Here is a 119,027-nt window from a genome sequence, read left to right on the forward strand (position 1 = left end):
CTTCGTGTTCTCCCCTGGTAAAGTGAGGATGGTAATCACACCACATTTACGGCGTTGTTGTGAAGGTTAAGGCAATACATGGGAAGTTCTTAGCACAATGTCTTACTCAAGGAAAGAAATCCTTCTAATCCCTTTAGGTGGGTGAGGCAAATATAAAGCAGAAAGACATCAAGAAGTCAAGTAAGACCCTTAGCCTCAGGCCACATAGATGCAGAATGGGAGTCAGATCAGCCAATCCCATTTCAGCCTTCTTCTAAAGGCTGCTTTGGTTTCTTAATTAAACACATGTGTATATGCAGCTGTTGACTTCTAGATGTGATGTTTTGTCAACAAATGTAATTATGGAGCTTATACATTCCAACAGACATAGTGGTGAGGCAATGAAACTACAACGGGACTTCCCTACGCTCAAGCACCCACACACATGAGCCCATGGGAGCACGCATCCACATTCAGAATGTTCCCCTCTCAAAAGAAACCTCAGACCTTTTGCACATACCTTGCTTCTAGTTATGGTTCTGTTATAACCTGGTCATTTACTCAGAGCCTCAGCCCTCTTGAGGGTAAAAAAGAAATAATAGTATGTGACTTGTATTGTTAATTAAGATACTACTAACCAAAATTAATCAAGATAGTGTATGAAGAGTCCCTTGCATTGAGCCTGGCACAGAATAAATGTCAGCTAATATCTTTATTTATTGTTGCCATTGCTGATGGCGCTGGTGCCGATGGCGTTTGCAGAGTCAGAGGGAGAAGACTCTCCTGACCCACCTATCTAAAAGCTGGGAATCTTATCTTCTTTATAACTCTTATGACTGTCTGACCTGATTGTTCTTATTTATCATCACTTTGCTTCCATTAGAATTATGTTCTGCAGAGAAGGGAGCCCAGGACAGTGCTGGACACATAGCAAATGTCCCTCTAAATGTCTGTATATAAATTAATGAATGGGGGAGAGGGTGAGAGCAATGGGAAAGAGGAGGGAAATCACCTGTGTGAGGAAAGAGGGAGGGAACAGCCCATATCACCAATTTCTCATGTGAACTTCTGGGTCTGTTGGCAACCAGCACTTGTTAAAACAAAAACAAACAAACAAACAAACAAACAAAAAAGGAGCAGTGTCCTAGAGGAAGTCAGCTTAAGAAATCATAAATAATCTGATAGAGTGTGGGCAGTTCAGTAAGCATGTTTCTCCTCATGGGGATGGGGAGCAAGCACAACTTAGCATCAACTAACTTGTCTTTGATCTGAGTTCACGTTAACTTCCATCCCCCAATCTTTCATGACGGTGACAATCCCGCTATCAAATCCATTTTCCAATATCCCAGTTACTCTCCCAAATCGGACTTGCGAGTTTCAGTTGATCAAATTCATTGCAGATGCCTTCAAAGATGGTGTGTGCACAGAGATGCCTGCCATATGCTTCTGAGCATTGAGTTACTATATGTGACACAATTATAGTAGTGATTGGCACACAGCGACAGATCCATAAATGTTCCCTGTTGTTGCTGTTGTTATTATTCTTATCATTACCCATTTATTCAAAAAGGATTTATGGAGTTCCTCTTATGTGCCTGCAGATGTTCCGGGCTCAAGATATTTAATGGTAAACTGAAAAGACCAGATCTCTGACCTCGAGAAGCTTACGATGCAATGAGGGAGGATCACAAAAGAAAGTTCAATGTTTCACGCCAGATAGTGACTGTGCTACCTAGGTGGGTGGCTTTTAGAGGCCACTCTTGCTGAGGGCGGGCCCCCATCTGCCTTGTTTTAACCCCATCACTCCAGTCTCTTGGGAAGAGGCATACACAGTAGGCATTGGGTTCTCGTTGAATGGATACATTAAGGAGAAAGTTTCTGAAAGGGGACCTCGTCTAATGTGAGCACTGCAGGATCTGGATGTAGGCTGTGTGTGCAGATGCAATGTGAGCTGTGCCGTTTGCCCAATCTGTTTATTGGCAAAGGCTGGGTTGGCGTATTTGTGGGTGGCCTCGGGGAGGAGAATGAGGTTGTGAGAGCAGGCATGTGCAGAAGTAAAGTCTGTGTGGAACGGAGGTAGCACAGAAGGCAAAATCCTTAGTAGTGTTTTTTTTAGGTCAATCCTAGTGGATGTGTGGAGGGTTCTGACTGAGGTAAACCTCAGTCAGCATGTGAGGGCTTAGCTTCGGGTTTGTTGAATGACAGGGTAGTGGAAGTATTTTACAAGGCCCAGTCTAGGGATGTGCATGTGTCTGTGACCTGTAAAGTAATTGTGAGGTTCATTATAGATGGGTAAAAAGCACAGTCTAGGGCGGTAGATGTGAAGCAAGAATAATTCAAGTGTAGATTTGTCTGTGAGTCAATTACAGGCTTTGTGATTGTCAGCCAAGTAAGAGGGTCTCTCTCTCTCTGTCTCGCAACCAATTCAAGGGGTCTTTTTTGAGGGTGCAGTTTTGTGAGGCAGATTCTAGAACTGGGGACAGTTGTGAGACAGTTCTAAGATGAGAATGAGACGAATCTGGGATTATGAGTAAGCAAAGTCTAGGACTGTGAGTCTGGTAAACCTGAGTTTGTGTGTCTGTGTGTTGTTGTAAATCAGAATTTGGCTTTCAATGAACACACCTGAGCCAACCGGGTTTGTGTGCAAGAGTCGGGCAGAAAGATTTGTCTTCGGGAAGCAAACTCGGAAATCATTGTGGGTAAAACAGGGTGTGTGTGCACGTGTGAGTGAGGCAAGTTCTTGAGTGTGAATCTGGGGGTTGTTGGGCGAGCGGGAAGTGTGCATGCGTGTGTGTGTGTGTGTGTGTGTGTGTGTATGCGCGCGCGCGCGCGGCAAGTTGGGATTTGTACTTTCGAAGGGCAGCCTGGCCGCGCGACCCTGTGAGGCCGCGTTGGGGACGGGTGCGCGCCGAGGGGCGGCGGGCGGGCGACAGGTCCAGTGGCGGAGCGCGCCGCTGCCCCGGCCCCTGCGCCGCGCGCTCGCTGGCTGGCTGGGGACTGGCAGGAACCGGAGCTGCACTGCCGCCTCTGGCGCGAACGCTCAGGCGCCTCCTCCCGCCCCAGTCACTGTGGCTCGGCGCACGCTGCCGGCGGCTGCCCTTTCCGCCTCTGGGGGAGCGAAGCCGCGGGCCACTGTGCGCTGGAACCATGGCCTCGGGCCGGAGGGGCTGGGACAGCTCCCACGAGGACGATCTGCCCGTGTACCTGGCCAGGCCGGGCACTACTGACCAGGTCCCGCGGCAGAAGTACGGCGGCATGTTCTGCAACGTGGAGGGCGCCTTCGAGAGCAAGACGCTGGATTTCGATGCCCTGAGCGTGGGGCAGCGGGGCGCGAAGACTCCCCGGAGCAACCAGGGCAGCGTCCGCGGCTCGGGGAGCCGGCCGGGGGTCGAGGGGGACAGCCCGCGCCGGGGCCAAGGCCGGGAGGAGGGCAGGGAGCCCGCGCCCGCCTCGCCCGCCTCGCCCGCCTCGCCCGCGCCCGCCGGGGTGGAGATACGGAGCGCCACGGGCAAGGAGGTTTTGCAGAACCTCGGCCCCAAGGACAAGGTAAGGGGGTCCGGGGCTCTTCTTCTCCAGCCCTTGTTCCCTTGGCGACCCGGGGCGCCCCGACCCGGGCACAACTTTCTCCGGCTTACTTCGCTTGAGGACCGGGGACAGGGAGGAGGAGGAAAAGGGCATCCTCTGCTGAGCTACCGCGCGACCTCTCAGCCTGGACCCGGATTCGCGCGGGTCCCCCGTGGCAGCATCTTCGTGCGCGCGGGACCGGGGTGCGCGGGTCCTCGCCGCCTCCTTGCCGCACCCCCAGGCCAGCGGGTCTGGGTGGGTGTGTCCGCGCCGCCAGCCGCGGAGGCTTAGTGATTTCTAGCCCTTCTCTCCGTCTGAGTAACCACCAGCACGATTGTCTTGGCCCCACTCTGGCCCTCGATTAAATCTCAACTCGGGTCAGCAGGGCAGAGGGCAAACTGGCGCTGGGAAAATGGGGTCATCTCCATAGTACCCGGATGAACGTACAGGATGGGCGGTCTCCCCTCTCCCTCTTCAGACATCAGCTCTGTCCCTGAAACTTTTGGGTGTGGAGCCACTAGACTAAACACCCTAATCTGAGTGCCTTTCTTCTGTCCTAGATCGACATTTCCCATCTGTGTTTGTAGAGTGTACGTTTATGCACGTAGTTTGTTGCAAGACTGGGTACCACAGGGATCCAGCTGTCTCTGGAAGAATATCACTTCTTTTTGAAAACAGGCCAGAGTATTAAGGGTGCGCTTTAAACACGCACAAGCTGCAAATTCTCTGCGGCTCCTGCGTGTGCCAAAGCCAATTTCTTCTGTATGTGGATTTTTGAGAAACTCATGCCACACTGAACTGACTGGAGGTATGGCACTGAAATCCAGCTTGCTCTCATCTATTTGTTTATGTCATAGAAAATCAGAACCATAGTTCAGAACATTCAAGGGCTGGGCAGAGCCAGAGTATTCAAAATTCAAACTGATGCCGTTGAGTTGGGGAACAATAGTAGTCAGATAGGTCACTCTTGTGTAGATAATGGCTGCAAAATCCATCTGCATATATTATTGTGTAAAAACTGATACGAATAATAACCCGAAATGGAAATGTGTGCCCCAGAGCAATTACAATTAATGCTTACCCAAGTTCTAGATGTTTTTCCATTCAAATCCAGCGAGCCAATCAAAGGAAAGCTTTATCTCTGCATTGCTTGATTTTTGGAAGTTTGAAAAAACAAACAAAACTTTAATTATTGATACCACCAGGGAAAGAAAGCACTGAACTTCATACTTTGTAAGGGTGCCATTGGGAAACAATGTCCATGTCCCTTGCAATCACTCATTTAGTCTGTGATTTTCATACCGTCCTTAGAATATGGGATTCCCCTAGGCCCTGCTCATGTCATCCTTTTAGGAAAAACTTCTGATATTTTGGAAAAGCTGTGTCTGATATCTAAACTTAAGAATGGCGTTACAGGAAGATTATTGCCTCTCTTTAGGTCTGAGCTGATAGGATTGTAATGTTCCTGTCCTGACTCTATGGGGTGGGAGAAGTGATGGAAAAGGTTGGTAACAATTGCTGTGAGTCAGTGCTGTTCCCTTTGCTGGAACACCCTGATGTAAGCCAGATAATATGCCTGGTTTGCAAGATTTAAGAATGGTAACTAGAGAAAGGGAAAATGTTCTTCCTGTAAACCCAGAAATTCTTTCATTTTCCTTCCTTTTGCAAACCCTATACTTTCGGCTCCTAATTGAAAAATAATAATACAACTTAAGCATCAGTAGGATTTCTTGTGCTACGTGGTTATTTCTAAGTTCAGGCTTGCTGTCCGCGTCATGCAGGCCATGTTATTATCTCTAATTTGGTTGAATCACACTGCTGAAAGAGTCAGCAGACCTTATCTACTTCTGTACTTGATAGCTATTTCCTTGAGGAGAGGGATTGTGTGTTTGGATTTATCACTGTGGCTTAAAGGCCTGGCACACTGGAGGTGCTCCATAAAGGTTTGTTACATTAAACCTTCTTAATTAAGCCATATTTTTTGCTACATAGTTGCACAGTGATCATCCGGCCTCTACTTATTTTATTTTTTATATATTTTTTAAAATTTTCTAATTTCTTAAAGTAAACTCTGGGCCCATCATGGGGCTTGAACTGACGACCCCGAGATTGAGGATCGCATGCTCTGCTGGCTGAGTCAGCCAGGTGTCCCTTCTGGCCTCTATTTAAATACCACACTTTCAGGGAGTGCTCCACCTCATGAAGCAACTTTTGGAAAACTTCACTTTAAAAATTTTAAATTAAGCCCAGATCTGCCTCCTTGTAGTTTCTATAAGCTATTCTTAGTTTTGACCTTTTAAAATACAAAAATAAAGTTGTTGTTGTTGTTGTTTTTTTTTTTTAAATTCTGAAATACTTTAATGACTTGAAGCTTGTGGGTTTGTTTAACTGTCAGAAAAGGCTGGGTATTGCCCCAGTAACAAGCAGTCCCCACATTTCAGTGGCTGAAGTAAACAACAGTTTATTTCTTGCTCCTGCTACTGATCAGCAAGGGTCAGCAGGGCAGGTCTGCTCATCATTTACCCCGTAGGGAGCTAGACCCGATAGCCTGATGGAAGTTTCAGCTTGACGCACCCATGTTGGCAAGAACATAGGGTGAGCTGCTCACAGACTCTTCAACTTCCATGCTGAAGTCGCAAAGATGACTTAGGTTCACATTTCCCTGGCCCGAGCAACTCATTAATCCGTGTCTAAACTCAAAAGAATGGGGAGGGTGCAATTTTACCCTGATCCTCTAAGACAGAGGTTAGAAATATTTGGAATATAGTTTTAATATCCCTCCTGGGTTTGGGGCGGGACTTTGGGATGGGACCTGGCTCCACCCACTCAAATTACGGGAGGCTGAGTATATAACTCGGCCACTGTGCCCAGGCGTTCTCACCCGCAAGGGTGGATAACAGTGACAACTTTGCACATAGTAAGTACTCGATACAAATTAATTAATCTTACTCTTCAATTTTTTTTACTGCCCTGTATATGTTTGAGGGCAATTATCACATTCTCTTTAAAATTGTCTTTTTTAGCTTTAATATTTCTAGCTTCTTTAGCCTTCCTGTAATGTAAGCCTTTCACCCCTCCAATTTACTTTTAAGGTTATAATATATTTTATAAATATTCTTTCAAAAATATTTTGAACTGAACCCAGTGTTCCAGATGGCATATGGCCATGACAAAAGGTATTAGGTTAGTTCATTTCTTTGATTTATAGACAACATATGCTTCTGTAGTACGAGATTACACCTAATAACTCAGTATCCATGTGCTGCTATTGTCTCCGTAGTCCGTTCTCTGTCATTCAAGTGTTCAGAAAGTTTTTCACATCAGCTGCTGTTAAGTCAGGATGTCTCCATTTTGTACTGGTACAAATGAACTTAAAACCAGAAACCAAACAAACAAACCAAAAACCTTTAACCTATGGGATTTTATTTTTATTCCTTTTATAATACTTATCACCATCTTAGCTCATCTTTCTGTCCTGATAATTTTGAACCTTAATTCTATGACATAGCATCCCTCTCCCCAGCTTTGGACCATCTGCAGATTGGATAATAAATACTCTTTTTGAGCACTTTATGTGTACCTGATATCTACCTATGTAGACCTAGATATTATCATAGAACATGGTTTTACAGATAGGGAAATTGAAACTCCTAGATACTAAGTGTTTAGCCCCAAATCGCACTGATAGTAAGTGGGGAGCCAGAATTCAAACTGATTTTTCTGAGTCCAGCCTCCCTTTTTCTGAGTTCTGAGTACATGTTACTCGCATGCAGGGCAAGAACAGAGCTTTCCACCACACCTCTAGAATCTTCCTCCATCTTGCTGCCAACCCCTTATTCAGGATACTAGAACACTTGCTCAGCCTATGAAAACAGTTGCTGCAAGATCCTTTTTTCCCCAAGTTGAATGCAAAGTTTTTGTTTTTTAAAAATTTTTTTATTTATTTATGACAGAGAGAGAGAGAGTGATAGAGGGAACAAAAGCAAAGGGGAGCTGGAGAGGGAGATGCAGACTCCCACTGAGCAGGGAGCCCGATATGGGGCTCGATCCCAGGACCCTGGGATCGTGACTTGAAACAAGGGTAGATGCTTAATGACTGAGCCACCCAGGCACCCCTGAATATAAAGTTAGTAAGACAGATTTTAAAAACATGTCTCAGTGAACTCACAATACCCTTTCAAGAGCATATCTACATATTAACTCCTACCTGAAGGAAATGAGTTTAGTTAATAAATGAATAAAATAACAAAACTGTGTGGGAGAATAAAAGTAAAAAAAAAAAAAAAGTCTCTGAGTTACACTTTGAGTGCCAAGTGTCAAGTTTGAAGTATGACTTGGGTGTTAAATTGTGATTCTGGACCCACCTGTAAACACCCTGTTAAATAATGCAGCTAGATTTTTCTTATGATAGACATTTATACTGCCCAAATCTTCCATGTTTGGCTCATACAACTTTTTGTTTATAACTTTTGACAATAAGTACATAAAAAAGCAATTTTAAATGGAAAGGAAATATTTTTCGCCATTTCTTAAGATGGTTTCCAGAGGTTTTCCTGCAGCGAAGAAATGACTAACGGGAGGAGAATTATGATCTATGGTCTGCCAAGAGCAAATGATACTGCGAAGACTCTGTCATCCAGTGAAAACAAAGTAATGACATTAGGATTCCACGGGTCTATTGATAACGCCCTTTCAGGAGCCACAGGTCTCTTCGAGTTCCCTGCTTCCCACATGGGCCACTTTTGTGCAAGATATTTCCTTTGTGAAGCCAGTAGGGGTTCTGGCTGTAGGAGGAGAGCATTTGAAACAAGTGAGCTGTGGTGCTTACCTTTTTATCACTTGTCCTGTGCTTTTCTGGTCCTGGGTGAAAAGTTTTCAAAATGATCCAGAGAAACTGAAGTTCTCCTTATCCTGCATAAGGGAAGACAGCTGGAAATAGAATTCTAGGTTTATAAAGGCTTCTCTAAATCATTAGAATGCCTGGAGTGCATGTGAATTTTACAAAGCTGCTCTGACCAAGGAAAATATGCCCTTAGGCTGGGAAAAAAGGCTCTTGCTTACCTGGTCACACTCGGTCACACTCGAATCTGGGACTATATTTATTTACCCAAACTTGGAAGTGTTTGAAACCTTGCAGAACTTTGGTTTAGTTTGACAGTAGGCATTTGAGGAACATAAAAAAAAAAGTGCCTTCCAAGTAATGCTGCGATTGGCAGCGTTCCCTCAAAGTAATGGTCCATGGAGACAGGGTTTTGCTGACAGGCTCTTGTAAGTAATGTTTAAAATTGCCAGGGGACTGTCGGGAAGGCTTTTCTGTCAGTGATTCTCTTGCTGATTAATTTCCACTGGGCGTTATTCCTACAGAGAATGTTCCTGTGAGGCACGGGAGAGAGCTTACTAGGAATAGGCGGTCTCGTTGTGGGGAATGCAGGTTGTGGCTGGCAGCTCAGACCTCCATTTTTGGGAAGAGGCAGAAGTCCATTAAGGTGTGTAAGCACTTTTTAAAAACTTAAACTAATAGGAAAATATCATGTTAAGACTTCCCAGTACTCTCTACCTGGACTTACGTGACATTCAAAAAACAGTTCTACTCCCTCAGGAAACAATGACGTGAGGCAAACAAACAATAAACAAAGCAGCAAACAAAAGCTAAAGCAGTGGGGTAAAGCATTAGCAGCCTCAGCTTGGAGACCCAGCCTTTCACCAGCTGTCCAACTTGGGCAAGTTACCTCCTTTCTTTCTCAGCTTTGGCTTCCTTCTTCCAAAAATGAATGGGGTAGATCAGATGGTCGCCGCAGCCATGATCTATAAACTTTTGATTGTGCACCTCTATGCAAAAGTTTTTTGAAAATGGTCTCTCTCTATGTATATATACACACATGGGCATGTGTATAAATTACATGCATAACTTATGTACAGTTGACCCTTGAAAAATGCAGGAGTGAGGGTGCCAACCCCCATGCAGTCAGAAAACCAGGTATACCTTTGAGTCCCCAGAACCTTAACTACTCATAGCCTACTGTTGACCAGAAGCCTTACAGATAACATTAACAGTCATTCTACATGTATTTTCTACATTACATGTATTATGTACTGCATTCTTGGAATACGGTAAACTAGAGAAAAGGAAAATGTTATTAAGAAAATTGTAAGGGGGACGCCTGGGTGGCTTAGTTGGTTAAGCAGTTGCCTTCGGCTCAGGTCATGATCCCAGCGTCCTGGGATCGAGTCCCACATCGGGCTCCTTGCTCGGCAGGGAGCCTGCTTCTCCCTCTGCCTCTGCCTGCCATTCTGTCTACCTGTGCTCGCTCGCTCTCCCTCTCTCTCTCTCTGACAAATAAATAAAATCTTAAAAAAAAAAAAAATTGTAAGGAAGGGGTGCCTGTGTGGCTTAGTGGGTTAGCCTCTGCCTTTGGCTCAGGTCATGATCCCCAGTCCTGGGATCGAGCCCTGCATGGGGCTCTTTGCTGGGCAGGGGGCCTGCTTCCCCACTACCCTCTCTGCCTGCCTCTCTCCCTACTTCCCTACTTGTGATCTCTCTCTCTCTGTCAAATAAATAATAAATAAATAAAAGAAAATTGTAAGGAAGAGAAAATATATGTACAGTATTGCACTGTATTTATTGAAAAAAAATCTGCATGTAAATGGAGCAGTGCAGTTCAAGCCTGTGTTGTTCAACAGTCAACTGTATTCAAATCTTGTGACCATTGTACACTAAAGAGACAAATACAAAGTAAAATATTATATAGACACATATAGATCCTTGTACTTTAGTGGCATGTCTTACCCACCCATTTGGGTTAGTGCTTGTGAATCTCTGATCTTTAGCTCAAAGCCATTAAGAGTCAGTGGTTCTAATATTATAATCATAAATGAGTTCATTGTCAGTTTGAGTTCTTCAGTGATAAATGCTTTTTAATATATGTGCTGCTGAAGCAAGCACGATACATGCTTTTTAAAAAAAAAATAATATATTTGTGAGAGATGGAGGAGTGGGGGAAGAGGGGCAGAGGGAAAGAGAGAGAGAGAGAGAGAATCCCAAGCAGACTTCCTGCTGAGTGCAGAGCCTGATGGAGGGCTCGATCTCACAACCCCAGGATTGTGACCAGAGCCAAAATCAAGGGTTGGACACTTAACCAACTGAGCCATCCAGGCACCTTGGTATATGCTCTTTTATGAAACAGTTTCTAAGAATTCGCAACTGTTGGAGGCTTGCTTTAAGCCTAGAGATGAGGTGTTAGGGAGTGTTCAGTATATTCTTTTTGTACGAGGGATTGGGCCAGTGTGTAGATAGCAAGGGTCACCAAAAATATGATGAGTCCCCAGATCTCCCTTTAACCCCCATTTTTTCTCTACTTGTTTATTCAAAAAACACTTATTAAGCACCAGCTATGTAAGTGCACAATGAAAAACTAATTTTTTAAAAAGATTTTATTTATTTTTTGGCAGGCAGAGATCATTTTAAAGATTTTATTTATTTATTTGACAGAGAGAGATCAGAAGTAGGCAGAGAAGCAGACAGAGAGAGGGGACGGGGAGAAGCAGACTCCGTGCTGAGCAGACAACCTGATTTGGGACTGGATCCCAGGACCCCGGGATCACGACCTGAGCTGAAAGCAGAGGCTTTAACTCATTGAGCCACCTGCAGAGGCTTTAACCCACTGAGCCACCCAGGCGCCCCCCGCAATGAAAAACTAATCTTGAAGAGACAAAGATGGAAAAAACAGATAAACGATAGGAAAACTTAAACTGCATTTCCATATAGTCTCCCATAGAAAACTGCTGTTAATACAGTGGCATATTCTTCACACCTCTGTGGGTACGACACATGTGCTTTTCATTCCCAAGTGGAAATATACAGTATTATCTTATTTTAAAACTATTATTTTAAAACTATTTTTTACCACTTTATTTATTTATTTCTTAAAGATTTTACTTATTTATTTGGCAGAGACAGAGATCACAAGTAGGCAAAGAGGCAGGCAGAGAGAGGAGGAATCAGGCTCCCTGCTGAGCAGGGACACTGGGATCATGACCTGAGCCGGAAGCAGAGGCTTTAACACTGAGCCACCTAGGCGCCCCTATTTTTTACCACTTTAATACATTTTCATCAGCTTTATTTCTGAGAGCTTTACAGGTTCAGAGGAGAAACGAGTGGAAAGTACGAAGCTTTCCCTTATTTCTCCTGCCCCCACACTTGTGAAGCTTCCTCCCTTATCCGAGTCTTCTACTGGAGTGTCACATTTGTCACACTTGAGGAATCCTCACTGACATATCTTTGCCACCCACACGTCGTAGTTTACATGAGGGCTCACTCTTGGTGTTGTTCATTCTGTGGAATTTGAAAAATGCGTAAGGACACCACTCACCATTACAGTATCACACACAGGATTTTCATTCTCCTGAGAGTCCTTTGTGCTGCACCTGTTCATTCCTCCCTTCCTTCTAACCCCTGGCAGCCAGTCTTTTTTCTTATCCTCACAGTTTTGCCTTTTCTAGGGTGTCATAGATTTGGAATCATACAGTATGCAGCTTTATTCACATTGGCTTCTTTTACTTCGTGACGTGCTCTCAATGTCCCTCCGTGTCTTTTCATGGCTGGATAGCGCATTTCTTTTTAGCACTGAATAATAGTCCATTTTCTGGATGTACAATTTTTTTATCCATTCACCTACTGGCATCTGTTCTGGTTGCTTCTGAGTTTTGGCAGTTCTGACTAAGGCTTCTATAAACATTTGTGTGCAGCTTTTTATGTGGACATAAATTTTTAGTTTGCTCATATAAATACCAAGGAGTGCAGTTGTTGGGTGGTACGGTAAGAGAACATTTAGTTGCTTTTTTTTTTTTTTAGGTTTCTTTTTTTTCCCTTTTCTTTCTTTCTTTCTTTTTTTTTTTTTTTTGAGAATATTTACTTTTAAAAGAACTCTCCAAACTATCTTCCAAAGTGGCCATACCATTTTGCATTCATTCCTTCCAGCATTGCATGAGAGTTTCTTCGGTGCCACATCCTTGTCAGCATTTGGTGTTATCACTGTTTTGGGTTTTGGCCGTGGCAGTAGGTGTGCAGTGGTTTCTCACTGATGCTTCAGTCTGCAATTATTTGATGACATTATGATGTGGAGCATCTTTTCATACTCTTACTTGCCCTCGGTGTATCTTCTCTGGTGAGGTGTTTGTTTAGGTCTTTGGCCCATTTTTTAATAGGGTCATTCATTTTCTTACTGTTGAGTTTTAAGAGTTCTTTGTATATATTTTGGATAACAATCCTCTACCAGGTGTGTCTCTTGCAAATATTTTCTCCCGGTCTATGGCTTGTCTTCTCATTCTATTGACATTGATTTTTGTAGAACAGAGGCTTTTAATTTGAATGAAGTTCAGCTTATTCATTATTTCTTTCATGGGTTATGTCTTTGGTGTTGTAAGTCATTGCCATACCCAAGGTCATCTGCGTTTTCTTCTACTTTATCCTCTAGGAGTTTTTATAGTTTTGCCTTTTATATTTGGGTGTGTGATCCATTTTGAGTTAATTTTTGGAAGGATTTAAAGTCCAGCACTATTTGTTGAAAAAGACTACCTTTGCTCCATTCTGTTGCTTTTGCTCCTTTGTCAAAGATCAGTTGACTTTATTTATATGACTCTATTTCTAGCCTCTCTATTCTGATCCAATAATCTATGTGTGCATTCTTTTGCCAGTACCACATTGTTTATTTTTAATTTTGTTATTTAAATGGGCTCCCTGTTCAATGTAGGGCTCAAAGTCACGACCCCAAGATCAAGAGTCTCGTGCTTTTCTTTTCTTTTTAAAAAATATTTTATTTATTTATTTGTTTGTTTATTTATTTATTTATTTAGCGTGCACAGGAGTGGGGGCGGGGAGAGGGAGAGAATCTTGAGCTGATTTGTGCTGAACATGAAACAGGACCTGGGTCCTTCTCTTACCACCCTGAGATCATGATCTGAGCCGAAATCAAGAGTCAGATCCTTAAGGGATGAAGCTACCCAGGTGCCCTGAGTCACAGACTCTTCTGACTGAACTGGCCAGGCACACCTAATACCACATTGTCTTGTTTAATGTAGCTTCAGAGCAAGTCTTAAAGTTGAGTGGTGTCAGTTCTTTCAAGTTTCTCATCAACTATGATATTAATTATAGGTTTTGTTGTTGTTGTTGTTTAAGATTTATTTATATATTTTAAAGAGAGAGCATGGAGCCCTACATGGGGCTTGATTCCATGACCCTGAGATCATGACCTGAGCTGAAACCAGAAGTTTGAGGCTTAACTGATTGTGCCACTTAGGTACCTCTAGCTATAGGATTTTATTTTATTTTATTTTTTTGTTTGTTTTTTCCAATTCATTTATTTTCAGAAAAACAGTATTCATTATTTTTTCCCCACACCCCATGCTCCATGCAAGCCGTGCCCTCTATAATACCCACCACCTGGTACCCCAACCTCCCATCCCCCTACCACTTCAAACCCCTCAGATTGTTTTTCAGAGTCCATAGTCTCTCATGGTTCACCTCTCCTTCCAATTTACCCAAAAGCACATACCCTCCCCAATGTCCATAACCCTACCCCCCTTCTCCCAACCCTCCTCCCTAGCTATAGGATTTTAATTGGTGTTGAACATGTCCTCATCTGTGACTGGTTTGCTAAGAATTTTTGTCATGCATTGGTGCCAAATTTTGTCAAATTCTTCTTCTGCATCTGTTGATTTTGTTCATGGTATTTTTCTTTAGCTTCTTGATGTGATAGGTTACATGAATTTTCCAGTATTGAACCAGCCTTGCATACCTTGGATAAATTCCACTTGGTCATGGTGTATAGTTCTTTATATACATTACTGAATTTGATTTGCTAATATTTTGTTAAGAAATTTTACATCTGTGTTCATGAGAGATATTGGTCTCCTTTTCTTGTAATGTCTGTCTGGTTTTTGTATTAAAGTAATGGTGTCTTCCTAGGATGAATTAAGTATTCCCTTTGCTTCTGTCTTCTGGAAGAAATTATAGAGAGTTGGCTTAATTTCTTCTCCCAAAATTTGGTAGAATTCACTAGTGAACCATCTGGGTCGAGTGCTGTTTAGGAAGGTTTTAAATTATTGTTTCAATTTTTAAAAATAGATATAGACCTATTCATATTGTTTATTTCTCCTTGTGTGAGTTTTACTAGATTGTATCTTTCAAGGAAATAGTTCATTTTGTTTAGATTATCAAATTTGTGGGCATAGAGTTTTTCATAATATTCTTTGTTATCCTTTTAATGTCAGTGGGATTTGCAGTGATGGCCCCACTTTCGTTTCTTATAGTTTGGGTCTTCTCTTTTTTTCTTAGTTATTCTGGCTAGATGCTTATCAGTTTTATTGATCTTTTCAAAGAAGCAGTTTTGGCTTAATTTCCTTTATTGATTTCTTGTTTTTAGTTTTATTGATTTATGTTCTAATTTTTACTCTTTCTCTTCTCCTAACTTTGGATTTACTTTGTCTTCTTTTTCTACTTTCCTAAGATGGAAGCTTAGATTATTGATTTTAAGTATTTTTTAAAATATATTCATTCAATGTTATAAATTTTCTTCTAACTACTGCTTTAATTGCATCCTACAAATTTTGTTACACTATATTTCACTTTAATTTAGCTCAAAAATATTTCAACATTTCTTTTGAGATTTCTTTAATGACCCATGTGTTATTTGAAAGGTGTTGTTTAATGAAGTATTTTGTGATTTTCCTGTGATCTTTTTGTTACTGATTTATGGTTTAATTCTGCTGTGGTGTGAGAACAGACATTATATGATTTCTCTTCTTTTATAACTTTTATAGTGTGTTTTATAGCTCAGATTGTGGTCTATCCTGGTGAATGTACTATGTGAGCTTGAGAAGAACGTGTGTTCTTTTGTTGTTAGATGAGGTAGTCTGCGGGTATCAATTATATCTAGCTGATTGATAGTGCTGTTGAGTTCAACTATGCCTTTATTGATTTTCTGTCTGTTGGATCTGTCCCATTTTCCATAGAGAGAGGTGTTAAAGTCTCCAAGTATGCTAGTGGAGTCATCTGTTTGTCCTTGCAGTTCCATTAGTTCTTCCTCATATACTTTGATACCCCTTTTATAAGCATATACATGTTAAGAATTATTATGTCCTCTTGGAGAGCTTACCCTTTATAATTATACCTGATAGCTTTTCTACTTTGAAGTCTGCTCTATCTGAAATTAATATAGCTCTTCCTGCTTTCTTTTGATTAGTGTTAACATAGTATGTTTTTTCTCTACCCATTTACTTTTGGCTCATGTGTGTTCTTGTATTTTATCTATCTATCTATCTATCTACCTACCTACATAACATATTTGTATGTCAGTATGCAGCACTGTTACAATACCACTAACTATCTATCTACCTACCTACCTACATATTTATTTATTTGAGAAAGAGATCATGAGTAGTGGGGAGGGGCAGAGGAAGAAGCAGACTCCCCCGTTGAGCAGGGAGCCCTACCAGGGCTCAGTCCCACGGCTCTGAGATCATGACCTGAGCTGAAACCAAGAGTCTGATAGCTAACCGACTGAACCACCCAGGTACCTCATGGGGTTGTGTTTTTGTTTCACTCTGACAATCTCTGTCTTCTAATTCGTGCATGTAGACTATTGACATTCAAAGTGAGTATTGATACTGTGGAATTGTATTTACTGAATTTGCTTGGATTTTCTACTTGTTTCTTTCCCTTGTTCTTTTTTGGTCCTCCATTCTTTTCCTGTGCTTTGTGGTTTTATTTTTTTATTTTTATTTTTTAAAAAAAAAAAATCAATTAATTAATTAATTAATTTGACAGAGATTACAAGTAGACAGAGAGGCAGTCAGAGAGAGGAGGAAGCAGGCTCCCTGCTGAGCAGAGAGCCCGATGCGGGACTCGATCCCAGGACCCCGAGATCAAACCTGAGCCGAAGGCAGTGGCTTAACCCACTGAGCTACCCAGGTGCCCCTTCCTGTGCTTTGTGGTTTTAAATGAGCATTTTATATGATTCTTTTTTTTTCTCCCTTTTTAGCATATCAGTTATACTTTTTTACTTTTACTAGTGGTTGTCCTAGAGTTCACAATATGCATTTATGACTAATTCAAGTACAAGTGCTGTATAATAACAAAATATTCCCAATTCTTCCCTGCCCTGTCCCTTGTCCTATTGTTGTTATTCACTTATACATAAGCATATATAAACATATATAACTGAATGCAGTATTGCTATTATTATTTGGAACAAACTGTTACATGTTAGATCAATTAAGAATAAGAAAAATTTAAGTTTTTATATTATCTTTACTTGTCACTTCTCCAGTGCTTTTTCTTTTCTTTCTTTCTTTCTTTTTTTTTTTTTTTAATATAGATTCAAGACTGATTCATTTTTCTTCTCTCTGAAGAACTTCTTTTAATATTTCTTGGAAGGCAGATGTACTGCCAGCAAATTCCCTCAAGTTTTATTTGTCTGAAAAAGTCTTTATTTCTCCTTCCCTTTTTAAAAATTACATTTGACATACAATGTTGCATCAGTTTCAAGGGTACAACAAAGGGATTCCATAAGACCATATGTTATGCTGTGCTCACCGGAAGTATAGCTCCCATGTGTCAGTATGCAGCACTGTTACAATACCACTAACTATATTCTCTGTGCTGTGCCTTTCATTCCCATGATTTATTCATTCCATAACTGGAAGCCTGAATCTTCCACTCCCCCTCCCCCATTTTGCCCCTTCTCTGACCCTCTTCCTCTCTGGCAACCGTCCATTTTTTTCTCTGTGTTTATGGATATTTTTCTGCTTTCAGTTTGTGTGTTTGTTTGTTTGTTTTTGAGATTCCACATGTGAGTGAAATCATATGGCATTTGTTTTTCTCTTTCTGACTTATTTCACTTAGCATCCATTATACCCTCTAGGGCCATCCATGTTGATGCAATGGCAAGATCTCATCCTTTTTTGTGGCTAAATAATATTCTGTATATTTATCACATCTTTATTCATTTGCCTATGGATGGACAGAGGTTGTTTCCATATCTTGGCTATTGTAAATTAGAGCGCTGCAATAAACATAGGGGTGCATGTATTTTTTCAAATTAGTGTTCTTGTTTTCTTTGGATAAATATGCAGGAGTGGAATTACTGGATCATCTGGCATTTCTATCTTTAATTTTTGAGGAACTTCTATGTTGTCTTTCAGCACGTTTTCCAGCCAGTGTCAGTGGCAGCACCGATTTACATTCCCACCAACAGTGTATGAAGATTCTTTTTTTTTTCATATCCTCACCAATGCTTGTTCTTTTTTTTTTTTTTAATTTTTATTTATTTATTTGTCAGAGAGAGAGAGCGAGAGAGGCAGGCAGAGGGAAAAGCAGGCTCCCCGCTGAGCAAGGAGCCCAAGTGGGACTCGATCCCAGGACCCCAGGATCATGACCTGAGCAGAAGGCATACACTGACCTGACTGGGCCACACAGGCACCCCACTTGTTCTTTCTTTTTAATTCTAGCCATCCTGACAGGTGTAAGTGATGTCTCACTGTGGTTTTGATTTGCATTTCCTTGATGATTAGTGATGTTGAGTGTCTTTTCATGTGTTCTCTTTCACTTTTGAAAGATATTTTGCAAGATCAGAATTGTAGGGTTTTTTTTTCCCCCTCTGAACACTTTAAATATTTTAGTCTACTCTTCTTTTGCTTGTATGGATTCTGAGAAGAAATCAGAGTAACTTTTATCTTTGCCTCACTATAGGTAAGGTGTTTATTTTTTTTCCTTTTGTCATCTCTCAAGATTCTGTCTTTATCTCTGATTATCTGAAATATGAATAGGGTAAGTCAGCTATAGTTTTTTTTTGGGAGTGTACTTGATGTTCCTTGAGCTTGACATTCCTTGAGCTTCTGTGATATGTTGTCGACATTAATTTAGGGGAAATTCTCAGTCATTATTGCTTTGAATATTGCTTCTATTTTCTTTTCTTCTTCTGATATTACTAGTATATATGTTACACTTTTTGTAGTTGTCCTGCAGTTCTTTGGTATTGTGTTCCATTTTTTTCCTGTCTTTTTTTCTTTTTTGCTCAGTTTCGGATGTTTCTATTATATCTTCTAATTCAGAGATTCCTTCTTCAGCTGTGTCTAATGAGCCCATCAAAGGCATTTTTCATTGCTATTACAATGTTTTTGATTTCTATTTTTTTTCTATTCTTTGTTAGAATTCCCATCTCTCTGCTTATATTGTCTTTTTTTTTTTTTTAAAGATTTTGTTTATTTATTTGACAGACAGAGATCACAAGTAGGCAGGGAGGCAGGAAGAGAAAGAGGGGGAAGCAGGATCCCTGCTGAGCAGAGACACCCTCCCCCCCACGCGGGGCTTGATCTCAGGACCCTGGGATCACGACCTGAGCTGAAGGCAGAGACTTTAACCCACTCAGTCACCCAGGCACCCCATTATCTATCTATTCTTGAGTATCATGTCCTTTTTCCATTGAAGCAAATTAATCAATTTTTTTCTAAATCCCTCCTCTGGTAATTCCAACATTCCTGAGATACCTGATACTGGTTTTGATGTTTGTTTGTTCTCTTAAACCTGTGTTTTTCCCCTTTTAGTATCCATTGTCATATTTTCTTGAAAGGTGGATACAATGAAATGGGTAACAGTAATTCCAATAAATAAATCTTTACTAATGTAGTGGTAAAGTGTGGATCAGAGGGGAAGCACTCTAGTCTTATGGTTAGATCTCAGTCTTTTGGCGTGCCTGTGCCCTTGGACTGTGAGCTTCATCTTGCTTCTCATTTCTTCTCCCATCCCTTAGATGGGAAAAGATGACTGGATGGGGATAGAGATGTGTATTTCCTTTCCCCCATGTGGAAGGATTAATGGAGCTGGAGTTAGATATTTTCCTTCTCTCGTGTAGAAGGCCAGAGATGTGGTGTTGAGTATTTTCCCCTTTCCCTCAGGTAGCATATTAAGCTCTGATAGCAAATTAGGCTCTGGTAAAATAGATTTTCCTAGAGTCCGGCCTTGTTAAGAACAAAGGAATATTCTGGTTTATTTAAAAAATAGTTCCTTCACCCCTCTCATTTCAGAAGTGGGAGGGGATCTTTCTCTTGTAGTCACTTTGAGGACCTCAGGGAGCTCTTGGAAGTAGCAGTCATAAAACTGGGAAGGCCTCCCATAACTGGGTCTCCCTGGAGTTTTGAACTCTTTTGAGATTGTCCACACTGAGCCTCCATCCATTCTTCTATCACAGTTCAGGTTTTCCTACCCTGGCACTGGCTTCTGTGGAATTGTTTGCTTGTGGACTAAATCTCAGGTGAGTCATTACTATATTTGCCTCTCTGTCTCTCCAGTTCTGAGGACAGTGGTTTTCCATGTAGCTTTACTTTCTTGCTGAATTTAAGGGGAATTGCTGATTTGTCAGTTTGCTCAGCTTTTTACTTGTTGCTAGAGTGGAGTGGCAACTTCTTAGCTTCTTTCATTCTGACCTGAAAACACTAAACATATATTTTTTTAACTTTTTTGGCATCTTCACAGAGCATCAAAGATTTTCCAAAATGTAATTTACAATGGCTATGTAGTACTCTGTTGTGTGGTAGTCTTGAACCAAAACCCTGAGATCAAGAGCTGCACACTCTACCAGCCAGGAACCCTAAATTACTAGTTTCTTTTAATTGGACATGGATATTTTAGTTTTCTTTTCTTTTTTTTTAAGATTTTATTTATTTATTTGACAGACAGAGATTACAAGTAGGCGGAGAGGGAGGCAGAGAGAGAGGAGGAAGCAGGCTCCCTGCCAAGCAGAGAGCACGATGTGGGGCTTGATCCCAGGACCCTGGGATCATGACCCAAGCTGAAGGCAGAGGCTTAATCCACTGAGCCACCCAGGTGCCCCAATATTTTAGTTTTCAATTTTGGTTTCACTTTTACTTCTTTTCTTCTGCTATTATAAATAAGAGGGCGATAGACCTTTTTCTTGCCAAATCTTTGTGTATGTTCATTTCTTTATCATTTGTCAGTGAAAACTTCCTAGAAATGGGGGCATGTGGTGTGATAATTTTCCTGCTGGAGGATTACTGAGCATGAGGTGGTCGCTTGCCACGGGACTTCAAGGGAAGAACTCTGGGTAAACCAGGGAACACTTCTGTGTAAATTCCATAAGAGGGAGGAGAGCAACCAGGGCCACATTGCTCAACAGAGATGGGATTAAGACACACCAAGAGCCAGGCAAGTGGGGATAAACTAAAAGACATGGGAAGAAGACGATTTTAAATATTAGCTGGAGATAAAAATGTAGAAAGAGAAAAGTGTCTTCTCTTTCTTTACCAAAGTAGTTCTCACCATAATCTATTGGAATTTTGCTTGTCCTTGGCTTTTGGGGTGCAGATGAGAGGTTCGTGGTGTGTTCTAATGAATAGCTCCATTTATGGAGTACTTATTTTTGCAAGGCATTGCTACCTCCAGTCCTTACAATCATTCTACAAAATAGGTATTAATAACTACACATTCTGGAAAAGAAACCGGATCTTGGAGAGCTGCCTTGACTTCCTGCAATCTTACAACAGGAAATAGACAAAGCCCAGAATTTAGCCTAAGGACTCTGATTGTTTTTTTATATACCATTTTGCTGTTCTTTTATATGGTGACAGCTAAGTATTAGTACTGAATGGCATCTAGTGCTAGAACTGGCTTGATTAAGAGTATTATCCAAAATAAAATGTCTACTAGGGAAACTTTGGAGAGTGAGTGGATGAGACTTGCAGAATCGAAATCGGGAACCTGAATTTGATCAAGTCCAAAAGGTGAACATAGTAACTTCAGCAGAAGACATTAGAAGCCATGAGGCCTAGAGGGAGGCCAGGAGATAGGATCAAGAGAAGGAAGAAGTGGAGAGGCTCAGGCAGTTTTCATGATATGCCCCAAGTGCCTAATGACAATTTTTTGTGGATGCTATGGCTTGCTAGTAGGTTGACCTGATTTAAAGCCACCTTTATCTGCTAAGGGCAGATCATATTCAAAGAATGGTCGCAGACAAGGCTCAAATCGAGGTCTACAGGAAGCCTGGGCTCACACACCACTTTTCTAGACAGACTCCACTGAAGACAGAATTATTTGGTTTATTTCCAAGAAGCTAGCTTATGTCCAAAAGAAAAGATGCAGTGGTTGTATTGAATTGGAGGTGAGATGGGGAGGGACTGTTTTGTTCTTACTAACATCTTCACATCCTATCACTTGGATAGAAATAAATAAAATCACTGAATTGAGAAGTTGTGGGATAAATGGATGCTAAATGAGAAGGAAAAAAACCACAATTGATGAATAACAGTATCTCACAATTGGTAGGGAGGGAAAACATTTCAGAGATATAGTTTTCTTCTCACACCAAGCAAGAGTCAGGAAACCATCTAATGGTACACTTCGGGAACATTTTAGTGAGACTATAGAATGGGGAGCAGGGAGTTTGAATGGGTGTTGGGGATTTGAAAGGAAGCCAGTATCTGGCAATACATGCTGTCAGCTAAGAGTTTGTAAATAAAGGATGAGATATCCCTTAATTGTCTACAACAGGAGTCTATAAGGGTCCAATAATAAATATCTTAGGCTTTATGGGCTATAAGATATCTACCACAACTACCAAAGTCTGTACGACAAAGCCATTCATAGACAATATGTGAATGAATGGGTGTGACTGTGTGCCAATAAAACTTTATTTACAGAAGTCAGGTGGTGGGCTGGATTTGCCCCAAGGACAATTGTTTGCCAGCTCCTGGTCTTGAATATAAGAGGGGCTCAGGGGTGTATGGGATGTGTGTGTGTGTATGTGTGCTTCCTTGTGAGTGTGTGATGATGTGTGTGTATGTGCATTGGAGTGGCAGAGGAGGACCCTGCAACTTAAGTTTTGTTTTCTTTTTTTTTTTTTTCTTTCTTGTTAGAGAGGAAGGGGGAGGGGAAGAGGGAGACAGAGAGAGAATCTGAGGCAGATTCTGCTCTGAGTGCAGAGCCCATCACCACCAGTCTCACAACCCTGAGATCATGATCTGAGTGGAAATAGAGTCAGAGTCTTAACCCACTGAGCCCCCCAGGTGCCCCTCAGCAACTTTTCTTTCTTACTTTTTTTTTTTTTAAGATTTTATTTATTTATTTGAGAGAGAAACAGTGAGAGAAAGCATGAGAGGGGAGGTCCGAAGCAGACTCCCCTTAGAGGGCGAAGCGGACTCCCCTTAGAGCTGGGAGCCTGACGTGGAACTTGATCCCGGGACTCCGGGATCATGACCTGAGCTGAAGGCAGTTGCTTAACCAACTGAGCCACCCAGGTGCCCCCCTCAGCAACTTTTCAGTATGAAAATATTCAGAAACTTGAAGTAGATATGATAACTAGAGCAAACAATTAAAAGGCTCAGAAACACCTGTCCTTCTTTCAGGATGTCTGAGATTGAAGGAGGAAATGAAAAATAAATGAGGAGGAAAACATTGCAAGATATTTTATAGAATGCAAATTTATGAAACTGAGGCAAGGTTCTATAAAGAACAAAGACAGGGGAAAGGGAGTGGTTGCAGGGGATAACCTGGAAATGACAGCGAGAAAGAAACAAATACCGGAAGTCCGAACGATTAGGAAGAAGGAGGTCAGGCAGAAAATAAAGTTTTGATGCCGTTCTAGAAAAAGGAGAGGTGTGAAGGCAGCCAGCAGCTTGGAGCTGCAAAGAGGAGAGGAAGTGGTAGAAAATAGGTTCTCTTGGAGTTGTTAACACAACGTGACATTGTGAAGTGAACGGGGAGAATGCTAGGCTTGCTCACACGCAAGACATGTCAACAGATTAAAAATGGGGAGTTGTGAGAGCTGCAATAATGGCTTTATAAGTGTGTGCTTAGGAGTTTTCAGAGAAAGGGTGTACTTGGGAGGGTGTGTACTGCCTTCTGGAATATGTATGCTCACAGCTCAGGAAACGTGACTTGCGGTCAGGAATTCAGTGGGGGCTGGCTCCCTTCAGGGCTTGCAGTGAGAGTTGGTGGCTCTCCATTTGAGTGTTCATTCATTTCGTTATTGCTACATCCATTCATGGACCCAACAGTAAACACCAACAGGTGCTTACTGAGAGTCCATTGTTGGCCTCTTCAGGGTCACCAGCGATCAGGAATCTGTCAGGTGCTCGAAGAAGTTTGCAGTAGAAGTTTGCAGGATGAACACACAGAAGAAAGGCTCCGGGCCTCCCTCCTGCCAGGGAAGGGAGAATGAAGGAAATAGATATTCACCGAAAAGATTTCTCTATCACAAGGCAGATTCATCCTATTAGAAGGTAGAGTCTCAGAGCTAGGAGCAGTTTTCAAAGATCATTTTCCCCTTTCACTTTATAAATAGGAACATTGAGACCCCCAAGATGGGAATAAGGATGAAAAATAATAAAAATTTTTGAGTGCTTTTTGTATTCCAGGCATTATTATTTTAAATTGTGGTAAAATATACACAAAAGTTACAATTTTAACCACTTTTGTTTATTTATTTATTTATTAATTTATTTTTACAGATTTTTATTTATTTGACTGACAGAGATCACAAGTGGGCAGAGAGGCAGGCAGGCAGAGAGAGAGAGGAGGAAGCAGGCTCCCTGCTGAGCAGAGAGCCCGATGCGGGGCTCCATCCCAGGACCCTGGGATCATGACCTGAGCCGAAGGCAGAGGCTTTAACCCACTGAGCCACCCAGGTGCCCCATCCATTTTAACCACTTTCAATTTAGTTTTTAAAAATTGAGGTATGGTGGTTGACTTTCTTTCATTCGGGTGTAGTTGACATTAACCATTTTAAACTATAATTCCATTTACGGTGTTGTACAGTCACCACCACTATCCTGTTCCAGAACTTTTCCATGATCCCAAAAGGAAACTCTGTACCCATTAGCAGTCACTCCCCATTTCTTCCTCCCTCCAGTCCCTGGCAACCGCTAATCTGCTTTCTGTCTCTATAGATTTGCCTGTTCTGGACATTCCATATAAGTGGAATCATACAATATGTGGCCTTTTTTTGTCTGGCTTCTTTCACTGAGTGTAATGTTTTCAAGGTTCATCATGTTGTAGCTTGCATTGGTATTTTATTCTTTTTTTATGGCTGGTTAATGTTCCATTGTATGGATATGCCACTTTTTTTTTTTCAAGTCCCTTCTGAATAGTTTTTGTTTTTTTAAAATTTAATGGACTTTATTTTTTTGTGCAGTTTCAGTTTACAGAGAAAATGAACAGGAAGCAATGATTTCTAGTATACCTCCTTACCCTCACCCTCTGATTTCCTCTATTATTGAAAGCTTGCAATACTGTGGAATTTTGTTACAATTGATAGGCCAGTATTGATACTTTGTTAGTAAGTCCAGAGTTTATATTATGGTTCAGTCTTGGTTTTGCATATTCTGTGGGTTTTGACAAAAAGAAGAGTAACATGTATCCACCATTACAGTATCATACAGTATCATACAGAACGGTTTCACTGCCATAGTGGAATAAGATTTAAAAAAATTTATTATGGAAGTATAGTTTGAAGTATTGTTGGTATATAGTGTTATATTAGTTTGAGGTATGGTATATACCACATTTTGTTTTTCCATTCATCAGCTCACGGACATTTGAGTTGTTTCTACTTTGGGCTGTGCCAGGCATTTTTTTAAAAGCCCTTTACATGTATTAATTTAGTCTGTTCTCAAAAACCCTTGAAGGGAGGTTCTGTAATTACATTCATTTTATAGATAAGAAAAGACAGATTAGGTCATTTTTCCAAGTTACACAGTTCATTTGAGCAGGTTGAGGGGGAGCTAAGCCCCAGATGTCCTGTTTCCCAGCCTGGTGCCCCTTCCACTCTTCCCACTAGCTCAGCTTTAAGGGCAGGACATGCCCCTCACTCCGACTGCTCTTGCTCAGTGTCCACCACGGTCCACGTGGCCAGTGTCTTTGGTATAAATTTGGTGACTTGAACCCCTCTGCTAAAAAATGCATAGGAAACAAAAGGAAAACTAGAAGTTATTTATAAGAAGTTTTTTATGTTATATTCATAAGAAGTTATTTATAAGAAGCAAATAATTTATGGGCTGTTCAAATGGCAGAGTACTACAGAGCCATGAAAAAGGATGCTGCTGAAGAATAATAGTGAGAGAACATGTTCCTGGTTTATTTAGTCCCTCCTCCTTCGCAAGTCCCTGGGCCGCAAGAGTGAGGTGTAGACAGCTCTCCTAATCCATGGGAGCTCGGAGAGCTTGCAGAGCCGAAATCCCATCTAAAATGCCACACTACACACTCAGCCACAATAAAAATTACATGGACGTTTAACAGAATCTTAGCAGCAGTGTTATTTCTGAGCAGGGAGATCATACCTTGTGTTTTCTTCTATTCCTTCAGCCACATTTTCCATCCTTTCTGCAATGACGTAGCATTGCTTCGGAAGTTGAGTAAAAGCATTAATTTTCTCTCACAGAGAAGGGAAGCCTGTTCACATTAACCTCGAAGCATTGTGGACTTAGAAAAAAAAATAAAAGAGAGAGCAAGAGATTCAACCTGTCATGGAAGACAATGGACAGAAAATTCGGGCCCCAGTGAAAGTAAGGAGCTGTGATGGGGAGAGATCCTACATGGTGTAGAGTTCTGTGACTACTTTCTTCTTTATCACCTCCACATCTGGGAACTCTGAGTGGCTGCTGACCCCTCCTTTTCCCTAAATAAGCAATTCTGGACAAAGTTCTTGTGATGAATTGGGGGAGAGTGGTGAACAACTTCATCTTGGGCGGTGGCAGCCTGGTTGGCATGACATGGCGGAGGTTGGCAGCGTTCAGGTACTCAAGTTAGGCTCCTCCATTCTCACACCCCTCCCCAAAGTGTTCCCTTGTTCTCACTGCCTGATATCACCAGGGAGCACTTGCTGGGGGCCTGACTTTTATCTTCTGGGTTGTCCCTAGGAGGGATTGGAGAGAGAACCCTTCCTCGTATTGTTCATGCAAGAACAATATTTGTGTGTTATTGTTTGTTACTGTTGATAGGAATGTTACAAAAGTCATTGTCTCTGAGGGCCTAGTTTGTTGAGATTTAATTCCACATTTCCCTCTCACATCCAGTCTCCTCATTCAGTCAGCACTGGTGCGGCTTCACAATGGCTGTAATATTGTCATAATTTCCATAGAAACCGTTGGCAAAGCAGCAGACACAGGATTACACCCTCCCCGCAGGCTGAGGCAGGAAGGCCAGATGGGCTCTGAAGGGGAAAAGGCCCTCAGTGAGACATCAATCACTTGGTGTGGGGGGTGGGGGTGGGGAAACTCCATGGGGGAGGGGGAAAGAGGAAACTACTTTCAGAGGAGGATTGTGTTTGGTACGGTCTTTGCCACAGGATGAAATTCCAAACGAAATGGCCAACAGCGCAGACTCCTTTCCAGGGCCCGGGTCTGGGCCTGCTCACTTGCTGGGACTCTGGTGCTAATGAGACAGGGGACAAGGCTTTCTTCCTATGTGGTCTCTTGACTTAATTGATCATTAGCCACAGACAGGTACAAGGTTTTGGTCAGCACACGTGCATAGGAAGATAGAAACAGGAAGTAATGTGCAAGGCCATGCCTTCCCTGTGTGCTAGGCTAGAGCCCTCAGAGTAATGTTTCTTTGGACATTCACAGCATCTTTGAGGGACAAGATACCATGATTCCCATTTTACAGATGAGACAACTGGCTACTCTCAGTTGTTTTCCTTCCTATCTTGGCTTCATTTTGAGTGTTTTCAGGGACTTCTCCCTGGGCCCCCCAAGTCAGGTGAGGTGCTCTTGTGGGCTACCTAATGAACTTGTATCTGATACTTAACAATTCTATAAATTCTTGTTTGCCCTCTCCCACTAACCTAGGCGCTTTTTGAAGGCAGTGCCCTTAGTTTCTAACACAGTGGTTGACTCACAGTCATGCTTAATATGTATTTTCAAATGAATAAGTGGATGAATAGGGAAGTTTCAGTAACTTACTCAAACTCTGTTTTCTCACAGTTATATCCTGGCGGTTAGCACAGTCTCTGGCAGATAATAGACCCTCAATGAATATTTGAGTGAAATGGTTAATGGAATGAACATCAATTAGCTCATCACAGAGTGTATCAGGGAGTCAAGCCAAGCTTTTCTGACCTCCAACACTGTTGAATTAGCTGCTAGGAGAGATAATTCTTGTGTCTGGCCAGGCAATTTAAAGTGCATGGATTCCTGATACTGGCATGGTACTTTCTGCTTTTAGACTCACATCTCATTATATAAGAGCTCTTACACTTATCTGAGTCCACCTCCTCCCTGGTGGGGAGCATATTTGTCTGAAAGTCATGAGAGCGAGGGAGAAACATGGTTCTGTTACTCTCCGTGCAAATTTGGCCAAATCCCTTCACCTTCTGGGCCTTAGCATCTCTGTTTTTATTTTTTTTAATTTTTTTTAAATTTTTAAAAAAGATTTTATTTATTTATTTGACAGAGAGAAATCACAAGTAGATGGAGAGGCAGGCGGAGAGAGAGAGAGGGAAGCAGGCTCCCTGCTGAGCAGAGAGCCTGATGCGGGACTCGATCCCAGGACCGTGAGATCATGACCTCAGGCGAAGGCAGCGGCCCAACTCACTGAGCCACCCAGGCGCCCTGTTTTTATTTTTTATTATTTTATTTTATTTTAAAGATTTTATTTATTTATTTGAGAGCGAGCACAAACAGGGGGAATGGCAGGTGGATGGAGAGGGAGAAGCAGACTCCTCGCTGAGCAAGGAGCCCGATGCAGGGCTGGATCCCAGGACTCCAGGCTCATGACTTGAGCTAAAAGCAGACACTTAACCAACTGAGCCACCCAGGTGTCCCAGGGTCTTTATTTTTATTTTTATTTTTTTATTATTTTTTAAAAAGATTTTATTTATTTATTTGACAGATAGAGATCATAAGTAGGCAGAGAGGCAGGCAGAGAGAAAGAGGAGGAAGCAGAGAACCGGACTCGGGGCTCGATCCCAGGACCCTGGGATCATGACCTGAGCCAAAGGCAGAGGCTTTAACCCACTGAGCCACCCAGGCACCCAGCTCTTCATTTTTAAAACAAAATTTTATGATTGTTGAAGTACATCATTAACACATGGAGCTTATCATGATTTCCTCTGTATGTTTATGTTAAGTTTGAAATTTTTTTCAAATAAAGTTTTAAAAATACTGAATTCTAAAAACAAACAAAACCCTGAATCCCTCAAATTTTAGTTGAGTTAAATTTGAGATTTTCTAAGAACATACTTCCCCTCCACCTTTTTAAGTGAAAATATGGCTGACACACAGTGTTACATATGAGTTTCAGGCGTACAACACAGTGATTCAACACGTCTGTACAGTGCTATGCTTTGCTATGCTATGTTACGTGGTGCTTACTACACGTGTAACTACCATCTGTTACTATATAATGTGGGTATAATTTCATTGACTGTATTTCCTAGGCTATGCCTTTATCCCTGTGATTTATTCATTCCACAACTCGAAGTTTGTATCTTCCACTTCCCTTCCCCTATTTTGCCCATCCCCCCACTCTCCTCCCCTCTGGCAACCACTAGTTTGTTCTCTGGTATACCTCCCCTTTAAAAAAAGAATAAAATATAATCTTATGCATAACCCCAATAAATGTGGACCTTCATGGGTAGAGGTCTTTCCCCATCTTCCCTTCATGTGCCTACACCCACTCTTGGTAGGCTCTGAAAAAGCTCAGCCAACAACTAGCTTCCTGGTAAATGCAGTTCAGAACCTACTAGAATAGATTACATGTAGGGCCCCTCTCATTCTGAAGTTCAAGAATTTTAGAAATATGGATAACGAGCTCTGCAAACTGTATAGCCAATTCTGGGCTAATGGTATGTGTGACCTATCTTTACAAACAGGCATCTTGATGGAGATGTTTGGGCATGGGATTTGGAGTCAGGCTTTCTGGTTTCTGAACCCAGAACCACCACTTCCCTAAAGGTTATTACCATTGAGCAAGTCATTTCACTTTTCTGAGCCAGTTTCCTCCTCCATAAGTTGAGGAGAGTATTCTTTCATGGTTGGGTTTTATGAGATTCATAGTGATAACTGCCACTTACTGTGTAGTTACTAAGTACTTAGTAAATTTTGTGGGAGAGGTAGTCCACCGTGGGCTTCGAGTTTCCCTGCATATTCCCGTGGTTATCCCCAAATTACAAGGCCCTGACTGCTCTTTTCCTGGATCATTTCTCATGATTATGTTTATACTGAGGAAGCTTGAAAAACGAGATAATGTTTCCCCCAGACAAGGAGTAGTTTTCTTTCCACATACTCTAAAATGAGTGAGTCCTCCAAGCACAGTGTTCTATAATGTAACCCGCTGTATGTGTCGGCAACCACGACAGTCTCACGGGACAGTCATCCCGTGAGACTCGAGGGGCGTGAACAATGAGAGAAAATCAAGAGGCATCTCTGGCTGGTGCTTCTGCCATGAGCAATGAAGTTGTTGGTCTCTGACCCAGGAGTTTCCCGTCTCCTGCCCCCAGCTATGAAGTAGCAGTAGGCTAACTTGTTTGGTTTTAAATATCATTAAATCTGAGGCTCTAGGGCGCCTGGGTGGCTCAGTGGGTTAAGCCGCTGCCTTCGGCTCAGGTCATGATCTCAGGGTCCTGGGATCGAGTCCCACGTCGGGCTCTCTGCTCAGCCGGGAGCCTGCTTCCTCTTCTCTCTCTCTCTGCCTGCCTCTCTGCCTACTTGTGATCTCTCTGTCAAATAAATAAATAAATAAAATCTTTAAAAAAAAAAAATCTGAGGCTCTATGTAGTTCTTGACATGCTGTCTATGTTACATTACATTAGTTAAATCATCACAGTAGCCATATGAGGTAGGGAGTTCTAGTTACCAGATTTCATAGGTCAGGAAAGTTTCAACAACTTTTGACAACTTGCCAACGGTCACACAGCTGTTACAAAGTTCATCTTTAACCAAGAATTAGACTTAGGTCTGTCTTAATCTAAAGGTTATAACCTTAACTATAAAGTATTTCCCTTCTGGGGATGACTGAGTGGCTCAGTTGGTTAAGCATCTGCCTCCAGCTCAGGTCATGATCCCTGGGGCCTGGGATTGATTCCCACATCGTGCTCCCTGCTCAGCAGGGAGCTTGCTTCTCCCTCTGCCTGCCGCTCCCCCTGCTTCTGCACGCTCTCTCTCTGACAAATAAATAAATAAACAAAATCTTTAAAAATATATATATTTCCTTTCTGAATCATGTGAAGTAATGGCTGCAAAATTTCCAAACTCTAAAGCATTATACATACATGTTACTATTAATAAGACTCTAATTGTCACGTGAGCCCTAAGAAATTGGTTCAGCACATCCGTGCTGGCCATCTGTGATGATCGTCGCTCCCCACAGCAGATGAAATTGCCCATTCCAATCTTTGTGGAGAACCTGAGGTCAGTCGTGGCCACGCTGCTTACTAACTGTGTGACACTGGAGAAGATACTGAACAACTCTGTATCAGTCAAGGTTGAGTCATAATCACAGACATGCTACTGGGTCCTTCAGACAGAGGGTATTTAGTCTAGAGAATGGAGTACACATGTGTTAGAAGCTGAAAGAACAAAAAGGAACATAGGTGTAAATCCAGAGAGAGCAGCTTGAAGAAGCACCAGCCACTTGAGGCTGGATGAACGAAGAGATGAGGCTTCCAGAATGGAGGTCTTCAGAGGGGCTGCCCTGCATGGGTGGGGCTCAGGGTGACTCCAGCTGATTGCTCCTGGTGCTGTGGACAGGATTTGGCAATACTGGGGGTAGCAGTGGCCAAAGACGCTGATGGCTGGGCACCCCTGCCCTCTAGGGGTGAGGCTGCAGGAACAGGGAGTCAGGAAGGAAGTTCGCTTTCCCTTTCTTTGGACTTTCTCAGCAAGTCCATTTGCTGCCTTTTGTTTGTAGAACGTAATGGGAAACCAGTTGGTTCTGGGTGCTGGGTCATGGAGTGTGCAGACTCCCAGCCAAGCAGAGATTAGAGAATGTGGCAGGATAGATTTTTGGGCTGAGAAACAGTAAGCAAGTAACGTGCACAATTGCTGTCCCTTGGTTCCATGTCTGTAAAATGGGGATAATGTCCTCTCTCATTAGATCCTTTTGGAGGATTAAATGAAATAACCACTCAGTTGCTTGGGACTGATTGCAAGTGCCCAATAAATGTAAGCTTTTATCATTCTTATTATGCTAAGCTTGCTTTCCATATAATCTGCTGCCTTTGCCGGTTTTCCAGGGGAGCTGGGGTATTACGCTTGCTTCAGGGATTATCAGGCCATCTGGGAAACTGGCTTTGCTAAGCCCCATGTGGAGAACAGGCTTCAGAACTCCGAGTTTGCCCTTGTGAGTCAAGATGGGAACCCTCTCCCCAGATATTTAATTAGCTGGTTGTCAGAATGGTGTTGATGAAATGCTTGTCTTTGATGGGATCTGTGGCTGCTCTGATGTGGGATTCTCAGTTTACTTCATTTATCATCCTGCTTCCTCCCTGTCCCAAAATAAAGCCCGCTATGGCCTTTCAGTGCTCTCTCTCTTCATTCTCTCGTCAGACAAGATAAAATGGCCTTCAGTGAGTCAGCGAGATTTGTACACCAAACAGCTGTTCAGTGTTCCTGGAGCTCTGTGCTACGGAGTCTTCTGAGAACATACGGCCAACTGGAGTTTCAGCAGCCTAGCCTGGTAATTAAGGTTGTAGACTGTGGAGTAGAAACAACCAGGGTTCGGATCCCTGCTCAGCATTTTATTAGCTGTATGGCCTTAGGCAAATAACCTCCCTAAGCCTCAATTTCCCCATCTGTAAAATGAGCCTGGCAGGCGTTATGTGTGATATAGGGTTGTCAGGAAAATGAATGAAGATAATTCATGTAAAGTCCCAAATCCAGTGTGCCTCAATTTCGTAAAGCCCCAACACATGATAATGATTATTACTGCCCACATGCACTAGATTTTTATGAAGTCCTGAGATACTCAGAGTTGAATTTATTAATTAGTTTATTGGTCACCTGTTAGGTGCCAGATACTGGGAAAATAATTGGTGAACCAAAAATGAGCAAAGTACAGAGTTGGCCTGTGCAATTAGAATAGAGTTCCTGACTTTGAGATGCTAACAGTTCTGGAAGTGTGGGGGAGGTCGGTTGGCCAAACACATTTAGAGGGCAGTGTGATGCGTATAACAAAAGGGGTATGCACGAAGGGCCAGAAGAGCTAAGTGACAGATGGGGGACTGAACCAAGACTTGGGGGATGGGGAGACTTCCCATGGCCTCATTGCTTGTTTGAGTTAGCCTGCCGAAATATGCATATATGGTATACTGGAGGGAGGGGTGTTCTAGTAGAGGATCTATAAAAGAGAAAACATGGCATGCTTAAGAACCTGAAATCCTATAGATAGTGAGGACATAGGGAGGGTAAAAGTCAAAGCCGAGAGGTCAGCGAAGGGCCAAATTATGCAGAACCACGCAGAGCATATGCTGGGCCACAAAGCCCTGGGAGCGACCATGGACTCTCTCGCTTTCTTGGCTACCTCCTTCTTGCCAGAGATGCCTTCTGCATTTCGGACCATTTCTTCTGGTTTGTCTAACCAATGATCATTTATCTCCTTTCTTTTTTTTTTTTTTGTCGAGGGAGGCAGTAATGCCCAGCTTGAAAAACTCCCATTTTCCAGCTTCCCTTACAAACAGGGTTATGCATGGCTGAATGCCAGTTGTAACTGACACTGATGTGTACAGCCTGGACATGCAATGAAAATAAAAAAGTCAGAGGGTTTATTAAGATCTGGAAGCCTCCTCTAACAGACCAACAAACACAAAGGGGACGTTTGAAGCTTTGGCTGATGTGTCATCCTACGCAGTGGATAACCCAGGATAAATCCTTTATTAACAACATTTTTATAAGAGTAATAATTAGAGAGCTCAAAATGCTAGCACACGGGAGATAGGAATTCTGGTCCTAGTTCTAAACAGTCTAATTGTGATCCTAAATGGGCCAGAAACTATCAGATACTATAATTCCCTGGGCAAATGGAAACAAATAATGTCTACTGCAGTGCTATTATGAAATCAAATGAGATATGGTAATAGCAGTAACATTAGCTAATGCTCCTTAAATGTTTCTTTTCTTTTTCTTTTTCTTTTTTTTTTTTTTTTAAAGATTTTATTTATTTATTTGACGGGTAGATCACAAGTAGGCAGAGAGGCAGGGGGAGAGAGAGAGAGAAGCAGGCTCCCTGCTGAGCAGAGAGCCCGGCTCCATCCCATGACCCTGAGATCATGACCTAGGCTGAAGGCAGAAGCTTAACCCACTGAGCCACCCAGGGGCCCCTCCTTGAATGTTTCTTATATCCCAGGCACTGCATGAGCATTTTATATCATTTCACTGAACGCACAAAGCATTCTGATAGAAAGCATACTTTCTACTGTAAAGTAGCCTCGAAGCTCTGCTTTTCTTGTTCTCTCCAGGTGTTCTTTCCATTCTCTTGAATAATTTTCCATTTTGAGCAACTTCTGTTGTGGTTTTGCTCTTTCTATCAAGGCTTTTGCAGTGAGGATCACATTGTGTCGGTTATAAGAATGGTCTGAAAAATCATAGACATGCCAGCTTTCAGGTTTGGATAGGTTCTTCAGAAGTTATCTTGACTTCCCTTTTGAAATCCCAAACTATTTTGGCTTTTTTATTTTGAAATGATTACAGGTTCCCATGAAGTGGCAAAATAATACATGAGGTTCTTTGAACACTTCCCTCAGCTTTTGCCTCTGGTCACAGCTTATAGATGAGCAGTGCAACATCAAAACCAGGAAACTAACATCGGTACAATGATAGGAGCTGGGCGTCACAGCCATATTCAGGATTCACCTGTTTTTACACGCATTTTATGTGCGTGTGTATCATTCTAAGCAATTCCATCCCACATATACCCATATAACCACTATTGCCATCAAAATACAGAATTGTTCCATCATTACAGAAGAACTCTCTCACGCTACCCCTTTATTGTCACACCTACTCCACCCCTGTCCCCTGGCAACCACTAACCTGTTTTCCATCTCTATAGTTTTGTCATTCTATGGATGTTGTGTAAATGGAATCACACAGTGTATCACTTTGAAATGATCGTTGTTCATGAAGCCTCATGCCTTAAGATCACGCCTATTTTTTGTCTATCCATGGCTTGACCTTTTTTATTTCTAACTAGGGTTGCAGTGCGTGGGCATACCAGACTTTATTTACCCATTCATCTATTAAAAGACATTGGGTTTTTTTCCACTTTCTGGCTCTTACCGATAGAACTGCTATAAACATTTTGTGTACAAGTTTTTGAGGGAACACAAAGTTTCATTTCTTTGGGATAAGTGTCCCAAAAGGCAGTCGCTAAGTTGAATACGTAATGCATGTTTAGTCTTGTAGGAAACTGCCACATTATTTTTTGGAGGGGCTGTTGCTTTTTGCTTTCCAACCGTACACAAAGGATTAGGTACTTTTGACACAATAGTATTTTATCCTCTAAGAAAGCTATGAAAATTCAGATGTTAAAAAATAAAGGATCTTCCTGGTGACAGAAAATCGTTCTATTCTTACATTGTGGTAATGGTTGTACAACTCTGTGAATACACCAAAAAAACCCATTGACTTGGACACTTTAAATGGTGAATTTTATGATATGTAAGTTATATGAATAAATATGTAGGAAGAGAAAGGATGTCTCAAGAAAGTATCTACTTGTATTATAAAAAAAATCTTATTCTGTCACCCAATTTCTGATGTTTATGAAGAATTTACTATGCGGCAGGTATTACATGTCGTGTTTGGTACACTTGGAACCATGCCCTGTTTACTAAATAGGATGTCATTTAACCATTTTGAACTTCCACATCCTCCTCTGTAAATGGAAAAAGGAAAATTACCTCCCTTTGTGAGGATTAAATGGCATAATGCATATAAAAGCATTTAGAGTGCTGCCTGCCCAGTTTCATTTTCCTTGTTATTAAATTTGTGAGAGGACATTTTCCTCTTAGCAGTTCATAACTGCCTGATAATAGTATTATGAGAAAGTGAGCCATGCATATTAATAAAAGATGACAGACTCTGCCCTTGTGTATAGGGGGGCACAAGGGAAGCAGCTGACATTTACTGATCGCCTACTATGCACCAGACACCGTAGTTACTAGCCACCATTTTGCGCATTTCTTCCAAAAATTGCTCCACAACAGAGTAGCAGTATCCCTGTACAGTTGAAGAGCAAGCAGACACAAAAAGATTAAGAGCATGTCCCAGTTTCATAAAGCAAGAATTTGAGGGATCCAGGATAGAAACCCATGTCTGGGTCCCAAGTTCGCGCTTTTCCACTTCCACGCGTAAACTGATGTCTATGAGACTGTTTTTCAAACACCACAAGTAACTTCTGGTGTTTACATACTTGCCGCTTTTCACTTTATTTTCTCTCTACTTGGAAATGGAGACTTAGCATTTCCATGGTGGTGGTATTAAAAACTATTTTGGGGGTGCCTGGGTGGCTCAGTTGGTTAAGCAACTGTCTTCGGCTCAGGTCACGATCCTGGAGTCCCAGGATTGAGTCCCGCATCGGGCTCCCAGCTCCATGGGGAGTCTGCTTCTCCCTCTGACCTTCTCATCTCTCATGCTCCCACTGTCTGTCTCTCAAATAAATAAATAAAATCTTTAAAAAATATATTTTTAATGGATTTTTAAAAGAAACATGGACATCTTTCAGATAGTTCAGAAAGAACACCACGGTTTTATCCAACCTGAATGTCCACCCGCTTAGAGCTTGAATGAGAATTGAACTGTAAAAGGCAAAATTGTTCTGGCAAAGTCCATGGCCACAAGTGCTCAGGAAGAGATGAAGAGATGTGTTCTAGAAGTTAGAAGGCCAAGTTCCCGTGCTCCCCCCACGCTTTGTGAACCTCAATTAAAAAACAAAACAAGGAGTCCCTGGGTGGCTCAGTTGGTTAAGAGTCTGACTCGTGATTTCGGCTCAGGTCATGATCCCAGGGTCATGAGATCAAGCTCCACCTTGGTCTCCTCGCTCAGCTGGCAATCTGCTTGAGATTCTCTCCTTCTCTCTCTGCCTTTCCCCGACTTGCACCTTCTCTCCTTCTCTCTAAAATAAAGAAATCTTAAAAGAATGAACAAATAAAAAACACAAAAAAACAAACCAAACCAAACAAAGACTAAATAAATGCTCAGAAGACAAGAAAATCATTTGCAATAGTAAGTCATCAAAGCCATTTCTCAAGTTTATTCACCCATGGCTTAGTCTTTGTGTTCTTTTTCTTCAGACTCCTTTGTCTTTAGCAACTGCCAAGTGTTGTAATGGAAGCAAAGACGGTACTCTAATGTCAGCCAATTTATTGAGAAAAACAACAAAGAGAAGTTGTTTCCTTTGTAGAGAGCCTCAAAGATTAGGCATTCCCATTCCTCAGGTTTATGGAGGAACTTGGCTGCAGGTTACCACTGGAAAGAAACACAAGGATTTGGAATTCCACTCGGAAAACTTAGGTCTTCTTCTGGATCAACCCAGAGCGAGAATCCCAGTGAGCTTTCTTATATTGATTTGAGACAGGAGATCTTTGGCTAGGAACCCCCTAATTTATTCTCTGGGTTTTAATAAAGCTTCATGTGTTGGCATGTTATAACTTATTTTATCTTTATTTTATTTATTTTATTATGGGCGGGAGAAAAAACGGTCTGGTTCCCATATGATTAACAAAACAAAGCAAAACAAAACAAGGCATGGGTGGGGTTAAGAGGTTCTCTGAACCATACAGAATGACTTCGAAAGTGGCTGAAAACTCCACCGAGAATGAAAAATGGCGTGCAGCAAGTTCCGAGAGGTTGCTGCAGAGTTCATGGTCAGGTGCATTTCATTTTGCATTGTTATGGATGGCTTGGAAGGAGCTTGTAAACCTACTCTGGTAATTAGATCTGCAGATGAGGGTAAATATGGTGGTGTCACAGACACTAGTGAGGAAGAGACATAGCACAGAGCAACCTAGAGAGTAGAGAGATGGACAGGAAATGAACAAATGAGATCAGCCTGGAAAAGTAAAAATGTGCATCTGGAGAAATACATAATTTGAAAAACAGAGAGGTACTTAAAGCACGGTCAGACTTGGAAAGCAACAATGGTAAATAGGGCTTTGAGTGGATATCGGTCCCAGATACGTGTGTAACATGATGGAAACATAATACTGAGGCTCGGTGTTCATATAATCTTTGGAGTGCATTTTTTTTTTTTTTTCCAAACAGGGGCATTTCCGTGATCTCATTTGATGTTCAGCCCAAAGAGGTTGGAAGCAAATAACTTATTCAATATTAAAGAGATGGAGAGATGGTAAATAAATTGTGTGAGGTCAAACAATTTTTTAATAAAGTAGACATGACTAAAACTCGAGTCTTTTGACTCCTTACTTTTTTTCTCTTCTTGCAACAATACTTCATTATTATGCTTTGGCTCTCAGAATAGTAATTGTTTGTGGCTCAGCATTTACCTCTCTGTTTCTAATACTTCATTTTATTTCATTGGAGACTCAGCTTAGTGGTACTGAAGCTTTGACCAGGGCACGCGCTCCGCCCACCCTACCCCTACATAACTAGGATGAATTGAGTCAGTGTGTGACAGATGGCAGATCTCTGAATGACGGGTCAGAGCCCTACACTGATGGTGTCATTAGGGGTGGGTCGGCTTAGGGTTTGCAAACCATATGCCTTCTCTAGTCTCATGTGTTTCAGCGGTAGGACTGAGTTGATAGCTATGGTCTCATGGAGTGATCTCTTTGAAGATCTAAAAGAAGAACAAAGCTAGTGCAAATAGCCAGAGACGGAGACCAAGAAGCTTGAGAAAGAGCTAGAAGGGGTGGGGGGATATGGGTACATGTAAACATCTAGATTGAGAACACTTAATTAGCATAAGGCAAGCAGGTGGACTTAAGTTTTCAAGGATCACCTTTATAAAATTTATCACTCTCTCAGTGTGATTAGAATGAAAAAGACGAAGCAGCCAAATGTTCAGAAAAAAACATGTAAATAGAATGGGGGTGCAGGCCTGTGAGGCGTCAAAAAGTAAAAGACTGTGGATCATGGATCCTGATTCTAGCCTGTCTGGATACCTCTACTTGGATCCTTCCAATCCAGTCCCCCCACTTTTTTTTTTTTTAATTGTTTCACTGCAATTGTTATCTTTAACTTTTTAACAAGGTGTTTTTACTAGGTGTTAACCTAAATGACACCCCGTTAACAGGCACATGAGTCTATCCAAAACATTCTGCCACCCCACCAACCCAATATCCTTCAGGATTCTTCTCTCAAGTAGGGTTTGCATTTGGTTTGAGTTTATGCGTGCATATGTGTATGTGTGTGTGCGTGCATGCAGAAGTGTATGCGTGTCTGTAGCACGGTTTCATCCAAGGTCATCCTTAGCACGGTTTCATCCAAGGTCATCCTTTCTTTGAAGAAAAGATTTATTTATTTATTTTAAGGGGAGAGAGAGAGAGCAAGAACAAGCAGGAGGAGCAGAGGGAGAGGGAGAGAGACTCTCAAGCAGACTGTGCTGAGCTGAGTCTGACCTGGGGCTTGATCTCAAGACCCTGAGCCAAAACCAAGAGTCAGACACTTAACTTACTGCGCCATCCAGGCACCCCCATCCAAGGCATTCTTTGAACCCATATCTCATAAGTGCTTTCATCTATATGCAGGGCACAGTGTGGACACTGGGGATACAGTGCTGACTAAAAAGAGCCCCACTCCTGCTCAAGAAGCCTGGTAAGGATGGCCAATTAAACAGATAATCATAGCATAGTCTATAAGCCCGGTACTGGAGGTTGGCAGAAGCTCCTGAAAAGATGTCAGGAAAAGCTTTCTAGAAGAGATAAAGCCTGAGCTGATTCTTAAGGATTGTTGGGAGTTTCCCAGTATAAGAAAGGGGATGGAGCCTGGGTGCCTCAGTTGGTTGGGTGCCCGACTCTTGATTTTGGCTGAGGACATGATCTCAGAGTCCAGATGGAGCCCTTTGTTGGCCTCTGCTCTCAACGTGGAGTCTGGTTGTCCCTCTCCCTCTGCTCCTCCCCTGCTCTTGTCCCTGCCCCCGACCCAGGTGCCCCATAGTATGGGCATTTTTAACAGTATTCTTCCAGTCTATGAACATGGAATATCTCTCCGTTTGTTTGTGTTATCTTCAGTTTCTTTCATCAGTTTTATGGTTTTCAGAGTACAGGTCTTTCATCTCCTTGGTTAAGTTTATTCCTAGGTATTTTCTTCTTTTCAGTGCAATTGCAAATGAGATTGTTGTCTTAATTTCTCTTTCTGCTACTTTGTCATTTGTGTATAGAACACAACTGATTTTTTGTATTAATTTTGTATTCTTCAACTTTACTGAATTCATCTATTACTTCTTCCTCTTCTTCTTCTTCTTTTTTTTTTTAAGATTTTATTTATTTATTTGACAGACAGAGATCACAGGTAGGCAGAGAGGCAGGCAAAGAAAGGGGGGGTAGAAGCAGGTTCCCTGCTGAGTAGAGAGCCTGATGTGGGGCTCGATCCCAGAACCCTGAGATCATGACCTGAACTGAAGACAGAGGCTTAACCCACTGAGCCACCCAGGCACCCCTCATCTATTACTTCTAACAGGGTTTTAGTGGAGTCTTTAGCATTTTCTCTGTATAGTTTCATGTCATCTACCAGTGGTGATGGTTTAACTTCTTCCTTACAAGTCTGGTTGCCTTTTATTTATTTTTTGACTGCTGTGGCTAGGACCTTCAATACTATATTGAATAAAAGTGCTGAGAGTGGACATCCTTCTCTTGTTCCTGATCTTGGAGCAAAGTTCTTAGTTATTCACTGTTGAGTATGATAGCTCTGGGTTTTTCATATTTTAAGCTTTGTTCCCTCTAAACCCACTTTGTTGAGAGAAATTTACCATGTACAGAGGTTGAATTTTGTTAAATGCTTTTTCTGCAACTATTGAGATGACCATAGGATTTTTATCTTTTGTTTTGTCAGCGTGGTGGATCAGATTGATTGATTTTCAAATATTCAATATATTTCCAAGAGTCTTTATCTTTTTTATATTAGTTAATGAAAAGTCAATTAGCAAGATTACAGTAAATTTGTCATCACAGTGTTAATGGATGGGTTAAGCTGCTGCCTTCGGCTCAGGTCATGATCTCAGGGTCCTGGGATTGAGCCCCATGTCGGGCTCTCTGCTCAGCAGGGAACCTGCTTCCTCCTCTCTCTGTGCCTGCCTCTCTGCCTGCTTGTCATCTCTCTCTGTCAAATAAATAAATAAAATCTTTAAAAAAAAAAACAACAGGGGCGCCTGGGTGGCTCAGTGGGTTAAAGCCTCTGCCTTCGGCTCAGGTCATGGTCCCGGGGTCCTGGGATCGAGCCCCACATCGGGCTCTCTGCTCAGCGGGGAGCCTGTTTCCTCCTCTCTCTCTGCCTGCCTCTCTGCCTACTTGTGATCTCTCTCTGTCTGTCATATAAATTAAAACAAAACAAAACAAAACAAAACAAAAAAAACCCAGCAACTCCTTTTAAATGAACTGCTCATCTTTCTTTCTTTCTTTTTTTAAAAGATTTTATTTGTTTATTTGACAGAGAGAAACACAAGAGGGGGGGGGGGACACAAGCAGGGGGAGTGGGAGAGAGGTAAGCAGGCTTCCTGCCATGCAGGGAGCCCGATGCGGGGCTCCATCCCAGGCCCAGAATAACGACCTGAGCCGAAGGTAGACGCCCAATGACTGAGCCACCTAGGTGCTCCTCACTCATCTTTCTATTTCATAAGACCTGTTCTCTCATGTTTCTTTTCTTTTTTTTTTCTTTAATATTTTATTTATTTATTTGACAGACAGAGATCACAAATAGGCAGAGAGGCAGGCAGAGAGAGGGTTGGGGGAAGCAGGCTCCCTGCTGAGCAGAGATTCCCGATGTGGGCCTCCATCCCAGCATCCTGAGGTCATGACCAGAGCCGAAGGCAGAGGCTTAACCCACTGAGCCACCCAGGTGCCTCTTCTCTCATGTTTCTGTTAGCATATTTCCTCCATTATTCTACTGACCCATTTTATAGATGAAGCAAGTAAAGCTCAGAAAGTTTTCACGCTGTTAATTCTAAAGTCAACCAATCTGAGATGAATTTGGAAAATCGAACAGCATTTCTCTATTTCAGTCTCTGGTTTTTGCTGCTGTATTCACGTCTTCAGTGAAAAATGGACTATGGGACCTTCAAAACTGACCAAGCACTCTGATTGGGCCCAGGTCACCAACTGATCCCGGGTGTCCTGAGGTCAGAAATCCAGAGTTTCACTTGGGATTGGAGCACAGAAGTGCCCAGTCCAACAAAGAAGTGCACATTTATTGACATACCAGGGATATGCAAGAGGAGGCTCTTTTTCATTCAGTGGCTCCTTCGGAAATTTGCCCATGGATACCTGTGACTAGACCCTTAGGCACATGTTTCTGCCATTCCTCCTTCTCTGCAAAGGTGTGGAGCCAGAGGCTGATGAGGCCCCACAGCCCTGGAACATTTGCTGTGACTGACTATAGGAAACCAGAGGGGGGGGGACCCCAAAGACATGCAGCCGAAGTCCTTTCCTGGAGAGATTGGAAAAACCTGGAAAATGTAAGCTGGAGTGGCTACCTTGCATTTGGGGGCTGGCTTGCTATTGTGAGCCTCCATCCAAGAGCGAGTCTCACATCTGTCATCTGGGTGGGAGCTTCTGTGCTCCACGGGGTAGGAGGATGGGGCGGGTTCTGAATCTAGTCCCGTGTGTTTCCTTTCAGTCCAAGGGTGAAACTGACTGCACTTAGCCACAGAGTCCCCCAGCTCCAGTCAGGTTCTCACACAGGCTTTTAACACATGGTCTGTAGTTCCGGGATTCAATCTTGTGGTTTAGGGTGCACTGGGGGTGGAGTGGGGGTGGCCTGGGGAAGGAGGTAGTTCCCTGGAGAGAACTCACTGCTCTCTCAATTCTGAACAGGCACCAAAGATTGCTTTGGGAAAAAATAACCCTCATCTTTGAGACACAGAGGCTCCTACCCTTTAATGCCTAAATAAGTCAAGAATTTCCAAATAAGGGACGCCTGGGTGGCTCAGTTGGTTGAGCGGCTGCCTTCTGCTGAGGTCATGATCCCAGCATCCTGGGATCGAGTCCCACATTGGACTACTTGCTCGGCAGGGAGCCTGCTTCTCCCTCTGCCTCTGCCTACCACTCTGTCTGCCTGTGCTCTTGCTCTTTCTCTCTCTCTAACAAATAAATAAATTAAAAAAAAAAAAAGAATCTCCAAATGATCTGATGTCAGAAATTCACATGACTCTACACCAAGCAGGTGGCATAAATAAACGTCAGCCAGCCCTTCTTCAAGGAAAAGGAAGCAGCAGATATAGCTAAGGGGAGAGTACGTGTTTTATCCAAAAAGCAGCTCGTTTTTTACTCTAGCTGATGGGTACCAATGTGCATCGGGGAGCCCAGAATGACCAAGTTTTCCAATTTAAAAAAAAAAAAAATTTATTTACTTATTTGAGAGAGAGAACATGAGAGTGAGAGGAGGGCAGAGGGAGAGGGAGAATATCTTCAAGCCGACTCCCACTGAGTACGGAGCCCACCATGGGGCTCAGTCCCAGGACCCTGACTTGACTTGAGCTGAAACCAAGAGTCAGAAGCTCAAGTGACTGAGCCACCCACGTGCCCCCCAAGTTTTCCAGTTTTTTAAAGATATCTAAGTTTGAGTGTGACATCTGTACCTTTTTTTTTTTTTAAAGATTTTATTGTTGGGCTTGATCCCAGGACCCTGGGGTCATGACCTGAGCCGAAGGCAGAGGCTTTAACCCACTGAGCCACCCAAGCGCCCCACATCTGTACCTTTTAAAATATTGGCTAAGTAAAACAATATTATCCCACATATACATTCATTTAATACCAGCCTGACTTTGCACATTGGGTTTTCTGGGACACAGATTCTGGAAGAATAACACGCAGGGATTTATTAGGGATCAACATCTGCACATGGGAAGGGAGGGGGAATTGTTGGGCAGAGGGGGAAGTTGAGCTGTGATGTGGTCTAAAAGGCTTTAACTGACCTGATCGGCTTAGGAGTTGTTACCCTTTTGTGGTGAGGAGGCCAGGCCCTTACGCGCTCACATTAACCACTTACTGGATCAGGCTGCCCTTGCGTGGGGATATTGGGTTACCTGAGAGAAGGGCAGTTTCCAGAAAGAACTGATTGCGCTGAAGGTTGAGAGCACCTGCAGGATAGAGTCCTCCTTCAATCCTGAAGGGGGCAGTGGGTGTGGAGGGAGGTGTCTGGGTAGACCTTCAAAGTGTCTACTACAGACACCTTGTTACACTGTTTACATTGACATTTTTGTGTAAGGCTTGGGATCCCCAACTCTAGAATCTGGGTGTGCCTCTTTTTTTCGGGGGTGGGGTGTGTCAGGGCCTTTTTCCCACAGCTGGTCTTAGAGCCTCAGTGATACTCATTATGGTCTATTACTAGTCATTCTAGATTCTCCTCATTCTTAGCTAACGTCTTCACTGGTCCTGGTGGTTTACTTGGCATTGGGACATGGACGCAGATCACCATGCCCTTGTCAGGTTATGGCTGAAGTACTTGTCTATTTACTATCAAGACTGGACAAGGTAGTTCCTAAAAGAACCCACGTGCACTGCAAGGGTGTCATACACATTCTTCGCTGCCTCCACTGTGTAACAGCATGGACCCTACCTCCTCTGGATAATCTGATAATCCTATGAGGTTGCTGATAGTCTTCCTTGCTTCCTTTAGTCTCTGGGCCTAGGGAGACCTGAGTGCCCTATAGCAGCGGTAATTCAAGAGTTCACTAGGACTCTTGCAGCTCTGCCCCCTGGTGGAAAACGTTTCCCCTTTGGTGAAAAGATAGGAAATAACCCAGAGTTGCAGGGATGTGAAACAGGCATTTCCCATGTGGGACCCTGGGAGTGATGATCAGCGGGTCACTCTTGCTTCTTCCCCTTGGTTCTTGGACTCATGTAGTCTTCTTTTTGGGACATTACGTACTTGATAAAGGGCACTGATTTAAAATGATAGTGCATCCTGGAGAATGGTGCCTTATCCTTGCAAGGAATCATCCCAGAATTCGTGCTTCTGTAGATTGTGCCTTCACTAGATCGTTCCTCCACATTTAGGATGGCAGCTTCTAGGTAGGGAGTATTTGATAGAACTACTGGATCCTGCAGTCATACGACCTTTCATACATCTAACTTGCTATTAAATAGACCCTTTAGTCTGATGTGATGTTACGGAACCCATGCCAATGCCTCAAAGACTCCTTAGTGTTGAACTGAGGCTCCGGCAGCAGCAGAGGCATATCCATACCCAGAGTATGTGTTCATCTCTTTTCTTTTTCTCCCCCTAAGATTTATTTTTTTATTTTGAGGGGGTGCTAACTCTCTAAAGTTCATGTGTCCTTTATGTACCCTCTAGAGCTCATGTGTCTTACCAGAGCCTCAACATACTTGTCACTTCTCGCTCATCTCATCAGTTTTGCACGATGTCATCCAAAGAGTGTACCAATAGGATGTTCTTTAATATCTTGTCAGACTGCGTTATAACGGAGGGAAGGGCAATTAGAGCCCTGCTCAAGACTCTTCCTGTGTGCTGTCATCTATTTCAGCTGCGTGCAAGCTGGTTTGCTTTGCTTTGCTGGCAAGGATGGAAAAGAACTTCTTGGGTAGTTCACTGGCTGTGTACCATTTACTTGAGGCCATGACAGTATGCTCTAGAAGAGTGTCAGAATACTCTCAATTTCAGCTCTTAATTGATTGAGTTGTGCATTAGGATTTGTCTGGCTTTTGTAGTATCCAGAGAAATGACTTAAATAATGATGTAATGGGGATTACCACCCCCATAGCATTTTGGTCTTTAAGGTCATTCTCTCAGGTTGTAAAAAATTTTTAATTTGCTATCTTGATTTAACATCTTGGGGTAAAGGTGGGAAACAGTTTTAGAGCCTTCTTCTTGATCTTTCAACTTGATTGCTGTTGCCCCACAGGCTAGGAAACCAGTGTGAGGTATGCTAATTGCCATTTTTGTCCATTCCAATTAATCAGTTGAGGTTTGTGAAAATGACCAGTAGGTTGATCTGTAAAGCTGGTTAGCCAAAGGTAAGCCTGAACTGGACCAGGAGTCCATTTATTACTTGGCCTCAGCATTTAGTACTTGGATTCAAGTCTCTGGGTATCAGTGTCAACGGGTAACTTATATCCATCCACCCTCCTGATGTTTAGGTAGCCATCTTTCCCAGTTTACAGTGGCATTAGTAGTTGGCCCTTGGACCCCTTGGGGAAGGACTAGAGGAATCATACTATACATGATGTTCTAAGATCTTTCCTCATAATGACCCGGCTTCTCCTTCAGTTAATGTTTTGCAAGCCTCAAAACTAGGTCAGATCTAGAAATTGGGCACAGGATTATGACTTTAAAAAAAAAAAAAAAAGATTTATTTATTTATTTGAGAGAGAGAGTGTGTGTGCAAGCCTGGGGGGAGGGGGCAGACGGAGAGGGAGAGAGCAAATCCTCAGCAGACTCCCCGCCGAGCAGAAGCACAAAGCATGACGTGGGGCTCAAACCCAAGACCCTGAGATCACAACCTGAGTTGCAAACAGGAGTCAGCCACTTAACTGATTGAGCCACCCAGGCGCCCCATGGGATTATGACGTTTTAGCAGAGTACTACCTTCGACTTGATCATTAGTCCTTCATTCATTTTGATTACTACCTGTTTTAGTTTCCTACTGCTGTTGTAGCAAATGTAATCTCACCTGTGGTTCTAATATGTGTTGGGCTAGAGACGGAAATGAACACACAGTAATTTTTCCCTCCCTCCCAACCTTACTCCATAACCCTAGCCCGTGTGGCCCTGCCTGTGGCTTTGAAATGAACTACCATCAAATCTTAGGAAGGCCAGAGGTCTCCAGAACCATCCACTACTGAAGAAATGAATGAGAAGCTCTATCCAGGGAGAAGTAGGTTTGCATACCTTGCTCAGGCTGGTATAAGTTTGATTTTGGAATAAGCCCATGGGGATATTTTGTGTGTGTGTATAATATTTTTATTTTTAATTTTTTGGCTTATGTATGTCAAAGGTAGAATTGTTTGGTTATTTCCATGTATTTAACATGTAAAATCCAATAGCAAGTGAATCAGCACCTTGATTTTCATTCTATGATACTGGAAGTATATGACTAAGATTTCCCCTGTTTGAACTATGGGTAAAATGTATGGACCCAAGTGACTTAATGGATGGTTCTATGACTAAATGTGTATTTGCTAACATTAGAATAGCCTTTGTGTTTCACGAAGGCTTGGTATATGGTTTTTGCCCTTCTGAACTCATTCTGCACTTGTTTTGGGACTATTTTTTCCCTCTATTCTTCAAATTGAGATCGAGGAAAATGTTTCCTCATGTTAATATAGCAAAATGTAGATTCCGTTTAAAAAAGTAGAAAATATTTTCAGTGATCAAAACTATGGAAATGGCTAATCACTTATTTTAGATATATTGGATATTAAAAGGAAAGCAGATAATATTCTTGATTTCCCCCTATTCAATTTAATTTTTTAAATTTTTATTTGTTAAGATTTTAGTTATTTATCTGATGAGAGACAGCACAAGTAGGCAGAGCAGTAGGCAGAGGGAGAGAGAGAGAAGCAGGCTCCCCCCTGAGCAGAGAGCCCAATGTGGAGCTCAATCCCAGGGCCCTGGATCACGACCTGAGCCGAAGGCAAATGCTTAACCGACAGAGCCACCCAGGTGTCCCTATTCAATTTATTTTGTAGTGCATTAATCCTACTCTATTTCAAGCATTGTGAAAGAGCAGGACACTGAAAAGATGAATAAGACATAGTCCCTGATGTAAACGAGTTTAAAAAATCCGAACAGTAATTAAAAGTAGTGGTAGGAGGGCACTTGGGTGGCTCAGTGGGTTAAAGCCTCTGCCTTCGGCTCAGGTCATGTGGGATCGAGTCCCGCATCGGGCTCTCTGCTCACCAGGGAGCCTGCTTCTCTTCCTCTCTCTCTCTGCCTGCCTCTCTGCCTACTTGTGATCTCTGTCTGTCAAGTAAATAAATAAAAATCTTAAAAAAAAAAAAAGAGATTTTAAAAGTAGTGGTAGGGATAGTTGCCATCTAATGAACTTGCTTTAGGCTAATAGTTTTGCATGAATAATCTTATTTATTCTTCAGTATGTTCACTATCCTTTATCTTCCTATCTACTTATGCTCTTTCTTGTTTAAGGAGCCAAGATCCCATGCTCCATCTTCACTTCCCTGTGGAGGAGCCGTCTTGCTCCATGCTATGGGCAAACCCCCCATTCAAACACTAGATGTCACCTGTGTTGTCCATTCACAGATGATAGGGCTCTTGTCCCCACCTCTTACAGAGTCAGCCTTGTAGACCACCATGGTCTTATTTCTCACATGAGATTTCGCTCTCTCTGCCTGTTACTCCTCCATTTCCTTGTCCCCATTTACAATAAAATCCCTTGAAAGATGTGTCTATCTCAGATGTCTCCAATTTCCAAGTTGATTGTCTCTTGGAAACACTCCAATCAGTTTTCACCCCCATGACTTCATTAGGACGGCGCCCCATGCACACACACACAGTAGGTACTCAGGAATTATGACTTGAATAATTAAATAAATATATGCCCCCCCTAAAAAACTACTGTGAGGTAGCGGTTAAGATACTCATTTTACAGGTGCTCAGGTGAAGGCCCTCAGCACTAATTAATTCTCCTTTCTCATCTTCCTTCAACTTTCAGCAGCACTTAACAAAGTGAGTACATTCTTCTTTTTGAACTAATTTAGTTTCTTGATCTTCAGAACACCATGCTCACATGGTGTACTTTCTGTCTCACTGATCACCGTCTCCACTCCTTTTCCTGGTTGCTCATTTCCCCTCAGGATGCTTACTTACCTCAAAGCTGTCTGCCCTGTACCTCCACTCACTTCCTTGCTCATCTCCTCCAGCATTGTTAAATAATACCTAGAGGCTGACAAATACCAAATTTGTGTCTGGCTGGATCATTCCTTAGATTTCCAATCTTGAATATCCACCTGCTTGTACAACATTTTGCTTCTATGTATATATATTTTTATTTTTATTAAAAAATTTTTTTAAAGAGATTTTATTTATTTATTTGACAGAGAAAGAGAGATCACAAGTAGGCAGAGAGGCAGGCAGAGAGAGAGGGAAGCAGGCTCCCCGCTGAGCAGGGAGCCTGATGCGGGCCTCGATCCCAGGACCCTGAGATCATGACCTGAGCCGAAGGCAGAGGCTTTAATCCATTGAGCCACCCAGGCGCCCCTCGATATATATTTTTTAAAACTTTATTTCTGATTTATTTGAGAGAGAGAGAGAGAGAGAGAGAGAGTGTGTGTGTGTTCAAGCATGAGAGGGTAGGAGGGGCATTGGAAGAGGGAGAAGCAGATTCTCCACTCAGCAGAGAGCCTGTTATGGCCTCCATCTCAGGACTCTGAGATCATGACCCCAGCCAGAGGCAGATGCTTAAGTGACTGAGCCACCCAGGTGCCCCTTAACTTCAGTATTCAATAGGAATATCCACAGATGTATTCCTGATCTTCCTCCTCAATCCCATTCCTCTGACATTTTCCCCTGTCACATTGAGGTATACCTTCATCCTTTGAGTTGCTTAGGTCAACAAATTTAGTGTAATTTGCAGTTCCTTTTTTTCTCACACCCTGGTCAAGTCCATCAGCAAATACTGTTGGCTTTACCTTGAGATATATCTAGTATGTGACCATTTCTCCCTGCTTCTACTGTTATCATTTGGTCCATGCTACCATCATCAAGCTATCATCATCTCCCCGACCTTCTGTGGTCTCTGTACGTAAAATTCCAGCCCCAATTCAAGACAACAGAATGACTTTTACCTTCCCACTCCTGGTTTATTTATCCTCAGTGTACTTCCCACCTTTTTAAACATCACGTATTCTCATTTTTAACCCTTTACTTGTCCCTTTCCTAAAATTTTTAGTAAGCTTCAAGAGGGCATGGATTTTTGTCTGCTTTATTCAAATATTTGAATTTTTAATGTCTAGGTGCCCACAGTATGTGCTTAATAAATAAAAGTAAATAAATAAGTAAATATGGACCACGGTCCCTCTATTTCCAAATCCAGATCCTTAAATACCATTCTTGGTCCCTACTTTCCCTCAAAACCCAGTATCAATCGTTTTTTAATTCTTTAAATTAACACAAGGCTGCCAGTGTTCTCATACACTTTGATGGCAGCTCCTTTCAAAGTCATAGCTCTCTAATCAGTGCTTAGGTACCAAATCTATTCTACTGAGTTTTTCTTTGGCCCATATGTTGCCTTAGAATTTTTTGACTCTATCATATTAGCAAAGGGATTTCCTTACCTGCCTAAATTCACCTGCTGCGAAATGTGAAATCAGGAAATGCTAAGAAGTCTTAGAGAAGCAAAAACAGATATTCTTTTTATTTATTTATTTATTTATAATTTTTTTTAAAAAGAGTTTTTTAAAAAAAGATTTTATTTACTTATTTGACAGAGATCACAAGTAGGCAGAGAGGCAGGCAAAGAGAGAGAGGGGGAAGCAGGCTCCCCACTGAGCAGAGAGCCCGATGTGGGGCATGATCCCAGGACCCTGAGATCGCGACCTGAGCCACTGAGCTACCCAGGCACCCCTAGATATTAAAACAAAAGGTTTTATCTTTTTATTTGAGAGAGAGAGAGTTCACAAGCAGGGGTAGGGACAGAGGAAGAGGGAGAAGAAGACTCCTGGCTGAGCAGGGAGCCTGATCGGGGTTCTTGATCCCATGACTCTGGACTCATACCCTGAACTGAAAGCAGAAGCTTACCAACTGAGAGATCCAGGTGCCCCAAATATAGATATTCTAAAATCTAGATTCTATCACATACCCTTTAGTTGTAGGAACATGCTTATTCCACGTACTTCCTTTTTCTTCAGACACAATTTAAAAAATTCATATAGTCACTCACCTAATAATTATTGAGCAATTTCTATGGGCAGAGCCCTCTTTCCCACACTAAGGATACAGCTATAAATAAAACCATCACATTCTCTGCCTCAAGAAGCTTACATTCCAATGATAGGGAGAAAGATAATACTCAATGATAGTTGACTATACATATGGTGAAAAGTACCATGAAGATAAAGCAGACATGGAAGGGCACCAAGTACCTTATTTTTGAATAAGGGTGTAAGGTAAACTTCATGGGATCTGGGGCATTGTTATTGTTTTTCACCTCTTATAACACTAGCACCTGCAAACTAATAGTATGTAGTAAGCACAAGGTAAATATTGTGTGGATATTGTGAGAATGAATGAATGAATGATGGAGAGACCCAGTGAGGTGGTTATTGCAACAGTCCACGTTGAGATGTGATGGCGTCAGGCACAGGAATAAGCTTTGCAGATTAAGAGGTCATATTGTTGAGTACAACTTTGTAACAGTTTGATGTCCTTTATTGAAGGGCAAACAATTGAGGGAGTTCAGTACTTCACAAGTATTGGAGCACACTTTCTGAGAGATTTGGGGCAAGAGAGAGTTTTATAGAGTTAGAAGAAGCAACAGGGCATGGTTGGTGAGGGATTTCCTTATAATACTAGCAGGTCCTACTTTTTAGGGTAAAATGAGCTAGCTAAGCTAAGTTGGAAGATTGTGATTCACATCTGTTAGGTTTCTGGTAAGTGGAGGCTGACTTGGGTTTAGATTTGTGACATGGTCCCAGTGACTGGAGCCACCTCTGTTTTGTGGGTTTCAATACATGAATTAACTTCATCAATCTGGATATAGTTAAGAAACAGAACCAATAACATTTCCTGAAAGATTGGATATGGAGTGTAAATTGGATGGATTGAAGGAGAGGAGTCATGGTCAAGGTTGATGCCATGCCTTTGGCCAGAGCAACTAGAATAAACTAGCTTTGATTGAGGTGGGGAAGTATACCAATGTGGTAGGTTTGGTGGCCAAAATTAAGTTTCTTTGGGACCATAAATTAAATCTCTCTATGTCTCCTTTCCCTTTCTCATAGTTTCCTGAGATACCTAAAGCCAAGCACTGCTGTGTATCCAAGGAAAACCATTCAGAGTCATTCTACTGTGGAAAACATCCGTGCTGGTTTCACTTCTCACTCTCTTGGCCAGACACAGAGGCATCCTGTGTTGATGGCTGCCTTTCTTTTTCAAAGAAAGGCCCAGCCAAAGAAGGCTTTTTCCTTCAAACTCATCTTGGACGCTTTCTTTTTATTTAAGAAAGAAAAAGATGATTGAGGGGACAAAAGAGGGGAAAAAATAGTGTTTGTCGTACATTTCTGATTGTGGCAACAGCTTGAACCGATTAGCTGGTTATTATGCATTCCTTTGCATGGCTTGACACTGGAGTCCGATCTGGAGAAACACATCATGAGTCCTATTCTCTATGGCCTCTAGCATGCAAACCTGACCTCAAAGAGTTTAACCCCAAGTCTTCTAATTTGAAACAACACACACACACACACACACACACACACACACACACGATAAAAAGCATGGTAGAAATCTAGTAGAGAGTATTCTGGATTATAATGACAGGAACAGAGGACCTAAATAGGATGCAAGAAAGGGAAAGAAACCCATAGTATTAAAAAAGAAAAAAAAGGCAGTGGTATTTTTTTTAGTATTGTAAATATCCCTACATATATTTTGCTTTTCTTAAGAACTTGCAAGATCCCTTCCAGCAAGTTTGGGACACATCTTTGGGAAAGATACAGAGAGAGCTCTTTGGGGTTTCAGAGTATGTAGTCAATTCTCTTTTTACCCTGTTCTAAATATAATCCTGCTCATTTGCATGCCAATCCCCAGAATGCTTTGTAATTTCACAACTCTTGGCTAGTGGTCTCAGCATAAGAACAAAGCAAAATGTTTTGGGCGTGACTCTGGCCCTAAACCCTGCTCAGGCTTTGCAAAAGAGTACAGGGAGATGACTTGGCCTGACATTCATCCTTCTAGCCAGAGTATCACAGAAATAAAGTGGAGGTCGCTGTGGACTTTTCCTGGGAAGCCTGCTTTCGGTCTACTTACCCATGAATAACCAGAAGCTTGGATTAACTCACTTGAGAGGAAGGAGTGTTTCAGGGAGCTTAGCCTCCTTTCCAGTATGTGCCCAGGGTGGTTCATTTTAGGGTTTTGGAAAGCCCAAGCTGGAGTATTCTGTTCCTATTCTGGTGGATGCTTTATATAGTTCCTCTACTGCAGAAAAGGCCTTCAATGTAATGCAAAGATGGCTAGAACTGTGGTCAGTGGCCTGCCTTACAGAAATGTGAATTTAAGATTCTTAACACAGACCTAGTTGTGCATAGTGACACCTACAGAATACTTAGTAGGCCATTAGCAATGACAACTAGGGAGTGGGGATGGTGTGAGACTCATCCTCGAAAAGGGCTTTTACAATTTTTGCAAAGTGAGCCATTTTTGTTATTTAGATGGTATGTTTGGAATCATTTTCAAGGAGACCTGAGGGATCTCCTGCACCAGGACCACCAGGTAACCCTCACACGCAAAACCCCTCCAAATAGGTCTTCCTTGGCCATTTCATTTTAGCGAGTAGCCAAAGGACAGTATATTCCAGTACTAAAAGGCCATGTTTTTGCTCCCAATGACACTCTGACTTTGGACTCTCCGCTCTGTCTAAAGTAAACTCGGGATTTTCAGCAGTGCCCACAGTTCACTTCCCAGGGGAAGCAACCGTAGTGCTCCTCAAACATCCATGGCTACGCACCAGCAATGTGCCGGGGCTTTTCAACCACAGGTGTTTTCTACTCTTGACTTACAGAGCAGCATCAATGCACGCTCACCGATTCTGAGCGCCAGGCAGCGGAGTCCCTCTACAACGTATTATTTCGAGACTATTTTTAAGATACAGAGAACAGTTGCCGGTAACTGACACGGAGTCCCTCTCAGGCCGGTGAGAGCAAGCAAGGCCGGTGTCTTTCACATTTTCCGACACGCAGCGCCAGGATCTCAGGAGAGCCGCGGGCCGGCCGGGCGGCTCCCAGGGCGAGCAGGTCTAGGTTTTCCTTGCGGCCTCCGCGGCGGGTTTACACGCGCAGCGGCCGGCAGAGGTGGCGTGCCGCCCTGCGCTGTAACAAAGACAGCGCTGCCGCCCGCAGCCCGCGTGGAGGCGGCGGGGAGCGGGCTCCGGGAGGACAGTCGGGAGCCCTCCCCGGCCCGAAATGCGGGTCGGGAGGGTGGGAAACCGGAGCCGCGGGCTGGCCGCGGGCGTGGGCGCTTCCCGGGGCTCGGCCCGCGAGGCCAGGGGCGCGACGCTCGCGCTCCTCCTCCTCCACCCGGGACTGCAGCATCCCCGCCCCGAAAAGTCCCTCGCGCCCCCTGGTGGCTGTGGGCCGGCTGGCTCCGCCGCACTCGTAAGTCACAAAAAAAAAAAAAAGGAAGAAGAAAAAGTGGGTGAGGCAGATGCAAAGACGAAAATCAATAGGGATAAGAGAGAAGAGGGAGGAGTCGCGGAGCAGCCATTCTGGTCTTACGGGGTCCCAGCTGGCACGGCAAAAGAAAAAAAAAAAAAAAGACCCGGGCGTGAACGCGAGTGGAGGAGGGTGTGTGTGGCGGGGGGGGGGGTCGGGGGTGAAAGGGGGGACCGGGGAGATTTACTATTGTCTCTGGCAGCCGCCGCGGGAGCCCGGGAGGGGGGCGGAGGCGAGAGGAGGCGGCGGCTGCGGCCAGCGCACCACTCGCTCCACCTGATCTCCGGCGCTGCGCGCTGAGGAAGGCGCGGGCAGGCAGGAGCAGGAGCTGGAGCAGACGAAGGAGGGAGGGAGGCAGCTGCTGCAGCCACCGCCGCCACCATGTCCTACCAAGGCAAGAAGAACATCCCGCGGATCACGGTGAGTGGGGCGCCGGGCGCCGCCGCCTGCGTCTTTCGCTCGCTCGCTGCTAGCTGCGCCGCGGGCGGGGCGCCCTGGATCCTGCCGGCTTCCCTGGTCCGGTCCCCGGGGAGGGACTGGGACCCGGGGTCCCGGGGGTGGAGAGCGGCGGTCAGTCCAGCCGGCGCGCCGGGCGCCACCCAAACGGAGCGACCCTGGCGTTTGGGGAAAACAAAACAAAGAGGAAACCCAAAGAGTGGCGCGGAGAACTTTGGATTACGTCTTCTCTTTTCCCCCCCAGCCGGTAATTTCCAAATAACACAGGGCTTGGGGCCCTCCCTGGACCCCCGCGCCTCCCGGGATGTCAGTGTGCGCTGCCCCAGGCGGGGTGTGCTTTTTTTTTTTAGGTTCCTTTTGGCCCGGCGGGGTATGGAGAGATGACACCTTTCCCCAGGAGTGCCTGGGAGCAGGACCGCGCCCCTCTCCTAGCTCCAACCCGGTGGCTTTGCCTCCCGCACCGCGAGGGTGGCAGGGTATCTGGACCTTGGGTTTTTACCTTGTCCCCTTCTTGCCTGCATTCACCCCGTTCATATTTCGGTACGTCATATTCCGGGCTGGACAGCTAATGTGGCTGTAGCGGGAATCGACCAACTCCCCCCCCCCCCCATGCATTGTACATTTTTCAAGTCCTTTCCACCCCTCCTCAGTCCAAGAAAAGGCTGAGTTTTAAGAGGACATTTTAGTTTGGGGGTCGTAGGCGCACGCTGTGTGCCTTGCACGTCCAACTGCCATTGTGTGCAAGAGCGAGCCACCCGCTGCGGGCCGATGTCAAATGCCCTGGGCGAGAGCCTAGGGCGGGGTGGAGAGGGGACGTGCTATTATCAGGTACAGAAGCCGCATCTTCACCAGAGTCCCTCTTAGCGGCACAATGCCGCGCCCCGGCTCAGGGCTTCATTGGGATGCGCTGAAATGATGCCCCTGAATGGAAGGGGCAGACAACAGGCTGGGATGGACATTACCAAAAAAAAAAGAGGGTGGTGGTGGGGGGGCAAAATAATAATAACAGAAAACACTGACATTTGTTCTAGCATGAAGCAGTATGGTTGTGCTTTGTCTGTAGTGAATGGTGTGTGTGTGTATAGTGTGTATGTGTGTGTGTGTGTGTGTTTAGTGGGGGAATGGGTGGCTACTCCATCTTTGCAAGGCGAACAAAGGAAATGATCAACTGGCCCCTGGGAGGCTCTGCAGCTGCCCTAGGGCAGAGCTGTACCTGCTACTACAGTCAGTTTGCCGCCGATCCACCAGATTTTGCTGTGGGAGTCTGCTTGCACTTGCCCTGCTGTGTTTAGAACGCCCTGTGTGCTCGAGATTGCCAATGCAGGACCCTACCTCTGTAGGCAGGAGGAAGCTGTTCTTGGCTCCAATGCACTCTATTCCCAAGTGGTTTTGCTTTCATTGAAGCATGCTATCTTTTTCATGCACCTGAGCTTCACCCCACACAAGGGCACCCCACCCCTCCCTGCCATCCACCTGGTCTTAGGGAATAAACACCGCTTAGGAGAAAGAGTGGTGGGGTGGGTAGGGATCCTTTTGCCAGGGGAAGGTGTCAGGTGTAAACATATCCTCCTTTATCACTGTACGGTATCATTGACTTTACCTTATTGAAGAAACATTGTGGATCTTTTACGATGATGTTACTTTGTCCGGACCAGTTGCCTTTGCAGAGAGCTGTGGATGGGATCATTTAAAAAAAAAAAAAAAAAAGAAAGAAAGAAAAGAAAAAGAAAAGAAAAGAAAAGAAAAGGAAAAAAAAAAGAGCGGGACAAAAGCTCAATTTTGACACTCTTTCCCTCAGTGAGGGGGGATGAACCCCAGCTCTCATGATGTTCCATGTGTTTAGCAGGCTGCTTGCTTGCCTTACCTCTATGTACATTTGCCAGTTCTCCTGTTTGGGATAAGCAGAGGAAAGGTTATTTATTTATTTTTTTCTTTCTAGTCCGAAGACTGCAAGGTTCTTCTTAAGGACTCAGTGTATGCTTGGCATTGGGGGCCACGCCCATCCTTATAGGTATCCCTGAGGCCACCTTGCAGGAGGGCTACAGAAATTTAGCCCTGATTGAGAACTTGCCTTCGAAGCCCCCATAAATGTGGCTGTGCCCTAATCCTGGGGCCAGGTTTGCAAGGGTTTCCCTTTTGTTCTTGTCTGGATGCTCTTCCCTGGGGTGCCTCCTTCATTTTCAGCGCGGCTTCCATCCTTTCTCTCTGTGCATGGGGCGTGGTGCTGCATAGCTGTCTCTGCCTTGAAGCTGGGGCTGTGTCTCCAGCAGCTGTGACAAGAATGGACAGTGGTTGTGAATTTCTTCAAGCCAGGCTACCTTGTAGTTATATTGTTGCAGGGGGGCTGGGGTGGGGAGGGAGAAGAGGAGCATGTTGGGGGCTGGAGGTGGGTATTGGTCTTTGGGGGCAAGGAATCCATTTATAGGTTTTTCTTCAGGCTTTGTGTTGAAATAGAACAAGGGTCCTATTTTAGAGTCAATTATTTTTGCATGTTTGTGTGTCTATAGATGATTATACTTATCTCCATAATGTAAAGGCTGAAATAATCTTCCTAGGTATAATGAAAAACATTAAAATATGGATACAGATATACATATATAGAATGTTGTGAAAGATCTAAATGTGACATATATCCCCTACTGTCAATTCCGGCATATTTTTTTAAATGTTAAGATTGTGGCATTAGAATTAAGTTTTCTAGCTTTGCTGTATTCCTTTCTGTGAACACTGCCCCACCCAGTAGCTAAAATGTCACTAGAATCTGAGGACTGATGGGGGCAGTCTTTCTTGCAGGCTATCCTTTGCCTCCCTGGACACCACCCTCTTCCTCTGCCACAATTTGTCCCTCCACCCGACCCCCCACCGTCCATAAGGCTTTGTTTGTTTTTGTTTTTCCTGCCACCTCTTTTTGCTGCCCTCCTGGGATCAAAGCCTTCTTATACCTGTGGTTTCTTGGAGAGAAGGGTTTCTGATGTTGGTAGAATTGGCTGGGGCTTTCTCTGCCAGGGACTTCAGGCCTCCCTCCCATCTTATTGTTTTTTCTCAGGTTATCCACGTGCATGACCTGTCTGGTCTACCTCGATACTAGCCCTTGCTTCTAAATGGCGGGCTCGCAGCTCAGGCTGATTCAGCCGATCAGAGCAAGGACCTCGTGCTGCCATTCACCTCTGTCTCCACTGCCTAGCATGGTCCCTAGCACATAGAGGTCTCGTGGTTATCAGTTCAATCAATAAATGAATTAAAAATTGTTCCTAATAAGAAGAGCTTGTGCCTAGTGAGTGTTTATTTTGTGGCAGGTATTGTGCCGTGTGCCTTACCTCCATTGTCTCATTTTGATCCTTGACTCAACACTGAGAGGTACTATAGTCCTCCGCATTTTATAGATCCAAAACAAAACAAAACAAAAACCAAAAAAAAAAAAAAAACAAAACCCCAACCCCCTGGAAAATCAAATGCCTTTGCCCAGGATCAGAGACTGAGTACGTGTTAGAGGCAGGTCTGAAACCGGGACACCTGCTTGAAGTCAAGCATGTCCCTCCCCCCACACACATTCTTTTTGGTGTTTCTGCTTCTACCATCACTATTACTTGGTGTTAGTAAGGCAAATGGTATAGGGGAAATACTCTGCACTCTCTGGGTAGTCCTGGTAGGATCTGGGAAGCGTATTTTACCTGACACTGTCAACAGATCCCTTAACATGGGTCTCTTTCTTCTTGTATTCAATAAATATAAATAACACTTTTGCGGACAGTAGCATATCAGTTCTGCAGGTGGAAGATTAGAATAGTTACAGTCCTTGTTTCCCTCAGTTAGTTATCCAGAGTTAGCCAGCGAGAATTTGGGGGCAAAGCTGGAAATAAACCCAGGGTTTCCTGTCCTGGAACAGCTGCTGCCTTCCAGAGGCTCATGCAGCAGAGATTCAGAAGGTGTGGATAAAGAGTTCCAGAATTCTCTCTGGGAGACACATCACAGAGAATTGGCTTTCTGCAAACGGTAATTGGATTTCCGTAAATATTATCTTGCTGATAATGCATTTTGGCCTCATTAGAGGCTGGGTTGATGCGATATTTGGGAATTCACAGAATCCCCATCCTCAGGCAGGAACACAGCCTGGAGAGTTCTTTCCTGGGTATATAGTCAGGGTGCTGTGGTCTTGTTTGAAAGGTATGATTGTGAGTGTTGTGGGTGCCCTGGGAAGGTTTTATTCCCAAGGGGAAGGGAATGGACCTTATGAAGTACAACAAAGCTGGGGGCTAGAACCAGCCAAGAACTTGGAGGCGGTACAAGTCCAACTCTGCTCCTACCGATGTGCTTTCTTCTTGTTTCAAGAGGTGTCACTTGGGGCCGGGAGCAAGTGTTAGGAGATGGAAGACTAGCATTTAGGAGATTGAAAGAAAGGAAGTCACCCACAGTCGGTTTTATCTGTGTAAGGCATCTTGGTAGGGAAATTCCAGAGTAAAAGACGGAGGGAAAGTTAGGAATGAAAGCATCTTAGAAGTCTGATCATGGGGGCGCCTGGGTGGCTCAGTGGTTTAAGCCTCTGCCTTAAGCTCAGGTCATGATGCCAGGGTCCTGGGATCGAGCCCCACATTGGGCTCTCTGCTCAGCAGGGGGTCTGCTTCCCCCTTTCTCTCTGCCTGCCTCTCTGCCTACTTGTGATCTCTCTCTCTCTGTCAAATAAATAAAAAAAAAAAAAAAAAAAAAAGTCTGATCATGGAAATCTCAGCCAGGCTGTGCCTGGGGTGTTCATTTGTTACCTTATATTTTGAGCTGCTATGTGGCGATTCTCAGCCAGGCTATTCCTCTTTCTTTTCTTCCTTTTTTAAAAAGATTTTTAAAATTTATTTGAGGGGGTTAGAGAGAGGGAGAGAATCCCAAGCAGACTCCGAGCCGAGTGTGGAGCCTGACACAGGGCTCAGTCGTACAACCCTGAGATGATGACCTGAGTCGAAAACTCAACTGACTGAGCCACCCAGGCACCGCTGGGTTAAACCTCTCTCTGAAACAGGAGCAAAGCACCTCAGGTGTATAAAGGGCTCTGCCTATTAGTAGCTGTATTGGAGCTGGCTGGGCATTTGGGGGAATTCTAGAGGAATAGATTTTTCTGAGAGAATTCCAGTCTTTGTGGTAGAACTGTCAGCTTATAAATGAAAATATTTCCGCTTATCTCCCTGGGCTGTTGAAAGGCCCAAATGAGGATAGTGACCCTGAAAGTGGCCTCTGAACCCCGAGGTCTTCAAAGTAGTAAAGGCTGATTTATTTATGAAATCTCAGCTACTCTGGAATGTGGAAATTCGTGAAGGGGAAGACATGATAAAGGTCTGGCGTAGGAAGAGGCTACTTAGGAAACTATTTTTTGAATACAAGTTTTTAAAAACAAAAATCAATACAACATTATGTAAAAGTTCTTGTTTTATTATTATTATTTTTTTCTTGCTTCAGTTATGTTTCAGTGTTCCTCAAAATTAGGCTTCTTAGAGGTCATTAGACTGCCTTTGGTCTTTGATATAGAGACTTTCCCTTATCCTAAATATAGCACATTTTTCTTATTTGGTTGTGCTAGATTGTTTTTCAGTCCTAATTGGCTTGTAAAATAATGTGACACAGATCATGAATACACTTTCTGGCAGGTTCTTTACGACTCCCTGTTCAGTAGCTTTTCCTCTACCCCTTCTCCTTCACCGAAAAATCAAAAAGAAAAAAAAACAAACAAAAAACACTGAATTTGAAAAAGAACAACCACCCCCCATGTCCTAATGGGCCCTCTGTTCTTTACCTGTTGACATATTTCATTTGCTTTTGCTTATTACATTTGAAAAGTTACAGAATGTTTACACCAGTAGGGATGTCTCCCTAGGATATAAATCTGCCCCTCTTCGATTAAATCAATTGCTCCTAATCATAAGGGGACTGGAAGTTTGCGTATGTCATCGCCTCCTCTGATTAATGTTAACAGGAATAGCCTGACTGGCTCCACAGTTATTTCCGCCTCAAATCAGTGCTCTGTTTTACCTTTTCTCCCATTCTCCATAGGCCTTTCAGAAACAAAAAAGAAAGACCCTGGACAAACCAGAGACACGGGCTCTTTTCTATTTTCACACTCTTCTGTTAAATTTCTCTCTCATCAGACTCAGTCTATGTCTATTTCAATCTCTGAAATAGACCCAAAACACCATGTAGTAGAATAGGATGAGCCCTTCAACCTGGCCTCTTTGTTTGGCCCTAGTCTCTATGTGGAGTCTACTTATAAAAACAACATCTCTTGGGGCGCCTGGGCCGCTCATCAGTTAAGCCTGTGACCCTTGATTTCTGGCTTAGGTCGTGAGCTCCGGGCCACGGGATCGAGCCCTGTCTCTATCTCTGCACTCAGCGCGGAGTCTGCTTGTCCCTCTCCCTCTGCTCTAATCCCTGCTTGCGTATGCTTGCACTCTCTCTCCAATAAATAAATACATAGGAACCCAACTTCTCTCGAGGAGCTTTCTTCTGTTAATTAGATTGTAGGGGTCTCGGTGGTCAGAAAGATGGGCCTAAGCATAATGGAGCTGTTAAGCGACCATTTATTGACGGGCTCCGTGGATGACCTCACTTGACTCATATCTCCTGTAGCCTCAGTGAAATAAACACCATTTTTGCACTCTGGATAGAGGCTCCAAGAGTTTTAGTAACTAGACTAAAGTCACGCAGTTGAAAAACCAAGATCCTGGGACTGATCCCTCCAGAGGTGAGCTAGTTTTCTAGGCAGGAAAGCCATCATTCCCTATCCACAGGTGGTTTTCCCTTCCCCATTGCCTCCAGCTGTCCTCACCTGTTAGCTCACAAAATCGGGTCAGGGTTCACTGGATGGAAGGAGTGGGGATGATCTGGCCAAACCTATCACATCACCATTGGAACAACAACGCAGTGTATGTCCTCCCAACAGTGGTTCATGCTTTGCCTTGCCAGCTGTCTGAGTTAGCTTCTGGCTTTTGCCCAGACACATGTATGAGTGCTGGGTGGAAAAGCAGATACTGTTTTCCTGCCCAAGGCCCCTTCACACTCTCTGTCCCTGTCCGCTTCCCAGACTCGGAAGGAGCCAAGTTCCCTGCTCCCATTCCATCAGAGAAATACAGGACATGCCCAGCGCTCCAAACTGGATGGGGGAGCTTGACTTTAGAATAGTTCAGGACCCTATTTGGGACATCTGGAATTCAAGGACACATTTCTCGTGACTTAATTATTCTCTTTTTTCCCTGGAAGCACTGGATGATGAAATATGTGGGATAAAGTGAGATTTTATTTTTTGAGGGAAGAGTTTTGCTGGCTAGTAGAGCAGAGGAGCCCTCTTGTTTTTTGACACAGGGAAAGACAGCCCTGGATGGAGTGTCAGCATGTTGTGGTTCAGGCCTGGCCTCACCTCTAATTTACGCATGACTTTTGGGCAAACCCTTATCATCTCTCTCAGTTCTTCATCAGTCAAATGACGGCATGAACTAAATGATCCCCAAGGTCCCTGTCAGTGCACATGACCTTATGAGACTTTATTGTGCCTTCTCTTTTTTCCTGAGATCATGGTCAGCCCTCCACACTGTGTTCTGAATTTAGAGAAGAGTCGTAAGCAAAGGGAATGCAGTGAGAAGAATCGGAGCAGCCCTTGTTGGTTTAAATTCAGGGGGACCGGCCCAAATCTGTGCTGGGTTTAAGGGTCTTTGGTTGCCTTTTACACTTAAAATCCCAGCCTTTTTCTCATTCAGAGGGTAGGTTTGGTTAATAGACTCTGTACAGGAGAGGAATAGAACAATGATGTCCTTTTCTTAGCAGAACTTTGGTATCAATGGAAATGAGTATTATTAAAACGAGACCATGATTCCTTTGCTGGCACGAACAATTTCTCTTTTGGAGAAGGCTACCATTAGTAAGGGCATAAAGTTGACAAATTGACCAAATCTACACTGGTCAAGCGACTAGGTAGACCAACAGAAAACAGCTCCAAGTCTTTCTATGCTCTGCTAAGCTCTTTTCAGTTGCTCTTGCCATATTTTAAGTGCGGTGGCTGCCATCCAATGGAAATAACCCCTCCCCAAAAGCCAAATAGTGCCATGGACACCTCACGAGGTAGGGATGGTTTGGGTTTTGTTACCACTGAATCTGCAGCACTCAGTCTTTGCTTGGCACATATTAAGCCCTCTGTAAATATTTGTTGAATGAATGGGTGCATTTAACACTTGCGTTGCAGGAATAATCAAGCTAGAAGATGATCAGAACATGCATACAGTTGTGCTTGTACATCATCCTCCCTTTCACTGGCAGCTTTCTTGAATATTAACTTTTAAGAGAGAAGGCCTGGTTCTAAGAAACCAGGAGAGGATCCACAAGCCAAGAGAAACAGGACAGAACATCAGCAGAATGAGCAGAGTCAACTGTGCTCCCCGACCTGACCGGGGTTGACCGAGCCTGGCCCTCATTTGTACTTCTGTCCTCGTAGACCTCTCTTCCTCCCCTTCTTCCAAATACTACATCTGACCCCATTCTCAGCCTGTTTCAGGGCTTACCTGAGTACTTCTTTCTTGCAAACAGACCCGCTGTTTCTCTTCTAGGAAATGATTTAAGAGAAAGAGAACTTTATGCCTCCCTTCAAATAAAGAAAACTGTCACTATGACTTTTTGAACAAGGATCCAACATAGATCTGAACTGAGGCCTTTCTGCCTTTGCATAGAAACCACAAGCCAGTGGAGTTCTTAGCAGCAGTTAGATAGGGCAGTCTGCATTTGTACAGAAAACCCACCTTTTAGAAAGCTTGGTGAAGGAGCCGTGCCTAGGTCTTCTTTGCTTCCCTATTAGGGTTGGCCATTTAGATGGAATGTTTTTATGCTTGTGTGTATGTGTGTTTACACAAAGATTTTTAGTCCCTCCGCTGCATCTGTCAGCTTTCTCTGGGCTTATATTTGGAGCTATTTCTGTTATTAACATTTATTCTGAAGTTCATTTTTCGCTTTGAAGGTGAAGACAGTTACACTTCAAGCACATTTTATCAAGTTCATCCCTGGCTGTAAACCATGCGGTTTATCGTCCCAATAATCTTTGGGTAATAATAGTCCCTAGATCCTTTTAAAAGGGGCATTTATAAGGGAAGGCAAAATGAAGAATTAAAGTCTATTTAGGGAAACTAACACTTCAGGTCAGAAAGTGTGTGAAATACTTTATGTATTAGAAAATGTCATATATGACATAATCAAGTATAATAATAGCATTTGGCTCTTTTTCCCCCAAGAATTCATTCATTCATTCATAGAGAGCAACAGAGGGAGAAGTAGACTCTCCACTGAGCAGGGAGCCTGATGTGGGGCTCTATCCCAGGACCTTGGTATCATGACCTGAACTGAAGGCAGATGCTTAACTGACTGAGCCACCCAGACACCCCAAGGCTCTTTTTTGATGGTCAAACAAGTATTGACCATTGGCTCTGGACCTGACAATGTGACACTTGTCTCTGGAGCCTCTAGTCTGGAACACAGAGGGAAAATTAGATTACTACAACAACTCCTCCTCCTTCTAGCAATAACAGATGTTTTTTGTATCCTATGTGGAGTGTTTTTTATTCATTACCTCATGTGATCCTCAGAACTGTTCAGTTAGGTAGATGGATTTCCAAATTGGTCTTCCCATTTTGCTATGGAGAAAACTTAGATCAGAAAATTTCAAATCATGTATGCCTTCAGGGATGGAACCAAAATTCAAACTGACTCAGCCCACATTCTCAACTGCTAGGCGGAGCTACCTTAAATCTACCGTCTTTTATCTTCTCCCACCTCCAGGGACACGAGATACTCGTTCAGATTGGAATTCACTTAATTCAGGCCCAGGGTGAAGCCCTTCCCTGCACCTCTTTCCTATGAAGCATGAATAGTTGAGGCGCAGGAACAGCCATTTGTGGCTCTCCTCTGCATGAGTGCTGCCTGGTTCTGGAAGCTCTCCAGCCTCGGAGCACTCTGGGTAGCCTCACTTCTCAGTACCTCCAGAGAGGCTCCGTACCATGGTACATCCAAGGCCTGCTTGCCATGGAGGAGGCCACCACTCTTAGCAAAAAAGACTACTTTGCATTGAATTAACAAAATACCAATGAGGGTTTCCTCTTAATGCGGGATTTGAATGAATCCTTCTCATTCCATACCCCACAGGACATTCCCTAGCTTCTCAATAAACCCAAAGCAAGATTCTGCTGAGATTTTGATTAAATGTAGCTCTGTGATAGAGTCAGAATTCCCTTAGAGAATATTTTAGTCTAGACTTCCCTTACAGAGGAAGAAAACAGAGACAGAGACACAAGTGGGGTTGAATGATTTAGGGCTTCTTCTATGTGGTTTACTGTAGGGCACTGAGATTTTTAAAATTAAGTAGGAATTTATTCCCCCAAATATAAAAAAACAGCATGAGGGTTATAGAAAAATCTACCAAAATAAATCAAATGAGGACAATACAAATAAGCTATGGTGAAATTAATCAGGGACAGCCCTTGTAAATTTTATGAATATATCCATTTAGAACTTTTTCTTAAGACTGTATATGCCATTTATTAAAATGGGATAATGTAGTTTTCATGCTGTCTTATGTACTGCTTTCCGTCCCACAATGTATTATGACATCTTTCTACATTTCAGATACTCTTCCATAACATAATTAAAAAAAACAAAAACAAAAAACCTCACATATTATCCCCGTGCTTGGGGATCTGGTCAAATTAATCCCATTTTGTTTGAATTTTTGTGTGTGTTTCTACAATCGTAGTATTTTTTTAAAAGATTTTATTTATTTAACAGAAAGAGAGATCACAAGTAGGCAGAGAGGCAGGCAGAGAGAGAGGGGGAAGCAGGCTCCCCGCTGAGCAGAGAGCCCAATATGGGGCTCCATCTCAGGACCCTGAGAACATGACCTGAGGTGAAGGCAGAGGCTTAACCCACTGAGCCACCGAGGTGCCCTATCTACAATCGTAGTATTAACAGCAAACAAGAAATGATGCATTTGTTTTCAGTGAACTTAAATTAAAAGCTATTCTCAAATGAAAAGTTGAGTAACTTGTCCTGAGTTGCTCAGCTCAAGACTGTTAGACTATAAGTTTGAAACCCACTGTCTTTCACCTTCTTCCTGTGTTCTTGTCATTACTCGGATGGCTTTGGCAGTTGGGCCACTTTCCATGGAGAGCTCTACCTTCCCTCTCTCTTCTTCTGCTCTTGTGTGAGCACGTTGGTTTTTTCACGTCCGCCTTTGCTTGCCTGTCGGATTGGCTGAGGCTGACATTGTAGAGGTACACAGTGTCCTGGGACATGAAGCTACACAGCTGGAGAGGAAACATGCCCAGCTCTTTCTCCCCTCTCTTTAATGGCTTAACCTATGAGCTCAGAAGCTGGTTTTAATTTTACATTCTCTGTGTGTATGTATGTTTGTTTTTAAAACTTTCCCCCCCTTAATTCTTTCAAGGAGACCTTCATTTGAAATCATATACTCTTTCCCTCAAAGCAAATTTGGGCCCCAAATCTTGATGAGATTACTTTGTTTGGGGATATTGATAAATTCAGCTTGGGGTTTCTGATTTATCCAACCAAATTGGTTTAAATTATGGCCTTACGGAGAGAAAGGGTGTAAACAACTTAGAAGGTTTTCAAGCAGTTGGATCTAATCCTCTGTTTCTAGAGACTTCATCATGGGTTGATTCCACAAAGGAGGTATCTTTTCTTTTCTTTTGTTTTCATTTCAGTTACTTCATGGTGTGCTCTATCTCAGACCCTTTTTGATGCGAGAAATTATGGGAAAAACTTAGCTTTGCTCAGTTAAGGGCAGGAAGAGAAATAAGGGATCCATTATCCCAACCACTCATTTTAATGATTAAGGAAATGTGGGCCGAAGAAGAAAAAGTAATTTGCCAAAGGTCACACAGCAGAATAGTTAAGGAAGAAAAGAAGCGCAGCACTCATTTCCCTTAGTACTTTTCTCACCTCCACCTTTTTTTTCTGAGGCAGGAGAATTTGAGTCCCCTCAGAGTTAGTGTGGTGATGTCTTTTTTTTTTTTTTTAAAGATTTTATTTATTTATTTGACAGAGAGAGATCACAAGTAAGCAGAGAAGTAGGCAGAGAGAGAGAGAGGAAAGCAGGCTCTCCGCCCAGTGGAGAGCCCGATGTGGGACTCGATCCCAGGACCCTGGGATCATGACCTGAGCCGAAGGCAGCAGCTTAACCCACTGAGCCACCCAGGCGCCCCAGTGTGGTGATGTCTTAACCCCTAGTACCTCAGAATGTGACTAGATTTGGCTATAGGGCTTTCCCAGATATGACAGAGGTAAGTGAGGTCATTAGGGTGGGCCTTAAACCGTTATGACTGGCCCTAAAGGAGGGGTTAGGACACAGACACAGAGGAAGACCATCTGAACACAGAGGGAGGAGAAGGTCATCTGCAAGTCAAGGGGAGAAACCTCAGGAGAAACCAACCTTGCTGACACCTTGATCTTGAATTTCCAGTTTCCAGAACTATGGGAAAATAAATACTGTTTTTAAGACAGTCTGTGGTACTCTGTTATGGCAGCCCTAGTAGATGGATACAGGGGGAAGTTAAGGATGAAGACATTTAAAGATTCAAATCTCGAACTTGAGAAGTTCTCAAGGAACAGCAGAGGGAAACCCGCATAAAAAATGTAAGAAATAATGCCATGTCAGAGCGTATACTGATTTTTAGTCATAATTTTACCCATGACATCTCATTGCATCCTTATGCCCAGATTATAATTATTCATAGCTCCCCTTTACAGATGTAGGGACAGATTCAGGAGGTTATTTTATCCCAAGTTACATAGCTAATAACTAATTGGTGGAGCAGCTTGCTTCCCAGGCAGGAATTTCATCCAAGCTGCACAGTCACCAGTGTCATCTAGTTGTTTAAAGTTAGGAAGAAGACAAAATGTACTCCAGAGTCTCAGTGACTTGGAATCCACTTAATGAATTGAACAGGAACTCTCTGGCCCCTGATTTTAAGAAAAATACAGAAAACAGGAAAATTTTAAAAGATAAGTTATCTGAATTTCACTACAAGTCTGCCCAGTGGCTTTATACATTTACCTGTCAAAATGGACAGCTATACATTGTGAAGAATTAAGGTTTGGAATGATGGACCCCAGGCCCTGAAGAGATCTGACCCATGGCAGGGGAGTCAGTCACTTATCCATACTGGGTCATGTTTGCTAAAGCAGGAATCCGGACCCATACATCTGCCGCATGAACAGATGTGGAAATTATCGACGCCAGAGTTTTAAAATGACATGTTTTAGAAGTAATTTCAACAGGAAGGCCCGATAAATACGCAGTCGACTTAAAAAAAGAAAAAGAAAAGAACGAAAGAAAACATCAAACTAATTTGAGCAAATGGTAAACCCAAAGCTTATCCTATGGAGACATGAGGTAATTGTCCTCCGTGTTCTGTGTGGTCTGTGAGTGCCTCGTTGTGGAGGTTAAAGTCACTTGGACTTTGTTAGTAAGAAGGCACAATCAAGTTAGGAGGGCGCTAGGGTTTGTTTTCAGCAGATGCTGGGGCTCAGGCTCAGTCAGCTCCAGACTAGCCATGCGGCTTTGTTGGCTCTGCCTTTAGAGTAGAATCTCAATCCAAGCCCTTGTTACTACTTCTCATCACTCACCACCGCCCTAGCTCAAGCCTCCCTGGTCTTGCTGTAACCCCCTAATTGATCTTCGTGCTCCCACTTTGCCTACGCATACATCTTCTGTGGGCATAACCAGGATGATCTTTACAAATGTAAATCAGATTAAGTTGCTCCCCCAGCTCGAACATCTGTTGCCCTTAGAATAAAATAGACAGTGGCTCTCCAGATTCCACGTGGCCTGGCCCTGACCATCCTCCTCTCCGGACCCCCTGCCCTGCCGCTGCTCCTCAGTGACTGACATCAGCTCTCCTCGGCTCTCTCGCTCCCTGGGTCATGTTCGTCTCCAGCTCAGGGCTGCTGTGCTTGTGCTTGCCGCTCCCTGGGAGTGGGGAGCCGTCTTTCCTAGGAGCTATTCTTGACTTAGCTTGCTCCCTCAGATCATTCAGAGTTCTGTTCAGCTGACAGGTTCTTAAACATGTCTTCTCCGAAAACCTCCTCAGTCACAGTCCTAGACTCTCCCAAGCCTCCGCTATCCCCTGCCCCTCTGTCTGAATTCCCCTTATCACTGTTGCAAGTCCATTACTAATGTAGTTAGCATATTTATTCTTTGCTTTTCTAACCACTACAGTACAATGGCAGGGAAAAGTATTTTTTTTTTTAAAGATTTTATTTATTTATTTGACAGAGAGAGATCACAAGTAGGCAGAGAGGCAGGCAGAGAGAGAGAGAGAGGAGGAAGCAGGCTTCCTGCTGAGCAGAGAGCCCGATGCGGGACTCGATCCCAGGACCCTGAGATCATGACCTGAGCCAAAGGCAGCGGCTTAACCCACTGAGCCACCCAGGCGCCCCGGGAAAAGTATTTGGTTCATGTCGTATCCCTACTACTGTGAACAGGAGGCATTTATAAACGTTAAATGACAGAATGAATGGATAAATAAATCAAGGAATGAAAAGGCTCACTACTCCTTTACTGTAGGCTAATGTGCTTTCCTTGGGGTCTGTGGTTTGGGAGAACAGGTGTCAAGGAAACAGGGTTATCCTAAGGCTACTGATAGGTGATAGGGACCACTTCTGTGTCCTTCCCCACTATATCACCCAGGCCTGGCTTGGTCTCACCTTGAATGAATGGAGCAGTGAATGAAGGCGGAAAGATTTGAGAACAGTGGCAAAAGCGGTAATATATGGACAGACACCTGCTCCTCTGAGCCAAAGGGAAGAGACTTGCAACAGTTGTAGCTTGCTTGCTGTTTTTTAGACACAATTGAATACATGTCACAATGCACATCTTACTTGAGTATGCAGCCAATGTTTGCTACTCTAAACCTTAGTCCTCAGAGCCCTTTTTGAAACATTTCTGAGGAGAGGCAGGTCATAAAAGAAAGGACTATTTGGGTTATTATATACTAAGGATTATTCTGCTGGTGTTAGAATCATAGAATGTGAAATAGTGCTTATGAGGCGGAGAAGCACCGTTAAGGCTTTGCAGGTAAGGGGGGGGAAGTGTGTAAGCCTTCAGGCGTGGGGCATACAGTCCTGTGATTTCAGTGTGACACTTGCAAATGGAAGGCAGTCTGAAATACATCTTAGGAGGTGCCTATTGTGTGAAGAAACCTTTTGTAGTGGGATTAACTGCCTGCCAATCTCATTTTTGAGTTCTGATAATTTTTTAAAAAAATATTTTATGTATTTTTTTGACAGAGAGAGATCACAAGTAGGCAGAGAGGCAGACAGAGAGAGAGGAGGAAGCAGGCTCCCCGCCAAGGAGAGAGCCCGATGTGGGGCTCGATCCCGGGACCCTGGGATCATGACCTGAGCCGAAGGCAGAGGCTTTAACCTTCTGAGCCACCCAGGGGCCCCCGAGTTCTGATAATTTTTAAATGGAGGCTCAGCTGTATTTATTTCAAGGGTTCATTTTATTCAGTGTCCACCTGACCTCTTGAAGTCCTTGTTCTCAGAGCATCTGCACTTTTCTCTGTATTACTTGGAAAAGTTTGGGGTCCAAGAGTCAAAAAAATAGCCACTGCTTTCGTAGCCACCTGTCTGTCAAATAAAAACAGAGCTGTGTGTTTGTAGGTTTCCAGGCAGAAGAATGAGCAAGAGAATTGGTCATTACCACTATCTGCTAATTGTGTCGAGAAAGAGCCAGAAAAAAGAGTGAGCTGGTCCATCCTCTCAGCTCCCCATGCTCCTTGGGAAGTGGTTGGGTTCTTGTAGGAAGGTGGTTTGTGTACACACACACACACACACACACACACACAAACGTACACACTAAAAAGAAATGAAATGTCAAGCTACTTTTCAGGGATAGAGGAGAGAGAGCGTGTAGGCACCCAGATGAGAAGCACTGACCTGAGCTTTGTGTCCTAGCTTGTAGAGAAACCTGCATTTATTGAGCACTTACTATGTGCCAGAGTTTGGGCTCACTCCTCACCTCAGTCCTTTGGGGTGGATGTCATTTTCTTCATTTCATGGTGAGGACTGGGCTCCAAAGCCCTTCCCCTTTCCTCCAGTCTGTCTGGCACTGATTTGCCACTTGGGTTCCTTAGCTACAGCATGAGTGATGGGGCCCCTCTCTGCGTTCCTCTACAGACCCGATCTCTGATGCCTGTGCCCCGAGGCAGAACAGACTGGGGGACATTTCTGGTCTTAGACACAGTCCCTTACTCCCACGATCCCTCTCCAAGGGTCCTTCCACAGCAAAGTGGTGTGAGCCGGAGCATCAGCTGTATGCTCTCTTAACACATCCACCGTGGGACGGGTTTGGGGAAGTTGCATAAGTCAGTGGTTATGTGCTTATAACCACACTCCCCGGGCAGCCCCGCCACTTTTTAAAAGTATAAGGTCAGACTTGGAGAAGAATCCCTGTGGCCTCCGCAAATAGCCAGGGAGCAGTTGCCTGTCATTTGAAGGTGCCGCTCACACATTCCAAGGCCCGAGCCCGCATTCCTCCCCTGGGAATTGCGATGGGCTGGCTTTCAGATTGAGTGAAAGAGTTTCTTGTTTCTGATGAGCACTAGGGAGTTTCACTAGGCTTCCCTGTCATTCTAAAAGCTCCGTCAAAGCCAGCTGCCAGTCCGAAATGATCATAGAGGCGTCTACTTCTAAAAGAGGAAGTGGGTACCACTTACTGGACAGCAGCCCAGAGAGGCCAAGTGCCTTGCTCAGGGTCACAGAGCTAAGACCAGGATCCGGGGCTCTTGACCCCCATTCCAGGAGTTTTTCTACTCTCCTTTGTTGCCTTTCACTTGGGATGGCCAAGTTCAGTATGGCGTTATCTCAAGTTCATCCGTTTACCCCGCCCGTCCTTCTAAGTCACAGGCCCCCATGTCTAGCTATTTGCTTCATGACTGTATGGTTGACCAGCACCTCAAAATTACGACTGAGACTCTTGTACCTCAACTTTGTTCCCCTCTTTTCTGTTCTCCATTTTTATTCATGAGTCCTTCCTGGCCACCTTGCCTTGACACTTCAGTCAACTCAGACACATCATTTTCCCTTCTCCTTCAGTTGCTGAGTTGATTCTAGCTTTCCTCTGCAGCAGATTAGTTTTCTAATCCATATCCTTGCTGTCGCCGGGACCATAGCCATCACCTTATTCTTTTTGCTGTTTATACTTTTCTTTATTGAGCCCCTTGTCAAAGTTATAAAACGGCATGAGCTTTGTGCAACTAGTGACATAATGTAAGTAAATAGTGGAGAAAGAAAAAGAGACAAGTAAGTTTTCCATACCTTTTTCATCTTCATCCTCTCCCCCAACCATATCTAATGTTAATAATTTGATGTTATAATTTGATGAATATTTGATATATTTATATAGAGAGCTATTTTGTTATAATTTGATGAATATTTGAAAATAATTTGATGAAAGATCCTTTCAGATCTTTCTCCTGCTCACACAAAAACATAATAAACACACATAGAGTATTTTTTGCTTTTGGAACAATAGAGTTCTATGTTGCAAATTGATCTGTGGCTTATTTTTTTTTTAAAGATTTTATTTATTTATTTGATACAGAGAGAGAGATCACAAGCAGGCAGAGAGAGAGGGAGAAGCAGACTCCCTGCTGAGCAGAGAGCCCGATGTGGGGCTCCATCCCAGGACCCCTAGGCTATGACCCGTGCTGAAGGCAGAGGCTTAACCCACTGAGCCACCCAGGCGCCCCTGATCTGTGGCTTATTTTAAAGTCAAGATATAGACCTAACTTGTTGGAAAAATAGGTGGAGGACAACCCATTGCGTGGCTCTCTTGTAGTGTTACTCCATCACATCCCACAGTTGGCTATTCAGGGCCTGGGCGGGACACTTTTCAGCTCACCCTTCCAGTTACCCCCTCTACTTCCTCTGCTCCGCTCCATGCTGGGGGGCTGTCTGGCCTGCAGCTGTAGGCCCTTTGCCCTTGGTCTCCTACTTGGATTCAGTTCCTTCAGCACAACTAGGAAATTGGAAGCAAGGGGCACCGTGGAGGTCAGGGCATCTCACCCCCCTGATTGCTTCTTGCTGCTCACTGAGGAGTGGCTGCCTGCCTCTCCTGAAGGTCCCAGCCCCAGTCACACAGAGCTGTGTATACAGCAGCCCTCTTCAGCTTGGTGACTACTCCCGCCCCTCCCTGGTCGGCTTCAGGCGGGGGATGGGGTAGCTCCCTGCCCTTGGTGGGCCTTTGACACCGCCCGTCCATTTTATGGCCCAAACCCTGCCCACACTTTGTTAAAGAATCCCTTTGTAAAACTCTCTTTAATAACCCAGTTAGAATAGTCTCACTTTCCTGGGACCCTGAATAGTAGGTATAAGCTGTTTCTTTTCTTTCTTTTATCCTGCCATCTGCTGTTGCTTTCCAACTGGTTCCTTCCTTTGTCTCCATCATGGTTATTCTGTCAGCTTAATTTTTTCTTCTACTTGGAGATTGCATTTCATTCGTTTGCTCAAAATCCTTCTAGAGCTCCCCAGCATTCACAGAATGAAGGTCACGCTTTTTAGCCGGCCATCTCTTGCATCCCCCATTCCAGGATCCTAGGCATTGGAGACTCTGCCCAACACCACAGTTGCCCACTGAAATGCATTTCTAGCACTGGTACAATTGGTTCTCCTCCTGACTGCTTATGTGATGTTGGACCACGAGCCAACCTCTGTAAGCTTTCATGTCTTCAATTCAGTGAGGAGAATAACAGCATTTCCCTGACATTCATTGATCTCTTTGAAGACTTTCTAGCACACAAGAAGGTTTCGGTAGGGATGCCTGAGTAGTTCAGTCAGTTAAGCATCTGCCTTTGGCTCAGGTCATGATCCCAGGGTCCTGGGATCAAATCCCACATCGGGCTTCTTGTGCAGTGGGGAGCCTGCTTTGCCCTCTGCCCCTGTTGCTCTCTCTCTCTGACATAAATAAGTAAAATCTTTAAAAAAAAAAAAAGAAAGAAAGAAAGTTTGTTTCAGTAAATGCTAGTTATAAATTATTGTTCCTCAGGGTACCTGGGTGGCTCAGTCATTTGAGCATCTGACTCTTGGTTTTGGCTCAGGTTGTGATTTCAGGGTCCTGAGATCGAGCCCCCTGATGGGCTCTGTGCTCACAGGAACTCTGCCTGAGATTCTCTCTGCCTTCTTTTGCTCTACCTCACCCCCCACAACTCTGGCTCTCTGTCGCTCAAATAAAATAAATAAATATTAAAAATAAATTATTGTTCTCCCACTCTGATCAGAATTATCTCTTTGGCAGGACCCGGGTGTCCAGATTAGCAATTTTTCCCAAGACCTACCTTGATAAGGCCTCTGTGAACCCTTCTTTGACTTCTACTGGAAGGAGGATCTTTCTCCTTTTTTCTCTCTCTCTCTCTCTTCATTGACAAACTTTGCGTTTTAGAGTACTTTGAGGTTTACAGAAAATTTGAGTAGAAAGCCCGGAGCACTCTCACCATCTCCCTCAATTCCCCCCACCCCAGAGCTTCCTGTTATCAGCGTATGGCCCTGGGGTGGTATATTTGTTATAACTGATGAGCCAGTATTGATCTGTTAGTAACAGAAGTCATAGTTTTACATGAAGGTTCACTCTTGTGCAATTCTGTGGTTTTGAGGAATGTGTAATATCCCATACCCACAATTAAAGTATCTTATGGCGTAGTTTCACTGCCCTCCCCAAACCTCAGGGTACTATCTGTTCACCTATTCACCACCCCCCTCCCTCCCTACTTCCCCAAACCACTAGCAACCACTGATCATTTTATGTTGAAAGTTTGACCCTTTTTCTCTTGACTTCATTCACTCTCTGTGTTCATAGCTTACTTTTCCTACACGTTCTGAACCTACAGAACCTACAGGCAGTTAGGCACACCAGTGTGTGTTTCAGGAATGAATTATTAAGCCCATTTATCCCTAGAATCAAGGCCTGGGTTGAAATTTCATGCAGTCCTTCCTGATGAAGTAGGCATTTGGCTTTGGCACAGGCTATTGAACTAAAGGGACATGGGATTGTGTTTGAACAAAGCTGGACCCCAGTTTTCTAGTTGGCCCGTGCGCAGAGCACTCTCACCCGTAGCTGCATAGTTCTGAGGCCTAAAAAAGGAACAAAACAGACAAACAAAAACAAAAAGGTCATAAACAAAACACAAAGCTATCGCCTAAAGTCACACCAAAGATGACCATGATTTAGTTCTTCAAAGCACTGACCGTTCTTTAGTCTGTATTCTGCTTTTCTACACTCTCTTGGTCTCTCCCTAAACTCTTGCATGGCTCTGCCAACTGCTGCATGGCTGGCTTCCATCCTGGATAGCAACCTCTCCATCTTTCCCTCCCAGAGTCCAGCTAGAGATTGCTGGTTTCTTCCTTTCTCCAGGTCTGGTGCTTCCAGGGGTGTTCCCACACCCCTCTTCCCCAGTCTGACTCCTTCTCTCCCCGTCCTCCCCCAACCGAATCTTCTGACACAGAGATCCTTCATGAGCCCCAGTAATCTCCCTGTGGCTCCCCTTTGGGCCCTGCTCTTGCTTCTGACAAGCCCGTGTGGACCCACCCTGGCCCATGTCGGCCCACAGTGGTCCCTGATGAAGAGCAAAGGTGGGATTCCTTCATGAGATCATTCCTACCTGAGGTCCTACATAAGGTTGTTCTGTAAGAGGGCATCAGATAACACTGAATCCCACAGTGAGGCCTTGTGTCCCCTTTCTGATTCTTTTTCTAACCACCTGAGTAGTTCGAGGAAGAAGGCTCAGCATAGTGCTTGTCTCAGTTGGACGCCTTCCTGACACTAGGTAACTTTGCTTTTTAACAAACGTAGCAGATCTGGGCTCTTCCTTTAGAACCCCCTCGAAGGCAGCAGAATGTCGTCAAAATGCAGTGATGTTTTTATAATATCCATTCCTAGGTTGTCTGTCTATTTTTGGTAAGTGATGCTGGTTTAGAGTAAGTACTCTGGGAGTAAGACAGTGTTTACTTGGAAAATACGCTTATGTAAGGATAATATTATGTAAAGGACAGCACAGTCTCTACCAGATTATGTCAGCCATCGTGAAAGTGGCGCACACTTGTCCAAGGTTTGGGCTTCATAGGCCCAGCTGACCCTCTTGCTTGCAACTGGGGCAGCCTTGTGGCTCCTCCTGTCTGCCTCCCCTCCCTGTGCTCTCACTCCCACCCTCGTTATCCACTTGGGCTGCTGCGTGTCTGGAACCCTGCAGAAGACTGAGGGACCGTTATCAGGGGGCGAGGATTACAATGCCATCCACAGCTCACTGGCCACTCCACTCTGACCCAAGGCAGGCCACATACCTTGTCTGGCCCTCTGATAATCACCCCTTTAAAATGGCTGCCATGGTTCTGGGGAGGGAAGAACGCATGCAGCTGGCCTTGATGTTCTAGACGTTCGGAGGAGTGAGCGGCCACCTGGCTCCGGGTAGTACTCCTCTCCTGGCTACTGTTTCCTGAATTGTTAGCACCTCTTTCCTGCTTTTCCTGCCTTGGGTTCTGCCCCGCCAGGGCCAAAGTGAACATAATAAAGAAAGCAAAAAATGGCGGTTCCCACTGTTACAAATCCAGCTTGGTGGGCTCTGTTTTTGAAGGGAGTGCCCTAGGTTAACCTAGCACACCTGGCCTTAAGTATGTCTGGATGATGAGTGAAACAATGTTTTTGAGACTTGTCTGTAGCATTTCAGAGGTTTAGGACAGCCAAGGCTGCTGTGAAACTGTGTTCAGTTTCAGTAGAGACCCAGAGCCAAGAAACTGCATTTCCATTCAGGGTCTCTCTCTTCTCCCAGATCTTTCTCTTTCCATCTGTCACCAAGGCCTGTTTGTCATGGAGGGTCCTAGAAAGAGATCCATACATGGCACAGGGAGAGTGGGTTTGGGGACAGGCTTAATATCTTGCCTTCCACTCTCCGTTACTGCTGTAAGAGAGCGAGTGGATTTTTACCTCCTTTATCTCCTCTTCCAGAGGAAGAATGACCTGGGTGGAGGGCAGTGGCGCATGGGAACTTGTCCTCTGGGGAGTGCGTTTAAAAGGAGAATTCTTTTTTTTATTTTTTTTTAAGATTTTATCCATTTATCTGACAGAGAGAGACCAAGCAGGCAGAGACGCAGGCAGCGAGAGAGAGAGGAGGAAGCAGGCTCCCCGCCAAGCAGAGAGCCTGATGCAGGACTCACTCCCAGGACCCCGAGATCATGACCTGAGCCGAAGGCAGAGGCCTAAACCACTGAGCCACCCAGGCGCCCCCAAAAGGAGAATTCTTGGGGCTCCTGGGTGGCTCCTTTGGTTAAGCACCTGCCTTCGGCTCAGGTCATGATCTCGGAGTTCCAGGATCGAGCCCCACATCAGGTTCCCTGCTCTGCAGGGAGTCTGCTTCTCCCTCTGACCCACTCCCCTCTCATGCTCCCTGTCACTTTCTCTCTCAAATAAATAAATAAATAAATAAATAAATAAATAAGAAGTCTTGGCTGAGCCTGGCTGCTGGTGGCAGGAGTGAGAACAGTTGCTGGGAGTTGTGTGGGCCCTGGTATCTCTGGCATTCCCTTTCTGGCAAGGTCTGTTCTATTTTCATTGCTCAAGTGCTCGTTCAGGTCTTCCTGAGTTTTTGTGAGCGGGCCGCTCTAACTGGCTGGTCTAACAAGGATGGGAGCTCACATTACCTTCAGCGTTTATACAAGGGTGAACACAGTAGCTCCATAATGCTCACCAGTGCCCTCAGAGAAGGCTAGCATTGTCCCCTTCAAGGTAACGGAAGCCTGGGGAAGCCAAGTCATTTGTCCAGGCACAGGTGGTAGCATTTGAGGCTGGAGGTTAAGCTCCAGTCTGTGTGTCTCACCTGAAGCTGCATACTTGACAGCAGAGCCAGAATGGGAGCTCTGGTCCTACTCAGTACCTTCCCTGCATACTCTGTTAGGTCAACCAGACTCTCTTAGAAAGCCCTTTCTCTTTCTTCTTTAAATGATGCTGCTCTAGAGGAAGGAAACCCGTCAAGATTTCATCCATGCTGTCTGTCCATCCCAATGTATTCTTCAGAGTGGGAATGTTTTTAGGGAGCTAACTCTAATTACCCAGACGGGAATTTATTTTAAATAACCACCTGTGCCTTCGTCTTTAAAAGGATCTCAAGTCCCCACTGGGATCACAGTCTGTGCTTTGTGATTTGAACGCAGGTAACAAAATATTTGATTTTGGAACACATTCTTCATTTTATATTCTCCTTTTCTGTTCCTAGGATTATAGTTCTTATTCTGAGCGGCTGGAATGTCGGCAGAGTATAGAACAGATGTGCCTTAAGTACTGTTCTCAGGCTGACTTTGTTCACTGGGAAGAAGTCCACAGAGGGCTCTGGTTTCTCTGTGAGGCGTGTTCTCATTACCTCAGATACACAGAAGTGGTGATTTAAGTTCTTTTAAGTTGAAGACTAGATGAGGAAGACTAAAATGGGAACCCACATCTCCAGTAGGCTCGAGTTCAAGATTCTGTTCTTTCATTCTCTGTTCTAGTTGGAATCCAGCCTTTTTTTCCCCTCTCTTTTGGCACCACACCCAGTGTGAAGCCCAATGCCGGGCTCGAACTCACGACCCTGAGTCAAGACCTGAGCTGAGATCAAGAGTCAGATGCTTAACCAACTGAGCCACCCAGGTGCCCTGAATCCAGCCATTCGTAACCACATTCCTCCTCGCAGAGTTTATTTTCTCCTCCCTCTCCCTCTTCCTTCTTCCTTCGCTCTCTCTCTTCTTTTCCTTCCCTTCCTATCTTTTTCTCTTCTCTCCCTTTTTCTGATAATCTGCATTTTTTATGGTTGCTTTTCCTAATCATTACCATACACTAGTGAGGGTGAAAAGAAAGTGCATTGTCAGACCTGAAGGGCCGGTGCTATCCTAGATTGTAAGTTAGATCCCTTTATAAGCTGCATGAATATATCCAGGCCATAAGGAGCAGGTTTAAAGCACTGCTTTTAAAAGCTTTGGGTTTAAAGATACTGGATTCCTTAAGTTACCCTCCATAGAGAACTGGTCATCAATTTGAGCCCTGGAACAGTCAGATTCAGTAGCAAACAGTAAAGAGAGCCCCGTCAGAAAGAGCCCTTTGTCATAAGGTTTCAGGATCTGTGGTTCAGTGGTTTGGTGGATCCAGGGTCCAGAGGTAGGAGAGGTGGATTCGCTTCCAACTGGAACTAATTAGCTCTGTCACTTGGAGAAAGTCACTCGCCTTTGTGCACATCTCCCCCTTTGGAAAATGGGGACAGTCTCTCTTCAATATACTTAGTTTAAGGCTTTTAGAAATACTTTTAAGTGCTGTGAATAATTTGAATGGAATCAATATAACTAATATTCGAGAGTGTTTACTGTGTTAGTTTTGTAATATGTGCATGTGCCCACATATGGGCATGCATACACACACACACACACACACACACACACACCCATTTATTCCTGGCAGCCACACTGAGAAGTGAGCTAGGAATTACTATCCACTCTGAGCTGATAAAATCTGAGGTTCTGAGGGGTTAAGTCCTAACTCAAGATCCCACACCTCGTTAAGTTGTCCACCTGATTTTCCCAGCTGGGGGAGTAGCCAGCAGGACCCAACCTGGTCTGCTGGTATACCCAGCACCCTGCTGGCCTGCAGGACCTCACTGTACTCAGCCCTTCGCAGCAGGGCAGGACCCAAGGCAGTGAGGGTCCTTGGCTATTTTAGGCTCTGAGTAGTTTTATTTGGGGTTCCAGATGGTCCCAGTATGCCCTAGAAATACCATCTTTCTTCGTATACGAAGAAATTGCTTCGTATACGACATCACTGCTAGATGTCCAGACTAGATCATTTCACCTCTTCGGACATCTGCTCATGGATGTTGGACCCTGTCAGCGGCTGGTCATGGAATGTGAGGAACCCTGCAGGGCCCCAGGCAACAGCCCTTTCTAACATCATGGAGGATGACTTTTAATCACAGATGGCAGATCTGCTTGTCTTGTGGGTTTTCAACCCTAGCACATGTTCATCTATAGGGCTGGTCTGTGAACTCACAGGCAAGCATGTTTTGTAACCAGTAAGGTTTCGTTTTATGTAACCTGGGGGTGGTCAGCAGTTATGCTGTTCTTCAAGGCCAAGCCCACAGCCGTGTCTTTCAGACTTTCCTGTGTCTGAGGACGGTTTGCCTAGTCTACCCTTTGTAGTGGACCCCACATGCATGGAAAGAGTTCAAATTAATGAAGTAGTTTAATGAACCCCTTTAATAAAAGGTGGAGAACAAGCTGGGGACCTCGAGGGACAGCGTTTGTTCAAACTCTGTGAACTGAGGTTTGGATATCTCTGGTCTGCGTGATGAAAAGAAATAATATTAGCACTACAGCAGTCTGTAGAGCAAGAGTCTTGTTACTCCTATCTCTGAAACATACACCAGGCCTGTAACCCATCTCTGTGCTCTATCTATTTAGATTTCTGACTGTTGAGCCAGAGAAGGTGTATTTAATTAGCATTTGAAGAGTTTCCAATGATGCCATCTCAATGATGCTAATTTTACTTGGCTCATGTCTTTGTACATACCGTAGGCCCGAGATAGCTTTTGCCCCTTGGCTGATATCTGATGCTTGTTGAAGGAAGTAATGATCATGCCAGACGTTCCTGAGGCTAGATGTTCCCTAGGTGGGAGGGTGGTCATATTTCATACCTGGGCTCACTACTGGCGGTAGCTGGCCCCCTTCCATGGAGCTGTTTACTTCAGTTCTTTGCTAAGAAAATAAAGAACACCAGAAGAGCGCTGACCTATTAGAGAGAAACTGTGTAGTCCCTAAGTCTATTATATGAAGTTTCTGCTGGAGATGCTTCTTCTGCCTCCCTAGACACACAGAACTGTGCCTGGGACACACAGAACCAGGGTTTCTAGTGCTGATCTCTCACGTGGTGCTGGGCTGGCTGATGGCTGCATGAGAGCCTTTTGTGGAGTTTATAAAGTACACATCTCGTGGCCTAGAGCCAGGCCTGGGAATCCATATTCTTCTAATGTGCACCCTAGTTTGGGAAGCATAGCTCTGGGACTGCCTCATATAATTTTGCAATTACTGTTAAAACAGTAGTCCAGTTTTCTGGCCACATCACATCATTTTGTGACTCAGATGCCTTTCCATCATAATGACACGATACAACCTTCTGTGTCCCACCCTTCACCCATCTGTTTTACCAAAACTTAACAGCTGTCTAGGATGGGCTCCAGGAATGAAGGTAAAGAGATCAAAAGAGGCATGGTCCCAAGACCAAAGGAGTGTTTGCTCTAGCCAAAACAGGAAAGCAGCTATTCGAGAGCAATAGAATTGTTTGAACTAAATGGCAAGGGGAGCAGGTGGGATTTGCTGGCAAGTCAGGTAATGCATCCTACAGGAGAAAGCCATTCGACTGGAGGCTTGACAAAGGAGAGGGTGGTTGTCAGAAGCCACATGAACACGGGAGAAGGCAGGGAGAACTTTGTGGCAAAGTCTTAGTGGCCACAGAGCCTGCTATGTAACAATAACTACATGCGTCTTACTTTGCTGTGGTATGAAACACAAGGCCATCCATGACGGAAATGAGGGCGGGCCTACGGACGAATCCCAGATCGGGAGGGGCTCGTGGATCACGTGTGGTGGGACTTTGCAATTGATGTCATTCACACATCTTCCTTGCTGGCACACGAGGGTGTTTTCCCTGGTGCCTCATTGATCCGTACCTCGTTCAGAGCCTCTCCCCTGACAGTATGGCGTGATGAAATCTACTCTCATGTAATCCCCGGGAGTGGGCGGAACTAAGTGGCACTTTGCTGTACCCGTGCGGATGCCTAGCCTCAAGTCTCATTTTTTGGCCTTGTTCACACCCTTTTATTTCCAAAGCCAGAAGTCAGCCTGTTTGTGGGCTTCCTCCCCCATTAATCTGAGGTCCTTTTTGAAAGCTAATTGTCTGCCTTGCCCGCTTTGTCTCTGCTGCTTTTCTTCTTGATCCCTGAACTCCGCATCTTGAAATTGATCTTTTTCTGGTTTTCAGAGAAACAAAACTCATTTCTGCCACAGGGCGTGTTGTTCCCTCTGCCTGCAGCTCTCCATCCCTGCCCCATCTACATGATCTTCCCCACAAAGGACTCTTTCCACCTCTGGTTAAACAAGTTTGCTCCCCTGTACTTTGTGACCCTTGATTTAGTTTTACGTTGTTTTATTGACTTTCTTTTTCCTTGATTGCCACGTATCCCTTTTCGGTTTCGTGAAACAGTGGCACGGTATGACTCATTAACAACAGGATCCTCTCTATGTATTTAGTCATACATATTAATTACTTGCTGGATGAGTGGGTGGATGGATGAAAGGATGGATGGACCTGAAGTCTGTCAGTTGAATTCTTAACAAATGCAATGTACATTGTCTTTTCAAGTTGTTCCACTCAGCCAGGCTCCTGCAAATTCTCTTCTCCTTCAGGAATCCAGTAAAGCCATATGTACTCTTCATGCTACAATCCAAACTCCAGTCAGTCATTCTTTTACTGAAATCTGGGATATTAAAAGCTGACTCTGATTGGCTCCCCTCCTGAAATATATGAACTATATATTTATATTTTCTTTTGTAAAAATATATTTTACTTATTTATTTGAGAGAGATCGACAGCATGAGAAAGAGGGTGAGCACGAGTGAAGGGAAGGGCAGAGGGAGAGGGAGAAGCAGGCTCCCCACTAGAGGGGAGATCGACATGAGCCTTGATTCCAGGACCCTGGGATCATGACCTGAGCTGAAGGCAGACGCTTAACGACTGAGCCACATAGGTGCCCTGATCCCATATTTTCTTAATAACCTTGGAGTGTATATGGATGTTTCCAGTTGGATCCCTTATCCAAACTTCATCTAAGCTATAATTTTTATTTATTTTTTATTTTTATTTTTTAAAGATTTTATTTATTTATTTGACAGAGAGGCAGGCAGAGAGAGAGAGAGAGAGGGAAGCAGGCTCCCTGCTGAGCAGAGAGCCCGATGCGGGACTCGATCCCAGGACCCTGAGATCATGACCTGAGCCGAAGGCAGCGGCTTAACCCACTGAGCCACCCAGGCACCCAAAGCTATAATTTTTAAAAAGACTTTAATTATAAGAAGGCCATTTTTTCCCCATAATAATGGCAACAAACACATTTCAGAAAAATCGGAGTTTAATGAAGCAAATATGAATCCTGCATAATTTCTCCACCCTGGGTTAAATACTATAGAACAGTAGAGCTATTTTATCTTTTTTCCATTCACTGCTTGTCCTACACTTTCCACCACCTTGTGTGTATGTGTGCATACATGTGTAAATATCCTGAATTTAAAAATTTTAAAATATCCCCATGTCATTATAAAGACTTTCAAAAGCTGTTTCATTGCCTGGTTGAGCGCCAACAGGGTGCTAGGCACTGGAGTACATATTATATACTGCTTTAAATATTTATTGCTTACTTAGCCAGGAAAGATAATACAAATAGTGTCTGCCCTCAGGTAGTGATGTTTCTCAGTGGCTATGGTAGGTTGTAGGAGCAAGAGGTGGAACTGTAGAATAGTTTGAATTTGGGGCATATGTGAAAGACCGGATCCTCAACAAATATACCCAGTTCGAACACCTACTGCATTGAGCACACAGCTGTCTTAAGTAAATAGGTTCCTACTAGACCTCTAGAACAGTGAACTGGGAAAACCTCGGCTGACCCTTCTTCTCTGAATTCCTAGTTCTGAGAATAACTTCTGTTTGCATTCTTTTCTAGAGTGACCGTCTTCTCATCAAGGGCGGTAGAATTGTCAACGATGATCAGTCCTTTTATGCTGATATTTACATGGAAGATGGCTTAATAAAGTAAGTATGTAGAGCCTTTATCTTTTTGTACTTCCTCTCTTCATCAGAGGCTCAGAAAGAAGCTTGCTTCTTTTTTGCTTCCTAGACCTTTGATTCTTTGTGTTTCATTTCTTCTTCTCCTTAAAAATGAGGCTTTATTTGAGAGAGAGAAAGATAGGGTGCACAGGGGGAAGGGCAGAGAAAGAGAGAGAGACTCCTCAAGCAGACTCCCCACTGAGCATGAAACCTATATGGGGCTCCATCTCCGGACCCTGAGATCATGACCTGAGCTGAAACCAAGAGTTGGACTGACTGAGCCACCCAGGCGCCCCAAAGTGAATCTTTATTTGAACCCTTCATTCTGGGTGCCCATAATCCCTTAAAATGGGAGCTTGCCTTAATTTATATGGGTCTTGTGAATGAAGTGAGAAATTTGAATTTGATCAACCAAATGATGCTGCGGGCTCCCTTGTGTGAACTATATTGACAGGCACTCTCTGCATCTTAGAGAGGTGGAAGATGGGACTGTTGTCCTTAAGTTGATTGAAAAAATGTGCACAAAATGACAGCACCCTAGAAATATAAGGCCTTGTACAGTTGGTGTCAAAGGAGTTCAAGTGAAGATAAATGCCCAGAAAGGAGAAATCCCTTCAGAGGATGGTGTGGGGCTGGAAAGGGCATTTGGGCCGAGCCGTGACTTAGGCAAAAAATCTGGGTGGGCTGAGCACAGATGCGACATACACCTCAGACAAGATTTTCAAAGAGATGCTTCAGGGATGTACACTTACCTTACAAAATGATTTGTTACCGGGTGCCTGTAAGTGGTGCAGTTGCGTTTCCTTTCTGTGTAGGCTCCCTCTGGAGTAACCTGTAAAAGAGATATGGTCTGTACATAGCCTTTCATCACGGACAGCGAGACAGGCTCCCACCCTGAGAAGATTTTGGATAAGATCAGTGTATGCAGTGCATCTAGCAGCCATCCCGGGCCTTGTTAACATTTTATTTTTATATTTGTAAACTCATTAGCTCATGTAAGGTTCTGGTCATAGTGGATCTTTTCCTTATCTTTGAAGCCCTGGCTTAGATAGAACTTTCTGTAGGTGGCTGTTCCTTGTCAGCCGCCAAATCTAGGCCGGTTTCCCTTCTATGAGCCTTCAAAACTCCTTGTGCTCTTCGCAGTCAGCAGCGGTTCTGACAGTGTTGAGCATCTGAAGGCAACACCCTGTCTTGTTCAGCTCCATATCTGAGCACGTCACCCAGTCTTTGGCACGGAGAGACTTTTATAAGAGCTACCTTTTAGTGACAGTGAAGCCTGTGACAGTGGCGGTTAAATGTTTTACGTGCCTCATTTCCTTTAATCTGCCAGCAATCCCACGAAGCAAGTGTGATTACTACCTTTTTCTCAGATGAGGAGAGAGAGGAGCACAGGGAGAAAATAACTTGGTAACAATCAACATATTAATCAAGTACATTGCATGAATGAATGAACTTGCATGAATGAAGATATTCTTGTTTAGTCGCCTTACCTACAGGAACACTGTTGGAAAAATGGAAACAGTAGGCAAGCGAACCAACATGAAACAAGAATTTCTTCAAAAGATAAGCCCCAAATGATCTTATATTTTTCTCTTACTAAAAAGTTATGGTGTATCGTCAGCTCTCTTTGGAGATGGTAAGTTCCCTCATTTAGAGATTCTCAGAGATGGAAAAAAGGCAGTACCTAATACTTCTTCCTCATTTCAGAGCTCATGATGGGTATCCCTAATTGATCACAACACTTTGAACAGTTGAGCCTTAAGCATAGGCTCAGATTCCATCTTCATGCCATGAGCCAGGCATCTGCTACTAGAGATGCCGTCTCTACTAGAAGAGAGAAGGCCGCTTGCCGGGGGCTTATAGAAGGGATGTAACCATCACATATGTGTGTGTCGGTGGTAGAGAGAAGGGTGGCTCTTCATCCAGTCCTGACATTTTCTCAGTCTTTAAAAACATTCGGAAATCACAGAGCGTGAAAACAGAAATAATTCCCTCCAGTGGTTACATGGCTGTTTGTCTGTCTGTGAATGTTTATGGAATGCCTGCTGTCTGGAAAGTGGTTGCCCAAGGCACAAGACCCACACTATGTCACATGTTTTGGTGGCTGTCCTTGGGACCTACATCGCCTTCCCAGGACCTTACAGTCTCTGAGGGGGACTGAGATATCTGTATTTATTCAAGGGACATAACATGACCAGGCACTATCAGTAACCACGGTTGAAGTAGTGGAGTAGATGAGATTTGGGGGGGAAGAGGGTGCTGTGTGGGATTAGCATGTTTATTAATTACCATAGCTGACACTTACGGAATTTTCCTGTGCCTAGCAGTGTTCTGTGGGCTTAATGCATACTAACACTTAATCTACACCACAAACCTATGGAGGAAACGTTTTTTATTACATTTTACAGAGGAAGGAATTAAGACACAGTGAGGTTAAGCAACTTGGCCAAGGTCATAAAGCCAGTAATTAGCAGAGCCAGGATCGTGAACCCACATAGTCTCCTCTAGGGCAGATCTGCTCTTAATTATTAGACCCGGCTGTCAGTCGGGATTTGACCAAGGAGGGGAGATGGAAGCCAAGCCTTCATTTGAGGATTCATGTGACCTTGAGTGGCTCCATGGAGAAAAAGGGGGAAGGCATTTCTGTTTTAGATGTGGTATTCTACTCATTTTCAAGATGGTGGAAACACACAAGCAGTCACACACACACGGGCTGGGTACCTGCCTCTTCATGGCCTTGGTTCTCCATCTGCCTCTGAGGAAGATCAGGGAGGGAGAAGAATGGGAACAAAGGGGCCAGTATCTGGACTCTAATGGAGGTACAGTCAGAGGCTGTATTTTTTCCACAGTGTGTTTTGAATTGTGGTGGCTCTGGAATCGCCTGGGGCGGGGGTGGGGAGATGTGGTGAAGTTGACCTCTTAGGGATGTCAGGAATACTTTATTTTAGTTGCAGACCTTAGACTTTGGAAGGCCACTGGTGGACTTCTTACTTGCCCAAGAGGAAGTCTTTCTGGGCTGGCTGTGAACAAAAGGGGAATGTGTTCATGCCACTGGTAGTGGGGTACAGGTCTTCCCGACTTAGGACGTGTTTAGTCATAATGTTGAGGCTTGTGACTCTTAAGTCTCCCTAGAATTAACTGGCCATTTAAGCCAGAGGTGTGAAGTCACCTATAAACCAAGCAACATCAGGCAGTCCATGAGGTAACATTTGGCCAGGAGCAATTGTCTTTGTCACTTGCCTGGTGTAGGTAGTATGTCTCTGGAGTGCTCATCAGCTTCCTCCCCACCTGGGTCCCCTTTCTTCCTTCCAGGGATGCGCCAAAGCTTCCTGGGCAAAGGTGTGTCTGGTACAGATGGTCACCCTCACCTTCCTTCTTGCTTCTTGATGCTTCTGTTAAGATGTCCACCACTGGGTGTGTCCGTCTTTGGCTTCTGCCTTTCGATCTGCCTTTGGTTGTGATTTATAGATAAGTTATCAGGGAAGGGTGGAATTGGGAGTCAAGACCGATGTACAAAATGACCCCAGCAGATCCCTCTTGTTAGGAACACAGATGCGCTCACTAAAGAGGGTAGCTAAGTTGATATACGTAATCTCTAGAAGATTCGTTACTTCCTTCAGTCTCTCCTAGTGGTTCATTATTTTACAGTCTCTTAATCCTTTTCCAAATGTTACTTTCCACCCTTCCCTAAGATAAAGAACAAAATGAAAGGGATACCCAAAACACCTATTTTTTTTTAAAAAAAACATTTCTTACACACCTATATTGTAGACATTGTCCATCCCACAGGATTATAGCACGAAGCCAGGACCCACGGTTCCACCCAGCAGCAGATCAGCTCATTTTGCATCTGTAGAAGTTGTTTTCTGGGTGTACACCTGTCTTCATTTGTTTCTTGATTGTTCGTCTTGCAAATCACTTGCAAAGATCACTCCAATCCGTACAAGTTGCCATGTCTAAACTTTTTATAATCCTATGTTTGTCTTCAAAGTGGCTCTTTTAAATGATCAGTTGCTTTCCTGTGTCACCAGGCAAATTGGAGACAATCTGATTGTCCCTGGAGGAGTGAAGACCATCGAAGCCAATGGGAAGATGGTGATCCCTGGAGGCATCGATGTCCACACCCACTTCCAGATGCCGTACAAGGGAATGACCACAGTGGATGACTTCTTCCAAGGGACGAAGGCTGCCTTAGCAGGGGGCACCACCATGATCAGTGAGTCACCCGGCTCTACACACTCCTGGTCCCAACAAATGACTCTTTCACTGGCGGGTTAACTGTGTGCTCTCTGGCGGTACCTTGTACATGTCTGCCAGTTTGGTGTACAAATCTTCTGCCTGATGGGACCTGAGGAAAGCAGGTGGTCGTGAGGAGCCTGGCAGCTCCCTGAAGTTGCCTAGAGGAGATTCATGGGGCGCATGGCCAGGAAAACAGCTGTCCCCTCTTGTCCACCTGAGAGCATGGCTGGGTGTGTGGCTGGTGGGGAATCTGCAGTCATCTCTGGGTTGGACACTGGGAAAAGTGTGGAGATGGGCTACACATTATTTCAGCATTTCCAGCTCGGGCCCGAGGTAGGAGGGGGCAGAGGGTGCAGGCAGAGCTGTGTGGATGGGGCTCAGCCTCCCTGAGAGGGAAGGGTAATGGGGACCTGCAGTGCTTGAGAAACTTGTGGGCTTTGGTGGCATTGACTGTTACCTGGTCTGCCCTGTAGGAACTGTCTGAAGATGAGGCAAGTGGTGGGGGAGGTCCCCCCATTTTTTTTTCTGTTTTCTTTCTTTCTTCCCTCCTTCCCTCCTTCTTTCCTTCCTTTCTTCCTCTCTCTCTCTTTCCCTCCCTCTCTTTCTTTTCCTGGGAACTGTTGCAATTCCAGAGAAACCTAGGGAGTTGCATGCTATGGGATTATGGAACAGATAGCATTCCAGAGTAGTCCTTCCTGTTCCAAAGGAATCCCAAGGAACTGGGTCCCCTCCCAGTCCCCAGCCTAAACTTGGTCAGCAAGAGCACTGTTTATTTTACCACTGTCTATACCCATCCAAGAACACAGAATGGCTGAGCTATGGGGTGGCTCATTGTCTTCTGCCTCCTTTGTGACTTGGAGCTCTAACAAGGTTGGTCCCCAGCAAGTTGGGTGTGGAAGCCCAGGAAAATTGCACCAAGGCCGTAAAAGGTGCAATTCAGGGAGACTGAAGCTTCTCTCCAGTCAAAGGCAGGAAGCCAGCTGACCTCTCAGCAGCTGTCTGCCCACCAGAGCCCTGATGCCGGTCCAGACATCAGGGATGCGGCTCCTGGCGTCTGTTTTCTGATAAGCGCATGTGGGCAGCCTGTGGTAGGAGGCTGAGGAAGTGAGTGATCCTGGTTTGGCTTTCTGCCTTCCGGGCAGGGAGTTGGGCCTGTTCAGTGTCCAGGGAGTGTGTATTGTGCAAGGTCCTCTTGGTTAGAGAAGGAGCTAGAGGGAAGCCAGCGCTGCAGGGGATGTGAGAAAACCATACCAAGAAACCCAAAGCTGTACGTGTCCTTCCTAGATAATCTAAGCCCCTGGATAGGCAGCCAGAGAAGAAAACCCATAAAATCTACGTCCCTGTTATAGTCTGGCTATAGTTTCCTTCCTATGAAGCAGAAACAGGATCAAAATAGACGTACTGTGTCTTAGTGGTGTTTTAGTGTATCATTTCACAAATAATCCTGGTGTGGATGTCTTTCCGTTCACCTGTTTTCATTCCACAACAGCATTTAAAATGGGTGCCTAATCATCCATTTTATGAAGATGTATTTATGATGTAGACAAACTTCTCTACTGTTGAAGACTTTGATGGTTTCCAGTTTTTCACTTAAATAAATATGTAGATAAGGCTTGCAGTGGCAAGCATCTTCAGCACCTACATTTTGCAAACAGCATGTTTATTTCCTTGGGAATAAGTCTTAGGTACAGGCATAATCATCGAATTAAGGTATGAAAAAATCAAAATTTTTGATGTATGTTTCACAATTTTTCTTAGGGAAGTTGTACCAATTTGCACGTCCCCTCACCTGTCCAAGGGAGGTATGAGGGTGGCCCTTTTGTCTTAGCCTTCCCAATTATAAATGTCATTATTTTGAATAGTGCTTTCCACGGTGGCCGGTGCTGCAGGAGTAGCTTTAGGCCTTAAAAGAAAAAATACATGTAATTTATTTATTTGACAGACAGAAATCACAAGTAGGCAGAGAGGCAGGCCGAGAGAGAGAGAGAGAGAAAGAGAGAGGAGGAAGCAGGCTTGTTGCTGGGCAGAGAGCCCGACTTGGGGCTCTATCTCAGGACCCTGGGATCATGACCTGAGCCAAAGGCAGAGGCTTTAACCCACTGAGCCACCCAGGTGCCCCAGAAAACATATATTTTTTTTAGGATTTTATTTATTCTAGAGAGATAGAGAGAGAGCAGGGGGAGAGGGACAGAAGAGAGGGACAAACAGTCTCTCCGCTGATCTCGCTGTAGGGCTAGATCTCAAGACCCCAAGATCGTGACTTGAGCCACAACTGAGAGTTGGACACTTAACTCACTGAGCCACCCAGGTGCCCCACGTAAAGATACGCTTGATAAAAAGTTGACATGGAAATAAGATCTGTGGGCTGAGCATCAGGTTTATGACACTGGCTCTTCGCTATGGCAAGAAGCACAAGGACGTCAGTGTCCTGTACTCTGACATCACTTTACCCTCTTTCCAACTTAGAAGGGAGTCTGACTTGCTTCCCGTAATACTGGCAATAATGGCACATAGTAGGCACCCACTGACATCATGGAGCACTTACTGTGTGCCAGGCATCAGGTGAGAATCTTTTCGTGCATTTTGCCATTTAGTCCTGTAACAAAATTAGAAGCAAGGAACTATGACATTCCACCCTCTATCCCACTGAATACCGATGTCAAGGATGAGAAAACTGGGGTTTAGAGAAGCTAGTAGTTTGTCCATGAGCAACATGGCTAAGCAACAGTTAAATAATCAGCAATCTGGAAACTGCCAGAGAATACTTTCTAGGGTGAATTCCACGCTCAGGAAATAGTGGCTTCGCAGTGTTAACTAAACAAGCGGGAGCAGGCCTGCGCAGAGGGGGGAGCAGAGTTGGTGTTAATGACTTCCCCATCTGGGATCTCTGTTGTTCAGTTGACCACGTGGTGCCCGAGCCCGAGGCCAGCCTCACGGAGGCTTACGAGAAGTGGCGAGAGTGGGCAGATGGGAAGAGCTGCTGCGACTATGCCCTGCACGTAGACATCACCCACTGGAACGACAGCGTCAAGCAGGAGGTGCAGAACCTCATCAAGGACAAAGGTGAGCCCCTGTGTGCCTGCCTCCCTTCTCTCTGCTCGGAGCCTGGAAGCTTAAGGGGTACTGCAGCGTTCCAGGCACTCGGTCTGGGTGGATGCCATCTCACTCCTTTCAGGACCCACATACTAGGGGATGATTATCCTCAGCTGGAGGTGGAGAGCCTAAGGCTCAGAATAAGTGGCCTGGGATCACGGAGCTAGTTAGCAATAAAAGTATCCATAGTCTGTGCCCTCATGCAACACTGTCCTTTTGACAGAGGAAGAAACTGAGGCCAGGAGAGGTTAGCATCTTATGGAAAGTCACACAGCCACTTATACGAGATTAGGAATGATTAGCCTCTGTAACTTACGCTCCAAAGATCAAACCATTACGTTCTCAAACAGTGGCATCCTCAGAAAAGTCAATGGCATTTGTGGGAGCAAAGACGTGTTCATACTCAGGCTTGGGACTTAGGACATGGAAATGTGGGTGTCCTCTCAGTGAATCCATGATTTAGGTTTCCCTGGTCGTCTTAAGATTCTTCTGTTCTCTACTTCCTTCTGCCTTTCGATTGTCAGATACTTTGCCTACCCGCATTCCCCCCACATACACACACACACACACAGACACACCCTGTGCTTGGCATCATTACGGGGCCTGCGGATTTAGGGAAGTGTAAGGTATGGTTTACTGCTGAACGTCCCAGGCAAAAGGAAGCAGACAAGTGAAGGGCAACAGGATAAATGCCACAGGGTACAGAATATCATTGTAATAGTAATAGCATTATACTAATTTCATTACAATCACGGTCCTGTAACTAACATAGTAACATACATTGATACAACACTAATTTAATAAGACTCTTCTCGGAGAGCCGCCTTGATGCAGCTGCTGGAGGGCAGTGATGAAGAGTGAGCTCTGGGTTGCAGGGGAGAGGACGGGCTCCCGGAGGATGAGTTTTCTGTTCCATGTCCCTCCTCAACCGATGAGCTCTGCCCAGACCCTCCTGATCCAGGATATGAGATTACAACCCCCTCCTTTCTTGTGATTCCTTTCACACTGGACGTCTCAACTGGGGTAGAAAATGGAACGGCTTTAACACCCACTTCACTTCCAAAGGGCCCAGGTCATTCCGGAGATGACGCAGAGGCTTATGGGAAGGGTAGTGTTGGGAAAAGCTGCCCCGAGCTGAACCACTCTGGGTAGGGAACTTCTCACATTACAACCGCTTTTGGTCTGGAATGCTATGGGCTGAGATGGCCCTAATGGTTGGAGACCAAAATTATCCTCCTTTCCTCAGAAAGACTCTGTTCCCCAGCCTCACCTATTTATATAAATTACTACACTAAAAGAGACTAATAGTCTCTTTTGGGGTGAAGAGTTAAATTGCTCTTCCCTATAGCCCTTACAGCCCTTACACGGTGCACCTTGACTTCTGCCCCTGAGCTGCTGCCATCCTTTTAATAAAAAAAAGCCAGCACCCTGAGGACATGGTCTCCATCCTAGATGCAGCCCCCTCCCCCCAGGCTCTAGTGTAGAGCCCTTAAGTGGCTAAATAAACCCATCCCAGGAGCTCCATTAATGAAGCTCAGATACAGTGGCTGGTCTGGTGCTGAGACTTCGGTATCTGTTGTCTCATTTGACGTTTCCAACTGCCTCATGAAGCAGGCTCTTATCATTTTTCCATTTTATAGGTGAGGAGACCAAGAGGTGAGGTATTCAGAGCTCACTGAGCTCGGAATGGTTGCTGCCCCCGATTCTCGGCAGTGTGTACTGCCTCGAGCAATGGCAAAGCTTACTGACCCTTTGGGCTGGGGAATGGCTTGGGGGAGGCAGACAGAGACACTTCAGAGCTCATTCTGCTGTTGACACCACGTAGGCATGGCTGCTTTTGCACGTGAAGAGAGAGTGGAGAATGGGAAGCATCTGCTTTATGTTAGGCTCCTGTGATGCACTGGGACCCCACGGGCGATGGGAGCAAAGGAAGGAGAGTGGTTGTGCTAATATTGTCCTCTTCCTGTTTCCCCTCCCTTCCCTCTCTTGCAGGGGTTAACTCCTTCATGGTTTACATGGCCTATAAGGACTTGTATCAAGTGTCCAACACAGAGGTAACAAGCCATTGCTGTGTGGTTTGGGGTGTCTGGATGGGTTTCCCATTGCTGCCGATGACCTTGGCTCTTGGAGCATGACTCACTGTGGTTGCTGTGGGAGGCTACTGGGCCCGAGTGCTTCTTAAAGCCCTCAAGGTCCATGCTGTGTTTTAAATAAGGGAGCAGGCAGTGTGCTCATGGTAAGGCGGATCGGGAGCTAGAATTTCCACTGGCAGCAACTTTCTCAAAAGAACAAGAGGAAAGGCATGCTGAACTCCATGTAGTTCACAAGCCCTAAACCCTGCATGAGCTCAGTGGAGTTTGAGGTTGTGCTGCCTCGCAGCATTAAGGAGGGCCTTCTGCTGTTTGGGGTAGCAGCTTGCTTCTGGCTCTCCCCGAGGTGGTCTCGTGGCATGTGCTGGTTTGAGATGATTCTCATGTTTTCAGAGGAAATGCGAAGAACAAATGCCCATCCCTCCCGGTCAGGAGGTTGGGGGAGGTCTATCTTGAAAGGTTAGGGAATCGGGGAGCCAGCTTTTCCTTGAGCTAACTGCTGGCCCGGCTGTAGCAGCTCTTAGGAGCATTTGTTGAGAAGGACTGTGAAGGTCTGTCTCAGCCAAACAGGATCGAATAGCATTAAAAACGTGTGCTCGAGGCACAGCAGAAGGCTCCATAGGACTTTGTTGTATGTCTGCCCTGTCCCCTGAGGAGACAGGATGTGTTCTTTATAGAGACAGTTTCCTAGAGTTCCTGTGGACTCACACTTTGCTCGTGCATGTTATAGCCTATGTTTTCTGCCCTAATCACTGATTTCCTCCTTCATTTGTTTTTTCCTGTGGACTCACACCCTGGTTGTGCATGTTTTAGCCTGTGTTTTCTGCCCTAATCACTGATTTCCTCCCTCATTTGTTTTACCTGTGGCCCTCGTGATGGACCCCTGCGTGGAGTTGCTGAAAGCCTCAGTGGCTTATGAAAGTGACAGTGACTCCTTTCTCTTTCAGCTCTACGAGATCTTCACCTGTCTGGGCGAGCTGGGAGCCATTGCACAGGTTCACGCTGAGAATGGGGATATCATTGCCCAGGTAAGGCTGTGCGGCTCCCCAGGGTGTGCTCTCTGCCTGGGCTTGGGTCTCAGGCCTGTCTCTTCCCTCGTTACTTCAGTATTATGTGAGATCTTAATAGCCATGAGGCTCGGTCCTGAACCCTGTGCTAAAAACAGGACCTCCCTTAAAGAACACACCAGGCTAGGAGGAGGCAGTGAAGACAAGCGAGGGAGAAAGCTGAGGATGCTGGAGAAAGGGAGGCTGTCTGGCCATTCTCGGGGATCAGAACAGGCATGCCGGAAGAGGTTTTCAAATTGGGCCATTTAGTGGGAGAACGTTGCTGATTCTCTTTGAAAAGTGAGTCCAAGCTATGGGACAGTCTCTGTCCTAGAGAAAAACCCTAAAATAGCACTTCTCAGAAATCTGTTCCAGGACTGTGGAGCTCACAGCTTTAGGTAATAAAGAGCGTGGGTCTTGTGGGGATCAGATGCCCCACTGGTTTCCTAGAAGTTGTGCTGAGAAACCTGAGGCAAGAGTGAGGAAAGCGAGGCCCCAAGGCCCAAAGCGATCGTTTATGAGGAAGCAGAAGGCACTCTCTCCATCTCCTGGGTCGCTTAATGGGCTGGATGCACAGATGGGTCTTAGCCAGGGTCTGTTTATCTCAGAAGCATCCAAGATTGGCCTCCACGAGGAGGAGGCCGCCAGAAGAGAGGGAGCCCTCTTGGTTCATTTAATAACATTCATAGAAAAACCATCCTACATTCTTTCAAAGAGTATCTCCTGAGTGCTTTGTGCTGGGCACGAGGTTACTGAGGTGAGCCAAAACAGACGCGCTCCGTAGCTCACTAGTCCTTGGGCTGTGCCTTCATTTTAGATGTTGTCGAGGACTTGATGGATGTGGTCAGCGAGATGTGGGAACCGTGGGGCCGACCCTCATCCCAGACCCGTGAGCTTCTAACAGCAGCTGCCACGTGGTGAACACATACTACTGTGTGCCAGGCACTGGTATGTGCTCTGGTGTACTGTCCCTCCCTCTTCAGCTGGCCCTTCAAAGATGGCTGCCGTGTTCTGTAGAGGAGGATATGGGACTCAGAAGGATTTGGTCACCAGCCAAGGATCACCGTCAATAACGGGGAGAAGAAAATCTTAACTCTGAGGTGGTGTGGCTTCCCCAGAGCTGGTGTGTCCCGGGCCTCTTGCCCCCCCAAGTCCTGCTACAGGCCCCCCAGAGACACAGCATGTCCTGGCCGTGCAGGGCTCCAGCTGTTAGGATTTCAGATTCTGGACGTTATCTCACCAGCGGAGGAGGGGAACTACTTGTGTAATTTCCTCTTACTGACCAAGATTAATTAGTCAGACCCCTGACAGCCTTCTCCCACATTCCCCCACACACTCAGAGATAATGAAATCATTTTCCAAAGAGGGTCCAGTGCTCAGGGAGGCAACCCCATGGTGGTAGAGCCGTCACTCTTCTTGTTCTGCATTTTCGGCACAGCTGCCAGAGGACCCAGCCCTCCCTCCACATGCCCTAGAAACCAAACTCCCTGTTCCTCCCTCCAAGCCCGTGTGGGGGCAGATGGGCTCCGATGCTAAGCCCCCTTTCCAGCTTCCTCTGGTGGCTCTTTAGCACCGAACTGTCCCTGGCTCCCCCTATCCCCTCTCTTCTCTACCTTGTGAAGACTCCATTCTCAGTCAGGGAAGGTTTCTTATGTGTGCTTACTACATTCAGATTGAGCTGAAAGACTTTATCACGTCGTCTAAATGAAGGCAGCTGCTGTTTTCAGAGTTGATGGATGCAAAGTCACCAAGGAGCAAGAAGTCTCTCTCTCATGGGTATGCGCCATGAACATTATCAAAAGTTACAAGCCAGCAGGACCATCCGAGAGGGTAGCATCTTTAGCCATTCATCTAATAGGGTTTGTAGAGCACCTACTATGTGCCAGGGCTTCGAGAGGGAAGATGAATAAAGCAGCGTTCCTTTCCTCATGGAGCATACCAAAATTGTGCCCAGGCCCCCTGCACCCAGGTAAGGGAGCTTTGAAGGGTCTTTGCGTGCCCTTCTTAACCTTTGGCCGTAGGGACACCATGGCTTTTAGAATGGGACCTCCCAGCATGAGCAGTGCATTAAAGTCCCCTGCAGAGCTTCGGGATTCCTGGGATTATCCCGGTTCCAGAGGTTCTGATGTAGGAGGTCGGTCATAAAGGGCAGGCACGCCATGTGACTCTGCTGGGAAACCATGACTTGAGCAAGCTCCCTCCTGTGCACAGTGCCTGCGCTCTTGAACAAGAGAGATGTGACAGTGTCAGATGAGACAGATAGTTGGACACCTTGACCTTCGTGTGACATCAGGAGGTAACGCAGAGTGGAGACTCTCCAGAATCAGAAGAAATTGTGTTCAGTCCAAGTTTCGAGAAATGGAACAGTAAGAATGAAAAGTGAAGTTCTTTTGCTGCAAAACTCAGCCTCTGACCTTTTCTCTAATCCTGCTGTAGAGCTGGAGACGGCGATCATTTTACTTCTCACAGTCGCTGAGAGTGTATGCATCTTTCTTCCCACACCTCTAAAATGATACATATTATTAAAAACAAAACAAACAAACAAACAAACAACAACAACAACAGAATAGTTCTTTCGCAGGGAGAAGGACTCCTTTCCTTTCTCCACTTCTCCTAGTTCCAAGGCGCACAAGGCTTTGTTCAGGTCCCGCTCTCTCCCTCGTCTCCCCGTCTGCAGCGCACACGTTCGTTGGCACTGACCTTCGTACTTGGAGACTGAAGGCCAGCAAAACTGCACAAACGGCGGCTGAGGATTCCTGCCAGTCCCAATTAGCCCATGCATGTGCTCACTGCCCAGCCATCTGCTCCTTCCAGAAAGCTGGCCACAAGTCTGAGGAATTTAGCCATCAGCTGTGAGGGGGTAGGCCGTTTTGTTACAAAACAGACTAATTAAATAGAATCTGACCACAAGACTGAGTCAGGTAATGCTGTTTGGAGGCATCATTTTGTCTGGTTAAATTCGGAGTCCGTTTGTTTCAGGCATACATTTAAACGACAAGAAAGCCCAAGGGAAGGGAAGCGCAGCTTCCTAGAATTTCACCTCTCCATCCTGATTTGGAGAAGGCCCTATAGCCACACGGCTGCAAAAGTGAGCCGGGCGATCCTGACGTAAAGGGGCGGGGGGTGCGCAACTAGACTGTTGCAAAACACAGCAGGAGACGCTAAGGAATAAGTGAGCTGGTGTGACTTATGATGTATATTGGCAAAAAAATTCTGGTACTCTAAGATTGCCATCCTTTTAATGAAAAAAAGCCACTACTCCGAAACGTTTTTTTTCTCTTCTTAGTTAAGACTTGACCCTATTTTACAATTCCAGATGGAACCTTAACAAATGTATTCAACATATACGCTTTAGTCTTTTTTCCAGTGATCACTTTTCTTCAGATTTAAAGATAGCAGCATGGTTTTCCACACCTCAGTGGAGCTCTTATCTCTTTCTCTTTTCTCATTGTAGGAGCAAACCCGGATGTTGGAAATGGGGATCACTGGCCCAGAAGGCCATGTGCTGAGCAGACCAGAGGAGGTGAGTTGTGGGGATCCAGGGACTGGAGTGGGGAACAGGACAGGGGTGGAAGTGCTCTGTCCTTCCAGCATCCTCTGGGAGACTCTTGTGACTCTAGTCCCCAGTAACCCAGCATATGGCCCGCTGCTCGTTTGTTATTTGGAGAGTTTATGTTCAGCCTGCCTTCCCCAGGCACCTGCTTACACAGTGTAGAACAAACCTTGAGGAAAAGTGAGGAGAGTCTGTGAGGACCAGACAGTGATATTGGAACATTTGTTCCAAAGGCCACACGTCTGATGGACCAGGTCAAGGGACTCAGCAAAGTAGAAAGCAATGTGAGGAAAATGCTTACTTGTGACCCCTCATCTCTTTAAAGAGGACACGGGGTGGAGGGTCCTCCACGCCGATTCACCTGGAGAGGTAAACACCTAAATCCTTTCTTAGTCAGGGTCCGTCTCAAAGACATTTCCGTGTCCTCTCTTATTCCATGTTATATTCTGAGTCCTGCCAAATAAAATACCGGCCATAGGCGCAGTAGGTGAAGGGGGTGTTTCGTAGTCTTTATGTCTGTCGATTGGTTGTAAGGTGATGAGGACGTCCGGGTTTGGGGGTTTCCCACGTGTAAGATGAATGATGAACAGGGCCTGCTTAGCAGCTGATGAGGGACTAAAAGATAGCCAGTGGCTAATTGCTTGTATTTGGGATGTCGGCGGCTTTAGCTACAGAGTGTGAACTTGGCTGCCGGTACGGCCAAGAGCGCACTGGCTCTGGGAGGCCAGCCCCGAAGTGGCACCCAGACTGCATTTGGGGCTGTTGGTGGGAGTGCCCTGAGCCTGGCTCCTGCTCTCCGGTCCCCAGCCCTCCATTCTGCAGAAGGAAGCAAGAGTCAGAACCAGAAAGAGTGTATTCCTGTTGCCTATCTCTTTCAGAGGCTTTTAAAAATTAAAAGGTAGGGGCGCCTGGATGGCTCAGTGGGTTAAGCCGCTGCCTTCGGCTCAGGTCATGATCTCAGGGTCCTGGGATCGAGTCCCGCGTTGGGCTTTCTGCTCAGCAGGGAGCCTTCTTCCCTCTCTCTCTGCCTGCCTCTCCATCTACTTGTGATTTCTCTCTGTCAAATAAATAAATAAAATCTTTAAAAAAAAATTTAAAAGGTAATGCAGCCACAGACAAACATCCCTATCATAAACATTCAAGGAATTTTTTTGAGCTGAATACAGGTGTGTCACTTGTGCCCCTCTGGAGAAGCAGAACTGTCAGCATTCCCGAAACTCCTCTGTGTCTGATGACATTGTTATTCCCAGTTGAAATTATTTATCATTATTTCCCAGCATTCCAGAAAGGTCTGTCCCCTGAATACCAGGCCCTTTTTATGAAACGCGAGCCACCCCTGGCGCTGTGCTGATTACCTTAGCTGTCCTTGCTGCTCCTCAAGGCAGGTGGTATTATTGTTGGGTGAAGAAGCAAGAGCTCAAGAGGTTAAGCCCCTGGCTCTTCCCATGTGAAGGATTGGAAAGCTGTTTCCGCAGTGTGAGTGGGCCAGGGTGATCAGCACCGTTTGTGAAACTGTTCCTAAATGCTGGTCCCTGTAGAGATTTGCTGGCAAGATGGATTTCTGTAGCAGCAGCCAGGGGATTTCTGAGCAAAGTCTATTTTTGTTCCTTGGTTTGTTTTTCCAACCCCTCCCCACCCCACTCCTCCTGTTCCCGTCTCCTTTTTAGTAAAAAGATTCTCAGCTGTAGGTCCAGACAACCCTGGAAGCCCTTTTGGGTGAAGCTGGAGGGTGATGTCACCTTCCAAAGATAGTCATGTTGTCAAGGTGCTGAAGAACCCGAAGTGCTGCTGGTGGGGGCCTGGGATCCGAGGGGTCAGGACTGAGGCTGTGGGGAGTGCAGGGGGCAGCGCAGGTGTGAGGAAGGAGGGAAGGAAGGAAGAGGAGCGGCCCCTCTTCTGTTCAGAGCACACCCCACTACCATCTACAGTGATGCCGTGCGGGGAGAGCTGAACCCGAGCTGTGCTCCTGAGGTCCGGGTGCTTGAGGAAGGTGGCAGATCTCACCTGGGGTCAGAGGCTCCAGGGGCTTGTCCCCTTGAAACTACATGCAGCTTGGGGGATGCCCGCAGGCAGGACCCGCCAAGTTCTAGAGTCTGTTTGCTGAACCACACCCACCAAGGGCAGTGGCTGGTTTGTGTTATGAAAACACCGGGTATCTGCAAGCTATTTTTGGTATTTTTTAAAGTGTTGGGCTGCATAGGCAGTTAACCAGAATGTCCTATCCGTCCAAAATGGATCTGTTGCTGATTGAATGGGAGAATGCTGGTATCCCCAGTTTGGGCTGAATCAGACTTCTGTGGGCTTTGGGCAGTGACACAGGCTCTCCCACACTGGTCAGGAGCTAAGATCAACAGTAAGACCAGTAGCCAGCCTGCCAGGCATACTTGCCTTATCCCAGGGGTGGACCAGTTGCCTTAAAGGATGAGCTCTTAGATCCTCACAGCCCTGTGGCTGGGTCCTATTACTGTCCCCATTTCAGACAGGAAACTGAGGCTTTGGGAGGTTAGGTACCATGCTTGAGGTCACCCGGCTTCTCCAGCAGGACCAGAACTCAGAGCCAGGCCATTTGAAAGAGCCCGAGCTCTAAAGACCCTGCTTTGTTAATAAGTAAAGGGAAACTCATTATTTCTTACTGAATAAATTCAACCACATTGGTTAGCATGTTGGAACATGCAGATTCTACTTTAGGGTGGGATGGAAGAAATTAAGAAGAAGAGAAGTCTCTGCTGAGAAACCTGGGAATTATTTTCTTCTTTAAGATTTTGTTTATTTCTTTTAGAGACAGAGAGAGAGAAGAGAGAGAGAGCACGAGCGAGCACATGTGGGGGAAAAGACAGAGGAAGAGGAGAGGGAGAATTTCAAGTAGAATCCATGTTAAGTGTGCAGAGCCTGACAGGGACTCGATCCCACGACCCTGAGATCATGACCTGAGCCAAAATCAAGAGTGAGACTCTTACTGACTGAGGCACCCTGGCCCTGGAAGCCTGGGGATTATCAGTGTAACAAACTCCTGCTGGAGTTGCTCCCACGGACCACCCATGGCTGCAGGAAAGACTTTGATGTTACTTACCTTTACTGGTCCTTGTTTCCATACTGGTGTTGGGATGCTATTTTGCCAGAGAATCTGTCTGGGAAAACTGAGGAGCAAAGGCTTCTATCACATGTAGCCACTGGGATGAACACTGGGAGAGGAGGGAAGCAGGTGAGAGAAGAGAGGAGGTGAGGGAGAGACTTTGAGAAGCCACGGGAAGTGCCACAACGGGGACGTGGTGTCGGGGGCCACCGAATGCAGATCATCTGTGTTTTCAGCTCTGCCCTGTATCCTCAGCCTGCAGAGGTGGGGAGTGGCAGCTGAGAAGCTCGTGCTTCTCTTGACTCCTGGGACTTCTTTTTGCAGCTGGAAGCCGAGGCTGTGTTCCGTGCCATCACCATTGCGAGCCAAACCAACTGTCCACTCTACGTCACGAAGGTCATGAGCAAGAGCGCTGCAGACCTGATCTCTCAAGCCAGGAAAAAAGGTGATGGGTGCTCCTAAGAGCTCAGTGCCAGCCATGTGGCTCCTTCTCCCTCTGGCTATCCCGTAGAAATGGTGCCTCTTTTGCTCCTTGCCTGGCTTTCTGGGAAGCCCTTCCTCCATGTTAGCACAGGGGATCCTCTTAGCATCCTGTGTGGATGGCAGGACCCTGGCATTTCTCCTGCTTGGCAGGAAGGGCAGGTGGTTTGTCCCATATGGCACAGCTTCGGTCAGTGTTTTGAGGTGTCTTTTTCCTCCCTTTGGTCCTTCACTGTCATTTCACATTGTCTGAGCCTTATGATTAGACTTACTAGTCAAGATTATAGTGGGTGCAGAAATCAAAGATCCCACTCAAGTGGACTTAAATAAACACAAATAAATTATGGGTTAAAGGTGTTTCAGGCTTAGCTGGATCAAGGTGCTATGATGTTGGGGCTCTATCACTCCTGATCCTTTCTTGTCCCTGCTTTCCTCTCTTTTGGCTTTCAGGGTGCACGGTGACAAGAATAAAGGCTAAGAGGCTTTATGTTGCCCTCAGCATTTGATGGGAGATGGGCCTGATGAGGAAGTAGAGTACATCTTTTCCAGTGGTTCCAGCAGAAGCACCCAGGAGGGCTCTCATTGCCTCAGCTTGGGTCATGGCCCCTCCCTGAACCAGTGCGTCTGCTCTGGGGATGCTGGAATTGACACCCCAGGGTAGTAGAGGGCAGCATGCAGGGGTGGGGTCCCACCACCTGAGCCATACAGGTTAGCACAGGATATTTTAGAAAAGGGGGTGAAGGGGGTCTCTAAAGCATGACTAGTGGCACAGCCTTTATGCTCCAGGGCTTTGTCCCCGCCGCCTTCTGACTTGTACTGTTTTCTTCCATGACTGTTAACTTGGGCTGCATTTGCTCCTCTGGGGCCAAGCAGAAGTTTACTCTCATTTCAGAGCTTTCTCTTCCGCTTTTTGCTCTTGTCTTCAATGGCATACTAATGGGCTCTTTTGTGATCAGCATGTGGTTGAGAACCTGGAGGTTCTGGGCCCTGTGTTTAGTTGGGAGAGAGGTTTTCCTGGGCCTGTGTGTGTAGTCGTTACCTCTGTGCCAGTGGCCATTCTGTGGGAGGCTCAGGCGGCTAAAAATAGTCCCACTGACTGACTCTGATGGCTGGGTGTTGTTGGGCTGCCTGCCTTCTGGCAAAGGGGACCCTTTTCTTCTGGGAGGGGATTCTTCCTAATTGTCTAGACAGGCTTTGTAGCTGGCACGTTCTGGGGCATCTCCCGCCTTACCCCGCTCACAGTAAACCTGATGTTTTCTTTCTCTGCTTTTAAATCTCTCAACATGACATGGTGTGCCTGCTCTACTGGGTATGAGTCATTGGGCGAGAGCCAGAGAAGTAGCCCAATCTTTCTTACCCATTCTTGGAGAAAGGAAAAAAAGAAAAAAGGAAAGAAAAAAAAACCCTAAAACCAAGAAAGCAAGCAAGCAAAATGCATGGGGAACCCTCCCACCCGCTCCCCAAGACCACCTGCCACACTTGCTCTGGTGCCTTCTGTTCATGGCTCCTTCCTTCCTCAGGACCATTCTCAGGATGACCCGAGGGTCTCAAGGACAGAGTGTTTCCGCTCTACGCTGGGTCTTATTTTAAACTCCTGGAGAAGGATGCTTCGCCCTTTGCCTCCTGGCTCATGATTGTGGGCAGACAGAGCTAGTGGTTTCTCCAGGATGCAGGGAGGCTGGAAGGCCTTGTTTCAGGGCTGCGATCTTGACTCCTGACATGGGAGCCAGGAGACATCTCGGGACCTGTCATTCTCAGAAGAGTACTCAGAGGGAGGGTGGCGGGTCTCCCTCTCCCATCCTGACCTAAAGCCCCGTGCTCACTCACGAGTGTTCTTCGGCCACTCTGCATGGCCGCTCAGAATTAATATTGGGGAGCCGCTGTTTAACGAGGACACACTGTTTGCCCCGCACTGAGATAAATACTTCAAATTTATTGTTATGTAGAATTGTCAAGGACCCTTGAGAAATAGACATTTTTCAGATGAGGAAATTAAAGCACAATATGTCAGGGTCTCCCAGCCAGGGGAGTAGACTGCCCACTGAACAGTGAGCCAGACATGGGGCTCAATCCCAGGACCCTGGGATCCTGACCTGAACTGAAGGCAAATGCTTAACTGGCTGAGCCACCCAGACATCCCAGAGTTCTTCCACTTTCAAGATTGTATTTCTCTTAATAGTACCCGACACTTGCCATGACCTCCATTTCTTTCTTTGTGGTCCTGTATGATTTAGTTGGGTAAATTGCTTTAGAGAGCCCTTGAAATTCTCATTAGTCTTGTATGGATCCTTTTCCCTGTCCTCCCAAAGAATAAGGCTGTCATATAGGAATCATTGCCATTGATTCCTTCTTTTGCCCATGTCAGACATCACAAACCAGTCTTGACTCTTGCAGTGAAACCAAAAGCATATTTAGAATTTTTCTGACAAAGGATTCCAGGCAACTAAAAACCAATACATTGGAGTTGAAGGAAGGCAAGACCTATTTATCATTTTAGCCATAGAGCCTTCCTACACTTTGACATTGGGGGGAACCTGAACGTGGAAGATGTTAAGACTGAAGTTAGAGAAGTCCAGGGCTTTATGGGTCATCTTTCGCCCAAGATTCTGGTGTAGAGGAACTTCGTACTAACCAGCCTTCTGTGAGACAGCATTTACCTTCTCTTTCTCTGTCCCTTTTTCTTTAAGAAGCTCAGCTTAGATCAGTTTATTTCCTAGTATCCCTCCTCCTCGCTGCTTGGTTTGGGCGTATAAACTCCAAATTGCAGACACAGGTCCAAGGAGAGAGCCTCATCTTTGATGTGTCCCAGGTTACTGGTACCTTTGAGCAGATCACTCCTTCTTTTAGTTTATGGAAAAACAAGCATGGTGGAAAGACCATGAGTGCCTCTTTTCCAAGGGAGCAGACTTACTTCATTGAACCAAAGCCTATCGTTGCAACAAGAAGGGTCTAGCAGTTCCAGGGATGCAGGCATGCTGGGGGCTTTGGGACTCTACCGTGGGAAGGAGTAGCAAGAAAATCATACTCACTGAGCATCTCTTATGTGCCACACTTTATATGTGCCTGGTCTCTTCATTTTCAGGATCCTGAGAAGTAGACATGGTCTTATTTCATTTGTTCCAGGAGAGACCTAGTCCACATTTTAATATTTATGAAATGTCAGTGAATCTTAGAATCAGTATACATTTTTTTGTTTTGCCTCAAATCTTAATTTGCCTCAAATTGGGGCTTAAAGCTGCATCACTGCATCTAATAACCGATGGCTTCTTGTGAACTAGGGGATCTGACATTGTTCATGTTTAGCGGATAGATCAGTAGAGGCTTAGAAAAGGTGGGCCCATGGACTTGACCCCAGGCCTGGCTGACTTCAAAGCCACAAGCCTTAAGGAGGAGGGCTAAGGGCTGTGATAACCAGAGTCAGGCCTGAAGCAGCACAGATGCCTGTTTCCTATAACCATCGCCTACAACAACCCATCGCCTGTTTTCTACCCTTGCAGGAAACGTGGTCTTTGGTGAGCCCATCACCGCCAGCCTTGGCACAGATGGGACACATTACTGGAGCAAGAACTGGGCTAAGGCAGCTGCCTTTGTGACATCCCCGCCTCTGAGCCCTGATCCGACCACTCCTGACTACATCAACTCCTTGCTGGCCAGGTGGGTGTGGGGATGAAAAGTGGCATGATCCTCTGGAAACCTCGTGGGACCCGGGGAGGGGATTAAGGATGGAAGCAGCCCATCCACAGCTAGACTAGAGTCTGTGGTGAGGAGAACCACGTGGAGAAAAACAGGCTCTCCCCCATCATAGTTTGAACATTACTAACAATAACCATGTTAATAATGGCCATTGTAGTTAACACATGTCACGTGCCCAGCACCGTGGTGAAATGACACACAGCATCTCATTGATCCATTTTACAGGTTGTCATCTCCATTTTACAGGTTAAACAACAGAGGGTCAGATCATGTAGGGCCTAATTTTGAACAGCACCTAACTGAAATTAAAGGGAGACTCATTGGTAGCTGCCCAACCCTGTCCAGGACATATAGGGTTAGTCCCATTCCTCATTCGGGTCCCTTTTATTTTGTTACCCAGAGGTGATCTCACCCCACCCCCTCATTTTCCCGATGAGTAACTATAAGCCCCAGGGAGGGAAAGAACTCACGCTCCTGCAGCTGGTAAGAAGTACACAAAAGATCGTAAACTCAAGTCTTGGCATCCCGAATGCTGACCTTAGATGCTCGCTGCTTGTCCCTGGTGGCCTCTGTGCCACCTCTCCAGTTAACATGGAGCTCTTTTCCTTTGCCAGTGGAGACCTGCAGCTCTCCGGGAGTGCCCACTGCACCTTCAGCACTGCCCAGAAGGCGATTGGGAAGGACAACTTCACAGCCATCCCCGAGGGCACCAATGGTGTGGAAGAGCGGATGTCTGTCATCTGGGACAAGGCTGTGGTAAGGATCAAGGTCATGGATGGGGGCCAGGGCCAGATCAGACCCTCTTGCCACTGTGTCTTTGTAGGTGAGCTCTCACACCTGCTGAGATGTTTCTGGAACCGCATGTCTCAAGCGGTTTAGGAATGTCACTTCTGAGACTCTGAGGAGACCTCCTTCTCTAGACTGTTAAGAACTAGGAACCACGCATTCAGACCCTTCAAGTGATGGCGTGAATGATCTGTACTTAAGAGTGAATTAAAATTCTTTTCTGGAGAGCATTGTCACTTCTTCTGAAAGGGCTGGATAGAACCCCTTGAAATGGTGAGCAAGGGGTGTGTGCCTAAGAGACCGAAGTCAGCTTGCTCATCGAGGATGCCCTTCCCTGAGTGTGTGGTCGTCCGGGTGTACAAGTGATTGTTGACCAGTGTCTTCTAATGGTAGGCCTGGTTTTATTTTAATAACATGACAGAAGCTGACAAAAGAAATAGCCGTGCAAATGAAGGCTGTCCAAAGGTTTTATTAAAAATAATAGTTAACTCATTAGTAAGTTGATCACTTCCGGCTCTCTCTCTCTCTCTCTTTTTTTTTTTTTTAACCATTTTTTAAAAAGATCTTATTTTTAAGTAATCTCTACACCCAACGTGGGGCTCGAACTCACAACCTCGACAGCAGGAGTTATACGCTCCACCACAGAGCCAGCCAGGCACTCCCCTTCTCTTTTATTTTAAAAACTCTAGGGACACTCATTTCTGAGCCGCATATATTGCATATGAACTAATGCTTCACTCATCTACACAGTGTAAGCCACCAAATTATTTCCCTTCTCATCTTGGCTCCTAGGAAGCTCAAAGTTATATTTGAAATTAAATTCTTTTTTCCTTATCCAGGCTTTTTGTTTTGTAAAGAGGGAAAGTATAAATATTTTTGTCTCCTCTCTCACATACTTAAGTTTTGTTTTTTCTTAAACACTGTATGTGTGTGTGTGTGTGTGTACGTATGGATATATAGTAGATACACTCTAATTGTTGAAAATAAGATATATACATTTTCTAATTACCCACATGAATCATTCTCATTAAAAGAGCACTTGGAAAGGACAGAAAAGCACACACATGAAAGAAGACAAAAATCCATCATAATTTGACAACCCAGGATTAAATAACCATTATTATCATTTATGGGAGGCTCTTCCGTATTTTATCCTGTGACCACGCAAATACAAATGACTAAAAAATGGGCTCGTAACCACATTTAATTTTACTGGGAATTCTGTAATTCTTTTTGGAATTAGAGGGGCAAAGAAGTAAGTGTGTGCACGTATCCAGAAAAAACCGTGCACGTCAGGAGCTCTAACTGCCTTTGGAAGTGACAGGTGAGCTGCAGCCAGTGGGCAGTTTGTGGGTGGGGTCTGTGCTCATCTCCTTAGGCTGGTGTGCGAGTTTCTGGCCCCTGTGGTCACCATGCTCCGAATGCAGGAGCCCCGTGCTGATTTTTTTGGGGATTCCCCTAGGCCACCGGGAAAATGGATGAAAACCAGTTCGTGGCCGTGACAAGCACCAATGCTGCCAAGATCTTCAACCTGTATCCCCGCAAGGGGAGAATATCTGTGGGTTCTGACAGCGACCTGGTGATCTGGGATCCGGATGCAGTGAAGATCGTCTCTGCCAAGAGCCACCAATCGGTAAGGCTGGCATGGCAGAAGAGTAGCATGGACAGGGCGCATGTGGGACCTGGTCAGGAGAGATGTGTGCCTGCCCCTAGTCCCAGGCCAGCAAGACCAGGATGGGTCACAAACCGTACCCAATTCTCAGTGACATTATACCTCAGCAGGTCACGGATGGGTCCACAGGGGTCTGCTCCCGGCACAGTCCCTGTGCACGGAGGCGCCATGTCTACACCAGCTCCTCCCACCAGGATCGCTGAGGCAGGGGCCAGATCCTGGTCCCTGGAGTCCTGGCTCAGAGAGCTTTCCTAAGAGAAGTGGGATAGGGCACTTCCTCTCACAGTGCACTGTCCCAAGCCACCTCTGTGCTTGACCTTACCCCAGGAGGTCAGGGAAGGTAGGGATCTCCCCTTGTACCGAGAAGGAGGGAGAACGTGAAAAAAATTGGTCAGCAGCCCAGACAAATTCCTCATGAGGAGTTTCGTGTGGAGGATAATTAAAGCCCAGTCCCTAAGGGAAAGGGCTGCATCCGTGTTGGTAGAAATAGTTCATATTTTTAGAGCATTTATGTTTCAGGCAGTGAGATTTTCATTCACTGAATCTCTGTATTCGTCTCCAAGAGGTAGGCATTGTTACCACCTGCATTGTATCGAGGAGGAAATAGGGGTGCAGAGAGAGTCAGTCATTCACACAGTGAGTAAATGGTGAAGTTAGGATTCAGACCCACATGGCTCTGGAATAAAGACTCCAAACCGACGTCCCTGATGCTTTGCAATAATGCCTTGCACTTGGTGAATAAATGGAGGCAGGAGAGGGAAATGCCATTTTTGGTGGGGATGGCTTCTGTTTAAACATCGTGTCACATCACATCATTTCCTTTTGGGCTAGTGGAGACCTAAGGGTCATGGACCTCAGCCATTTACCCAGCCTGTCCGGGAGTGTCAAATGCGGCATTCCTGATAATTCCCGAGCTTCTCTTTGAAGAGCGCCAGTGACAAAATGTACATCCACACCAGGGCCTTTCTAAAGATTGATGTTTCTCTTTGCTGGGAAGTCCCGTCTCTACTTAGCAGCCATCTCTCTCCTGGGGCTTCTCCCCACCAGAGCTTACAGGGAGTATTGGAAGCCTTTCCTGGCCTCCCTGGGGCGTCCGTTATACTGAGGCTGAAGGCTGGGTCCCCAGCCCAGGAAAACTGTGTTCCTCCCCTCACCATTCTGTGACCGCACTAATGGCTTTGCCCCTCGCCCCATCTCTAGGCTGCAGAGTATAACATCTTTGAAGGGCTGGAGCTGCGCGGGGCCCCTCTGGTGGTCATTTGCCAGGGCAAGATCATGCTGGAAGATGACAACCTGCACGTGACCCAGGGGGCTGGCCGCTTCATCCCCTGCAGCCCATTCTCTGACTACGTCTACAAGCGCATTAAAGCCCGGAGGAAGGTGAGAAGCTGTCTGAGCCTGGGGTGGGAGTGCAGGAGAAGGGGCCTGTGCCCCATTCCAGCACGAGACCTGGAGGGGTCTGCATGTCCTGCACCCACCTAGAGAAATTCACAGCGGTGATCTCTTCCCAAGATACACACAGATTTCATGGTCTAGAAAAAGGGGGTCTCCAAAACTTTTTTGGCCCAAGAAACCTTTTTCAAAATTTAATAATTCAAAATAATGTTCATATATTAAAAAAAAAAAACTCTTGAAGGCTTACAGGGAGAATTAGCAGCCCACACCTACCCCCCACCCCCCAGTCTCATTTCTTCCATCCAGTGTTGCTCCACAGGGCAAATGTTTATGATCCTTTTAGCTAGTTCTGTGGTTCACATAAAATCTTATTTATGTCCCTAATTTTGTTGATAGCAGATAGATAGATAGATAGATAGGCAGACGCTTATCTGTGTGTTTATGTATCTATCTTCATGTTACAGAGCGCTTTACTTGATAATAGGGGTAAGGCCCAGAAGTCTGTTTTTTCAGAGCCCCCTGCTACCGTCACACCAACTACAAGGTCTCTTCCAGTAAGACTAGGGATCTACAGAGTAGGGTTAGACCAATCCCCGGATGGGGGTGGAGTTTGATCCCTGGTCCCAACCTTATCTGTTGGAAGGCATACGCTCCTCGATCCACATGGGATGGGCCAGCACCCAGCAGCTGGGAGAATGAGTTTTTAGTCATAGTGATGACGAGCTGGGAGGCTGGGGACACTCACAGAAACTCCATACCCACACACCCAAGCCACTCCCAGACCCCCAGTGATCCCAGTGACTGGCCATCCCACCTTTGAGTGTGGTCACAGGGAGGAGGCAGTTGCCAGCTCTACGTATGGTAACCCGTGTCTTCCCGCTGGCTGCCAGACTCCCTCCCTGAAGTCACCAGGCCAGCTCTGTTCTGCTCCCCCAGCCCTCACTGAAGGAGGTGCACCGTCTCGTAGGGGGTGTGTCTGTTTCCAAGGGCATTTGTCCTTTAGTCTGAATAACCCTATAGCCTGCGCTTGCTTATTTTATGACAGTGTTTTGTTTATTTTTATTTTATTTATTTTAAAGATTTTATTTGAGGGAGAGCGCGCCCTGCAGAGGAAGAGGGAGAAGCAGACCTCCTGCTGAGCAGGGAGCCTGACTCGGTGCTCCCATCCCAGGACCTTGAGCTCATGATCTGAGTCCAAGGCACATGCTTAACTGACTGAGCCTCCCAGGTGCCCCTTAGGATGTTTTGAATCCCTGTACGGGTCCTACCCTCTTTATGAGTGCTCCTTTAAAAGTTCGGTGGTAGAGTTTCATTCCACACTCCGCTTGGAGCCTTCTAGAGAAGAGAATGGAACCGAAGCCTCCCATATACGCCAGGCCTTTACTTCCATTCAAGCGACTTAGATCCTGCACCCAGAGAAACGATGATCTAGAGTTACTGGCCAAGCTGTTTGGGGGAACGCGGCCAGAGACAGGGTCCCACCTGAGTCATGAGCATCTGCAAACGTGATGAGGGTCGCCCGTGTGCCTGCACCCGAGTTGCTCCCGGAGGGGAGGGCAGGCTCTGTGGCAGACGTGCCCGGCGTCTTACCGTGAGCAGCCCTGTCCTGCCGGCCTCCTCCGGCTGCCAGGGGTCTGACCCAGGCCGAGGACTGCCCACCAGCGCGTGTCTGACAGACCGTGGGCCCCTCTGGGGCAGGCACTGTGTTTCGGGTGACCCTCGCCACCCCCCACTCCCCACACCAGGCCTAGCCCCGAGCATACCCAGGGGGCGTGGGTGCTGGCTGGTTCCCCGGTCCCAGGACAGGTTCACAGCCACCGCGAGAGGCCAGCGGTCAGACTGCAGACCCTTGCGGTTTGTCAGCTCTGCCTTGAGGTGAGGCGCGTGTGGGTGGAGCTCCCGCCAAATCTCACACTACCAGCTCTCAGGACCTTGGCCCAATCCGCTGCCCTTCCGGCTCCCTCGGCTTCCGGGTCTGTGGGCGGTCCTTCTACCTGTAGCGTGGTCTGTGGAGAAACGCTGCCTTCCACCCCGCTCGTCTGCCTGCTCGAAGCGTCCCCCCTTCCCTCCGCCCCGCCCCACCACAGTCTCCTTTCTTGCGACCTCTTCCGCTGTCACTATCCCCCGCACCCCCTTTATTGTCTGCGTCTTTTCCTTTCCTTAAAATGACCCTATTGTTTTTATTATTTTCTGGCTCCCACCACACCCTGAATCCCCTGACTTACCTCTGCTACCGAGCACAGACGGTAACTGTTGACAGAATCAAGGGTGATGGGCTTTCTCTGCTGCAGATGGCAGACCTGCACGCCGTCCCCAGGGGCCTGTACGACGGGCCGGTGTTTGACCTGACCACCACACCCAAAGGGGGCACCCCCGCGGGCTCCACCCGGGGCTCCCCCACGCGACCCAACCCACCGGTGAGGAACCTCCACCAGTCGGGATTCAGCCTGTCCGGTGAGTGGGGCGTGGGGCCCCCGGGCCAAGGGAGGAGAAGCGGGTGCTCCAAGCTGGCGGGTGATGTGGGAGGGAGCCTGAGCCCGGACCACGGTCTGGGAGACAGTGGCTGGGGCCAGCAGGAAGCTTTGCCCAGTCCAAAAGGCGTCCCGGTGAGAAGGCAGGATAAGGCTGGTTGAGGTTAAAGATCAGGTTAGAAGGATGACCAGTCCTGCTTAAGAGATCACAACCTGCTGGGGTGGGGGCGAGATGCTTCCCATGAGCAATTAATGGTGACTTGCCACGTGAGACCGTGGGAGCTGTGCGTGGTGTTGTCCCGCCTCTGTGTGCCCAGAATAAAAAGAGAGCTTGGATTGCGGGGGCTTCTTCGAACCCGGCGTTTTTACTCTCCCCACCCTCTCCTCCTGAGGGTGACGGTGCTAACCTGCGCTGCCTCCGAGTAAATACTTAGCCCCCGCTGGCCGGACCTTTCGACTGGTCTCCTCTTTAAGAAATGATATAATAGAAAATAATTACCCAGTTGCTCCATAACCATTCGTTTTCAAAGGGGGAGCAGTGAATGTCGATATGTGTCTCCACGATGAATAATTTCAGTATGAGGGAAGCAAGACCACCCGAAGGTACAGGGAGAGGTAAAGAGGAGCGGATCTGGGGAAGGAAGAGAAGAGGAGCAAGGGATGGCGGAAGCCAGAAAGAGTCGAGGGGACAGGGACGGGGAGGAAGGCAGAAGGAAAAGGCTGCAAGTTTTGAGGCAGCGTTGCCGTGGGTCACGTTATGATTGTCTCAAGTGACTTTTGTCAGGTTTTTTTGGGGGGGCATTTGAATTGCTCCCTAACGTGTTGGCTGCTCCTCTGTGAATGGACGTGACGCATGTAAATTCTTTCGTGCTGAGGCTGTAGGGGCCCGAGCAGCACTGCACCAGGTTGTGAGACCTGGGACAGGTTCCCCAAGCTCTCACAGCCTCAGTTGCTGCCTCTGTTCAATGGGAACAATCCTAGTAGTTCCCTCATAGGAAAGTGGTGAGGATCAAGTGAGGTGTCCGAGGGGCACTTGAAATATTGCTTGTCGCGGGGAATATGAGCAGCTGTTTCTTAGATCATTGGCCTTGTTTTTTTATTATTGTTTTTAATGATGCCGAGGGTCTGAAGGTATCTAGGTGAGAGCCTGGCTCTTCTCGGTGCAAATGGATGTTCCCCAGGAGGGTGGATACAAAATGCCTGGAATGCTTGACAGACTAGAATGGAAGTTTCTTGGGAGATGAGGCCATGAAAATGATGCTCTGAAAATGAGTCCGGTTTCTTGTCCTCACCCCGTTATCCCTTTTCTCTTCCTGGGAATGCATTGCCGACTGCAGGCACCCAAGTGGATGAGGGGGTCCGCTCGGCCAGCAAGCGCATCGTGGCACCCCCCGGAGGCCGTTCTAACATCACGTCCCTGAGTTAAGCGACCCCTCCCCAAAGAGAGGGGCAGAAGCAAGAAGAGATTTTTTTGAAGCCAAAATGGTACACCAATATTTAAGAAGGAAAGCGAATCCAAACGGTTGCGATCTAAAGAATCAATAAGCCTCAAGCCTTATGTTTCTCCAATGCTACACTCGCTTGCCTAGCTTTACGAATATTGCTTTGTTTTCTGTTCATGCATAGCTTTGATTGGTTTGACCCTGCCTCCCCGCATTTACATGCATGCAATCAGACAGGCTACTAAGGTAAAAGTCTGCTATATAGTGTTGAGAGCGTGTGTAGTGCTGCATTTTATGACAAGGGGACAGACAAAGCTGGGATGTCAGGAAAATCAACAAAGGGACATGGTCATTTGGGGTGAGGAGGTGGTGGGAGCCCAGAGTGAGGCGGAAGCCTCAGAGGGGCTGGGGTGGGATGGATGGGGGAGGCAGGTGGGTGGGTGAGCATAAGGGGGCTTGTATATTGTGTCAATGAAGCACGTTTATTTCCATGGAAGATGGCTACTTGAGGCAGCCATTCTTCCTCACAGTCCCCGGGGTCTGTGGAGAAGGCAGGCAGTCTTCAGGTTCCAGACTTTGTCACATCCCTCCTAGATTTTATTCCTTTGAACATTTTCTTAAAACACCAAAACCCAACCATTACTTTCAACTGCTTGATCATGCCAGAGTTTGGTGGGGCCTCTTTCTCAGTGTTGCTTTCAAATTCTCTTTCCTGGGCTGGGAAGGAAGCAAGGAGAGCGGAAACCACCCTTCTCCTCTTTCCTGCCTGCCTCTTTGGTGCTCTTTCAAAGGCAGCAGCTGGGAGTACACACAGGCCCTCAGTGGGGAGGGCAGCCACGCCCACACCCCTTTCTCTAACCACGTGTTGGAGATCACCTCAAATTCTTGCATTCTTGCGGCTTTGCGAACCAATCCGGGAAGAGCAGCATGTGTCCGGTGTCCCAAGTTAGGACAAGTGGAGGCAGGGCCCCAGGAAGGGCTTCTCTTGCTGCTGGTCAGTGATCTATTTTTTCCGTCTCAAGATTCAGGCACATTGGTGATTGAATAGGATTTTTTGTTTGAAAACTTAGGTGTTCTCTAAGTTTTGCTCCCAACAGATGATCTCAGTTGAGACGGGAGCCAAGCAAGCATTTGGGAAAGCTAGTCTGTGGAGCTGGGGGGAACATTCTGGGGCCATGGGTCTGCTTTTCAGCCCTGAACCATCTGTCTCCCTTTCCTTTAGCACGTTCTCTGGGGGAGCTTTTTGTTTCCTTATAAAGCCTCCCAAGGTGAGTGGCAGTGACATGCGGACTTGTGTGATGTGGCCCAGAATGGAAGTGGAGCTCAAGGTCTGTTTTCTCATCCTGCCACTTCTGAAAATTCAATGTTGGGGAAAGTTCTCTGAGCCAGATGAGGATTTGTAGAACTAAGGCCCAGAGCTGAAAAAGTACATTCACCCTGGGATCGGATATCTGTGTTTGGGGGATCTGGCTGGTAGGACCCCTGACTGTGTGTACTAGGTACTTGGAAGAAAAAGAGCAGGCCTCAGACACCTTTCAGGTGCTCAGTAGAAGCCATTCTCTCTGACAGCAGTTTTCATAAGCTGAAGACTAGAGAAAAGGGAACGTGCGTGGCTAAAAAGGAATTTGGAAATAGCTAAGGAAGAGGATTTCCCCTAGCCATCTAATTACTATGAAAACAATCATTTCTCGTAATAAGGAATCTTGCTATTTTTAAGGCTTTTTCATGGTGCCTTTATTTTAAAGCAAACTTAAGGGGAGCATGTAGCTCCTGATTGATAACTCCGAAGATATGGGGGCCTGTCGTAGAACTCCGAGTGACAGTTTTGCAGGCAGAGGGAGATTGTCAGATCTGAAGCATGTACGTTACATACCTCAGTGGCTGGGCCTGTCTGCAGGGATGTGTTGCAGTACCAGCCACAACCACCAGGTGGAGGAAAAGACAAAAAACTAGTGGGTGCGTCCTCTTGGGGACTGTCTACTCCTGCTTCCTAGCCAGAGTCCAGCTCCTCCCTCCATGACCTCTCTGTGCCATTACAGTAAGTCTTTCATGGCCACATTGGTCATCTGCACTACACTGGGACTGCTGAATGAAGCATTCAACCACAACTTCATATCCGACACAAGCTTTTCATGCTGTAGAAACCACCGCTAATGCCTTCCTGATGGGCAACATGATCTGGGAAAGCCTCCGTTTCTTCACTTACTACAAGTAACTTCCCAAGCATAGAGATTCCTAAGAATTGCAAGAAAACTCCCTCTCTTTTCTTGACTTTGATTTCTTGTACCTTGTTACTTAAGTTAAAATTTATATTCAAATGTGTCCTATTCCATAAGATGCATCAAAGAGCCCTCCCTATAGAAGGGTTTAGGAAAAAAACATGATGCAAGTCACAGCTTTCGCAGAATTTGTGACATCTCATCCATGTATGGGAGGGCTTGCTGGACCTTCTTCTCCTGCCCAAGCTTTCTTTTGCCCTCTCGTCTGTTGGCCTGGCCCCTCTCTAAGGATGCCCTTGGCTTACTGCCCCCCCCCCCAACCTTCTCATGTTATTCCTTACCCAGATGGCAGTCCACTGGGGTTCTCTCTGGGATGGCCATAACCTTGGGCAGTTGAGAAGGTATTTGTGGAATTGTTAAATCAGCCAACCCCGTAGAGGTGTTTCTTCTATTTCTGTTTTCTAAAAATGGTAGTGTTGTAGTCATCCTGAAAATGGATTTTCTTCAAAGACCAGTCACCCTTTGGCCTTTTTCCTCATGCCTACACCCAGAGTCACGCTCTGCGGCAAAGGCCTTAATCCCAAGCCTGGACTTACACTCACCATGGGAGGCCCTTCCCAACAGGGCAGATGAACCCCCAACTTTGGTTCTAGCCACAAGCTTCCCAGGCCTTTCCCCCTTGGAAAACTCCAGCTTGAGTCCCAGATATACCCCTGAGCTGTCCCGGGCAGCCAGCATTCATTGTACAAGTTCCCTCTTTGGAAAACGGTGTGTGGGTGTTCAGTTCTGTGTCCGGTGAATATGAACAGACCGTAAATCTCCCTGTGATCTGTGGTAGCTGTGAGGCAGCTCTGGAACGTGAAGAGCTGTTTGGTTTGAACCGTGAAGAAAACTGTGTTTTGAGTTTAGCTGAGATTAAAGAAAAGTTCATCAAGTGACTGTTAATGTACACCTGGTTATTAAAATAACTATGAAATTACAGATGTGGTCATTCTTCTGTACGCGACGTGCCGTTTCACCTACAGTATCAAAACTGGACAATAAAACTGACATGATTGATGAGGGGGCAGATTCGATGACAACAAGAGGTTTCCTAAGGAAATTTGGGGGGTTTCTATCTTAACAGTTGAGGTTGAGTTTTGTTTTGGACACCGAGTTTGGTGACTGTTACTGAAACTTAGAGTAACTGAAGTTTTTCTGGGGATTGTCTCATGTAAAATGCATTGCCATTTGAGATAAAGTCTGTCTGAGTCTGGTACAGATCCTGAAAGGGTTTCTTGCATCTCTTTGTTTTTTTGTCATCCCCTTAAAGATTTTCTGCTTCTCCCTAAAAGTCTGGACTTTGAGAAAATTCAAACTAAGCATTTTCCAAGGTGTATATATGTTTTTTTCAAACTAGATTCTTTCTGTTGTTGTTTTTAAGATTTTTATTTATTTTTTGAGAGAGAGCCAGAGAGAGACCATGGGTGGGGTGTCGGGTGGGGTGTCTAAGGAGAGGGAGAAGCAGACTCCCCACTGAGCAGGGTGCCCAACTTCTGGGCTCGAACCCAGGACTCAAAGACTTAACTGACTGAGCCACCCAGGCACCCCTCAATGTATATTCTTTAACATATTGATCCCAAGTTGTATAGGAGTGTGGGAAAGGATTATTTACTAAACTACTCTGACAGATGTGAGGTCCTATCATTAAGTTAAAAGCTATGAGAAATCTAAGCCTTTCAGAATTTATCCAGTTGAAGGTTCTCAAAATTTTTTTGGCTGCAGAACACTTTTATATCCTCTTTAAACATTCCAGTGAACCTATTATCCAAACTCTCTTTGGGATCCACTTCTGTATTCATTGGGATACTTCTCATTGCAAATGGCAGACTACTGTATGCACAAATTTTTTGAAAAGGGTATTTTAAAGTCTGGTGTAATGAGAACTTCAGGGATACAATTAGGTTGACTGAAACATAGTTGGGTCTAGAACGTGGTTTCTCTTAATCTCTTAGCCCCGCTTGCTTTCAGTAAGTGCTTCTTTGGAAAACTTTTGGCTATGGGAACAGAACTGGCCATCGGTGTCCCCAGGTTTTCATTTTGCCTGCCTAGCAACTCAGGGGAAGGAGATAGGCTCCCTCACTAGTTACAACCAAAGAGACCCATTCCGGTTGGCCTGGCCTGGGACCTGTGTTCACTGCAGGGCTAGGCACCCTGGCCAGGGCACTGAGACTCATGAGCCCTCATGTGCCTAGCCCCAGAGCCACGTGTAGCCTGAGGACTCGGGATCACCCCCAAAACAACCAATTTATGATACCAGATTTGGATACCAGGTGGCAAAACCAGCAGATGGCCATGGTACCTTTCTCAAGCCTGCAGGGCCTGAGCGTTCTGCTGAGTGAAGAGCCTGTGTGTAGGTTGGAGCAGGTAGAGATGGGGATCAGAGAATGCTGTTTTCTTATTCATTGCTTGTATGTGTCAAGAACCCTACTTCTGTAGAACAGTGCTGTCAGTACAGGAGCCTGGAATGATAATAACTTTTAACCTCGAAGCTTAGAAAACATCAAAAGCTACTCTCAGCACATAATTATTTCAGTTTGAGGTTCAAGGTTTGACCCACAGTCTCAGTTTGCAGCTTGAACTCAGGATTGGTGAAATATCTGTCCCAGCTCGGGACCAAGGCAGCAGCTGAGCTCTGCTTAGGATTAGAGTGGGTTCGAGGGCATGGGCAGAGCTTAACTAAAGTGAACTCAGGTTGCGGGATTTACAAAGAGATGAAACCATGTTTAAAAAAAAAAAAAAAAGTCGTGAAACAGACACAGTGACTTTCACACATCTGTGGGCTAGAACTATTTGGGGCAGAGACACACCTGACCAGGTGGGGGATGAGAGCACTGAACAGGCATATAAAGTTCTCTCTTTGAAAAAGAGAGAAAAAGGTTTCAAAGAACTTCCTGGAATCAGCTCTGCTACCATGAAACCATCACAAAAGGGACATCAACCATGAGTAGGACATGGGGGATGGAAGGGCCAAAGCAATTGACTAAAATGAGATCACATACTTAAGACCGGCACTCTTCAGAATCAAGAGTTCTGGATCTTGCCATGTACTCAGTTGGCTACTGGGAACAAAACAGGACACCTGACATGGCCTGGCCAACAGGTCACTTAGCATTTAGGACTTCAGAGCCAACATGACTTAAAAGAGCCTACTGATTTCAGGACAAGCCCAGGGAACCAGCTGGTCTACTGGCCACTTAGCTTCTGTGGGCCTAAGGGGAAGTTGTTTCCAGCTATAAGGATCCAGAGCTGCCTGTGACCCTCCTTTCCCAGATTTGGAACATCTACCTTTTGTCCTGGTATATGGAATGGGACAGGATGAAGATACTGAAGGGTAGCAAGGCACAGTGCTGTAAAAGAGGAGCATGGGCTGTCATGGACAAGATCAGAGCAGAGGGCAAAATCTGGAACTCCAGCTGTGCTCCCTGATGTGTGACTGCTCAAGGGGTCAGGCTTTTAGTTTCTCTTGGTGGATCAGTTAAATTATGCTGTATTCCACCATTCTAGGACATCATCTCTAATACCAGCATGTACCTGGCCAAGGACGGTGCTCACAGTGGGAAATGGAAGTAGGAAAAAGTAATTTGGGGCACCTACAGCCCTACCTCCAGGAAAAACAGTGACACAGCTGAGAAGCACCAGTGGCTTACTGTATACAGAAGACGTTTTAATACACCAAGGCACATTTACATTCTAGCGACAGAAGCACGTTTCCCACCCAGTGGCTTCCTGTTCACAACAGCGCAGATCACTGAAGTTTGGATTTCGAACCTCAGCATTTAACATAAGTCAGACACACTGAGCTTGTAAGAAAGAGCAATTGCAGGAGGACAGTGGGAAACGATGTTGTGTAGACAAGGCAGGCACGACTGGCTACTGAAACAAACACAATGTGTTGCACGCCTTTGCCTTTTCATCTGGCTGGCGAACAAAAGGTTTAGCAGGACTACCATGGAAAGCAGCAAGACTGCTTCCTGCCAGCTCTATCAGCATTCTTTCTCCCGAGCTATGTACTTGCCCATCCAATCTAGAGAAGCTATGATGAAATACAGCCCACTAGTTTCCGGTTCAAACTTTCTCATCACAAGAAGCTTCACTACGAATTAATGACCATAATTCACTTAGCAGGGCTTTGTGTGGCTGGACACTTATTGCTGCCCTAGCAATGATCCCAGCCAGAACCAGGGCTGTCCTTGAGATGTGTCAGCCATTAGCAGAGTATTTACTTCCATGGAGTTCAGGGCATGGGCAGGGTGGCAGGACTGGCGTGCCCTCTCACCCCCCAGCCACTGGGAGGGGGGTCACAACGCCAGGG

General features: G+C 45.3%; 1 protein-coding gene across 2 annotated transcripts; it reads left to right on the forward strand.

Moving 5' to 3' along the window:
* The first annotated feature begins 2,841 nt into the window (after positions 1-2,841).
* Positions 2,842-115,652, forward strand: DPYSL3 (dihydropyrimidinase like 3). Of its 2 annotated transcripts, none has more exons than XM_044224967.1 (14): positions 2,842-3,525; positions 83,318-83,406; positions 87,453-87,637; positions 90,559-90,723; positions 92,746-92,807; positions 93,791-93,871; positions 97,344-97,412; positions 100,840-100,960; positions 104,493-104,649; positions 105,303-105,444; positions 106,937-107,107; positions 108,347-108,526; positions 110,833-110,995; positions 112,350-115,652. In XM_044224967.1, exons 1-14 carry the CDS (start codon positions 3,127-3,129, stop codon positions 112,436-112,438), a joined length of 2,073 nt encoding a protein of 690 aa, XP_044080902.1. In that variant the 5' UTR covers positions 2,842-3,126; the 3' UTR covers positions 112,439-115,652. The 2 variants fall into 2 exon arrangements, with proteins under 2 accessions (XP_044080902.1, XP_044080910.1); XM_044224975.1 differs by lacking the exon at positions 2,842-3,525 and adding an exon at positions 54,342-54,479.
* Positions 115,653-119,027: the final 3,375 nt, after the last annotated feature.

The sequence above is a fragment of the Neovison vison genome, chromosome 1 (assembly GCF_020171115.1).
Source record: "Neovison vison isolate M4711 chromosome 1, ASM_NN_V1, whole genome shotgun sequence".
In the NCBI taxonomy this organism is placed as follows: Eukaryota; Metazoa; Chordata; class Mammalia; order Carnivora; family Mustelidae; genus Neogale; species Neogale vison.

Coding starts and splice junctions, on each gene's coding strand:
- DPYSL3 (XM_044224967.1), top strand. CDS start 3,127: ATGGCCTCGGGCCGGAGGGGCTGGGACAGCTCCCACGAGGACGATCTG. Junction 97,413..100,839: donor TGCTGAGCAGACCAGAGGAG/GTGAGTTGTGGG, acceptor TTCTTTTTGCAG/CTGGAAGCCGAGGCTGTGTT. Junction 108,527..110,832: donor GCATTAAAGCCCGGAGGAAG/GTGAGAAGCTGT, acceptor TCTCTGCTGCAG/ATGGCAGACCTGCACGCCGT.